Source organism: Zalophus californianus, chromosome 16, assembly GCF_009762305.2.
Source record: "Zalophus californianus isolate mZalCal1 chromosome 16, mZalCal1.pri.v2, whole genome shotgun sequence".
Taxonomy (NCBI): domain Eukaryota; kingdom Metazoa; phylum Chordata; class Mammalia; order Carnivora; family Otariidae; genus Zalophus; species Zalophus californianus.
In genome coordinates, this window is record NC_045610.1 from 52155091 (window position 1) to 52299269 (window position 144179).

Below are 144179 nucleotides of genomic sequence, written 5' to 3' on the forward strand. Positions count from 1 at the left end.
TTGTGTTCTGCACATTTTGGGTTAAATCCAGGGATAGAAGAGATGGAGCGATCCGTGATTCTATGATCTGAGAATAGAGGGGAACTGGGTTCTGTGTTCCCAAAGTCCCAGCACTACCATGACATGGAAGATGGAGCAGAAATGGAAGTGGTATAGCCCACGAAGCTTTCTATGACCCCAGACTGGTTTGGGAGGAGGGTCAGCTTTACCTGTGCTTTTATAAATGACATGGGGATTAGATAAGCAAGAAAATGCTGGAGAATGGAAAGGGTCTTGAGCCAGGGGCACATCCATCAGTGGATTCGCTGCCATAGCAGCGAATGGGATGATTACCCATCAGCTTTTGCATGTTACAATCAGCCTCCATTCCTCTTGCACTTCGCTTTGGGAGGCAGTATAGTTTAGTGGTTGAGTCTGGGCTATACCGTCCTACAGACCTTGGTTCAAATTTTGTCACTTACCAAACCTATGTGACTTTGGCCAAGTTACTTGACCTCTTTAAGCTTGTAAAAAAAAAAATCCTACTTCACAGGATTTTTTAAGTGTGGATCAAATAGTATATGGTTATTTTCCCTCCCTCTATATAATAACTCATTAAATGGTAGCTATTGTTCTTTTATTATTATTTACCCAATTGGCAAATGAGACTTGCAGATTCTATTTTCTAAACCTGCACTCTTCAAAATGGCAGCCACAAATGCATATGGCAGTTAAACACTTGAAATACAGTTTACCAAAATTGAGATGTGCCATAAATTTAAAATATTGGGTTTCAAAAAAGTACCAGGAAAAAAGAGAGAGAGAGAGAGAGAGAGAGAGAGAGAAGAAAAGAATATAAACTGCCTCAGGAAAAATTTTCTATTGATTTTCTGTCAAAATGATAATATTTTTGGTATATCAGGTTACATATTATTAAAATTAATTTCATTTGTTTGTCCTATTTTTTAAATGTGGGTACTAGAAACTTTAAATTTGCGTATGTGGCTGTTACTCTATTTCTATTGTACGGTGTTCTCAACATTTCTCTCCCCTGTTCCATACACCCTTGGGCCTTATCATTTCTCTTCTCTGTCTTTGCAGTCATGTCCCACTTGCCTCTGTGTCTACTCCTTCTCCCCTTTGAACTTTCAAATCCACCATCTACACTGTTGTCTGGCTGATACTTCTAAAATGTTAGAAAACCTTTTTCTGCCACCTTGAGGATAAATTCAGTCTCCTCATCTTGGCATACAGAGCCCCTGGGGATCATGGTTTCTACCTCTCTAGACTTTCCTGGGACTGTTTCTCACTTTCCCCATGGGATCCAGCCGCTCGAAGCTGTTCATGCTGCTATGCTTTGGACATTGTTTCCTTTTACCTGAAAGCAACTCTCTCACCCTGTCTACCCAAAGAATTCCTTCTTCATCCTCAAGAACAAGCACCTTGTTACCTGTGTGAAGTCTCCCCCACCTCTTCTTTTAGGTTTGCTTACACAGACCCTCTCATTTTCCTTCTCAGTTACTCACTATTCTTTTTGGACTTTGGGTTTCTTAAGAACTGGGATTGTAATTTATTACTGTCTGTATCCGCCATCGGTATCAGAATATCTGTAACATCTAAGTCTACAAAATATTTAAAGACAGGAAGGATAGATGGGGGGCTTATTTAAAAAAAAATGAGCAAGCAAACCATAAAAACAACTAAACATTCAGTATTGTCCATTTGTCTATGTCCACATCTATTTGAAAAAAGAACCATGTCTGAGACATACCAATTGCCTAAGTAAATAATATAACATCTTTCCCAAAGATGATGAGTGAATTTTGTATCAGAATAGTATTTGAATTCACAGCCAAGTTTGATTTTCCATTCCCTAGTTCAGCTAATGGAAACAATTGTAAATAACATACACATCTCTTGAAACAGGCAATTCTTTAATAGATACTCTAGAACTTGACCAATTTACTCTTTGGCATGGTCCTATCTTTTTTAAATTAAACAAAACAGTGATTATTTATCCTTGTTCGAAGTTCTATTATTGCATGATTTCTACTATGAAACTTGCATGTGTGACTCTGTCTATAAGGCTCTGAGGTATGCTCTTTGAGAGTTTTCAAGCCTCTTTCCTTCTGAGGTATTGTGTCCATAGATTGTCTCCTGTCTGACAGAAACCTGGCCTGGGAATTGGCCTACCCCGTTGGGAAAGCATTGAAACTGCTATCAGGTGCTAATGATTTCTGAACCAGACAAAAACAATGGAGAGACGTGAACACGGATTTCTTTGCTGTCATCCCCTTCCTAGTGATTTATTAACTGGAAGGCACTGTTTGCTTTCAAAGGAGGAGCAGTCAGGGAAGGTCTACACTCATCTCTGCAATTTCTTAAGACCCTAAAAACAGATATAATAGTATACTGACCTGATTTTCCAGGCGAGGGTTACCCAATAGGTCAGTCAGCTAATTCCAGATTTTGATGTACTGTGAAAAAGTATGGTCATTGGATCAAGAAGTCAGCTGGGGGGAAGAGGGGGGTTGGCCTTTAAGCAGAAGATAGATGACAGGTGACATCATCATTGGCAGTGACCTGGCTTGCCTCTGGGGACCAAAGTTTCATAAATTATCAAAGATTAATGTCTGTGCAACACGAGTTGTATAGAGGCAAAGAGATATGATGCACTTTGTAGGAATTACTAGTACTAGGAAAGAATTTACCACAAAAAAGATATTTCTGTTTAAGTGAGCCTAAAATCATAATACAGATGCATTCCATTTTAAAACTGACTATTGTGACATAACAAGGCACAGTTTTTGTGCCAGAACTTTATTATGATTAGCATCGTTATGGGTAATTAAATATTGTGCTAATAGATCAGAATAAATATAATTTCTTTTTCATTTAAGACTGCCAATTTCTTTTAACCTGTCATTACAAATTCTGTATAGGGGCGCCTGTGTGGCTCAGTCGGTTAAGAGTCGGCCTCCAGGGGGGCGGAGCAAGATGGCGGAGGAGTAGGAGACCTGGATTTCGTCTGGTCTCAGGAATTCAGCTGAATAGGGATCAAACCATTCTGAACACCTACGAACTCAACAGGAGACCGAAGAAGAGAGTAGCAACAACTCTCTGAACAGAGAAGCGACCACTTTCTGGAAGATAGGAGGGCGGAGAAGTGAATCCCAGGCGATATTCGGGAGGATAGACGGCAGGGGAGGGGGCCTCCGTGGGCCGCTTCTGGCAAGTGCTAGAGCCGCGGAGCACAAAGTCGGAACTTTTAGAAGTCGGCTCCGCTGAGGGATGTCGCTCCGGTGACTAAGCGGGGGGTGGAACCCTCGCGGGACAGTGTGGTCTCAGGACCCTCGGGGTCACAGAAAGACCGGGGGAGCCTGAGTGCGGCAGAGCTCCCAGGTATCGGAGCGGGGAAGCCGGCTGCAGAGACGGAGCCGAGGCGCGGGCTCTCAGCTCGGGGTTGCCATAAACCGTGATCCGCGGCCCAGTCGGGCCACTGCTCCTCCAGCAGGGACCCAACAAGCGGCAGAGCCGGGGAGACTCCCCTTACTCCCCTGGGAGGAGCGGCGCGGGAGCGCACCACAGGGATCTGCTGGGTTTGGAGACCACACGGGGTCGGGTGCCAGACATAGAAATGCTCGGTCACAGGCCGGGTGAGCATGGAGTGCGGCCAGGGGCTGGGGAGACGGGAGTGACTGCTTTCTCTGGGGGCGCACTGAGGAGCGGGGCCCCGAGTTCTCAGCTCCTCCGGGCGGAGATTGGGAGGCCACCATTTTCACTTTTGTCCTACAAAGCTGTGCCGAGAGCTTGCAGGGAACAAAAGCTCCTGAGAGCAAACCCGAGCAACTTGCTTAGCCCGGACCGACAAGGGCGGGGCAATTCCGCCTCCGGCAAAGACATTTGGGAACCACGGCAACAGGCCCCTCCCCCAGAAGATCAGCACAAACAGCCAGAAAGCCAAGACCAAGTTTACCGATCAAGGAGAACGGGAGAACTCCAGCGCTAGGGGAATACTGCACATAGAATTCATGGCTTTTTTACCATGATTCATTAGTTTTTCAAAGTTAATTTTTTTAACTGTTTTTTTTTTGAATTTTTCTTTTTCCCTTTTTCAACGAACATCTTATCAATCCCATTAAAAAAAAAAAACATTTTTTTATTTTTCATTTTTAGAGTAATATTTTATCCCTTCAAAGTAGTTACCCTTATTTTTGGCATATATATATAATATATATATATATATATATATTATATATATATGTTGTTCTCTCTTTAAAATTTTAGAGATACAATTTCTTCTAACTGATCAAAATATACCCTAAATCACTAGTATATGGCTTTGTTCTAGTCTCTTGCCTGATCACATTCTCTCCCTTTTTTTTCTTTTTTTTTAAAGATTTTATTTAATTATTTTGAGAGAGAGAGAATGAGAGATAGAGAGCACGAGAGGGAAGAGGGTCAGAGGGAGAAGCAGAGTCCCTGCTGAGCAGGGAGCCGGATGTGGGACTTGATCCCGGGACTCCAGGATCATGACCTGAGCCGAAGGCAGTCGCTTAACCAACTGAGCCACCCAGGCGCCCTCTTTTTTTTTTTTTTAGATCTTCTTTCTTTTTTCAAACAACTTTTTATCAGTTCCTTTAAAGAAATCTTTTATAATTTTCATCTTTACAGTCATCTCTCATCCCTTCATTATATCAACCCTTATTTTGTACATATATAAGTCTTACTTCCTTTAAAATTTTAGGAGGCACTTTCTTCTGACAGACCAAAATACACCCCAAATCTAGTGTGTGGCTCTGATCTATACACTAGCCTGATCATACTTGATCATATTCTGTTTTTTTTTTTTTGTTCTGTCTTTGTTTTTATCTTTTTCTTTTTTTCTGTTAATTTTTTTTCTCTTTCTTTTTCTTTCTTTCCCTTTCTTTCCCCTGGTTTCAGATCCTTTCTGATTTGTATAGAGTATATTTGCTGGGGACGTTGTTAACCTGTTAGCATTTTGTTTTCTCATTCATCTATTCTCCTCTGGACAAAATGACAAGACAAAAAAAAAATCACCTCAGCAAAAAGAACAATAGGCAGTACCGTCTACCAGGGACCTACACAATATGGACATTAGTACGAGGTCAGCCATAGAGTTCAGAATCATGACTTTAAAGATACTAGCTGGGCTTGAAAAAAGCGTGGAAGTTATTAGAGAAACCTTTCTGGAGAAATAAAAGAATCTAACCAAGTCGACATCAAAAAGGCTATTAATGAGGTGCAATAAAAAATGGGGGCACTAATGCTAGGATAAATGAGGCAGAAAAGAGAATCAGCGATATAGAAGACCAAATGATGGAAAATAAAGAGGCTGAGAAAAAGAGAGATAAACAACTACAGGATCACGAGGGCAGAATTCGAGAGATAAGCGATACGATAAGATGAAACAACATTAGAAGAATTGGGATCCCAGAAGAAGAAGAAAGAGAGAGAGGGGCAGAAGGTATATTGGAGCAAATTATAGCAGAGAACTTCCCTAATGTGGGGAAGGAAACAGGCATCAAAATCCAGGAGGCACAGAAAACCCCTCTCCAAATCAATAAAAATAGGTCAACACCCCAACATCTAATAGTAAAACTTACGAGTCTCAGAGACAAAGAGAAAATCCTGAAAGCAGCACGGGAGAAGAGATATGTAACCTACAATGGTAGAAACATTAGATTGGCAACAGACCTATCCACAGAGACCTGGCAGGCCAGAAAGGACTGGCATGAGATCTTCAGAGCACTAAACGAGAAAAATAATGCAGCCAAGAATACTATATCCAGCTAGGCTGTCATTGAAAATAGAAGGAGAGATAAAAAGCTTTCAGGACAAACAAACTCTAAAGGAATTTGCAAACACGAAACCAGCCCTCCAAGAAATCTTGAAAGGGGTCCTCTAAGCAAAGGGAGCCTAAAAGCAGCATAGATCAGAAAGGAGCACAGACAATATACAGTAACAGTCACCTAACAGGCAATACAATGGCACTAAATTCATATCTTTCAAAAGTGACCCTGAATGTAAATGGCCTAAATATCCCAATCAAGAGAAACAGGCTATCAGATTGGATTAAAAAACAAGACCCATCCATATGCTGTCTGCAAGAGACTCATTTTAGACCCAAAGACACCCCCACATTGAAAGTGAGGGGGTGGAAAACCATTTACCATGCTAATGGACACCAAAAGAAAGCTGGGGGTGGCAATCCCTATATCAGACAAATTAGACTTTAAACCAAAGACTGTAATAAAAGATGAGGAAGGACACCATATCCTACTTAAAGGGTCTATCCAACAAGAAGATCTAACAATTGTAAATATCTATGCCCCGAACATGGGAGCAGCCAATTATATAAGGCAATTCATAACAAAAGCAAAGAAACACATTGACAACAATACATTAATAGTGGGGGACGTTAACACCCCCCTGACTGAAATGGACAGATCATCTAAGCAAAAGATCAACAAGGAAATAAAGACTTTAAATGATGCACTGGACCAAATGGACTTCACAGATATATTCAGAACATTCCATCCCAAAGCAACAGAATACACATTCTTCTCTAGGGCCCATGGAACATTCTCCAGAATACATCACATCCTAGGTCACAAATCAGGTCTCAACCGGTACCAAAAGATTGGGGTCATTCCCTGCAAATTTTCAGACCACAGTGCTTTGAAACTAGACCTCAATAACAAGAGGAAAGTTGGAAAGAACTCAAATACATGGAGACTAAAGAGCATCCAACTAAAGAATGAATGGGTCAACCAGGAAATTAAAGATGAATTAAAAAAATTGGTGGAAACCAATGAAAATGAAAACACACCTGTTCAAAGTCTTTGGGATACAGCAAAAGCAGTCCTGAGAGGAAAGTATATAGCAATACAAGCCTTTCTCAGGAAACAAGAAAGGTCTCAAATACACAACCTAACCGTACACCTAAAGGAGCTGGAGAAAGAACAGCAAATAAAGCCTAAACCCAGCAGGAGAAGAAAAATATTCAAGATCAGAGCAGAAATCAATGAACTAGAAACCAAAGAACAGGAGAACAGAAAAACGAAACTAGTAGCTGGTTCTTTGAAAGAATTAACAAGATTGATAAACCCCTGGCCAGACTTATCAAAAAGAAAAGAGAAATGACCCAAATCAACAAAATCATGAATGAAAGAGGAGAGATCACAACCGACACCAAAGAAATACGAACAATTCTAAGAACATATTATGAGGAACTCATTGCCAGCAAATCAGATAACCTGGAAGAAATGGATGCATTCCTAGACATGTATCAACTACCAAAATTGAACCAGGAAGAAATAGAAAACCTGAACAGAACAGAACACGAAGGAAAGTGAAGCAGTCATCAAAAATCTCCCAACAAACAAAAGCCCAGGGCCAGATGGCTTCCCAGGGGAATTCTACCAAACATTTCAAGAAGAATTAATACCTATTCTCCTGAAATTGTTCCAAAAAATAGAAATGGAAGGAAAACTTCCAAACTCATTTTATGAGGCCATCATTACCTTGATCCCCAAACCAGACAAAGACCCCATCAAAAAGGAGAATTACAGACCAATATCTTTCATGAACATGGATGCAAAAATTCTCACCAAAATACTAGCCAATAGGATCCAACAGTACATTAAAAGGATTATTCACCACGGCCAAGTGGGATTTATCCCTGGGCTGCAAGGTTGGTTCAACATCTGCAAATCGATCAATGTGATACAATACATTAACAAAAGAAAGAGCAAGAATCATATGATACTCTTAATAGATGCAGAAAAAGCATCTGACAAAGCATCTGACAGCATCCTTTCTTGATCAAAACTCTTCAGAGTAGGGGGATAGAGGGTACATACCTCAATATCATAAAAGCCATCTATGAAAAACCTACAGCGAATATCATTCTCAATGGGGAAAAGCTGAGAACTTTCCCCTAAGGTCAGGAACGCGGCAGGGATGTCCACTCTCACCACTGCTATTCAACATAGTATTAGAAGTCCTAGCCACAGCAATCAGACAACCAAAAGAAATCAAAGGCATCCAAATTGGCAAAGAGGGAGTCAAACTCTCACTCTTTGCAGATGATATGATACTGTATGTGAAAAACCCAAAAGACTCCACCCCACAACTGCTAGAACTCATACAGGAATTCAGTAAAGTAGCAGGATATAAAATCAATGCACAGAAATCAGTGGCATTCCTATACACCAACAACAAGACAGAAGAGAGAGAAAATCAAGGAATCTATCCCATTTACAATTGCACCCAAAACCATAAGATACCTAGGAATAAATTTAACCAAAGAGGCAAAGGATCTGTACTCAGAAAACTATAAAATACTCATGAAAGAAATTGAGGAGGACACAAAGAAATGGAAAAACTTTCCATGCTCATGGACTGGAAGAAGACATATTGTGAAGATGTCAATGCTACCTAGAGCAATCTACACATTCAATGCAATCCCCATCAAAATACCATCCACTTTTTTCAAAGAAATGGAACAAATAATCCTAAAATTTGTATGGAACCAGAAGAGACCCCGAATAGCCAGAGGAATATTGAAAAAGAAAATCAAAGCTGGCGGGATCACAATTCCGGACTTCCAGCTCTATTACAAAGCTGTCATCATCAAGGCAGAATGGTACTGGCACAAAAACTGTCACATAGATCATTGGAACAGAATCGAGAGCCCAGAAATGGACCCTCAACCGTATGGTCAACTCATCTTCGACAAAGCAGGAAAGAATGTCCAATGGAAAAAAGACAGTCTCTTCAACAAATGGTGTTGGGAAAATTGGACAGCCACATGCAGAAGAATGAAACTGGACCATTTCCTTACACCACACACAAAAATAGACTCCAAATGGTTGAAAGACCTAAACGTGAGACAGGAGTCCATCAAAATCCTAAAGGAGAACACAGACAGCAACCTCTTCGACCTTAGCCGCAGCAACTTCTTCCTAGAAACATCGCCAAAGGCAAGGGAAGCAAGGGTAAAAATGAACTCTTGGGATTTCATCAAGATAAAAAGCTTTTCTACAGCAAAAGAAACAGTCCTTAGAACCAAAAGACAACCGACAGAATGGGAGAAAATATTTGCAAATGACATATCAGATAAAGGGCTCTTATCCAAAATCTATAAAGAACTTATCACCCTCAACACCCAAAGAACAAATAATCCAATCAAGAAATGGGCAGAAGACATGAACAGACATTTTTCGAAAGAAGACATCCAAATGGCCAACAGACACATGAAAAGGTGCTCAACATCACTCGGCATCAGGGAAATCCAAATCAAAACCTCAATGAGACACCACCTCACCCCAGTCAGAATGGCTAAAATTAACAAGTCAAGGAAACAACAGATGTTGGCGGGGATGCGGACAAAGGGGAACCCTCCTACACTGTTGGTGGGAATGCAAGCTGGTGCAGCCACTCTGGAAAACAGTATGGAGGTTCCTCAAACAGTTGAAAATAGAGCTTCCATATGATTCAGCAATTGCACTACTGGGTATTTACCCCAAAGATACAAATGTAGGGATCTGAAGGGGTATGTTCACCCCAATGTTTATAGCAGTAATGTTCACAATAGCTAAACTGTGGAAAGAGCCAAGATGTCCATCGACAGATGAATGGATAAAGAAGATGTCGTATATATACACAATGGAAGATTATACAGCCATAAAAAGGAATGAGATCTTGCCTTTTGCAATGACGTGGGTGGAACTGAAGGGTTTTATGCTGAGTGAAATAAGTCAATCAGAGAAAGACATGTATCATATGACCTCACTGATATGAGGAATTCGTTTTTTTTTGTAGTCAGTATTATCTTTTTTTAAATTTTTTTATTGTTATGTTAATCACCATATATTACATCATTAGTTTTTGCTGCAGTGTTCCATGATTCATTGTTTGTTCATAACACCCAGTGCTCCATGCAGAACGTGCCCTCCTCAATACCCATCACCAGGCTAACCCATCCCCCTACCCCCCTCCCCTCTAGAACCCTCAGTTTGTTTTTCAGAGTCCATCATCTCTCATGGTTCGTCTCCCCCTCTGACATACTCCCCTTTTCTTCCTCTCCTGTTATCTTCTTCTTTTTCTTTTTTCTTAAAATATGTTGCGTTATTTGTTTCAGAAGTACAGATCTGTGGTTCAACAGTCTTGCACAATTCACAGCGCTTACCGTAGCACATAACCTCCCCAATGTCTATCACCCAGCCACCCCATCCCTCCCACCCCCAACCACTCCAGTAACACTCAGTTTCTTTCCTGAGATTAAGAATTCCTCATATCAGTGAGGTCATGTGATACATGTCTTTCTCTGATTGACTTATTTCACTCAGCATAACACCCTCCAGTTCCATCCACGTCGTTGCAAATGGCAAGATCTCATTCCTTTTGATGGCTGCATAATATTCCATTGTGTATATATACCACATCTTCTTTATCCATTCATCTGTCGATGGGCATCTTGGCTCTTTCCACAGTTTGGCTATGGTGGACATTGCTGCTATAAACATTGGGGTACACGTACCCCTTCGGGTCCCTACATTTGTATCTTTGGGGTAAATACCCAGTAGTGAAATTGCTGGATCGAACGGTAGCTCTAATTTCAACTGTTTGAGGAACCTCCATACTGTTTTCCAGAGGGGTTGCACCAGCTTGCATTCCCACCAACATTGTAGGAGGGTTCCCCTTTCTCCACATCCCCGCCAACATCTGTCATTCCCTGACTTGTTAATTTTAGCCATTCTGACTGGTGTGAGGTGGTATCTCATTGAGGTTTTGATTTGGATTTCCCTGATGCCGAGCGATGTTGAATACTTTTTCATGTGCCTGTTGGCCATTTGGATGTCTTCTTTGGAAAAATGTCTGTTCATGTCTTCTGCCCATTTCTTGATTGGATTATTTGTTCTTTGGGTGTTGAGTTTGATAAGTTCTTTATAGATTTTGGATACTAGCCCTTTATCTGATATGTCATTTGCAAATATTTTCTCCCATTCTGTCGGTTGTCTTTTGGTTTTGTGGACTGTTTCTTTTGCTGTGCAAAAGCTTTTTATCTTGATCAAATCCCAATAGTTCATTTTTACCCTTGCTTCCCTTGCCTTTGGTGATGTTTCTAGGAAGAAGTTGCTGCGGCTGAGGTCGAAGAGGTTGCTGCCTGTGTTCTCCTTTAGGATTTTGATGGACTCCTGTCTCACGTTTAGGTCTTTCAACCATTTGGAGTCTATTTTTGTGTGTGGTGTAAGGAAATGGTCCAGTTTCATTCTTCTGCATGTGGCTGTCCAATTTTCCCAACACCATTTGTTGAAGAGACTGTCTTTTTGCCATTGGACATTCTTTCCTGCTTTGTCAAAGATAAGTTGGCCATAGAGTTGAGGGTCCATTTCTGGGCTCTCGATTCTGTTCCATTGATCTATGGGTCTGTTTTTGTGCCAGTACCATATTGTCTTGATGATGACAGCTTTGTAATAGAGCTGGAAGTCCGGAATTGTGATCCCGCCAGCTTTGCTTTTCTTTTTCAGTATTCCTCTGGCTATTCTGGGTCTCTTCTGGTTCCATACAAATTTTAGGATTATTTGTTCCATTTCTTTGAAAAAGGTGGATGGTATTTTGATGGGGATTGCATTGAATGTGTATATTGCTCTAGGTAGCATTGACATCTTCACAATGTTGATTCTCCCAATCCATGAGCATGGAACGTTTTTCCATTTCTTTGTGTCTTCCTCAATTTCTTTCATGAGTATTTTATAGTTTTCTGAGTACAGATCCTTTGCCTCTTTGGTTAGATTTATTCCTAGGTATCTAATGGTTTTGGGTGCAATTGTAAATGGGATCGAGTCCTTGATTTGTCTCTCTTCTGTCTTGTTGTTGGTGTATAGGAATGCCACTGATTTCTGTGCATTGATTTTATATCCTGCTACTTTACTGAATTCCTGTATGAGTTCTAGCAGTTGTGGGGTGGAGTCTTTTGGGTTTTCCACATACAGTATCATATCATCTGCAAAGAGTGAGAGTTTGACTTCCTCTTTGCCGATTTGGATGCCTTTGATTTCTTTTTGTTGTCTGATTGCTGTGGCTAGGACTTCTAATACTATGTTGAATAGCAGTGGTGAGAGTGGACATCCCTGATATGAGGAATTCTTAATCTCAGGAAACAAACTGAGGGTTGCTGGAGTGGTGGGGGGTGGGAGGGATTGGGTGGGTGGGTGATAGACATTGGGGAGGGTATGTGCTATGGTGAGTGCTGTGAATTGTGCAAGACTGTTGAATCACAGATCTGTACTTCTGTAACAAATAATGCAATATATGTTAAGAAAAAAAAAAAAAGAAGAAGATAGCAGGAAGGTAAGAATGAAGGGGAGTAAGTCGGAGGGGGAGACGAACCATGAGAGACGATGGACTCTGAAAAACTAACTGAGGGTTCTAGAGGGGAGGGGGTGGGGGGATGGGTTAGCCTGGTGATGGGTATTAAAGAGGGCACATTCTCCGTGGAGCACTGGGTGTTATACACAATGAATCATGGAACACTACATCAAAAACTAATGATGTAATATATGGTGATTATTATAACAATAAAAAAATTTAAAAAAAAGTCGGCCTTCAGCTTAGGTAGTGATCTCAGGGTCTTGGGATCAAGCCCTGCGTCAGGTTCTCTGGTCAGCTGGGAGTCTGTTTCTCCCTCTCCCTCTGCTGCTCCCCCTGTTTGTGCTCTCTCTCTCTGTCAAATAAATAAATAAAATCTATAAAAAAATTCTGTATAAACATAATTGGCTGGCTACAACAGACATCAGCAAACTTTTCCTATAAACGGCCATATAATGAATATTTTAGGCACTGCAGGCCATACGGTTTCTGTAACAGTTGTTCGCCTCTGTCCTTGTGTCCTGAAAGCAACCACAGACAATATGTAAATGAAAACATGGCTATGTTCCAATAAAACTTTATCGACAAAGGCAGGAAAAAATAAACAGACAGTGAACTGAACTCCGGTCTCAGCAAGAGTTTGCTGATCCCTCTGTTATAGTATAATACAGTATACTATCTCCCAGATATACCTGAATTTACCCAACCAGTTTCTTACTGCGGGGCATTGAGATTATTCCCCAAATCTCCTTACTCTAATAAAAAAATTTTAAATAAACGTCTCGGTGATTAAAACTTTCTCTTCATTTCCAAAATTGCCCTTAGTATAGATTCCTAGAAGTGGAATTTCTAGGTCAAATCTATAAATACTTTTAAGACTTCCTATTCTTTTGCCACTTGTGGGAAGTGTGATTTAGTGTGTCATCTCTGGAAAACAGTTTGGCAATGCTTAATTGATGCCTCCCTGGGATCTTACTAGTTCTAAATATGATCATTTGTAACGAAAGGCAAAGAAAGAAAGCTGTGTGGATTTTATGTTAAGAAGGTGGGAGGGAAGGTATCCTGGTGTATGAATTCTGTGTGTGCGACTGATGACAGAAGTTCAACTTTTTTCAAGTTTACTATCCATTTGCTTTTATTCTATTACAAAGTTTTCATTTATATCTTGGCCCATTTATTTGTTTGTTTGTTTTTCTCTCTCTCCATTTTATCTTTTCCTCTCCAATTTTATTTCCGTTAGATATATTTTAGGTGGTAAAATTCTAAGAGCCCAGGTTCTAGAATCCGACTGCCCAGATTCATACTCTGATCTGTCACTTCCTGGCTGTGTGACCTCACTAAGCCTTCCTATGCCTCACTTTCCATGGCTCTAAAACGGAGTCAATAAAAGTATCTACCTTGTGTTGTTGCTCTGAGAAAAGAATGTAAAGCACTTTATCCATTGCCTAACACATAATAAATGTTCAATCAATACCATGATAATTGAAGGCACTATTCTTTCTTTAGTTAAATGTTCATGATGCATCTAGTAATCAAATGCATTTTCTTTTCACTTCATTGTGGTTTAATTTTAAAAATTTCCCTCCGTGTTATTTGGCTGTAAGTTATCAAGACCGGCTCTAAGTTGATTGGTTTTCCAAATAGCTGGCCAATTATCCCAATTTTTTTTTTTTTTATTATTGAATAGTACATTCCTTCTTCATTAGTTTGTGCTGTGACCTTTATCAAATATTTTGCTTTTTCCCGTTTTAGTATCTGCCTCTGGCAAACCTCGTGTCTTAAATTTATCTGTTGGTTTATTCTGGCTTCTTCACCATTGACTTAATTATTGTGACTTTATAACATTTTAACACCTGATAATGTGACTTATTTGCATTATTCTCATCAACCAGGTTTTTTTTTTCTTAGACATTCCTGTAAGTTTATTTTCCCAATTGCATTTTTAGCCATGTTGTCAATTTCCAACAAGAACTGCTGTTAAGTGAATTCGGATCAGAAGCACATGTTACTTGTGAATAACTTGAGAACTGACATTGTTATGATAACAATGATTCTTCCCATCATGGAGCATAATGTGGATTCTCATTTATTCAATTTTTTGTTTATATTTTTCCTCTTTTTTAAAGATTTATTTCATTTATTTATTTATTTATTTATTTATTTATTTATTTATTTATTTATTTATTTTGGAGAGAGTGCATGCAAGGGGGAAGGGGCAGAGGGAAAAGGAAAGGGATAAGCAAACTCCTCACTTGAGCATGGAGCAGAAGCAGGGCTCAATGTCATGTCCCTGAAATCATGACCTGAGCTGACATCAAGAGTCGGATGCTTGGCCAGCTGAGCCACTCAGGCACCCCTCTACTTTTATATTTTTCAATGGAATTGTGCCACTCCCCATACCATGTAAAAATAGTTTGTGTGAAAGGCATTGCTCTAAGGACTTTCCATGTATTAATATTTTTAACTCCTCAGATATAAGGGAGAGGACTGTCATTATCCTCATTTAACAATGGTGACACTGAGGAACATGGAGGATAAGTGATTTGTCCCTGATCACCCTAGGTCCAAAGTCAAAACCAGAGTCTGTCTCCAAAAGCCCATGTTCTTAGATTCTGTGGTACACTCATAATGTACATTAGATGTTAAGAAAATTGTTAGATATAGTGGCTGTATGAATGAGATCATTTTTCCTCCAAAATATTCCTTTTAATTTGTTACTGCTAACATAGAGAGCAAAAATAATTGCCTATTATTGATAAACCCTTATAATCTGTAAGCAAAAATCTGCTTTGAGAGACTTTTAAAAAAATCCAGAAAATTGGATGCAGATTGTGTTGCAAGCAAAAAAAAAAGAAAGCTAAAATTGAGATGTGTACACTAACAAACTTGGTTTGTTGTTATATTTTTTTCCCTGCAAATTGGAAAAAGAACAATTTGAGTGTTGCAGCAAAATAACCTGGGTATCATATAACACCCAGTGCTCCATGCAGTATATGCCCTCCTTAATACCCATCACCAGGCTAACCAAAAACAATAAATCGTGGATCACTACATCAAAAACTAGTGATGTAGGGGGCGGAGCAAGATGGCAGAGGAGTAGGAGACCTGAATTTCGTCTGGTCTCAGGAACTCAGCTGGATAGGGATCAAACCATTCTGAACACCTATGAACCCAACAGGAGATCGAAGAAAAGAATAGCAGCAACTCTGTGAACAGAAAAGCGAACACTTTCTGGAAGGTAGGACGTGCGGAGAACTGAATCCGAGGCGATATTCGGGAGGATAGACGGCGGGGGAGGGGGCCTCCGTTGGCCGCTTCTGGCAAGTGATAGAGCCGCGGAGCACAAAATCGAAACTTTTAGAAGTCGGTTCCGCTGAGAGACGTCGCTCCGGTGACTAAACGGGGGGTGGAACCCTCGCGGGACAGTGTGGTCTCAGGACCCTCGGGGTCACAGAAAGACCGGGGGAGCCTGAGTGCGGCAGAGCTCCCAGGTATCGGAGCGGGGAAGCCGGCTGCAGAGACGGAGCCGAGGCGCGGGCTCTCAGCTCGGGGTTGCCATAAACCGTGATCCGCGGCCCAGTCGGGCCACTGCTCCTCCAGCAGGGACCCAACAAGCAGCAGAGCTGGGAAGACTCCCCTTTCTCCCCTGGGAGGAGCAGCGCGGGAGCGCACCGCAGGGATCTGCTGGGTTTGGAGACTCCACGCGGGGTCGGGTGCCAGAGATAGAAACGCTCAGTCACAGGCCGGGTGAGCACGGAGTGTGGCCGGAGACCGGTGACACGGGAGTGACTGACGACTTTTCTCTGGGGGCGCACTGAGGAGCGGGGCCCCGAGTTCTCGGCTCCTCCGCCATTTTCACTCTCGTCCTCCAAAGCTGTACCGAAAGCTTGCAGAGAACAAAAGGTCCCGAGAGCAAACCCAAGCAGATTACTTAGCCCGGACCAGGCAAGGGCAGAGCAATTCTTCCAGCAAAGACATTTGGGAACCATGGCAACAGGCCCCTCCCCCAGAAGATCAGCAAGAACAGCCAGCCAAGACCAAGTTTACTGATCAATGAGAACGGCAGAACTCCAGCCCTAGGGGAATACTGCACATAGAATTCATGGCTTTTTTCCATGATTCTTTAGTCTTTCAAAGTTAATTTTTTTAACTGTCTTTTATTTTGTTGTTCAATTTTTCTTTTTTCCTTTTTCAACCAACATCTTATCAATTACTTTAAAAAAAAACATTTTTATTTTTCATTTTTAGAGTCATATTCTATCCCTTCATAGTAGTTACCCTTATCTTTGGCATATATATATAGGTTGTTCTCTCATTAAAATTTTGAGATACAATTTTTTCTAACAGATCAAAATATACCCTAAATCTCTAGTGTATGGCTTTGTTCTAGTCTCCTGCCTGATCACATTATCTCCCCCTTTTTTTTCTTTCTTTCTTTTTTAACTCCTCTTCTTTCTTTTTTCAAACAACTTCTTATCAATTCCTTTTATAAAATTTTTTATAATTTTCATCTTTACAGTCATATTCCATCCCTTCTTCATATCAACCCTTATTTTGTACATATATAAGTCTTTCTTTCTTTAAAATTTTGGGAGGCACTTTCTTCTACAGAACAAAATACACCCAAAATCTAGTGTGTGGCACTGATCTGTGCACCAGCCTGATCATATTTGATCATATTCTTTTTTTTTTTGGTTTTGTTCTGTTTTTGTTTGTTTGTATCTTTGTCTTTTTTTTTTTTCTCCTTTTCCTTTCGTTTCCTTTCTCTTCCCCTGGTTTCAGGTCTTTTCTAATTTGTTTAGAGTATATTTTCTGGGAACGTTGTTACCCTGTTAGCATTTTGTTCTCTCATTCATCTATTCTCCTCTGGCCAAATGACAAGACAGAAGAAATCACCTCAACAAAAAGAACAAGAGGTAGTACCGTCTGCCAGGGACCTATTCAATAAGGACATTACTACGAAGTCGGACCTAGAATTCAGAATCATGATTTTAAAGATACTAGCTGGGCTTGAAAAAGGCATGGAAATTATTAGAGAAACGCTTTCTGGAGAAATAAAAGAACTAAAATCTAACCAAGTTGAAATCAAAAAGGCTATTAATGAGGTGCAATCAAAAAAGGGGCCACTAACTGCTAGGATAAATGAGGCAGAATAGACAATCAGTGATATAGAAGACCAAATGATGGAAAATAAAGAAGCTGAGAAAAAGAGAGATAAACAACTACTGGATCACAAGGGCAGAATTCGAGAGATAAGCGACACCATAAGATGAAACAACATTAGAATAATTGGGATCCCGGAAGAAGAAGAAAGAGAGAGAGGGGCAGAAGGTATATTGGAGCAAATTATAGCAGAGAACTTCCCTAATGTGGGGAAGGAAACAGGCATCAAAATCCAGGAGGCACAGAAAACCCCTCTCCAAATCAATAAAAATAGGTCAACACCCCAACATCTAATAGTAAAACTTACGAGTCTCAGAGACAAAGAGAAAATCCTGAAAGCAGCACGGGAGAAGAGATATGTAACCTACAATGGTAGAAATATTAGATTGGCAACAGACCTATCCACAGAGACCTGGCAGGCCAGAAAGGACTGGCATGAGATCTTCAGAGCACTAAACGAGAAAAATATGCAGCCAAGAATACTATATCCAGCTAGGTTGTCATTGAAAATAGAAGGAGAGATAAAAAGCTTTCAGGACAAACAAACTCTAAAGGAATTTGCAAACACGAAACCAGCCCTCCAAGAAATATTTAAAGGGGTCCTCTAAGCAGAGAGAGAGAGCCTAAAAGCAGCATAGATCAGAAAGGAACAGAGACAATATACAGTAACAGTCACCTTAGAGGCAATACAATGGCACTAAATTCAAATCTTTCAATAGTTACCCTGAATGTAAATGGGCTAAATGCCCCAATCAAAAGAAACAGGCTATCACATTGGATTAAAAAACAAGACCCATCAATATGCTGTCTGCAAGAGACTCATTTTAGACCCAAAGACACCCTCAGATTGAAAGTGAGGGGGTGGAAAACCATTTACCATACTAATGGACACCAAAAGAAAGCTGGGGTGGCAATCCTTATATCAGACAAATTAGATTTAAAACAAAGACTGTAATTAGAGATGAGGAAGGACACTATATCCTACTTAAAGTGTCTATCCAACAAGAAGATCTAACAATTCAAATATCTATGCCCCTAACATGGGAGCAGCCAATTATATAAGGCAATTCATAACAAAAGCAAGGAAACACATTGACAGCAATACAATAATAGTGGGGGACTTTAACACCCCCATGATTGAAATGGACAGATCATCTAAGCTAAAGATCAACAAGGAAATAAAGACTTTAAATGACACACTGGACCAAATGGACTTCACAGATATATTCAGAGCATTCCATCTCAAAGCAATGGAATACACATTCTTCTCTAGTGCCCATGGAACATTCTCCAGAATAGATCACATCCTAGGTCAAAACTCAGGTCTCAACCAGTACCAAGAGTGGGATTATTCCTTGCATATTTTCAGACCACAATGCTTTGAAACTAGACCTCAATCACAAGGGGAAAGTCAGGAAGAACTCAAATGCAGGGAGGCTAAAGAGCATCCTACTAAGGAATGAATGGGTTAACCAGGAAATTAAGGAAGAATTAAAAAATTCATGGAAACCAATGAAAATGAAAACAGAACTGTTGAAAATCTTTGAGATGCAGCAAAGGCAGTCCTAAGAGGAAAGTATATAGCAATACAGGTCTTTCTCAAGAAACAAGAAAGGCCTCAAATACACAACCTAACCCTACACCTAAAGAAGCTACAGAAAAAAACAGCAAATAAAGCCTAAACCCAGCAGGAGAAGAGAAATAATAAAGATCAGAGCAGAAATCAATGAAATAGAAGCCAAAAGAACAGTAGAACAGATCAACGAAACTAAGAGCTGGTTCTTTGAAAGAATTAACAAGATTGATAAACCCCTGGCCAGACTTATCCAAAAGAAAAGAGAAATGACCCAAATCCACAAAATCATGAATGAAAGAGGAGAGATCATAACCAACACCAAAGAAATACAAACAATTATAAGAACATATTATGAGCAACTCTATGCCAGCAAATTAGATAACCTGGAAGAAATGGATGCATTCCTAGAGATGTATCAACTACCAAAATTGAACCAGGTAGAAATAGAAAACCTGAACAGATCTATAACCACGAAGGAAATTGAAGCAGTCAACAAAAATCTCCCGACAGACAAAAGCCCAGGGCCAGATGGCTTCCCAGGGGAATTCTATCAGACATTTCAAGAAGAATTAATACCTATTCTTCTGAAACTGTTCCAAAAAATAGATGGAAGGAAAACTTCCAAACTCGTTTTATGAGGCCACCATTTCCTTGATCCCCAAACCAGACGAAGACCCCATCAGAAAGGAGAATTTCAGACCAATATCCTTGATGAACATGGATGCAAAAATTCTCACCAAAATACTAGCCAATAGGATCCAACAGTACATTAAAAGAATTATTCACCACGACCAAGTGGGATTTATCCCTGGGCTGCAAGTTTGGTTCAACATCTGCAAATCAATCAACGTGATACAATACATTAACAAAAGAAAGGACAAGAATCATATGATCCTCTCAGTAGATGCAGAAAAAGCATTTGACAAAGTAGAGCATCCTTTCTTGATCAAAACTCTTCAGAGTATAGGGATAGACGGTATATACCTCAATATCATAAAAGTCATCTATGAAAAACTACGGCGAATATCATTCTCAATGGGGAAAAACTGAGAGCTTTCCTCCTAAGGTCAGGAATGCGGCAGGGATGTCCAGTATCACCACTGCTATTCGACATAGTATTAGAAGTCCTAGCCACGGCAATGAGACAACAAAAAGAAATCAAAGGCATCCAAATTGGCAAAGAGGAAGTCAAACTCTCACTCTTTGCAGATGATATGATACTGTATGTGGAAAACCCAAAAGACTCCACCCCAAAACTGCTAGAACTCGTACAGGAATTCAGTCAAGTGGCAAGATATAAAATCAATGCACAGAAATCAGTGGCATTCCTATAGACCAACAACAAGACAGAAGAAAGAGAAATTAAAGAGTCAATCCCACTTACAATTGCACCCCAAACAATGAGATACCTAGGAATAAGTCTAACCAAAGAGGCAAAGGATCTGTACTCAGAAAACTATAAAATACTCATGAAAGAAATTGAGGAAGACACAAAGAAATGGAAAAACGTTCCATGCTCATGGATTGGAAGAACAAACATTGTGAAGATGTCAATGCTACCTAGGGCAATCTACACATTCAATGCAATCCCCATCAAAATACCATCCACTTTTTTCAAAGAAATGGAACAAGTAATCCTAAAATTTGTATGGAACAGGAAGAGACCCCAAATAGCCAGAGGAATGTTGAAAAAGAAAAGCAAAGTCACAATTCCGGACTTCCAGCAGTATTACAAATCTGTCATCAGCAAGACACTATGGTACTGGCACAAAAACTGTCACATAGTTCAATGGAACAGAATCGAGAGCCCAGAAATCGACCCTCAACTCTATGGTCAACTAATCTTCGACAAAGCAGGAAAGAATGTCCAATGGAAAAAAGATAGTCTCTTCAACAAATGGTGTTGGGAAAATTGGACAGCCACGTGCAGAAGAATGAAACTGGACCATTTCCTTACACCACACACAAAAATAGACTCCAAATGGTTGAAAGACCTAAACGTGAGACAGGAGTCCATCAAAATCCTAAAGGAGAACACAGGCAGCAACCTCTTCGTCCTCAACCACAGCAACTTCTTCCTAGAAACATCACAAAAAGCAAGGGAAGCAAGAGCAAAAATGAACTATTGGGGCCTTATCAAGATAAAAACCTTTTGCACAGCAAAAGAATCAGTCCACAAAACCAAAAGACAACCGACAGAATGGGAGAAAATATTTGCAAATGACATATCAGATAAAGGGCTAGTATCCAAAATCTATAAAGAACTTACCAAACTCAACACCCAAAGAACAAATGATCCAATCAAGAAATGGGCAGAAGACATGAACAGACATTTTTCCAAAGAAGACATCCAAATGGCCAACAGACACAGAAAAAGTGCTGAACATCGTTCGGCATCAGGGAAATCCAAATCAAAACCTCAATGAGATACCACCACACACCAGTCAGAATGGCTAACATTAACAAGTCAGGAAACGACAGATGTTGGCGGGGATGTGGAGAAAGGGGAACCTTCATACACTGTTGGTGGGAATGCAAGCTGGTGCAACCACTCTGGAAAACATGGAGGTTCCTCAAAAAGTTGAAAATAGAGCTACCATACAATCTAGCAATTGCACTACTGGGTATTTACCCCAAAGATACAAATGTAGGGATCCAAAGGGGTATGTGCACCCCAATGTTTATAGCAGCAATGTTCACAATAGCCAAACTGTGGAAAGATCCAAGATGCCCATCGGCAGATTAATGGATAAAGAAGATGTGGTATATATATATATATATATATATACACACACACACACAATGGAATATTATTCAGCTATCAAAGGAATGAGATCCTGCCATTTGCAATGACGTGGATGGAACTGGAGGGTGTTATGCTGCGTGAAATAAGTCAATCAGAGAAAGACATGTATCATATGACTTCACTGATATGAGGAATTCTTAATCTCAGGAACAAACTGAGGGTTGCTGGAGTGGGGATGGGGTGGGAGGGATGGGGTGGCTGGGTAATAGACATTGGGGAGTGTATGTGCTATGGTGAGCGCTGTGAATTGTGCAAGAGTGTTGAATCACAGATCTGTACCTCTGAAACAATGCAATATATGTTACAAAAAAAAAAAGATAGCAGGAGGGGAAGAATGAAGGAGGGGGAATTGGAGGGGGAGACGAACCATGAGAGACGATGGACTCTGAAAAACAAACTGAGGGTTCTAGAGGGGAGGAGGGTGGTGGCATGTGTAAGCCTGGTGATGGGTATTAAACAGGGCACGTTCTGCGTGGAGCACTGAAAAAAAAAACTAATGATGTATTGTATGGTGACTAACATAACATAATAAAATCAAAAAAATAAATATCTAAACCGTTAAAAAATTAAAAAAAAAATAACCTGGGTAGTTTGAGGGAAAAAAAAAAACAACTCTGTTTTGAAAACAGAGTTTGAGAAACATGACCAGTGATAATTCTCTATGAAAAGGTCCATGGACACTCAAGAGAGGAAATCTGAGTTTTCCTACAAGTTAGCAGTCTCTTCTGCAGCTTCCTTGATATTTTTCACTCTGTTCTCCATGAGAAGAAATTAATAATGTACTACCGGCTTTTAAGTATTTCAGTACATCTACTAAAGTTTTCCTTCTCTCAATACCTTGTTGTCCTTGCTGAATGTTATGTTATCTGTCTGTACCACTTTATGGACAAATTGGGCAACTGTATGCTCCTGCCCGGACGTATATGTATGCAGCTACACAGGTGCGAGGAAGTTGTAATCAACTGTTGTCGAACAAATAATAGGTTATTCAGAACAATTAAAATATCAACCATTTGGAAATAATCTTGCCAGAAAATTTCCTGACAATTTGCAATTGCTACACGAATGTCACTCTCAGGGAAAGGAGATGATTTCTGATTTGAAATTAGAGTTTCAGAAGATAGCTAAAGAAACTACAAGAACATGGGATTTTCTAAAATTCAGGGTGATCCATTGGCCCATCGATCTCATTAATGGGGCAAGATTTCTCTCTCTGGTCCTGGCTGCTACCCTTATAGGTTAAGAGTGAAGTGAATTATGTTATATCCAGGAGCTACAATGAGAAAACCATGATACAGGCAAATCTAACAAGTCACCTTCCTTAGACTCCAGAAAATGTATGTGTGATTACTTTGTTAAATATAAATCCATCAGCCAAATCAAATGGTATTTACTAATTGTTGTTGCTACTTCAGCTGTTCTGCTCATTCTTCTTCTTCCTTATCTTTGCCCTACATAAAGTAGCTACCTTTCCCTATACATCCATCATTTTCTTCCTGCTTTTTCATTGGATTCCTTATCTTCTACTACATTCAACTTTTATTGTACCACTTGTCTCTCCCCACTACAATGTAATATTCACAGAGCAGGGAGTGCATCTAATTTCTGGTATATTCCAGAGCCTAAAAGAGCATTGAACATATAGTAGGTGCTTAATAAATATATGTTGCATGGATAATACAACATTGCTTGGAGATTAAGAGCAAATTACCTCTTTGTCTTTCAAGGTTGTTCTGAGTAGAGGGATCTGTGCTTAAGTAGTATTTTGATGCATTAATTAACTCCAAAAATATTTTATTTGGGCCTCCTATGTCTTAGGCACCCTGATAGGTTCTCTGAAAGATTTAGAGAAAGATAAAACCATGGGTCTTGAAATGAAGATTTTTCTAGTCTATGAACAAAGACAAGCCTGTAAAAATATGTTTACATTATAATATGGTAGGTGTTAAAAAACAAACAAACAAAACAAAACCTTAGGAATAAATAGTTGGCCTATAATTAGCAGCCATGTTATATAAGGACAATCCCTCCAGAAGAGATGGATGATTAAACCAAGCACAAAAATATGGATAGGAGTTTTATAGGATTCTGAAATGGTGGAGGATTATTATGAGATTTGTCAGAGGTATGAGGGTGTGAAAAAACATAGTCTGTTAGTCTCCATGAATCTGGTATTCTGGATAATCCATACACATCAACCTATAAGTCAACCTGAGCCTCAAAATGAACCACAGGCTCTCTACCAGTTCCACAGCTGTCCCCAGGTTGTGTTGGCAAAAGGGGTGTGAATCTCCAGAGAGAGCCAATGATGAAGTGATAAGATGCTCTCAGGTTTTTCTCTAACGCTTCTATCCAACAGGAGTTTCTCCTCAAATATTTGTTGACCATGTGGTTTGGCCCAAGGAAAGAGCATTTATGAACACAGCATAATTTTGGCATCAGAATGTCCTAGATATCTGGGTCCTAAGGGACTGCCTGGGCTGGACAACAAACCAAGATTCTGATAAAAGGAAATAACAGAGACTGGCCAAAGCAGGAAAGGTGCTTTGCTTAGCTTGAGTCAGAGGTACCAAGAGACGCTTAGGAAACAGCTGACTCAAGAAGTTTTGAGCCCATGAATAGGTAAGTCAAAACTTTAAACTTCAATTATTTGTAACAATAGTAAAGATTTTTTTTTCCTATTCCATTAAATGACAGCTGTTGGCTTTGGTTTACATGCTTCTGTCATAAGTATATTGCCTTTAATATTGTCTCTAAAATGAATGTTAATAAGAATTGTTTAATGATTATTTTTATAATCATTTATTTAATGTTGGGCTATATTGTAATTAAAGATTGTTTTTGATGTTTTCATTCCACGCGTTAGAAAACTGAGCCTCTGAGAGAGAATGTGGTTTATCTGAGTAACACGATTGGTCAAGGTTTGTCAGGGGAACAAGCATCCTGACTTCTAATTTGGTTTCCTTGCTAGAATATCTATGAATCAGGTTCATATTTTGATTTATTCTGGTGGTGAGGATACAGATTTCAAATCATATGCAGTTAAGTTTGAATTCTAAGTCCACTACTCCTTATCTGTGTGAATTTAGATAAATTACCTTAAATTCTGAGTCTCAGTTTTCTCATCTGTGAAATGGGGGTTAGAGGTTAGGGAGATAAAAGAAATATTTGTTACGTCTCTAGCCCAGGGCCTTTGTCAGTCCAGACAGTAAGTACATGTTAACTGATGTTATAAGTGCCTCAAATCACAGGTTGGGTTTTGCTCTGAAGAAGTAGTCTGATTACAAAACTGCATTTTGGATTCTACAACCATAAGTGGGGACTCTCTAAGTGAATTTCAGCTGAATTTCTGTCTTGTTTTGACATAAAATAAACATTCATGCTCCCTTGTCACTTGAATGGCAAAGAAGACAGTAGAGTTAATTGCTTTTCAAAATCTAGTGATGCTTCTTCCCACTGTTGCAGATCATCAGTCAAAGAGTGATAACATGTATTGAGCTTCATGATCAGTAAGAGAATAAGATACACCTTTGAAACCATTACAATGAGTTATTACTTCATACCTGTTAGGACATCAATTACCAAACACACAAGAGATAACAAGTGTTGGCAAGGATGTGGGGAGGACGCAGGAATTCTTGTATCTTATTAATGGGAATGTAAATTGGTACGTGCAATATGAAAATCAGTATGGTGGTCTAGGAATGCCTGGGTGGCTCAGTTGGTTAAGCGTCTGCCTTTGGGCTCAGGTCATGATCTCAGTGTCCTGGGATTGAGTCCTGCATCGGGCTCCCTGCTCAGCTTCTCCCTCTGCCTGCTGCTCCCTCTGCTTGTGCTCTCTCTCTCTCTCTGACAAATAAAAATCTTGAAAAAAAAAAGAAAGAAAAGAAAAGAAGAAAGAAAGAGAAAGAAAGAAAGAAAGAAAAAGAAAGAAAGAAAGAAAGAAAGAAAGAAAGAAAGAAAGAAAGAAAGAAAGAAAGGAAGGAAGAAAGAAAGAAAGAAAAAGAAAAACAGTATGGTAGTCTCTCAAAAAATTAAAAACTAGAACTACCATATAATCCAGCCATCCCACTTCTAGGTATATATTCAAAGGAACTGAAATTAGAATCTTAAAGAGCTAATACGCAACCCCCTGGAGTTTTTCTCTCTCAGACTCATCCACATGAGCCTCCAGCAATGATCAGGAACAGTTTCGATTTTTCTACCCCAGCACTGGTTCCCACGGAGATTTCTGCTCTGGTAACTTGTGACTCTGTATTTCCTTGTACATGTCTCCAATTTCAGTGGCAGCAATTTGCTCTGGCAGATCTGAGAAGAGTTGTTGATTTTTCAGCTTGATCAGTTTTTTATTTGTTGTTAGGATGGTGTGACAACTTCCAAGCTTCTTATATCCCAGACAAAGACCCATTTGTTTTTTTAAACTAAAAATTTTATTATGCTTTAAACTGAGGGATACATCCTTCTAGAAATACAGCACTATGATACAGAGGATATGTCTGATAATATTTTTAAATTACTGGACTTGGGAGCTTATTCTTTGATTCTAATCATTTTCAACGTTATCATCTGATAAAGGAGTTAATTCATCATGTTATTAGAGGCAGGTTCCCATATACATCTGTGCAGAGTAGATGATTTTAAATGGTTACTTCCTAAAGACAATGATGAAAGGAGGAAAGATACATTTGGATAATAAAGGATTATAGATAAATTGACAGAAACAGAGTCTGAATATTCTACCTAAAAACTCCATATCATCCCTAGTTTTCAACCTAAATTTACTTGAATTAAAGTTCGAATTTTGTCTCCTCAAGAAACCCTTCATATGAGTTTTGGTAAATCTCCAATTATGTATCAACCTGAAGGGCTTAAAATGAAAGGGGACTGCCTACAGTGCTACTTTGCAACCCCATCTATTGCAAATAAGCTTTGCAAAAGGAACAAAAGGGACATGAGTGGAATAGCATTTAAGGAATCAGAGCACAATACACCAACCCAAGCAAATGAGATCTGTAGAGCTATTGTTTGTTGTTGGTAGATTTACCATTACTAGCCTTTAGGTGATGGAAGCTATGATTTCTCCAAAGTCTCTCAGACAGTAACATCTTTTGTCTGGATATATTTGCATCCTAATATTGCAGAAGACCTGGTAACGTGCTGGTAAGAAACAGAGCTCAGGTTGTCGCCCTCTCTTAAACTTCTAAAATTATTTCTTACTTTGCAGAAGATTTCTGGAGTTGTAAGCCCTGGGATTCATGGCTCCCTCTCAGTGCATGAGACTCACTTTCCTTGAGGCAAATACTTGACATATTTTCTTAAATGCAACAGTGGGAAGCCAGTGTATCAGTCAGGTGTTGCCTTTACCTTGCTGTAAGCAGATTTCTTCAGATTTGGGATGTTTCTCTTAAGTTTTCATTACTGGACTTGCCAGGCCATGCATGTGCAGAAGCTAAACAAAACAAAACAAAACAAAACAAAACACAAAAAAAACCCCAAAACAACAACAACGTTTTTGTATTATTCTCACAGCCTTTTGGCAGTACTGTAGCCTTGATTTATAATTTGGCAATTAAATTTTCTTTTGTACTTGGAGAAAATTTTAAAAACGTGGCTTCGTAGTGTCTCTCTACACCCAGTGGTGTCAAAAGACTTAAAAACAATTATTATGTAAGCTTCAAAGGTGTGAAGGCCATTTCATTTTGGGGTTTTGTTTCTCTTTTCTAGCTGACTCTCTGGAAGGCCTTTTTCTTCTCCAGAGGCAAGTGTCTTGTTGCTGGATATCACATGCATAGAGGGGGAACTTTGAAACTGGATCTGTGGACTTCTTCCTACCCCAAGCCCTCTGACCTCAGCTGCATTTTTCTTTCCCAGAAATTCCTGTGAAAATGGGAATGATGGACTTTGAAAATCTAGACCATCCAATTCAATCATTTTAATCCTACCACAAATCATGGCTGCAGTGGGGATGTTATTTAAGATATATTAGCCTATATTCTAAAGGAAATTTAGTCATTTATTTAAAAAAAAATTCTTCAAAGGTATCTAATCACTGTGAACAGACATTGATTTACGTGTCATTCTGTTTTTCTGTCTGAGTCCCAAGATCAACTTCACATGTCTTCAAAACACATTAGTTTTGAGCAGGGTTGATAAAGAACAAAGGTCATTTTTAACAGGCTAGAAAATTGGATTCTCATAACAGTGCAGCCACGCCAAAGTATGAAGCTGCATTTCTGGGTGAAAGAATCATTGAGGAACTGAGAGCAAGCTACAAAATGCAATCAAAGGCAAGCAGATTTGCTTTTAGCAAACAGGAAGCCTGCTGCCTTTCCTTCGTAGTAGTATGGGAGAAAGAGTAAATAAGATCAGACTGAGGAAGTAATCTGTATCTCATGGTGCCTACCTACTCTGTGATAAAGAGTAGTTGCAAAATAACATAAGCTATATTTTTCTTTAGGGCCAAGGCATTCATTGACATGAAGGACAACCAAAGGTCTTTTATATTTATTTAAAAAGTCAATATGAAATTCCTACTATGACGTTACCATGGAGAGTTAGAGGGACCAAGGAGGGTGGGTGGCAGTAGCCAAAATGAGGAGGAGAAGGCCTTGAGAAATTCCCAGTATGATGGGGAAGGACGCTGTGCATATAAATAATCATAATTTGTAGTTACAAGTGTGATCATAATGCCTTGCACAATGGGCTATGGAAGGACACATTTAGCCTGGTAAGAGGGGAGGATTTATTGAAGATGCATGGGCCTCTAAGTCACTGGTAAAATATACCTAGCTGTTCTAGACTTCAAACTTTCCCAATTAGACAAATAGGCCAATCCATTTTCATACTACAGTTATAAATGGCCCTGTAAGCAAGTCAAGAGTAGGACTGAGCAACTGAGACTTGAAATGCAAAAGCAGGAACCAGGAAGTGGTGTGGGGCTAATAATCTTTCACGTTCAAGGGTCCCCTGAGTTTGGGTGGACGAAGTTAATTAGGTGGTGTAAAGGGGAGTAAGAGGCACCAAAAGCTTGCCCTTCGGAAGTGGGCCCAGTAAACAAACCAGCCGTCATATGCATCCATAACTTCATCTTCTCCTTATGCTTCTTATGAGGTTTAAGGTGTGGATGCTCCCGCCTCACGGGCTGCAGCTGTGTGCGTGCGCGTGCGCATGCGCATGCTGCAATTCTGGCTAGACTTTAGCCAGGACTTTGGGAAGAAGATTAGAAGGGGGCATTGGGTAGAGGGAAGTGAAAAACAAGAGGCAGAAGTTCCTTTGAAAAGGAAAGGGAGAAAAAGGCCAGCTCTCCAGGGTAGAGCAGATTCTGTTTCCTTGTTCCTCCATGCTTGCTCCTTCCCCAGATTTGTATTGCTCGCTCCTGATGACTTGTGGAACCCCCCTTCCTGGAATGTCATTGGTCCAAGTATTGTACGTCCGTAGAGAACAAAATTGAAAGGCAGCTGGAGTAAAACCAGAGTATACCTATGAAATGGTAGCTTGGGACGAAATTCTGTTTGGTTTTCTGACATGTTGCTCCGATGATCCTGAATAATAGATAATAGATTGTATAGACAGAAATTGTCAAAAAAATTTTTTTATAAGTGGCTCTTGTGTGCTTTAATGGGTTAATATATGAGAGTCATTTGTATTTTTTTTTAATTTTATTTCGTTATGTTATGTTAGTCACCATACAGAACATCATTAGGTTTTGATGTAGTGATCCATGATTCATTGTTTACATATAACACCCAGTGCTCCATGCAGTGCATGCCCTCCTTAAAACCCATCACTGGGCTAACCCATCCCCCCACCCCCCTTCCCTCTAAAACCCTCAGTTTCTTTCTCGGAGTCCATAGTCTCTCATGGTTCATCTCCCCCTCCAATTTACCCCCCTTCATTTGTATTTTTAAAAGGCGAAAGATTTATGCGATCTGAAGAGAAACCACAGTTCATTTGTATTTTTAAAACAAACTTGATGTGTGGATTTCAAAATATTATAACTAAAAGCTAATTATAAAAATACACTTCTTGGGGTGTCTGGGTGGCTCAGTTGGTTAAGGGTCCCACTCTTGATTTCAGCTCAAAGTCATGATCTCAGGGTCTTGAGATAAAGCCCCAGGTTGGCTCCATGCTGGGGGTGGAGCCTGCTTAAGATTCTCTCTCCCTCTGCCTCTTCCCCCATCTCTGTCTCTCTCCCCATCGCTAAAAATAAAATGAAATAAAAAAAAATACTATCACTTCTTATTGAACTAAAATCATTATTTTGACTTGTAAATGTTAAGTGTGTGCTTTACTTTCAAGATGATAACAAGTTACTTTAATTGTTTACTTATTTATTTAGAAGTGTTTATTTTTTACTGTTAGGATATTGACATTGCTAAGTCTTTAAGGTTTTCCACAATTGTGGCTGTTATTTTTGTTTAATGATTAGGAAAGGTGCCCTGTGACCAGGCAAATCAGGTTTTCTATCAGTCTGCCTATGTGCGTTTATATGCTTTTCAAAAAAGGCAATTCATTAAAAAGGTAATCAAATTTTGTTTTTTTGGAAATAAACTCATAAATCAGAAACATATTCCCCCGGACCATATATCCTGATTTATTTCCATAAAATTTGGTCATTTTACCCATGATTATAATAACACAAAAGGGCATAGCTTAGAAAATAGAAAGTTAAAGGAAACTTTCTATTGAGATTTAAAATGTGGACTGGATATCGTTTGAATGCAAGTGAACCTCTGGGGGAAGTCACTATAAAGGATTGCTAAACATTAAGTATAGTTAAGGACTGAATGAAGCTGGGTAACTCCTGTAGATTTTTAAGTGAGGATGATCATACCCTGTTCAGCTTTATAATTTTTGTCTTTACTGAGATTTTGTCAAATTCTTGAATTTCAACTTGCTCAGTATAATATCGAATGAAAATCCCATTAGGTTAATCCCATAGAACCAGTTTGCGACCTTCTCTTTCCACAATCCCATTGTGGTTTGGATGTTTAGAACATCCAGGAACTTGCAGATCAGTATCGGTTTCAAGGGTTTAAGTAATTTCAGGAAATGAATGAAGTGGCCCATCTGACCTCCAGTATATGTGCCTGGTGTTTTCTTGTGACGACCTTGAAAATCACTTCTGTGACAATGTAAGCCCTATTCTACCAGTCAGAGGAAGACAAATATTTTTTCACAAAGTCATGAGAGTTCAAGGAAGAAAAGTGACTAACACAACAGTATTAGCCCACTCTTGGTGAAGATGAGTCCTGAAAAAAAGCTTGGAATGTGTTACTTCCCATTTACTTTTAAAGAGAGTTGCAACATCCAGGACATCTAACATTCAGTCAATAGCTGGGTTCTGCCCATGTGCATTTTCCTTCTTTTTAGAATACCCAGAAGTGATCTGTTTTAATTCAAAAGGAAATTTCTCATTTGGATGAAAGAGACTGTTGAGTTCATTTCTACCCCGATGACCATATGCAAAAGCACGGGTAGGGGAGGAAGGCCAGTGATGAGGAGACCCCAGGACCTTTACTCGAGATGTGACTTTGAGGTCAACTTTTTCAAGGCTCATATTTTTATTTGCAAAATGGGAGTGATAATTTTGTATTGACTCATGAGGTTATAAGGATTAAATAAGATAACACACTTGAAGTGCTTAACGTAGCACTTGACCTTTATAGCAAAGCCTACAACGGGAGAAAGCTGCTATAAATAACTCAAGACGGTTTTTTCCCTGTGTCTTTTTCTCCCTGCACTGATTCTCTTTTAACTAATGGCAGTAATGGATTTGTATCTCTTCTGGGGAAAAATAAGGACATACGGAACCAAACTAGTTTCTATTCCTTTGTCATGATACAAGCTTTTCCTCAGAAAATGCCTGGAACAAGAGGAATTCAAATGTATAATGAGAGGGTTCATCATTTATGAATAGCTATCTAACTAAGGTAAAGACCAAAAGAACCATGGCAGGATGTCTTACTCTTGTCCTTGGTTTGCTAGGCTTACTGGTGAGTTCTCATTTTTAGAATTCATGTCATTAGGATAGAAGTAGTGTAATTGTGAGAACTAGCTCTGAAGGAGAGAATTCTGCTCCCTAGAGAATGGGTACCCTGCCTTCCCAATAAAAGAAAGAGGACACTTTCTGTGGCTCTATAGTTTAGTGACTCAGTTCGGTCCCTCTCTGATGTTGACTGAGGCTGGCTCGAAGTAAAGAGATACTAATTCCTTCCACACACAGCACAGGTGCTGTTTTTTGAAAGTTGGATGGATGACAATGAATATTTTAACCTCCCCATAACATGTAGTTGACACTTCTGTGCTTGGGGGAATTTTGACCCGTCTTGGCACTGTTACCTTGCTGCACATGGCACTTGTTCAAACAATTCTCAGCTTTCACCGAGCTTATGGTTTTCCATCTGGTTGTGTTGGAACAACTTCCTTTTGTCCACTGACCACATTAACAAAGAGTAAAGGGTCAGGAACAAAAATTACTAGGATCCAGCTGCCATATTGGATGTGTTTCTATGACAGGGTCCTGTTTTATTTTTAGTAAGAGTATACATTTTTTCCATTGCTCTGGATACCTCTATCACTGTCCCATGGGACAAACTAAAGGAGCAGCCTCCATGTATCTATTCTGTACTTGAAACCATTTGTACTCAAACACAAAACACTTCTAACTCACTTTTTCAAGAAACCACATTCTTTGTGGTGGAGGAAAATTCTATGCCTGAATGGCAATGTATGTATTCGTAGCTCCATTTTTCGAGATAGGCCTGATTAGCATATTATGATATGCCAGCAATATTACTGAATATCAGAATTACATATCATACAGTCAAGTTTAAGGTGAAATGCTTTGGCTTATTTCATGCTAATCCATTAAATTAAAAACCATATGGTAGTTTGGTTGCATGTTAAAAAGAAAGCAAAGGAGACTATGTCTAAAGCTTTAGCTTATTCTCATAGAACAGTAAATTACAATTAAAATAGAGGAATGTGACAAAAACTTATCCAAGACCATGGAATTTCTAGGCTGGAAAGAATCTCAGGTTTGACTCTTAGTCATCTTAACTTTGCAGATGAACAAATGAGACTAAAGGAGGCAAAGAGGCATCTCAAGGTCACAGATGAGTAAGTGGTGAAATTGAGACCCCAAGCTAGAGCTCTCAATTTTAAGACCAGTGTTCTTCAAACTGTGTAGTCAAGCTGTGTCTTCTCTTCAACATTATACAATTCAATTTTATGTGATTTAATAAATACTTATGATTTCCTATACCTAGTTAGTTCCTGCCATCTCATATGGATATCCTCTGAAACAAGTATCAACTGGTTGTTGAGATTTAATGAAATGATCCAGAATTTACCTTTTATTTTATTTCAGAAATCATCACCCCAAGAGTTCTGGGTTTGCTTGTTTGTTTTTTAAGATTTTTATTTATAAGAGAGAGAGCACAAGCAGAGGGAGGAGAGAGGGAGAAGCAGACCCTCGCTGAGCAGGAAGCCCAATGTGGGGCTCGATCCCAGGACCCCGGGATCATGACCTGAGCTGAAGGCAGATGCTTAATCGACGGAGCCACCCAGGCGCCCCACCAAAAGTTCTATTTTTCTATCTTACAAATATATATATGCATTTATATATTATTATATATATTTACAATATATATAGTTTATATATATGTATGTAATTTTTGAAATTTTTTCTAGGATAACTGAATGATGGGAAAGGTCATGAGTCATAACCACCTATCATAAACATGTAGCCCAGAGATGAAATACCTGGTTTCCCCTATACACTTTCTTCTTCACAGAGGCTTGCTGGGAATGGTTATTAGTAGAAGCTATTTTGCCCATTCCTCACTAATTTGAAGGAACTGGTAGCAATCTGCTTCCCATTAATTCATGATGCATGGAGATTCGTGCTCTCATAGCACAAGCTATGTCTGCATGTTCAGATGACTCAACAGTTTGACTTTGCCAAGTTGATTCATTAGCCCATTGTTTTATTGACACATGCAGAGTGCCGGCTATGCATCAGGGGCCCAAACTTTGTTCCCCAATCCCACTGGCATTTTCCTTTCATAGGCCCAAATGGAAGTACAGAAAACCAACAGTAGACTTGCACTGAGGAGTTAACCTGGCAATGGGACGAACCTATTTGAAAGAGAGGCACTGTCTCCAAATATGGTAACCAAATAAGGATAGAAAATCCACACTCTATCTGGACAAGTGGTAAAGTACCAGGGGACAAGCCAATAGGTCAACGTATTTCAGGGAGTGGATTCAAGCAAATCATTCAGGATCATGGCATCTAAGACAGAGCTCAGAAGTGCTTGCATATGGCATGTATCAGTACCCGAAACTGAGTCTGAGTGAGGAAATTAGCAATTAACAACAGCATCTATGTCTAGTTAAAAAAGCAAATAAAATAAATAATCTAAAATAAAGTGATGAGAAATCCTGGGTATATTTTCTTCACAACAGTTATATGCTATTTCTTTATCTTTTTCCTTTATACTCAAATAATGTCGACTTACATTGGGGCATTTCAGTTGGTCATTCCCACCACTAAACTCTTCTATTTCTTGTTCCCTCTCCTGGAGGAACTAACTATACAATACGTCACCTGTCACAAGCTCAGAAGAGATCTGACAGGAGTATTTTCGACTGATTGCTATCCCCTGCTCTCCTCCAGTTACTGATACCTGAGCTGGGCCCCATGAGCTGGATTTGAGTTGATGCTGCCAAGCTGAATAATTTGCACAATTCAGTTTCCTATGTCCATTCATCTGCAGCTCTCTCTCTTCTTTTTAAAACAAATCACCTTAGGCACTATTGCAGGCAGGCCGTGATGGCATACTCTAATAGCTCGGTTATGTTGGTAATTACAATCATATGAGAGACATCTCCCATGTAGACTATGACAACAACAGCCCATAAAAGCAGGACATTGGTAATTTGAGTTCCCACTTTAAAAAGAATCTGATATTTTTTTGTACATGTTTTCCTTCTCTGCTTAAAATTTCAGAATTTCATGAGCAATGTTGGAGAGTTGGGGTAGTTACACAACATTCAAATTTCAAGCTCTGATAATCTCTGATCTCTAGGAAAAAAAAAAAAAAAGAAGTGACTCATCAGCCATCTATGGTTTATGGAATTGTGTCGTGTTACTCTGAGAAAGCAAAACATATTGGCTCCATAAAGGAAATGGAAACATTTGTCTTCAAAGAGATGTAGGTAAGAGAGTTTAATACTGTCAGGGAAATCATGTTCCCTGTGTGAAACATCTGCTGATTTTCTTTTCACTCAAGAAAGCCAAAATTGATCTCACATGGTATCCCCATTTGGTGATTCAAGCAAAGTTGCCCCAAAAGGGCCTGGGATTGATTGATTGATATTTGCCTATTTGTATTCAAGAAAATTAAGAAACACATGTCCCTAAATGTGAAGAAGTTTAAAAAGTTCTCTAAGGTTTCTACTTTCCTTACAATAGCAAAGAAGTCCTGTTTGGCAAGCTTATTAGCATTGAGAATCCAACTCTTCTGTTTTGCTTTGCTTTTTTATAATTGTGATCCTAAGTCTGGCTCTTTCCTCTGTTTCTCATCTATCATCCTGTCTGATCAATACATGGCCTCTATCCCTGGATGGCAAAATTTTCTGTTGCTTTCTGCTTGTGTGTAGGCTTACGGATAAAATAGCAAGAGATCGAGACTTTCAGTGAATCTTTCAAAACTCAGCTTTCTTTTGTTTCCAGAAGTCTGTATTCATTTGATTCTATAGAAGTGGTAGGATTTTCCCCTAGTTTTAATCTTGGCTCTCTGTTTCTGGTTTGACATAAACGAGGTCATCTTAAGTGGCTATAAAACTAATGCATATTATTAACACAAAACATTCTCAGGGGTACAGGAAGTTTTGAAAGTGACCTTTGGTACTGCTTGTCTTAACCAATTCCTCAGGAATCAATTTAATCACAGAAGGGATGTTTACAAGAAGATCTGCAATGTACATACGTGTGTGCATATTTTACAGGCTGTTTTCTTGGATTATTAGCATTAAAAACACGATGGAAAAGAGGCCAAACATGGTGTGGGTGTTCCTGTTATTTTATATTTACATTGGATCCTTGTAAAATCTTTTCCAAAGAGTGAATAAGATTCCTAGACAGAGAAGATTCTGAACTCTGCACATTATTGAAAAACCAGATGAGATATAGTGAAAAGCATTTGCTTTGGATATTTTAAGTAAGTGGATTAGTGTCACAGAATTGGAACAACACAAAAAACTAAAACAGTAACAACAAAACCCAACTTTAAATGAAACAAGAAAAGAACATTTCAAGTATAAGAGATTGCTGGATAAACTTTCAGAATGTAGCAATAATAAGTTGATAGGTTATAGAATACTGTGATTGAGATCTGGCAGAAATAGAAGAATAAAAAAAAACAGGATAGAAGATGGACGAGGAGTTGGAAGGGTAACATAATCCAATCAATAAGGCATTCCATCATGCAAGAAGAAAGGAAACTCTTGATCAATGTCTTCAATTCTACCATAATTATGGTCCTCTATTCTGAGTAGGGGAATGGTATTATTGGGGCCAGCTAATAGAATTTAGAGGTAGAATGATATAATATGTCAACACAACACTGAACAGCTATCTGGATATCTCCAAAAGATAACAAAAACTTTAACTCTTCATTTGACTGTTTAGGCATTAAATAAGTGTAATCTGAGAATATGCAGTCAGTTCTGGGTAACACTTGTTCTGAAAATGTGAGTTAGTTCCACGCACTTGATATACAAGGGAAAAATGTGAGCATACCATGTAATTTGAGCAAAGCTTTGTGTTTGCCTATGTGTGATTTTGTGCTCAGGAAACACTAGGTGAATGAAAACAACTGTACCTACCTCACGTGAGTGGCCCAGGAATACACAAAACCCATCCGCACGATCCTTGGACATCTCCCAGTCATTTTAGGGCCCCGCATGTGTTATGGGCTCATCCCTCCATCCCTGGTATTACAACTTTCCATCAGATTTCAGATAATCTTCCTTCCACCACTTTGCAATAAACTCATAAGCTATACACCCTTCTTCTGATGCCCGCATCCACAAGTAAACCTCAGACCTTTCTCAAGGCAAAGCACCCTGTTTATTGTAGTATTTATACATTCCTTAATACTGACCAAGTGTAAAACTCTGCCATCCTTTCAGTTAGCATCCTGGGTTTGTTTGTTTTTTTAATTTTTTTTTAACATATTACTGACAAACTTTTGAGTATTATGCCCCCACCCTATTTTCCTTGTATGTCCTTTTTCTTTTTTTTTCTCCTAGATCATGCATAGCATGGTGGATTTTTAAGAACACTTAGGTCATGTTATAGCAGAACTACTACACCAAAGAGGAAAACTCAGGGGTGATGGGGTTGTGCCAGGACTCCATGCCCCGAAGGTACTATTTCCTGTGAAATAGGATCTGTTCACTGCCCTCACCACATTAGCAAGAAAATCTAAACATGTTACTTTGTCTTCATTTGCAAATTTGCCCTCTGGTCATTTTATTCCTAATGCCTCTGTGGCTTCATTTACCGAGGGTGAACCTAACCAGTTGGCAATGCCTCACATTCTGAGATGGGTTTTCCAAAGGCCAAATGGACCATTTTCTTGTCTTTTCAAAGAGAGCCACACAGGAAGGAAAACAAGAAATTCAACTTTTAAGCTGGGCTATTCATGGCCTTTGCTAAATCCTGCCAAAGAATCATGGTTTTTCATTACAATTCATCTCACTGATTTCCTAATGGAATAAACTGGCCTTTTCATTAAGGCCATAGGAAAGCGAAGTTGGGTGACCCAAGTCATTAAGTGTTGCTATCTGATGAGTGAAAAATGGATTACTTTTCAGTATGCATTTGGGGATCCCTGCGTTTTCTTTCACTGGGTTCTATTTTGTGAAAATTGGTTCAAGGGGAACGAGAAGGTCAATCTTGCCTATTCTGCCCTGCTAGAACAATGTATGCCTTTCTGCTCTGTGGGCAAGTGAAATAAAATAGATGGGTTCAGTAATTGGAAATGTAGTGCTAACATTCTTATTTCCTGTTTTTAAGAGAGCCTAGCCATCTCACCCACTCAGGAACATTCTATTCCTGTAACCAACAGGAATGTTACTTCATTAGTTTCTTAGCTTTTCCATCAAAGCAGACACACACATACACGCACATGCATATGCACAGTGACTTTCTCTTTCTTCTACCAAACCCCCCTTCGTAGAGATATCAGTTTGCATAAAAGAGGAGAATAGATTCATTTAAACCCCATCTAGATTCACTATTAGGAATATAATGCTCTCTAACTCTGAGCTTATTAAAATACTCTGTGGATAAACAATGTAATTACATCTTTGCAGTAATGTGAATGCAATTCACTGTAAAACACATTCTGTGATTTATAATTTACTGAAATGAATAATTTGCTTATTTACTTTATACTTATTTAACTACATTTACTTATTTGGGATAGTATTAAATATAACCTCACAAAGTATTATTTATCTTATGATTTATCTTCTGACTTATCAAAGTATCTTATGAAGGTCCGATTTTATCTTATTATAGTCTTAGTCTATAACATACACTGAACTGTTTGCATATCCAATTCATTATATTATTAAATTTTAAATAAGAAGAAAATAACAGTGGGTTAGGATTGGGATAAGATGGTATATAAGCCATTAGATACAATGTTCAAACATCTTTATTACAGGCAAACCATCTTTCATCTAAGTATTCTGTATACATCATACTAAATATTCAGATTTTGCAATGTGTGTTTTTGTTGTGGGGGATAGAATGTATTAATACTTAGCAACCTGCTTTTGAAACTCATAGATCAGGAAAGGAGAAATTGTGAATACACTTTCTAGAGCAATTGTGTGTAGAGGTTTGTCTACACAGTTCTGCTAAGTTTTGGCTCCTTTGTTCTTTGTCCTTGTGAATCAAAGGAATAGTTGAAATGTGAAATATGTTGCTTTCTAAGCTGGATTGTGATTTACAAGGTACCAAAATAACTGGACATTATAAATATAGTCAGCCAATTTATTGTAGGAAAAAAACCATTCAAGATGTATTTTATCTTCAAACAGCATTATAGAAATCCACAACCAAATGTAAGATTTCCAAACCAGTGAAATTTCAAAGTAACTCCTTCCAATTCAGCCTCAACTAGATCAATATTTTATATAGCATTAGCAACCTGGAGAGATAGCAATGGGAAAAAGAGATCTACAGAAATGTACAGAAATTTTCCATTTTGAAGAGTAATAATTGCTGGGAATATTTACATGTGAGTAATACAAAAACCTTGAAGACTATAGAAGTGTGACTATAATTTTTTAGTGTCAAATCCAGCTGAATAATGAAGCTAAAACTTCAAATGCCTCCTTTGACTTAAAAACAAAAACAAGGGGCACCTGGGTGGCCCAGTCAGTTAAGCATCTGCCTTGGGCTCAGGTCATGATCTCGGGGTCCTGGGATCGAGCCCCACATCGGGCTCCCTGCTCAGCAGCGAGTCTGCTTCTCTTTCTCCCTCTGTGATCTCTCGCTTTTGTTCTCTCTCAAATAGATAAATATAATCTTAAAAAATAAATTGAATCAATCGGTCCTTTTGCCTTGATAGAAACACAGAATCTTTTGTTGATTTATTCATTCACTCATTTATTAAGCATGTTATTGAGCACATATTACAGTTAAGGTACTAGTGTTAGGTACTGACTTTGCAGTGTAGAATAAAACAAAAGACGTAATCCCTGTTCTTATTTATGAAACTTCATTATAATATGGAACAATAAAATTTTATTTATCATCCAACTCTTACTGGCACGGTAGAAAACTAAGATGCGAAGAAATAAAGTGTCTTGACAAGGGTCATGTCTGTGGTTAGTTGTCAGTACAGAGGTAGAACCCAATTTCCTGACTTTTTCTCTAATAATGTTGCCCCTGCATTGGCTGCTTGTACTTACTTGCTGCCATTGGAAAATATTATTCTCATTAAGATGTAATGAATCTTCAGCAGAATTCCTCCCACGTACTCAGATAATGAAAACTGAGAATTATCTTTGGCTCTTTTCTCCCTTATTGCTTAGTTTTATCAACTGCTAAATAACATAAAACCATTTTTATTCTGTTTATGTTTGCCTAATTCTCCCTCGACTCAGTAACTTCAGCTTTCATTAATAAATGACTCCTGATTCATTCCACCCCCTTTTTGGATGCACCCCTCCTCCCGCCCAGTTGTCTCTTTCCACTCAGATTTGTGGGCAGATTCCCATTCTGACTCCGGCCTCCAGTGTCTCCATGTTGCCTCCACACCGAACACAACATCCTCAGTGGACAATGAAGCTCTTCCAGGATCTGGCACCACTGTTTTCAACCTCTGCTTTATTTATATATTTTTTAAGATTTTATTTATTTATTAGAGAGAGAGAGGGAGAGAGAACATGAGCAGGGGGTGGGGCAGAGGCAGAAGTGGGCTCCCTGCTGAGGAGGAAGCCCGATGCGGGGCTCGATCCCAGGACCCTGGGATCATGACCTGAGCTGAAGGCAGAGGCTTAACCAACTGAGCCACCCAGGCGCCCCTCAGCCTTTGCTTTATTAGAGTTGCCCCAAACCACATCAACCTGCAACACTCTTGTTTCCCCAAGAGTTTCTCTGTTCTGTCTCGTTCATGTTTTTCTTTAGGTTCAGAATACATGCATAACCTTTTCTACCTCTTGAAACTTCATGAAATTACCACTCGCATGCCGCTTTTAGGGATCTCCACCAATGGATTAAATTGTCCCTGCTTTGATCCCATACCAGTTGGGTTTGTACTTCTTCTTTTTTTTTTGGTCTCTCTCTTTTTTTAAATTTTTTTATTGTTATGTTAATCACCATACATTACATCATTAGTTCTTGACGTAGTGTTCCATGATTCGTTGTTTGTGCATAACACCCAGTGCTCCACGCAGAACGTGCCCTTCTTAATACCCATCACCAGGCTAACACGTCCCCCCACCCCCCCCAGAACCCTCAGTTTGTTTTTCAGAGTCCATCGTCTCTCATGGTTCGTCTCCCCCTCCGACTTACTCCCCTTCCTTCTTCCCTTCCTGCTATCTTCTTTTTCTTTTTTCTTAACATATCTTGCATTATTTGTTTCAGAAGTACAGATCTGTGATTCAACAGTCTTGCACAAATCACAGGGCTCACCATAGCACATGCCCTACCCAATGTCTATCACCTAGCCACGCCATCCCTCCCACGTCCCCCCCACCACTCCAGCAACCCTCAGTTTGTTTCCTGAGATTAAGAATTCCTCATATCAGTGAGATCATATGATACATGTCTTTCTCTGATCGACTTATTTCACTCAGCAGAACACCCTTCGTTCCATCCACGTCGTTGCAAATGGCAAGATCTCATTCCTTTTTATGGCTGCATAATATTGCATTGTGTATATATACCACATCTTCTTTATCCATTCATCTGTCGATGCACATCTTGGCTCTTTCCACAGTTTGGTTATTGTGGACATTGCTGCTAAAAACATTGGGGTGCACGTACCCCTTCGGATCCCTACATTTGTATCTTTGGGGTAAATACCCAGTAGTGCAATTGCTGGATCGTATGGTAGCTCTATTTTCAACTGTTTGAGGAACCTCCATACTGTTTTCCAGAGTGGCTGCACCAGCTTGCATTCCCACCAACAGTGTAGGAGGGTTCCCCTTTCTCCACATCCCCGCCAACATCTGTCGTTTCCTGACTTGTTAATTTTAGCCATTCTGACTGGTGTGAGGTGGTATCTCATGGAGGTTTTGATTTGGATTTCCCTGATGCCGAGTGATGTTGAGCACTTTTTCATGTGTCTGTTGGCCATTTGGATGTCTTCTTTGGAAAAATGTCTGTTCATGTCTTCTGCCCATTTCTTGATTGGATTATTTGTTCTTCGGGTGTTGAGTTTGATAAGTTCTTTATAGATTTTGGATACAAGCCCTTTATCTGATATGTCATTTGCAAATATTTTCTCTCATTCTGTCGGTTGTCTTTTGGTTTTGTGGACTGTTTCTTTTGATGTGCAAAAGCTTTTTATCTTGAGGAAATCCCAATAGTTCATTTTTGCCCTTGCTTCCCTTGCCTTTGGCGAAGTTTCTAGGAAGAAGTTGCGGCGGCTGAGGTCGAAGAGGTTGCGGCCTGTGTTCTCCTTTAGGATTTTGATGGACTCCTGTCTCACGTTTAGGTCTTTCAACCATTTGGAGTCTATTTTTGTGTGTGGTGTAAGGAAATGGTCCAGTTTCATTCTTCTGCATGTGGCTGTCCAATTTTCCCAACACCATTTGTTGAAGAGACTGTCTTTTTTGCATTGGACATTCTTTCCTGCTTTGTCAAAGATGAGTTGACCATAGAGTTGAGGGTCCATTTCTGGGCTCTTGATTCTGTTCCATTGATCTATGTGACAGCTTTTGTGCCAGTGCCATACTGTCTTGATGATGACAGCTTTGTAATAGAGCTGGAAGTCCGGAATTGTGATGCCGCCAGCTCTGCTTTTCTTTTTCAATATTCCTCTGGCTATTCGGGGTCTCTTCTGGTTCCATACAAATTTTAGGATTATTTGTTCCATTTCTTTGAAAAAAGTGGATGGTATTTTGATGGGGATTGCATTGAATGTGTAGATTGCTCTAGGTAGCATTGACATCTTCACAATGTTGGTTCTTCCAATCCATGAGCATGGAACGTTTTTCCATTTCTTTGTGAATTCTTCAATTTCTTTCATGAGTATTTTATAGTTTTCTGAGTACAGATCCTTTGCCTCTTTGGTTCAATTTATTCCTAGGTATCTTATGGTTTTGGGTGCAATTGTAAATGGAATCGACTCCTTGATTTCTCTCTCTTCTGTTTTGTTGTTGGTGTATAGGAATGCCACTGATTTCTGTGCATTGATTTTATATCCTGCTATTTGACTGAATTCCTGTATGAGTTCTAGCAGTTTTGGGGTGGAGTCTTTTGGGTTTTCCACATACAGTATCATATCACCTGCAAAGAGTGAGAGTTTGACTTCCTCTTTGCCGATTTGGATGCCTTTGATTTCTTTTTGTTGTCTGATTGCTGTGGCTAGGACTTCTAATATTATGTTGAATAGCAGTGGTGAGAGTGGACATCCCTGCTGCGTTCCTGACCTTAGGGGAAAAGCTCTCAGCTTTTCCCCATTGAGAATGATATTTGCTGTAGTTTTTCATAGATGGCTTTTATGATATTGAGTTATGTACCCTCTATCCCTATACTCTGAAGAGTTTTGATCAAGAAAGGATGCTGTACTTTGTCAAATGCTTTTTCTGCATCTATTGAGAGGATCATATGATCCTTGTTCTTTCTTTTGTTAATGTATTGTATCACGTTGATCGATTTGCGGATGTTGAACCAGCCTTGCAGCCCGGGGATAAATCCCACTTGGTCATGGTGAATAATCCTTTTAATGTACCGTTGGACCCTATTGGCTAGTATTTTGGTGAGAATTTTTGCATCCATGTTCATCAAGGATATTGGTCTGTAGTTCTCCTTTTTGATGGGGTCTTTGTCTGGTTTTGGGGTCAAGGTAATGGTGGCCTCATAAAATGAGTTTGAAAGTTTTCCTTCCATTTCTATTTTTTGGAACAGTTTCAGGAGAATAGGTATTAATTCTTCTTTAAATGTCTGATAGAATTCCCCTGGGAAGCCGTCTGGCCCTGGGCTTATGTTTCTTGGGAGATTTTTGAGGACTGCTTCAATTCCCTTCGTGTTTATAGGTCTGTTCAGGTTTTCTATTTCTTCCTGGTTCAATTTTGGTTGTTGATACATCTCTAGGAATGTACCCATTTCTTCCAGATTATCTGATTTGCTGGCATAGAGTTGCTCATAATATGTTCTTAGAATTGTTTGTATTTCTTTGGTGTTGGTTGTGATCTCTCCTCTTTCATTCATGATTTTGTGGATTTGGGTCATTTCTCTTTTCTTTTGGATAAGTCTGGCCCGGGGTTTATCAATCTTGTTAATTCTTTCAAAGAACAAGCTCCTAGTTTCGTTAATCTGTTCTACTGTTCTTTTGGTTTCTAGTTCATTGATTTCTGCTCTGATCTTTATTATTTCTCTTCTCCTGCTAGGTTAAAGCTTTATTTGCTGTTCTTTCTCCAGCTCCTTTAGGTGTAGGGTTAGGTTGTGTATTTGAGACCTTTCTTGTTTCTTGAGAAAGGCTTGTATTGCTATATACTTTCCTCTCAGGACTGCCTTTGCTGTGTCCCAAAGATTTTGAACAGTTGTGTTTTCATTTTCATTGGTTTCCATAAATTTTTTTAATTCTTCTTTAATTTCCTGGTTGACCCATTCATTCCTTAGTAGGATGCTCTTTAGCCTCGATGCATTTGAGTTCTTTCCAATATTCCTCTTGTGATTGAGTTCTAGTTTCAAAGCATTGTGGTCTGAAAATATGCAGGGAATAATCCCAATCTTTTGGTACCGGTTGAGACCTGATTTGTGACCTAGGATGTGATCAATTCTGGAGAATGTTCCACGGGCACTAGAGAAGAATGTGTATTCCGTTGCTTTGGGATGGAATGTTCTGAATATGTCTGTGAAGTCCATTTGGTCCAGTGTGTCATTTAAAGTCTTTATTTCCTTGTTGATCTTTTGCTTAGATGATCTGTCCATTTCAGTTAGGGGGGTGTTAAAGTCCCCCACTATTATTGTATTGCTGTCAATGTTTTTCTTCGCTTTTGTTATTAATTGCCTTATATAATTGGCTGCTCCTATGTTCGGGGATAGATATTTACAATTGTTAGATCTTCCTGTTGGATAGACACTTTAAGTAGGATATAGTGTCCTTCCTCATCTCTTACTACAGTCTTTGTTTTAAAATCTAATTTGTCTGATATAAGGATGGCCACCCCAGCTTTCTTTTGGTGTCCATTAGCATGGTAAATTGTTTCCACCCCCTCACTTTCAATGTGGGGGTGTCTTTGGCTCTAAAATGTGTCTCTTGCAGACAACATATAGATGGGTCTTGTTTTTTAATCCAATCTGATAGCCTGTGTCTTTTGATTGGGGCATTTAGCCCATTTACATTCAGGGTAACTATTGGAAGGTATGAATTTAGTGCCATTGTATTGCCTGTAAGGTGACTGTTACTGTATATTGTCTCTGTTCCTTTCTGATCTGTGCTGCTTTTAGTCTCTCTCTTTGCTTAGAGGACCCCTTTCAATATTTCTTGGAGGGCTGGTTTCGTGTTTGCAAATTCCTTTAGTTTTTGTTTGTCCTGGAAGCTTTTTATCCCTCCTTCTATTTTCAAAGAGAGCCTCGCTGGATATAGTATTCTTGGCTGCATATTTTTCTCATTTAGTGCTCTGAAGATCTCATGCCAGTCCTTTCTGGCCTGCCAGGTCTCTGTGGATAGGTCTGTTGCCAATCTAATATTTTTACCATTGTAGGTTACATATCTTTCTCCTGAGCTGCTTTCAGGATTTTCTCTTTGTCTCTGAGACTCATAAGTTTTACTATTCGATGTCGGGGTGTTGACCTATTTTTATTGATTTGGAGAGGGGTTTTCTGTGCCTCCTGGATTTTGATGCCTGTTTCCTTCCTCACATTAGGGAAGTTCTCTGCTATAATTTGTTCCATATACCTTCTGCCCCTCTCTCTCTTTTTTCTTCTTCTGGGATCCCAATTATTCTAATGTTGTTTCGTCTTATGGTATCGCTTATCTGTCGAATTCTGCCCTCGTGATCCAGTAGTTGTTTATTTCTCTTTTTCTCAGCCTCTTTATTTTCCATCATTTGGTCTTCTATATCGCTGATTCTCTCTTCTGCCTCATTTATCCTAGCAGTTAGTGGCCCCCATTTTTGATTGCACCTCATGAATAGCCTTTTTGATTTCCACTTGGTTAGATTTTAGTTCTTTTATTTCTCCAGAAAGGGTTTCTCTAATAACTTCCACGCTTTTTTTCAAGCCTAGCTAGTATCTTTAAAGTCATGATTCTGAACTCTAGGTCCGACATCGTACTAATGTCTGTATTGAGTAGGTCCCTGGCTGACGGTACTATCTCTTGTTCTTTTAGCTGAGGTGATTTTTTTGTCTTGTCATTTTGTCCAGAGGAGAATAGATGAATGAGAGAACAAAATGCTAACAGGTTAACAATGTCCCCAGCAAATATACTCTATACAAATCCGAAAAGTCCTGAAACCAGGGGAAAAGAAAGGGAAAGAAAGAAAAAAGAAAGAGAAAAGAAAGAAAGAAAAAAAACCAAAAAGATTAAAAACAAAAACAGAACAATACAAAAAAACCGAATATGATCAAATATGATCAGGCTAGTGCATAGATCAGTGCCACACACTAGATTTTGGGCGTATTTTGTTCTGTTAGAAAAAAGTGCCTCCTAAAATTTTAAAGGAAGAAAAACTTATATATGTACAAAATAAGGGTTGATACAATGAAGGGATGGAAGATGACTGTAAAGATGAAAATTATAAAAGATTTTATAAAAGGAATTGATATGGTAAGAAGTTGTTTGAAAAAAGAAAGAAGATTTAAGAAAAAAAAAAAGGGAGAGAATGTGATCAGGCTGGAGACTAGAACAAAGCCATACACTAGTGATTTAGGGTATATTTTGATCTGTTAGAAGAAACTGTATCTCGAAATTTTAAAGAGAGAACAACTTATATATATATATATATATATATATATATATATATATATATATATATAAGCCAAAAATAAGGGTAACTACTATGAAGGGATAACATATGACTCTAAAAAGGAAAAATAAAAAATGTTTTTTTTAAAAAAAGGGATTGATAAGATGTTGGTTGAAAAAGGAAAAAAGAGAAATTAAAAAAAAACAGTTAAAAAATTAACTTTGAAAACCTAATGAATCATGGTAAAAAAAGTCATGAATTCTAGGTGCAGTATTCTCCTAGTGCTGGAGTTCTCCCGTTCTCCTTGATCGGTAAACTTGGTCTTGGCTTGCTGGCTGTTCGTGCTGATCTCCTGGGGGAGGGGCTTGTTGCCGTGGTTCCCAAATGTCTTTGCCGGAGGCGGAATTGCCCCGCCCTTGCCGGTCCCAGCTAAGCAAGCTGCTCGGGTTTGCTCTCAGGAGCTTTCGCTCCCTGCAAGCTTTCCCTATGGCCCTGGAGGACGACAGTGAAAACAGTGGCCTCCCAATCCCCGCCCCAGAGGAAGCAAGAACTCGGGGCTCCGCTCCTCAGTGCGCCCCCAGAGAAAAGCAGTCACTCCCGTGTCACAGGTCTCCGGCCGCACTCCGTGCTCACCCGGCCTGTGACCAAGCGTTTCTCTCTCTGGGACCCGACCCCGCATGGAGTCTCTAAACCCAGCAGATCCCTGCGGTGCGCTCCCGCGCCGCTCCTCCCGGGGGAGAAAGGGGAGTCTCCCCGGCTCTGCCGCTTGTTGGGTCCCTGCTGGAGGAGCAGTGGCCCGACTGGGCCGCAGATCACCGTTTATGGCAACCCCGAGTTGAGAGCCCGCGCCTTGGCTCCGTCTCTGCAGCCGGCTTCCCCGCTCCGATACCTGGGAGCTCTGCTGCACTCAGGCACCCCCGGTCTTTCTGTGACCCCGAGGGTCCTGAGACCACACTGGCCTGGGAGGATTCTACCCCCCGCTTAGCCACTGGAGCGACGTCCCTCCGCGGAGCCGACTTCTAAAAGTTCCGATTTTGTGCTCCGCGGCTCTAGGACTTGCCCGAAGCGGCTGACGGAGGCCCCCTCCCCTGCCGTCTATCCTCCCGAATATCACCTCGGATTCCCTTCTCCGCACGTCCTACCTTCCAGAAAGTGGTCGCTTTTCTGTTCAGAGAGTTGTTGCTACTCTCCTCTTCGATCTCCTGTTGAGTTGGTAGGTGTTCAGAATGGTTTGATCCCTATTCAGCCGAATTCCTGAGACCAGACGAAATCCAGGTCTCCTGCTCCTCCGCCATCTTGCTCCCCCCGCCCCCGTTTGTACTTCTTTTAAGCATTCCTATTACCTGACTTCCAACAGTGTTGTTGTTGTTTCCATACTTATTGTATTTTCCTACTAGACTAATAACTCCTTGAGAGCAGGCAGGGGACCGTGTCTTATTCAAGTTCATAACTGTAGTGTTATGAACACTATATACACACTGCCTGTGCCTTGGTGCTCAGTAAATATGTGCTAAATCAAGTTAATATATATTAATTAATATATTTATTATTAATTAGTTACATTAATGATATTATATAATTATGTTTGTTATAACAACAACACCCGGGAGATACAAGTTAAGCCATGCATGTTTGTTATAACAAACATAATTATATAATATCATTAACGTAACTAATTAATATATATTAATTATATATAAATATATAATATATTTTAGACCTAAATCCTATTCTAACAGATAACGATGCTTTCCTATCTCCTTCCCTTCTGCCCTATTCTTTTTTCTCCTCCCTCTTTCCTTGCCTTTCTATCTCTTCTAGAAAAGTGTATAAATTCTAATTCCCTATCTGTCTTATTATATAACAGGTGTAAGATCCAGTGAAAAAATTCAAGGAGTTGTAATTTAGTGGTGTTTGTTTTTGCTATGTGAGTGATCCAAAAGTCCTAGGAATTTGAGTTTGTTTAAATGGGTAAATAGGTGAAATAGGCAGAGAGTGGACTTTATCACCAGAATACGAGCTATGACATGAAACTCAAATGAATTGTGGTCAGGGTTTGAAAGGACCTGGAAGGAGACGGCAGTGACCTTCACATCCGATCTCTCAGGGAGTCTAGAGCTCAGGCAGGGGCACTCTGTTGCTGGGTACTGGAGGCAGAGTGGGGAGTTACTTATGGATAGGAATTGTTCTGAGTTGGGTGAATTATTTAGCCTACACTAAATAAGCATACAAAAATCTTATGCTAAGAAATAAATTTACCCGATATGTTTGCCTTACACTGAGCTTTAAATCTGTCAAAAAGAAGATAGTCTAAACTTTAGGTTTTGAGATTTTCATTATAATTTAGTTGTATTTGCCTATTTTATTAGCTGACCGTATTTAGAACTAGAGATGCAAAAACTGATCTCTAGTTACTATAATCTGAAATGATTTTACTTTCATCCAGGGTCTGATAAAATTCAGTCCAGGGCTCATTGTTGATATTGAATCAAGACAATATAATTGTTAAACCAAGGAAAGATTTGCTCAGTTGATACCTAGGCAGAAACAAGTGGTTCAGATCTCTGGTTCTATAGCCAGACTGCCTGGGTTCATACCCTGGGGCCATTATTGACTAGATGTAGGGCCTTACGCAGATACTATAAGATGCCTGTGCCTTCCTCAGCTTACCCCCTGGTTAAGTGAGAAAAATAAATGAGTTAATACATCAAAAATGTCTAAAACAGTCCCTGCTACTAGTATGCACTCAATAAATGTTTCTTATTGCTTTTATTTAGGGTCTAATTAGTATTGCTTCAGTAAAAATATGCACTTGGAAATTTCAAAAAATTTTTCAGAAAAAAATTTCAGAAAAACAGAGCAATGTTAAATGCTATTTATATAGAATTTAACATGATGCTGTAGACATCATCTTAATTAAATTGTTTCATTTCAAATGATACCAGTTTACATGAATATATTTCTTTCACATTTTGTCCAAATCACCCACTTTAGGAAACTATAATTTCATCATTAAAAAAAATATATCATTCTTTGAGGGGTGCCTGGGTGACTCAGTCAGTTGAACATCTGACTGTTGATTTCGGCTCAGGTCATGTTCTTGGGGGTCATGGGATCGAGCCCCCGCCTCGGGCTTTGTGCTCAGAGAGGTGTCTGCTTGAGATTCTCTCTCTTCCTCTCCCTCTGCCCCTCCCCCTGCTCATGCAGGCATGTGTTCTCTCTCTCTCTCTCAAATAAATCTTAAAAGAAAAATCATTCGTTGGAATATCATGCATTGTCTTCTGAAAATGCTGAACTGGATTGTTTCTTGAAGAAACAAATTCAAGTGGACTCTTTCCTTGGCTCTTTACTTTTTCTTCTGCTTCTTATCATATACATTCTGGAAGGCTCGGAACATATTAAAATACACAGAGCCCTTTAGTATTTAAACAGAAAAGAAAGGAAGAAATGAATGGGGAAGGGAGGCAGGGAGAGAGGAAGGGAAGGAGGAAGGGATGGGGAAAGGGAAGAAGGGAGGGAAGATGGAAGGCAGGAAGCGAGGGGAGAGGGTTGAGCAGAGACTTATTTCAGGAGTCAAAGTTGTAGTTCTCATTACAATATGAAACATTTTGATGTGTGGTTTGAGGGACTCGCTGGGTGAACTTTATCTTTACAAAAGCAAAAATCCGTTTGCATAAGCCAAAGAATCCCATTTCAGTTATATTCCCCTTGGAATTTCAAAAGCTCTCAAGTTCTCCCTCCTTCAATTACAAACATCAGTTCAGTGAGGTTTTTCATCGGCATAGAAGAAGTTAAAGGACATGTGACTCTGGTAGACAAAACAAGAAGATATACAGACTCACTGGAAATGTCTAGATTTTGAAAAGTACCTGATGTGGAAAAAAATTGAAAGGGACATCGGAATGGAAAATTCCTTTGCTGGCTTCCTGTTCTCCTTCCTGCTAAGGTGGGATTAGTTACCAGCTGTCAAATGAAATATCACTTTTAATTCTTATTTTGGGGGAAGGAAAGCATTAGAAAAAAAAAATGTCTTGGAAGGGAATGAGGCAACAAGAACCTTCCTTTCTGTAATTCATTCCTGAAGTTTGACCAGAGGACAAAAGGGCACAGGCAGAGAAGGACGGGATTCTGCCTCCAGTACGAAAAGCGAGGAAGAAGTGAAGTGACTATGCAGGTAAACGGGTCTCCCGCAAGTATTTCCTAATGAAGTCATCAGTGTGGTAAGGAAGTTAGTTAAGGGTTTGGAGCTTGAAGCATTCAGGTAATTACCTCAAATCTTCCCTCAGATAGACAAAGACAGAATCAATAAAAACAAAATTGTCTCTAAAATGAGGGTGTGTTTGCAAACCCAGGCAGCCGCCTTTGATGCAATTCTCATTCCCTCAGAAGGCATGCCTCCTTGAGGAGAGTGACCGCTTTTCAACATACAAGCACTTCTTGCACAGGATTAGGATTTACCTAATGTTTGGGCACACCTTCAGATGTTGCATCACATCTGTGGCATGCTTGACAGTTTATAAAGCTCTCTCCCGGCACGGTTTCAGTTAATGCCCACAGCATGTTATCAACCATACCCGTAAATGTGGGTGGGACTGGGGTACCGGGAAGCCAGCGCATAGGCTCCCAAAGATTGGCTTGACTTGTATCTCCCGGATGTTGGGAATTCCAAGGTTAGGAATGCATTCTGTTACATTATGACAAGAGGTCCTTGACCAAGGTTAAAAAACAAGAATCAAAATTGCTAATACAATTTGAATCTCAATTTTATCTTAAAACTATAGGGGAAAAGCATGCAAATCATTTTACCAAAGGACACTGAGGCTTGTGATTAATCTTTATTGCTTTCTTTGCACTCTTATTCATATTATATCCAATAAACATATAGAACTTTAATACCCGGGAGAAATTTTTAAAGGTATTTTTCCAATTTTTTTTCCCCTCTAGGAAGGATCATGCAGCTTTTATCCTGTTTGCATGATTCAATATATCAGGCTTTTTTGGTATGGTCACCTTCATCATTTTTATTTAAATCATTTGTTGAAATAATGGTATATCATCTTATAACAATGCTGGACTGGATTGCTCCTTAAGAAAGCAAATTCAGATTAACTTTTTTGCCCCTTTTTCCTCTACCTCTTATGTATATTCTGGAGGGCTTGGAACACAGTACATCAGACTCCTTCAAGTGAAATGAGACACAACAAAGAAAAATTTGAGAGCTGGGGTGATGAAAAAAAAACAAAAAACAAAAAACAAAACAAAAATGTAATCACCTAGTAATTATTTATTTATTTTTTAATTAATTTATTTTTTATTATTATGTTATGTTAATCACCATATATTATATCATTAGTTTTTGATATAGTGTTCCATGATTCATTGTTTGCATCTTCTAGTAATTATGATGTTGGGTAGATTATCTGGTCAGCAAGAGGGTCTTCAGTGTCAGGACAAGTGGGAAATGGACAAGGAATGATAAGGAAGCTCATTAAGACCTTGGACTAAAGAAGAGTCCAGGGGATTTAAAAAGAAAAAATAAGTGTTTTGACCCCTCCAAATATGGCATACTTGTTTTTAAGAAAAGCCTTCATTGCTTAACATCTACTGTGTCACAGCTGTCTGCATGCTTTGTTAGATTCAAAGATGGTTAAGACTCAGTCAATCCTTATCCACTAGTATTTAAAATTCAGTAAATGAGGGGTGCCTGGGTGGTTCAGTCAGTTAAGCGTCTGCCTTGGGCTCAGGTCATAATCCCAGGATCCCGAGATGGAGTCCCACATTGGGCTCCCTGCTCAGCGGGAAGCCTGCTTCTCCCTCTCCCTCTACCCCGCCTCCCTGCTCGTGCTTGCGTGTGGCACTCTCTCTCTCAAATAAATAAATAATCTTAAAAAAAAATAAAGTTCAGTAAATGAAATGAGATGTGCAACAAAGGACTGTAATATACAAATTGAAAGGGACAGTGACTTTAAAAAGTTTGTTCTTCCCATCCAAATGGCCAACAGGCACATGAAAAAGTGCTCAACATCGCTCAGCATCAGGGAAATCCAAATCAAAACCTCAATGAGATACCACCTCACACCCGTCAGAATAGCAAAAATTAACAAGTCAGGGAACGACAGATGTTGGCGGGGATGTGGAGAAAGGGGAACCCTCCTACACTGTTGGTGGGAATGCAAGCTGGTGCAACCCCTCTGGAAAACAGTATGGAGGTTCCTCAAACAGTTGAAATTAGAGCTACCATTCGATCCAGCAATTGCACTACTGGGTATTTACCACAAAGATACAAATGTAGGGACCCGAAGGGGTACGTGCACCCCAATGTTTATAGCAGCAATGTCCACAATAGCCAAACTGTGGAAAGAGCCAAGATGTCCATCGACAGATGAATGGATAAAGAAGATGTGGTATATATACACAATGGAATATTATGCAGCCATCAAAAGGAATGAGATCTTGCCATTTGCAACGACGTGGATGGAACTGGAGGGTGTTATGCTGAGTAAAATAAGTCAATCAGAGAAAGACATGTATCATATGACCTCACTGATATGAGGAATTCTTAATCTCAGGAACAAACTGAGGGTTGCTGGAGTGGTCGGGGGTGGGAGGGATGGGGTGGCTGGGTGATAGACATTGGGGAAGATATGTGCTATGGTGAGCACTGTGAATTGTGTAAGACTGTTGAATCACAGATCTGTACTTCTGAAACAAATAACGCAACATATTTTAAGAAAAAAAAAGAAAAAGAAGAAGATAGCAGGAGAGGAAGAATGAAGGGGAGTAAGTCAGAGGGGGAGACGAACCAGGAGAGATGATGGACTCTGAAAAACAAACTGAGGTTTCTAGAGGGGAGGAGTGTAGGGGGATGGGTTAGCCTGGTGATGGGTATTAAAGAGGGCACATTCTGCATGGAGCACTGGGTGTTATGAACAAACAATGAATCATGGAACACTACACCAAAACAAATTATGTAATATATGGTGATTAACATAACAATAAAAAATTTTAAAAAAAGTTTGTTCTTCCTTAAAATTATTTTCCCTTTAAAAAAAAAAAATTGAGGATTTTATTTATTTATTTGTCAGGGAGAGAGAGAGAGAGTGAGCCAGCACAAGCAGGGGGAACAACAGGCGGAGGGAGAAGCAGGCTCCCCGCTGAGCAGGGAGCCCAATGTGGGACTCGATCTGGGATCCTGGGATCATGACCTGAGCTGAAGGCCGACGCTTAACCAACTGAGCCACCCAGGCATCCCTAAAATTATTTTTTAAATAAAATATAAGTTGATGTTTACAGTAGTCAGAGAAGGAGTTAGTAAAAGGAAACTTGAAGGAAAGATAGGATTTTTAAAAGATGTTTATCTCTTTACAGCAGTTGTAGGTTTACAGTAAAATTGAGGGAAGATACAGATTTCCCATCTAGTCCCTGCCCCACTCATGCATAGCTTCCTCCATTACCAACATCACTTACCAGAGTGGTGCATTGTTTTTTATCAAGAAGGAACCTACATTGACATATAATCACCCCATACCCATAGCTTAACTTAAGGTTCATTCTTGGTGTGTATTCTATGAGTTCGGACAAATGCATAATGACACGTATCCTTCGTTATAAAACCATACAGAGTATTTTCACTCTCTAAAAGTTCTCTGTGCTCTCTGCCTATTCATCTGTTCAGGCTACCCTCCCCCAAATCTTTTCACTGTCTCTATAGTTTCGCCTTTTCCAGAATGTCATATAGTTGGAATCATCCAGTATGTAGCCTTTTCAGATTGGCTTCTTTCACTTAGTAATATGCATTTAAGATTCCTCCTTGCTTTAACCACAGTTTACTTACCCATTCACAGACTGAAGAACATCTTGGTTGGTTCCAAGTTTTGGCAACTGTGAATAGAGCTGCTCTAAATGCCAATGTGTAGGTTTTTGTGTGGGCAAAGTTTTTAACTCTTTTGGGTAAAGACCAAGGAGCATGATGGCTGGATTGTACAATAGAATGATAAGATTTTAGATTATAGAGTTGACTTGTGAGTTAACCATGTATTAATCATTAATCATAAAAGAAGAACATTGTCACTGGAGAATAGTGAATTGTATGGGTTAGCTGGCATAGACATTGGCAAACATTTTTCTGTAAAGGGCCAGATACTAAATATTTTAGTCTTTGAGGGCTGCATGGTCTCTCTTAAGGCTCCAAGGACAACTGGACTCTACTACTATAGAGTGAAAGTAGCCATTGACAGTATGTAAATGAATAAGTGCAACTATATTCCAATAAAACTTTATTTATGGACCTTGAAATTTGAATATCATATAATTTCCAAATGTCACAGAATCTTCTTCTTCTTTTAGCTGTGCCCCCACGATTTAAACATGTAAAAATGATTTTTAGCTTGCAGGACTTACAAAAACAGGCATCAGGCTGAACAAACAAAAGCAGTTTTCCAGTGACAGAACTAGAGTGATAATACCACACTTCTACATAAGAAGTAGCCTCTTTGTATTATCTAACTCCTCTTTAGGCCATTACTGAAATCACTGAAGAGCAATCAAGTACAAATTATTGAAAAAGAGAATTGTTTATCACTTAAAGTTTTTACACTTTATTAATGAATTCTTTCATCATCTTGTTGCCTGACAAATCTTAACACAAACTTGCCCCTTTGATTTGCCTTGGCGTCTCTCTCTGTTTCGGGGAAGATTACAGTTCACCAAAGTTGACCTTCAGTGAAGTTAATTTTCAGTTAAGGTGGATTTAGGAGGCATAGACATGCAACAGAAAGCCAACACAGATATCATTTTCATCTGGCTTTAGAAAGTGTTTTTCTACTTACATGTGAGTATGGGTGTGTCTGATGTTCTGGGAATTTACTTCAAACAAAGGAATGAAGCCACGCTGTGATTTTCTGACTCAGTTGGAGTTGGGAAACCATCCAATTTCTCTATCTTGCCTTCTGTCCTGCTCTTCTCTGTAGTCTTTTTTAGGCTGTGTTTAGATGTCTCATCTTCTCAGATCAATCCAAACACTCACCCAAACAAAGCTACCTTTCCTGAAATGGTCCTTGCAGAGTTGAGGGTGTTACGTGTATCGTGGTGTTCTTGTAAAAGTTCCTTCAGATGGAATGCTAACAAAGGGAGCTCAGCTTTCAAACAAGGAAGGAATCAAGCAGAGTAAGTGATAAAATACTCACTAAATGACCAAGTCAGACTTATTATGGATAAACCACAGGGTAAGTTGCCTTGATTAGTATGTGCATGTCCTATTTTCCTGGTATTCAGATTTCTTTGCAGAAGAGGCAACTCCGTGTCCATCACCTCCCTAACATTTACTGGTAATTGAAAAGCTAGCTCCTTTAGAGGGTTCAGACTCTTCTGCATGGTACTCTGTAGCAGGTTGAAAATCAGTGCTTCCATCAGAATGTCCAATCCTTAATGATAGCTATAGCAGGTTGAGGACACTAATTATCTTCCTAAAGTAGGTCATATTTATTATTATCATCCTCATTTTACAGATGAGGCAACTGGGATGCAGACAGCGTACATAGCTCCCAATATCACAAGCCTAGTGAGCACTAACATGAAAATCATATCTTGCTTCCTCAAGTGTTCATGCTTTTAAAAATGGAAACAAAACCCAAAAACCCCAAAATGGCAACTACGGTCAGAACCCAGAAATGACCCCCTAAATTCGGAGGGCTGACCAAACTGGATGGGGCCCCCTAGATCCTCCAGCTACCAATGCTCTTGGGAGTAAAACAATATATGAATTCCTTGCCTGCACAATCTTCCTTTTGGGATCTCCTGGGCACCCCTCCCGCAGGTTCTGAAGAGCTTGGGATTGTTATTTCTTTAGTTTCTTGTGGCTGCCTTTCACATTCTTCTGGACCTTTCTCTTGACTCTACCATTTTAAATCCACCTTCTCGCTTATTCAATTTTCTGACTTCCGGTCCACTAGTTTGACCACATGACCACTCACCATTTCATTTCATCTCTTAGGACCTATTGCTGGGGCAGAGCAACTATCAGACTGCATATCCTGGATGTGAACCACAGCCTGTGTTTTTTATTAATCATTTCTGTCCTAAGCTCTGATCCTTGGGGTTCAGGGAGGGAGGACCCTCCAGTCTCCATCTCTGTCTTCCATTTATCAGGGCTTATTCAAAGATGCTAGACTAGTTCCTTGAAACTGTGCTGTACAGGGTAACTAATCGTTAGAGGCATGTTGAATAAAGGAATGAATGGATGCTTAGCTATTTCTAGCTGTCCTGTCTCAGTATCATTGGCATTGGATCTCAGCCCTCACTTGCTAAGAGGTAGAGTTCTGGTAAAAAGGATTTCTTTGCATTGGGTAGGAGCATTTCCATAGATCACCTAACCAACCCTGTTTATCAATATTTGTTGAACATATTTCTGGCCCAGGAAATCCTCCTCCTTTATTTCCCTGACCTGGTGAAAAGTTAATCAGGGTATGCTTGAATGCCCTTCACGCTGTACCTCCTCCAGAGGGACAGGGGCAGTGAGGTAACCTCTGTCTCAGCTGACCGGCTATCACCTGCTTTATAAGATGCCAAGGGCTACCTATGTAGATTCTCAGGTGGGACTGTAGGAACAAACCTGTGTCAATGGTTAACTCAAGTTCTTGGTTTCTGGAGTTTTTCTTTCCTTTATTATTAACTAAAGAACATTTTTACCATTGCTCAGCTGGGAGCACCAAGCTCATAGAGCCTCTGCAGGGAGAGTGAATAAAGGTAAGCATTGCTCTATTTTTGTTATATTCAGCCTATGCTTTGTTCATGCTGGCTTCTGTTTAAGGGGCAGCAATGTTTTGTACACAGCAATGTCAATTCAATGTTGAGTTAAAGGCAATTAAGATAATTTAATTTCCTATGCGAGGGTTTTAAGTAGTGTCATATTCCTTGAGTTCTTTTGAAACTTTGGTCAAAAGTATTCTCAAATTGGTCTTTATAGAGTTTATTAAACAGCTTTTACATGACACTATATATGTAGATATCTAAAAGTGACTTTATCGTATTCCATATTCAATACCAGATGGAGTATTCTATAATTTCTTTTGAAAGCAAATTATTGCATCCTGCATAAGTGTATAGACATTTATGGATATATAGCTTCAAACATTGAAATGTGCTTTTACACACACCTTCAAAAAACTTCAAGAAAAAATAGGTTAATTTTTTCTGGGAATTGTAAATAATGATATGAGAGGAAATAAAAATATACGTGTTTATAAACTTGTTTTAAAATGCTCCCTTTTTTCTAGTTGCCTGTGTGGGGCCACTTTTTTGTGTTTTGTTTTTTTGTTTTTCAAGTAAGCTTTATGCCCCTTGAACTCACAACCCTGAGATCAAGAGTAGCATGCTTTACTGACTGAACCAGCCAGGTGCCCAGTTCTAGACTTATTTTGACATAAATTAGAAGTAGAGAATTTCGTTTTGTTGTATTCACTTTAATTTCTCCAAAGGTTGTTTTTTTTTCCTCATCCAATCAAATCTTAGAAATTTTATTCTTAGGTATGTATTGAGACAAGCGTGTACATGTTGATCTTTGCCCTCTGGAAACTATGAATTCTCTATTGTATACAATTGAATTGTTTCTGTTGGCAGTGGGTACAGGTGGTAACCATGAACTTTTTTACAAACCAGGTGGATTTTGACCAAGTGCATTAAGCTCTTAGATGATCATATGAACTGAAATGTTCTTAGGAAAATAGACCTGGATGGAATATTTCTGCTGAGCATTAATGCTACAGCTAGGCAAGAGTCAGAGCCTTAGGAAGAAAGACTAGATTAATGTATCTTTGCCACTTTACTTTGGAAACTGTAGGCCAACCACTGTCTATGTGAGATCTTAACCAGCAAAGTAACACAAAGAGTCTAAACTACAACTGTTTTGTAGAATGCCATTTAAGGAGTTCTTGAAATGAAGCTAAAAAGAAGTTTAAAGTGAACAGGGTCCAGAGTTCACGTCCATTCAAATTAGCAGAGGGAGAGGGAGAGAGAGAGAGAAAGAGAGATAGAGACAAAGACAGAAGGAGGAAGATACAGAGGGGAACTGGAGGTAACTGGTAGAAGTAACTCCTGTTTAGGATTATTTTTAGAACATGAGAATTGTGGTAAATCCAAGTCATTAGTCTCATTCAAAACAGGACCATGACCACATTTGACATTGGAAGAAAAGACTTGAGGAGGATGCTCAAATGATTTGAAATCATTTTCCTAAATAAGTATATTTTGACTTGCAAGAGAACAAGTGTTTTCAAGGATATTGGAAAACTATGTTTCTTCCATTTTATATATATTAGTGGTGAGTCCAAGTGAAGGCTTAGATATCAATTAGTTGAAAATTAGGAAACAGCAAAAAGTGTAGTTTTAGGGAAGATGATAGACATATACAGGATATTTAGAGCAAATATTTGGTACCAAAACAACTCATATATTTAGGTAAACCTTTTTTTCAAATTTACAAAACCCATCATCTTAACAAACTGTCCAGCTTTTGTCCCATATGAATTTATTCTTAAGTATAAATAAAGTTACCTCCTTGTTCTAGGAACAGTGGCCTCAAACCTAACTTTAGGAATAAGATGTGCATGCTTCCCATCACCACACAATACCCTACCTTTTCTAATCTGATGAATATTGAGAGTTAATAGGCTTGATACAAAGGGCAAAGAGGAAATGCCCCCAAAAGATCTCTCATGTGTGGTCCTTGTGCATGGATGTGGCTGAGAACATGTATGTCACCAATACCCTCTTCCTATGAACCTGTGAGTGATGTCTTATCCATGGATATTGTTTTAACATACCTGGGAGTCTATCATCATAACTTTGTAACTCAGCATGACTGAAGCCTTAGCTCCCAAGGATCTACCTTGATTGTTTTTACCAAGTGATGGCTGGCATTGCTTTTCTTTTCTAGGCATACACAAATTACTTATGTCACATTGATAAAAGCAGTTTTTCTAGCTGGAGGAAATTTTATTTGTTTTTTCCACTAATAGATTTTTGGGGATAATGGGAAAGAAATAAGTTTTTTTTTTCAGGAGGGCAACAACCTATGTTTTGTTTGTGGAAAAGTAAACTCCAGAATTTTCCCTCTCTCTCTTTTTTCTTTTCTTTTTTTAAATTTGTTTTGTTTTTGTTTTTTTACCATCATGGTCTCAGCTCCTTAACCCCTGGTAAGACACTGACATTGAGATAATGGGTCATCCTGTCATTTCCCTGATTTAACTGGTAGTGCACTTAGCAAGAGACATTTTTCTCTGATTTATTCATTGATTGGTTCTCTCAGCAAATATTTACTAAGTGACAAAAAAGCCCTAAAGCTTGTGGGTTGCATGGGAGATTGCTTAATGGGTGAAACCACTTTCTTTGGGAATTTAAGACTAGTGAAGGAAGAAAAACAGATGATTTGTCAATGCATGATATATCATGTATCCAACAAATATTTATTGACTGACTACTCTGTGCCAGGCATTGATTAGACATATATTGATGAAAAGGACATATTAATGAAAAGAAAAAGACAAAAATTCCTGCCTTTATGAATCTTGCATTTTATAGTAGATGTTAGGGGAGTCTATCCAGAAGTAAAATTAAAAGCATGTTAGTGGTGATAAGCAGTATAGAGGAAAACACAATGGAGGAAGGAATTACTGGGGGTGGGGGCTGGAGGAGTGAGAGCATTGTATTCGTTATCTATTGCTGTGTAACAAATTTCCCCAAAACTGTGTCTCAGAGCAAAAATTGTTTGTCATCTCCAGTTTTCTGGGTCAGGAATCCAGGCTGATCTGGGTCCTCTGGATCACATACTGCAGTCAAAGTGTCCACTGGAACTAACCATCTGAAACCTTGCATGGGGGAGGATTCCCTTCCAAGCTCAATCACATGGTACTTGGCAGGATTGGTTCCTTTGGGGCAGTTGGATTGGGGGGGGTCGCTCAGTTCTCCACTAGTTGTTGGCGAGAGTCCTTCCTTAGTTCCTTGCCATGTGGGCCTCGCCATAAAATATCTCAAAACATGGCAGCTGGTTTCCATTAGAGCAAGCGGCAAGTAAACAAGACAGAGACAGAGTCTTTTTCAAACCTAATCTTGAAAGTGATGTCCCCTCACTTTGGCCAAATTCTATTCATTAGAAGTGAGTCACTTATTCCAGCCAACACTCAAGGGGAGGGGATTTCACAAGAACATGAACACCAGGAAACAGGGATCTTAGGGAACCATCTTCAAAGCTGTCTATTGCAACTCTACATTTTTAAATAGAATTGCCAAAAGGGAGCCTCACTAAGTAGGTGATATTTGATTGAAGACTTGGAGGCGGTGAGGAAGTGAGCAATATGGATATCTTGGAGAAGCACAGTTCAGGTAGATGGAATAGTTGGGCAAGGCTCTGAGTGTCCCTGGCATGTTTGAGAGACAGCAAGGGGGATCAGTGTGGCTGAAGCAAAGTTGCAAGGGGAAGAGGAGTTGTAGATGAGGTCATGTGGATGTGCCAGGATTTTTTTCCAGAATGGAGAGGATTCTGCAAGCTAAATGTCTCAGAGATGGTTTTTTGAGACATTATGAAGGACCACCGGGAGGTATCAGTTTGAATAGGTAGAAAGACAGTGAGGAAGAGCATTGTAGATGGTAGACAGATGATGTGGATGAAGAAAATACAGAAGTGGGGATGAGGGTAAAAGAAGACATGGCTCCTCTAGTTTGACCAATGGAAGAACAAGAGGGTATCTTAATATCAAGACTATGCTGAGGCCAATGACCTGCTCACCAAATGAGACTTGTAAGGAACACACAAATCTCATCATCATAGAAACCAGATCTTCTTTGGCTGCAGTCAACAGACAGGGGGGCTACAAAGCAGTTTTCTTGGGCAGTAAACAATATTAGAAGGCTTTCTAGAAGGCTTTCTCCAAATGCCTCTCCCCTGAGGAGGATGTGATCTTCTCTCAGCTTTTAGCACATAATGACCCAGCAGGTTGTCCATCAGTCTTAGCATCTTCAAAGAGTCCCTCTGTTGGAAACCATGGGAATAAGGGATCTAAATAAACAGTCCTTCTGAGATGCATTTTATCTCAGTCCATTCAGGCTTTTGTATCAAAAATGCTACTGATTGGGTGGTTTAAACAACAAACATTTAGTTCTCACAATCCTGGAGGCTGGAAGTTCAACATCAAGATACCGGTATATGTAGTGTTTCGTGAGACCCATTTTCTGGTTCATAGAGGGCCATTTTCTCAGTGGGAGGACACAAACATTTAGTCCATGGCATCTATTAGCATTGAAATAAACTCAGATAGGTTGTTTTTGGTTAAGGTTTCTAGGTCCAAGAGCTCAGCTTCAGTGGGAGAAAAATGGCTTTGTCTACACTCTGAAATGCATTGCATTGAAGGATTCCTATGTGGAGACAGTTGCATCCTGGTTTCTCAGCTGGCCAGCCTCAGAGGACTTGGAGGAGAGATCTCATCATCATCCTTTAAGCCATATGTGCCCTGAACTTTGTGGTTATTAAAATGTAAGGACTGAGTGACTTTATTTTTTTATAGCTGCTTTTGCCTGCAAAAGATGGGATCAACTATTTTTCGCCAGGGTTTTCTACTCTGAAACCAAGAATTCAGATGCAAAATGTACATTGCATTTTAAAGAGGCTTTTCACTATTAAATACAACTTTTTCTAGTTACCTTGGCTCCACATTCACTTTCTCTCAAAAATAGACCTGAAACTGTCCACAGATGCAAAGGAAATTGGGGAAAAGTCAATCTGAGTAAGAAACAGCCCCAAAGTAGATTTACTTGACAATTCCAAATAAAGGTGATCTTCACCTTAAATATGGTCCAGAAATATCACCTCAATTCTTAATTTTATTTTACTTACATGAGTATAGTTTAAAAGACTTCAAATGGTTACGTGGCTTCAGATTATATTCCACAAGATTTGTTCTTTTAACTTAAAAACAAACATTCAGCTATTTCTTTTTTCTTTTTTTTTAAAGAAAAAAGTATGTTCAAGGAAACATAACCAAAAGCATCTTTTATTATGGTGAATTTTAATTTTTCATTATATTTCATTTTAAATTAGAACCATGTTCCCATGCAATCAATAATCTTTTATTCAATCTGGATACAAAGATAACAAACACTTGGTCCCTGCCCTCAGTCTGGCAGAAAAAAAGACAGATCTGTACATAATTAAGGGCAATTCAATGGCCTAGGACCATGATAAAATAAGATAGGATTAACACACCAACCCATTGAACTTTTTTCAGGAAAGCAATAGGGGGATAGCCTTCTTTGGGGCATGTGGCTGTTGTTCAGGATGGGCTTTTAGAATTCAGGAAGTTTAAACACTGAGATATTGTGTGTGTGTGTGTGTGTGTGTGTTTTAAGATTTATGTATTTATTTGAGAGAGAGAGAGAGAGAGCCTGCATATGTGTGAGGGGAAGGGGGAGGGTCAGGGAGAGAATCCTCAAGCAGAGCCCAGCCTGGGGCTCGAGCCTACTGAGATCAAAACCTGAGACAAAACCAAGAGTCAGATGCTCAACCGACTGAGCAACCCAGGTGCCCCTGAGATACTGTTTTTACTATGAACTGTTTTACAAGATTTTTCTTTGCCTTACATTTGCCATCTTCTTTCCCTTCGTTTGGTAACTGTATTAGTCAGGGTTCCCCAGAGAACCAGAGCCAATAGGATATATAGAAAAGGAGAGACAGAAAATGATTCATTCTAAAGAATCGGTCATGTGATTGCCAGGGAAGGCAAGTCTGAAATCTGTAGGTTAGGTGGCAGGTTGGAAATTAAAGTAAGAGCAGATATTGTAGTATTTTTTTTGAAAGATTTATTTATTTTTAGAGAGAGAGAGAGAACCCAAATGGGGAGAGGGACAGAAGGAGAGGGAGAGAGAGAATCCTCAGGCAGAACTCCCTGTTGAGTGCAGAGCCCGACGTGGGACTGGATCCCACGACCCTGAGATCACCACCCGAGCTGAAATCAAGAGTTGGACACTTAACCAACCACCCAGGTGCCCTGAAATCGTAGTTTTGAGTCCAAAATTTGCGAGTTAGACCAGCAGGCAGGAACCTTAGGCAGAGTTTCATATGTTGCAATCTTGAGGTAGAATTGCTTCTCCTTCGGGAAACTTCAATTTTGCTCTTAATACTTTCAACTGCTTGGATGGGGGCCACACGTATTTTGGAGGATCATCTGCTTTGCTGAAAGTGGACACATTGTAAGTGTTAATCACATCTAACAAATATCTTCACAAAAACATCCAGAATGATGATTGGCCAAACAACTCGGCATCATAGCTTAGCCACACTGATATATAAAATTAACCATCACAGTGACATAGGACATTTTCAACCCTGATTGTATTTTGTCATACAGACATTCTAAGTTTGAAGCATCAGTTTCTATAAAAGAACTTAAGAACCGTACTTTATTAGTTATTACATTTTTAATTCCACAAAATAGATATGCCTAAAAATGTGATCATTTGGGTAGAGAAGTAGCCATTAATTTAATACGGCATTTTCAGTACTATAGCTTTTTACCATGCAGTTTGGCCAAAGAGAAAGTAATTTCTCTTTATTAAGACAAAGAACGGGTTACTTTAAAAGGCATCCGTGGTCCATCCTAATGGCATTGTCTCCTCTTCCATTAACTTCACATTCTACACCATATTTTTCAGCTATTATATATTCTCTCCTATATTTGCATGCCGTTGATTTTTCATGAGTAGGAGTCCTGCTTCCAAATGACTATGTTCATGGTAGTAATGATGTGCCAGGAACTATGAGAAGCCACAAGATAAACATGGTGTACATTTCAGAAGCATTAATTTAACTCCAGGATTTGGATTGAGAATAAGATGAATTAAATAATTTAACTGATAAGCAGTTTAAAGAATTATTTTTGTAGTTCAGGTGTTTTGAGGTATATATCCAGAATTCAAAATGAGCATAGATTTTAAAGAAAAATCCTAAGACCAGAATATTTTGAGCTTCAGCCCAATCCTTTATGTTATATTTTCAGATCCCCCTAGGATTTGGGGACGGGATAAGGGTAACATACTCATTTCTCTTGTTGGTTTTTTTTTTTTTTCAGGTTTTTCATTTAATGGAAAATTTTGAGAAGTACTATTAAAGGATAATTTTTGTGAGACCAAATTCTTGGGTTAGGTTACTACTTGATTAGTTAGTTGGCTCTGCCCCAGAAAAATATCTACTCACCCACAAACTTGGCCAGTCTTTTCACGACTATGTACTCTTCACATCTCATGTGAGAATTTTCCAAACAATGGGTAATTCAGGACATTCTGTCTCTACTTCGGGAAAATAATCCAAAGTAACCTCACAAAACAAGGCACCTAGCATAATGGCTGGACCACAAAAATTGTTCAGTAGATCTCTGATTCAGGGCTCCCCTAGACAGAAGCCAGCACATCGAGTCTGCTGTGCAAGAGCAAACTAGCTCTCGCCAACTAGCACTTACCTGAAAGAAACACTCAGCCATCTTTGATGAGCTATTAGGTTATTAACTGACCTTCTAGTGTTCTGGTAATGTACTATTGAGTTCTATTTATAGATGGCACAGTAAAATCCTTCCCCGGACTTGCACCTAAAATTGAGAAGGTGCCAGAACATTAAAGACTATGAGCCATACACCAGGATCATCACAGCAAGAAGCCTGTTCCTGTTGTGAGTTTAGCCTGCCTTTTATTTGGGACAGAGTTGAGCCAACTTGTGGGTGGTTAGATAACACTCAAGGAGAAAGTGGTGTGACTAATTTGAACAAAGTTACACATATTTAAATTTAGGCTTTGTGGGAATAGAAAGTGGTTCCATTTCCTTATGACTAAAGTTTTATTTAGCTGTGCTCGATAACAATATTGTGCTGATGATAAGATTGCACCATTTGCATCAGGAGTTGAAAGGCTAAAGAAACATTTGGAGAAATAAAACTAAGGAGAGCAAAATCACAAACAAGCAGACCTGAACAAAACCCAACAGAAGCAAAATGTACTGTGCTTTACACTCACAGGAGTTAGCATGATGGAAACCAGGACAATGTTTCCATGCATTATATAGCTATAGGCAGATTATTTTGTGTGTGTTTCCCCTGCATGATTGCATCAAATCATTCCTGTTCTTTGCTAGTGTAAACAGCGGACACAACTTCTCATTCGGCATGGAATTTTGTTAGGATCTGCTGTAGCAGCTTGTGAAACAGAAGCACGGGAGTACAGACTGAGCAGAACTAGCAGGTGAGTGGAAGTCCAGCATTGTGTCCTGTATGCAAGAGTTGTTCAGAGTCACCATGCTTCTTTTTGTGTGGAATGTAAGGGACTATACTAATGATATACAATCAAATACCATGGTAATCGCTATACCATTAGTATAGGATTGTGGACATGGCTATTGTAGGCATCGAAATCATAGCATTTGGTAAACCCATTGCCATTCAATGGACAGAACATTGTCATCTTCCACGCTTTGGTTTCTTGAACAAATGGTACCTCCATTACTCTAAATCAGTGTGCAATGCTCATTGCACTGGGCACTAGGTATATAAAGATAAATCTATCAGTTGCTTGCCATTGGGAAAGTCAAAACCTAGCAAAGGAAGACACAGGCAGAAAAACCAGCTGTGCCTGGGGACTTGAGGGAAGCTAAAAGAAAGAAGAAATGTCTGCCTGATTTATGAAGAACCTGACATGTTTGGAAGAACGTGAGAAGTTCTGAGGGGTTGGCACATAGAGTTTTCAGTGTGACGGTGAAAGTAGAATGGAAATAAACGGAATAGAAAACATAGGTATGACCTAAGCAGTAGGTGGCATGGGAAGGATATTTATGGTGCCCACCCTTCTCCCCCAAATGACTGAGGACTGTAGTCGTTACGACTGAACAAGTTCCCCATTACTTGGGACTGGCTCTGGGAAAGGGGGAGGATTTAACAGGAGATGTGGAGAATGGAGAAGAGAGAGGACAAAATAATTAGTGATGCTTTCCTACTTTAGAGAGGACACTGGTTTCGTTGCAAGGTAGGTTTTTTCAATAAAGAGCACTCTCTCTAATCTGAAGAACTTGATAATTGCTTATCAGCGTTCTACTTTCTTCTGATGTTGTCCATTTCCTTTGCCTTATTGTCCTTAACTGCATGGATGTTAACTTGGTGCCCACTCTGTTCATGGAGTAGGTGGACAGAATCTCTTTTTATATCTTAATGGTGGGTTTAAGGTGGACTTAGGAATTTACCCTACATACCAACGGATGGGTAGATAGAAAGAGGCATCATGGTGCAGCAGTGCATTGGGCTCAACATCAGAAGTCTTCAATCTCACCATCTTTACACATTTATTATTATTTGACAGTGACTAGTTCTCTATCATCAGTTTCCTCATCTATAAAATAAATATGAATTTTCCTAGTGGTTCTGCTTCTGTAATCAAACCTTGATAATTGAGCCTATTAAATATGTGTGTGTATATACATGCATGTGTGTATGTGTGTGTGTTTGTGTGTGTGTGTGTGTGTGTGTATTTATCTGGTGCTGGAGCCTGAAGCCACAAGGCGGGCAGTTGGAAAGACAGATGCATGTGAAATGAAGGAAGACAACAGATGAGAACCAGTGAAAATGATCTGGAAGCCATCAGGATGAAATGGAGCTCATATCCGTCTCTCACAATGCTTGAGCCTCCAATTAGATAATGAGGGTGGCCAGCAGGAGAAGCTGGTACCTGCCATCATGTAACCAGGAGCCATAGAAGCTGAAGGAAGAGAGTTTCAGAAACTGTGGGGTGACCTGCTTTTCAGTGCCAATCACACGAGGCAACAGATCAGTGACAACCTCTGTGAATGACCACAAAGCCTCATGCTCTATGCCAACCTTCTGACGTAAAAAGAATATGGCTTGCATCTTACAAATCTCATGCAAAATGTCTCCCAGTGGGTCCAGGCTAACCTGGAACTATGAAGGGAATGGAATTCTGGAACATGTGTTCCCAGTTTAGCTAAATTAATACAATCCAAATCTACTACACCTGTCACCTGCCATTCAGAATATAAAACAAATGATTGAGACATAGTTCCTACCCCCACATAGCTATCCTTGTGGTGGAAGAGAGTCTTAATTCACTCTGGTATACGTTGCAATAGAACTGCTTTGTCTCTTTTACAAGCAAGAAGTGAGACTAATGCACATGAATGAGCTTTGGAAGTGTTAAAGGTTTAATGGCTTTTAGAGTCTCACTTTGGCTGTGTGATGTTAGATTACCCCTATGCTTAAAAGTGAACACTGGGAATGAATTCATTCTGGATATCTTAGTAAGTTTAGATCCCCTAGGCTTTGTCTTATTTCACCTAAGTAATGTGGTGGTGCTGAATGGATAGCAACCAAATTTCTACACTAACCCAAATCCTTTCATTCATGAGATTATACCTGTTCATTTAAGTCACCAACCATTTCCCCACAGAAACAACGTTTGTCCTGATTTAGCATAACTTATCCCTCTTTTAAGCTGAGAAAATGGGACACATTAAACCGATAGCTAAGTTCCTTGACTGTTAATTTTTTAAAAAAACATTGAAGATTAGAAATGGCCTCAAAATGTTGTGCCAAATCTGTCCTGTGAAAACTCCTTTTTAATCAGCACCATCTTGCATAGATTGTCTCTGCTATCTCTTTATTAGATTGTGTTTGACTCACCCTTTCAACTTAGCCTGTCTCATTTTTCTCTTCCTTCGATGCTGCCTCGTTAGGCAGATTTTGAGTCTTTCGGAGACTTCACGTTTTTCTCTGTATCTCAAGGATAGTGTCACAATGATGAGGTGGCCTCATTGTTTCCACAACCCAAACGTTCTGTTACTGAAGTCATGAATAGAAGACATTTTTGCTCAATCTTCTATGAATGATAGGAGACCACATGGAGAAACTTCTGCGATGTTTCCCCTACCAATAACAAAGGAATGTGTGTTGCTTGACTGCAGAAATAATATTTTCAATTTACTGATTGATTTTTGTTTTAAAAAAGACATGCTGTGCCCCATGATGAGTGCTTCACAGATCTTAATCCTTCCATCCCTATGATGAACTTCATTTTTACAGATGAGGAAGCAGGCACAAAGGAGCCATGCAATGTTTCAAAGATCACACAGCTTGTAAATGGCACAGCTGATTTTGGGCCAGGCAGTCTTTGTCCCTGGTATCTGTTTTTAACTACTAATCTGTGCCCTCTAAAGAACCCCAGTTTTCCATAAATTCATAGCTGTGTGATGATTAAGAATGCTAAATGATATTAACACATAATTTGGATTATACACCCAGCATTCAAGAAACCTTTGTACACAACACAAAGGGAAAGCATGAGAAATGCTCAGGCATTGAAATGATAAAATAGAATCAAACCCTACCAATGGGACCCAGCTCTCTACTCTGTAATTATTGATTTCTTTGAAGTATTCTCGTTTGCATGCTAGGCATTAAAGTGTTCTTTCTCTGTGGCATTTAAAAAATAAAAACAAGCCAATCAGAAACAGAGAAGATATCTGCCCTCTAGTTAAGGGGCAGAACCCCAGCCACACCAATACAGGGCTTTGTCATTTTCATCAAAAGTGAATAAACACAAACAGAACTTTAACATCATAGGTCAATAAGAATTTCACTCCGTTGAGCAATATTTCACTGATATGGGAAAAGGCAGTCATTCTTTATGGTCCTAATGACATATGAAAGTCCGTTGGCTTTAATACCAAATATTGAACTAAGATCAAATAAGCCATTTGTTTGAGGGAAAAGATGGAGATAAAAGTAGAGCCCAGTGGGTCCTGAGAAATTTCTCGGTTTAGAGCAAAAAGTCTCTTCTACATTAATCTAATGTAAAATAGCCCTTTTTCTTTGTGCTAGTAAATATTAATTTTGCTAGAAATTACTGCTCTTGATATGCAAATATTTACAATGAGAAATTTCATGGAGTAGGAAGAAGCAATCTTAGTTTTGACTCCTGTATTAATACTCAGTGAAGATTAACAGTGATGAAGTCATTTATCGAAGAGCAAATCCTGTGTTTCATTGGTTCGGCCATGTAATACAAATGAAGTCAAATGTATATTTTCAAGAAAGAGCACCAGACAAAAGCCAACCATCAACATAATAAAATTGTATTTTTTTAAGTAAAATATTTTCAGTATTCTATGAAAGAAAGAAAACTGTACTTCCTAAGAAAGCTGCTAACATAAACTTTTACAATTCAAAAATAATTACATCAGAAAATAAGAATCAAATAACATATAGCATAATAATCAAATAATTAAATAATTGCATGATGTATTAATCATTTTTCAGTATTCATCATAAGACCATCTCTTAAAGAAATATGATGTTTACTCTTTAAGTTAAAAAAAATTCGAAAAAATTTGGCAGTTGCCCTACCCTTAAAACCGTTAGTGTATTCATCCTAAAGATCACTGAGCTCCTGAAGTTTCTAATAAATTTCTTTGTTGTGTTTGGCATTTCCTTTTACGTAGTCTCAGCTTTTAAATTAAAGACCAGATCATTCACTGGCATGTTTTTGTTTTTCTTGTTTGGTTCACCTTTATTCTTTTTTTTTTTTTTTTTCCTTTTTGATTCCTAATGAATATAACAAAACAACCCCTGTGGTTGCACTTCAAAGCTTAGAAAATGCTTTGACAGCAATGATCACATTTTGTCTTCAGAACACCTTTGCAAGGGTAGTGAAAATACTAGAGAATTCTTCGTATAGTGATGGAAATAGTAAGGATCAGCCAAATTAAGGGATGTGCTGGTACAGGGCCAGGAGGGGAACTCAGCCTCTGGGGTTTGCCTCCAGATCCATTTCTCTTTCATGTACTCCTGCTTTCTTGCCTTTTCCATCTCTGTACTGGAGAAATCTTAGGAGGATAACAGGTATCTTCTCAGTGTGGTGTCAGCTTGCATTTCAATATCAGACAGACCTGGGTTTTAATCTAAACTCTGCCACGTGTGACTTGTAGTCGTTCTCAAAGTGTGGTCCAGGACTAGCAGCATCAGAATTGCCTGGGAACTTGTGCAAAATGCAAATTCTCAGGCTCCAACTCAAACCTACTGAATAAGCAGCTCTGGGGCTGGAGTCCAGCATCTGTCTTCTTCATGATCCCTCCAAGTGATTCTGATCGATCTGAAGGTTTGAAAACCAGTGGTCTAGACCAAAGCATGTCACCACTGCAGAAATTCTGTTTTGTCTTCCAGTTGGGTCAATGGTAGCTCTTACAAATGTCACACAGCACATGGTAGAGAGACACTTGAGAAATGTTGACATTCCCAGGGAACTGAATTTTATTGCAAGAGTTAATTCCAACTCATTCAATAAATGTGAGAACAGAAGTGAAGTGAGCACCCTTCTTGAATGCAGCATTTTCTCTAAACCCAGAAGAGACAACTATTTCTAACTTGTGGGTAAACAGGATGGTATACTGTGGCTATGTCTGAAGTAGTTAGTAGCTGCCATTGAAAATAAATCCAAGGAAGCCAAGTGATTTTTGTTTAAAAATCAGGGAGAGGCAGGGCCTGTCTTTGTCACTACCATTTTATTTGTTGTTTGTTTATGTGATTCTGGCAATTGCGTTATGATAGCTTTGTCCAAAGGCCAGACATCATCCCATGGCTTGAATTACTTAAAATTTATATATCGGGAGGCACCTGGGTGGCTCAGTCGATTCAGTGTCTGACTCTTGATTTCGGCTCAGGTCATGATCTCAGGGTTGTGAGATGACCCCCGAGCTCCACACTCAGTGGGGAGTCTACTTGAGATTCTCTCTCTCTCCCTCTGCCCCTCCCACAATTCAGCTCATGTCCCCTTGCTCTGTAAAAAAAAATATATATATATATATATATATGTATATATGTATATACACACACACATATATATATGGCTCAATAATTTAAAAGCCCTCAGTTCAAAAAAAATCCATAAATTCAATTTTGAAACTCAATGAAAAAATTTTTCAGCCTGTGTTCACCCGAAGTTGTCCTTAGGTAGCCATATGGAGTATGTAGATATGGACAGGCAAATTAAATCAATTTCTCTTGGATTCCTCTGTTTGTCCTCTTCCCGGACTTACAAAAGTAGAGAACACTTGTTAAAAACCTCCCATGAGCAGGTACTATGTTGTATGCTTGGGGGTTATGGGGGAGCCAGGTAGGAGGTGTTCTTGAAATTGCGGTATTCAAGCCACATCAACTGACCACCCAAGTTCTTGGTTTTAGATGGAATTAAGAGCCTCACATAATTTGTACATGGGTCTTAACTATCAGGAAGGGGGCAGCAGTTACTTGCTTTAAGTTCCTGAAGTTTGAAGAGAAACAACCACCCAAAGCCATGTTTTTTTGTCGCTATTTTTTCTCCATAGTTCCCGAAGGTGGGATTCCTAACTTGGGGCAGGGGGAGGCAGTGAGAAAAACAAACAAACAAACAAAAAAGCCGAAAAAACCTAAAAAGCCCTTCTGTTCCTAAAGTGTGAAACTACAAGGTTTCCATCACTGTGGGCCTATAATCAGAGGGTACGCTAATGAAGAATCTTACCTTCCAGGGAAGAAGGGGAAATATTTAGCTATAAACTAGACTTAGAAGTGCAGGTAACATTATTTCGAAGGTTTCCCTATCTCTGTTTACCAACGCTGCATGTCGATAAAAAGATTAAAAGCTAGTTACTCCAGTATTTACAGAGAACACAGGGCTCTGACTAACTCTGCTCAGAATCTCTAGTTACATCACCCTGAGACACTCCGCCAGCATTTCATGTCCTCACGGTAACTGCTCCCATTGCTGCGTCCAGCCCTGAACTAGTGCTTGTGGCAAGGGCATCTCGAAGGGGGAACCGGTGATGGCCACTTCCGTTCGGCCTCAGCTATCACCTTGCCCTGCAAAAAAAAAAAAAAAAAAAAGCTACTCAGTCATTTGCTCAGCATTTATATTTTTAGGCTCTGCCTTGGATTTAATCGCTTACTTCTCTCCCTGCCAAAGTATTTGTGCTGGTAAAACAGGGCCACGCAATCCAGACAGAACCTGCTGTTTCTGCTCCTGTCTGGAGGGTCAGCCATGGAAAGGCTGATCACAGTGATTTTATAGTTGAATGGTGTCATTGTTCTGGGTTTTTTGTGTTTCCCTTGAAAGAAAATTCTGAGGCTTGAGAGCTCTAAGATAAGGGGGAAAGTCTACCTGAAAACACTGTGCGCCTTCTCACCAGCCTTTTGCTGGTAGAGAACAGATCATCTTTGTTACACTTTGGCTGGATGAAAATGCACACATTATATGGGCAATTAAGGTTAATGAAAACACTTGGACGTCGTTTTCCCAGGTCCTTTCCTTTTCTGGGCTGAATTGTGGACCTGATTTAGGTATGTAGTCCTACTTACAGATTAAATTGAATTCATTGGGAGACTTTGGCATATTCATAATGCTAAAGACACTTAAAAGTCCATAGCTATCGTTTTGAATTATCAAATTCTCTAATCTCTCTCCAATAAGCTGTGATTCATCTACTTAGGTGACCAAGGATGTGTATTGTATAATTTTGCAAAGTTGGTCAAACACAATACCTGAGAAATGGAAAGGTAATCCATTACTAATTGCCTTGATTGCCAGAAATGTAACCAAAACCTTGTTCAGAATATATACATATACATACATATATATATATATATATATTTCTTTTTAGAGAGCATGCATGAGCAGGTCGGGGGGAGGGGCAGAGGGAGAGGGAGAGAGAATCTCAAGAAGACTCCCCACTGAGTAGAGAGCCTGACATGGGGCTTTACCCCACGACCCTGAAATCATGACCTGCACCAAAATCAAGAGTTGGACACTTAACCAACTGAGCCACCCAGGTGCCCCCAGAAATGTTCTTTAAGAGATATATGGCTACTAAAAAAAGAAGAAAAAAAGGGATTCAAAGTCCTTAGCCAAGCAGGTAAAAGCTTTGCCATTTGGGGCCCGACGATGTAATGTTTTGGTGTTCTCAGCTACCACTTCTCTTTTATGAATCCAGGTTTCTCGCTTTACAAAAATGCTGTGTTCTTTGATGCCATCTGGAGAACGTTAAGTCTTCTCCCTTTGGACTCTTATTTATTCCAGCATGTATCTCAAAGTTCCAGCCAAATCCACCTTTTGCATGACATCTTACAGAATGAATTTGAATTAAACCAACAAGGAGCCTGCCCTCCTTTGACTGTTTCCTCTTCTACTCACTTGACCTTCATCCATGACCCTTTCCCACTCATCTGATTATTAACCAAAGCAAAACTGAAATAAGAATACAATTCAAGTAGTCATTTTCTTTTTCTTATATCTTATCTTCTAAATAGCTTATGAACTTCTTGTGGACTGGCATTATGTCTTAGAAATCATAAATTTGCAAACAACCTGTTACCTGCCTTGAATATAGGAAGCAGGGGAAGGCCTAACAAATAGCAATCATTTATTTGAGGCAAAGAATAAAAAAGTTAGGCTTAGAAATGATATAGAATAGAATTTGCTCTTTGATAGGATATACTGTAAACAAGTTATGTTAAGTTATTTTATTTGGGGCCCTCCTTCCCTGTAGTACCTCACCCTATCTCCCCAACACACATGAGTGTGCACACACACACACACACACCTCTTTCTGATGTTTTAATGTTATCTGTTCTTTCAGTTGCTGGCCTAGTTCTTTGTTATTACTCCGGGTAGGTTTTCACTTTCTTGCTATTGCCCACATAGGGCTTTCTTTATAAGACACATAGGGACCTCTCTGCTTGATTTTAACCTATACTCTCAAATCATCCTGAACTATTCCATGAAGAGATACTTCTCTCTTATTTTACTCTCTCATGTAATAGTTACATTTAATTTGAGATTTTTGGGTGCACAGACCTGTATAGTGAATAATGTTAACATGTCAAATACTCTGGTGGCCTGGTTGAAAGTTTAATCTGAGGCAGGTGGGAAGGATGTCACTTGTACTCTTGAAGCAGAGCCTCATTCAGAGGCCAGGAAAACAGGTGTTCTATAATACCAAAAAATCTAAAATTTGGTCTGCATCATAAATAACAGAATGCCAAAGTGTCTATTTAAAAGCACACTTAGGTGAAGCAGAGCAGGCTACTCATATTTTGGATTTAGTTTTTATTGTTTTATGAGTCTCAGTTTTCATATAGAATCAAAATTACTTAACGTCTTCCAAAAATGTGCTTGCCCCCTTTAGCCTGTATATTCAAAATTATGGAATAAACTATTTAAGCAGCCTCACCCCCCCTCCCCTCCAGGAAATAGACAGCCAGCGATCTGTAGATATCAGGTAAAGTTGAAGAGCAACTTTTTAAGATTTCCATCTCTTCTTGGGAATGTGATATGTCACAACCAGAGAGTAAGCTCAATATCTAAACAAACTCAGAACCTGACTTCCATGGGGCAGCTGGTTTATAGTTGGAAATAATTGAACTACATACTAGTCCATCGATGCAAAGGTGGTAGAAGATCCCTCAGAGACAAAGGAACAGATGGGAGAAAATTCTAGAAGGTGTAAAATAACCTTTCAAATGCAAGTATGGGTATCGTATTAGTTTCCTCAGGCTACTGTAACTGGGTGGTTTAAAACAAAAATTTATTCTCTCACGGTTTGGGAAGCCTAAATTCTGAAATCAAGGTTACCCTCCCACCACAGCCTCTAGGGGAGGATCCTTCTTTGCCTCTTCATCTTCTGGTAGCCTGAGGCTCCTCGCTTGTGGCAAAACCACTCCAACCTCCACCTCTGCCTTCCTGTGTTATTCTTCTCTCTGGGTGGACGTTCCTTCTTCTTAGAAGGACACCAGTCATATTGGACAAGGGCCTACACTAATGACCTCCTTTTAACTTGATTACATCTGCGAAGACCCTATTTCCAAATAAGTTCACAGTCACAGGTGCCAGAGGTGACGACTCCAAAATGTCTTTTTGGGAGGACACAGTCCAACCCATAACAGACAATGATGGCAGAAAAATGAGAGACTCCACACTTTCCTCAGAAACACACTGAAAACATACCGAAATGAAAGATAACCTTCCTTTCCTTTCCTTGCCATTCTTTCTGTTATTTATTATGCCTTTTGTTTATGTCGGCCATTATAAAATGGTTAGATAATATTAGATGGAAGCATTTATTTTTCTACTTATTGTTTTGAATCTTTCACCTTTTGAAGAGGCACAGCCCGACTGTTCTTTTGTAATTTGTGACAACTATCAGAATTTGATTTTTTTTTTTGTCAGTAAGCAGGCAGTCTTAATGCTGATAATGAACAAAATGGAAGAAGGCATTTCACAGAGAGGAAAGGAAAAGCCAAATAAAAAGGGGAAATAAAGGGAACAATCAACCATGGATTGAGGAAAGGTGAAAGACATGAAGTATTCTCAGAAATAGCCAGTAAACACGGAGAAAATGGCGATTTGGGTGTTGACGCAAGAACTCATGACTCAGATTTTCTTCCATTGCTTCTCTTGCGCCCCAGACGGCCGTGTGTTCTGAAGCTTCCTCTGTATTTTCCAGATTTCCTAGCATAAGAGAAATAACAATAGTAACATTTGCATTTACTTAAGGCTTTGGAAAAATCAAAGTGAAAATAAAAGTAATCTTCAAGTAGTGTCTGCATGGAATAGCTCAGCTCTTTCGGCTAAGCCTGTCTCTTGGTCCTTATTTTCAGGGTAGCAATTTGCAATATTTTCAACAGTGGAGGGTGGGGTGGTGAGAATATTAAATAAATCATTCTGTGAGAGAAAGCATCAACAAGCTGAAAATCCTGTTGATTGGTGAGTATTGGCATTTGTGACTTTGAGAGAGGTGCCAACAATTAGCAGACGTGTGTACTGTATACACAGATACCAACTAGACTGAAAGAATGGGCTGGCAAAATATTCAAATCACCACATCCATCCAGTGCACTTTATTAACCAATGATGTAAGAGGCCACAGAAATAGAGCCAGAAGAAAAGGTGGGGAAAATGGTAAAATACGTCTACCTTCCTTTTTGTGGCCAAAACAAATTTGGTTTGGTAGATTTAACAAGGCTGAAATTTATTATACACTCCCCCCCCCGCCACCAAGGTTTAAAATAATTTTGGACTGTTAAAATAGAGTCACACTTTAAAGTAAACACAAAGTGGGTAAAATGCCATGTGTCTAAGAACATATGTTATGCATCCAACATGCTAGAGTTTACCAGTCCTGAGAGATGGCAGGAGCTGTTGTTCTCAAGATCCTATACTGCAAGGTCATGCAATTTCTCCACAGAAAACCATTATCACTGGGTATTTGTTACAATATTTTTCATTGAGATTGGGGAGATTCAATTACAATTAAATCAGTCCAGCTTTAATATTTAGCTAATAGATAACTAGATTTCTAAGAAAGCCAAGCTGTCCTAAAAAAAAAAAAAAAGAGTGATTAAATGCATTTTTTTGAGTCCTATAATGGAGGAGTATGAATACTTTATTTTGGGAATTTTAATCACAAATGATCCAATTTACAAGTGTTGGTAATGGAGGCTATAGTTTCAAGAAGGGTATTTTTGTTAAAGCAGCTGTCCCACATTTCATTTACCACCATATTGTGGTGCTTGTTTTGGGAGGCTGGATATACAAATGGACAATGGCCAAGACCATGTATGACAGTACAACATTGACCCATAGCCTTTATAACAAATAGCCAAGTGACAAAAGACAATTTTTGGAGCAGTGAGCCCCAAATGGTCTAGACTTCGTCATTGACTTCCAACATCCCACTCTTTCCCCCTGCTTCTAACTTAGAACAAAACCAGAGAAAATAAAATATACTTCTCAAACCAATCACAGAGAATGTCCTGCTTCTAGTCAACCTGATTCTAGCTTCCCACATCAGTAGCCCCTGATCATATCTTTAGCTTTCCCGTTTTCACTATAAAGCTTCCCTGATCTTTTGCCTTTCTTTGAGTCTCTGCCAAACACAAGTAATCAATCATGGCTGACTCCCTTGCTATAGCAGACTCCGAATGGTACCCTCTGCTTGATTCTAATTTGGGTAGTCTTTGTTTATTTCTATAATACTTATTATAATTTCTATATAGAAACCTCTAAAGGGCAAGATGAGCTATGCCCAATTCAGAAAATCATTTAGGACCGCTGGATATTAAGTGTAGTGTCAATAATCCGAAAGCCAGAAAAATTATTAGAAGTGGTTCACATTTGGGTCAAGATTCCTTCAACCTAGCTCAGATCTGTGATGATTTGGCATTTGTATTACTCAGTCTTACATCTAAGTCATTACAGCAAATGTCTCTCTGCTTGTGAGTCTCTTGCATGCAGTCTGGTTCGTGTGCTTGTTTCCTCTGTGGAACTAGTCAGGTGTAATGGACACTTCCCGTGGCTCAAATTGGCTCTCTGTCTTTCAGAAGGTCAATTTTGCCTTGATTAGCTGAAAAGCGTGTGGTCTTTGATATTATAGGATTTCATTTCTAATCCTGCCAATAAATTTCATTCCTCGTGTGACTTTGAGGAGAGTCTTTCAACACACTTAAGTCTCGGTTGGCTTATTTAAGCATTGCTAATGATTTTAGCACCTACCATATGGGTTGCTTAAGAATTAAAACAGAATTTCTGTAAAATAATTACCAAAATCCCAATACGTAATATGTATTTAACAAGTGATAGCCGTTATAATTCTATCAAAATAGATGTTCATATTTCCAATGAACAATCTTCTTTATATCTTATGTGACAACATAGAACATTTCTTTTCTGTTTAAAGATTTATTGATTTATTTGAGAGAGAGCGTGTGAGTGAGAGGTGGGGGAGGGGCCGAGGGAGAAGGAGACAAGAAGACTCCCCCCAGAGCAGGAAGCCCGATTCGGGGCTCGATGCCAGGACCCTGAGAGCATGACCTGAGCTGAAATGAAGAGTTGGACGCTTAATTGACTGAGCCACCCAGGGGCCCCAACACAGAATATTTCAAGCAAAGATTTGGAAATCGCTGGCAACTTGCTCATTTTTCTGATTGTCTTAGGTATCAGATAAGCACTGTTACAAGACAATATGTACATTACCTCATATGGAGAATGAAGGCATTTGTCTTCATAATTCCGCTGATGTACACCTTCTGCTGTATGAAAAACCAAACCTCTCGGAGCTGGACTGACTTGGCATGAGGCAATCAGGGATGTTTTGACTTTTGCCTTCTCAATGGCCTCTACTGGTTGAGCAGGTTGCAGCTAGTAAGTTGGTTAAGATTTTTGGATATGAACTTTGCTTCTTAGAGTGTAGACAAAACCACGTTTAAAATCCGTTAACTCCGGAGGTGCCGGAAGGCACACGGCACAGGTTGCAGAAGAAGGTTGCGTGTCCTCTCTTCTCTTCTACAGACTATTACAATCAAAGAAAGCCTCTGACAAAGGTTGAAATGTTCATTTTGCAGACATGACATGGGCATGTTTAACTTCTGAATCAAACAAAGGAAAAATTCTTGGGCATTTTATGTGCATTTTTCTTAACGTGATCACAGAATCAGAGTTAGCCATTTAATCCCAAACGAGACATGACCTCACTGGGGTTTGGTCCTTGACTAAATTTCGGAGTTCCTCACAAAGACAGCGTCGCCTCTGTGCTCCTGTCTCCTCGCTGATGTCCTGGGGTTTGTTTGCGGTGGAGGTGTGGGGGGTCTCCAGCAAATGTTTTCAGAGCAAATACTTGTGGGAATTTTACTGTTTTTGTCACAAAAGCCATTTAGTAGTCAATCTGGAAACAAAGAATGAAATGAGTTACCTTGTTTAAAATTCTTCAATCATGAAGCGTTTGTTATGTATGGTGGGTTTCATTAGAAATTAGAGGAATAGGTCATTAGAGGGAAGTGGGATGACCTATTGGGAGCATCAGGAATGCTTTTTCACAATACATGTATGTAGTAGATTCTTGATGAGACGTGACTAAGGAAGGGGCCCTTGGTGCAGTCTCACATCACATATTTTTAACTTCCCTGCAGTGGCTATTTCAAATGTTTTAGATTCTCTTTAAATCTCTAAATCTGTCTCCTCGCCCCACTACCCCTTTATTTAACCAGGGAATGAAATCACAAACGTGTTGCCACCCAGCCTATAGGCTTGATCCCAGATGCATGCATTCTTTCCTTGGACTCATCCCTGTTTCCTATCCCTCCACTATGCAGCTCCTCCTTTCCTTCCCTCCCTCCCCAATGGATTTCTGATTGTTGTAGATTCAGACTCCCAGGGATCTCTCCTATCTCTTCTCTTTGCTTTATTCCCCTGGGTTATGCAATATCTTTCTTATTGCCTTCCCTGTCAGATGTCTGGCCAATCCAGAATCGGCCAGAATATCTTCTCTGAAATGCTAATCAGATTGGCTTACTCCCTTGATCAAAACCCTTTAATTCTTCCTTAGAATAAGCAACATTCTTTAACCTGACTTAGCTGGTACTGCTCACCACCCCAGCTCCATCTTTCTCATACTTCTAGGCATCCTTGATCCCATGATTAAGCCACATAAGCATTTTTATTTTTACTTTGCCTGCTAATGTGTATTCAGTGCTAACATAGTTTGTCTCAACCAGTTGCATTCAGTATGAATAGAGTAAGGGTGTAAATTATACCCTTGGGGAAATGTGACTCACGAGTAACTACTGCAGAGTGAATTCACTAGAACAAAAACAAACATATCCATGGCTTTTAAGAAAATAGGAGCCTATCCAAGAGTGAAAAAGGCTAAACAAGAAAACAAATTTATTCATTATGGAGGTGTTTTTTTGTTTTTTGTTGTTGTTATTGTTTTTTTTTTTTTTTTTTTTTATAGGTGAGGGAGTGGCAAAGGGAGAGAGAGAATGTTAAGCAGGTTCCAGGCCCAGCACAGAGCCCAATGCCGGGCTCAATCCCACGGCCCTGAGAGCATGACCTGAGAGTCAGATGCTTAACTGACTTAGCCACCCAGGCGCCCCTCATTGTGGAATTTTAAGTTGAATATTTATAGTTTCCTTAATGCATGATAAAGACTTGATACATGCTTACTGAATTATATGAAAACATTTAAAACTTCAAATCATGTTTTGCAGTATCCCTCTTAACAAGCCAGCAGTTTTTAATCCAAGTTTCTTCTCCAGTCCATTAAAAAACCGCACACACACAACTTAGTGGTACATATAATTAAGCTTAGTAGTATATAATAATTGCTTAGTGGTGTGTATAATTTAATGAGAATGTACCCTAATATATCAATTTTGCAGTTGATTTTATTTCCAGGACTTTATTTTATTTCCAATGGAGATACCAATTTTTCTTTTCTGACCCAAATATTAGAAGCTAGAGGGTTTCTCTGTGACATGGTATACTTCCCCATTCATAGACACTTTGTTGTTGAATTTTGATGGAATTGGACCTTTGAAGTTGAGTTTCGAGTGGAATCTGGACTGATTCTGGGCTGGTCAAACAACGCCTCAGTAATTATGAATTAAAAATATATCACATGTTAAAAGAGACCTTCAGAGGAGAACAGCCAGGACCTTGAGCAGATACAAAAGCCTGCCTTATGAGATAGTGCTCTGCGTGAGCAGCTCCCACCAGCCCAGGAGAGCCAGCAACCTCTTACCAACCTCACCTTCTGAGACATCACATTGGTCACTTGAAATCAGCCATGGTTAGAGCATTTACACTACAGAAATTGGTAAACTCTACCAGGCAGTCCTTTGTTTTCCTCAGAGAGCCCTATTAAAATTTGCCAGCACATCGTTGCTTATAAATAAGTTGACCAAATACCTCAGCAGTCCCAGTTGACACCTGTTGTCTCAGCGACCTGTCGTTTTAGCATTTGTCCCTATCCTTTACGCTTTCAAAAGTGACAAATTAAATACACACTGTGCAGATCAGGAATAGCTGGAGGCTTTGGAGATTGTTCACTGGAAGAAGCGAAGACAGAGTTAGAAAGAAGCAACTAGAAGATTCTTATCTGACATTGTCTGAGGAACTTGCTCTTAGAAATGGTACAAGACTTGTTTTTCAGAGGCACAGCATGAGGACAGGAAAGACTTGTGAAAGCTAAGGGGAGACATTTTTATCGGAGTTTAAGGAAGGACTTCCTCGTTGGTAGCATCGACTCATCCTAAAACAGGAACAGAACACATGAGGGCTCAGTGAGGTCCTTGTCAATGACAATGCTCAGAGACAGAGGGCCAACTCTAGAGGATCTGGTAGAAAGACTCAAGAAATGATCTCTTGATGTGTTAATGCCCTCTTGAGGATTCATATTTTGAGTCGAATCCTCTACTGACAGTACTTGACTCAGACATTTTGGCAATTCTCGGGGGGGGGGTCTTTGCTTGGTAACATGTGTGTTTTGTAATTGGTACAACAACCAGCTGGGAAAATAATTCCTCCAAATTCAGGGAAAAAAAAATGACCCCAAACAGAAACCTTATTAAACCTCATGTCCAGTTGGAAAATTAACTAATTATCACTAATTTGAGAGGAAATACATGCTCACCAGCTCACATGGATTTATTTCTGATTCCAAAACTCTACTAGGATACTCTACTTTAGCACAGTTTAGCCAAAGAGAAGAAAATAAGTCAATGAGTTTCAAATAATTTTAGTATCAGAAGTAGTGGGAGAGAGACTGTCATAAGTAGCGGGAGGGGAACATACTGGTGAGTAACAAGGACTTCAAGCACTTTCTCTGTACCCTATGGTAGCCAGGGTTAGAATAAGAGGAAGCCCTCAGGCCAGCAAAAATGGCACTGGTGAAGATTGTTTGGGTCTATCTGAAGGCATGGTTTCAACAGGAAACAACATAAAATTGTCCACTGGATATGGAAAACCAGGTTAAAATAAACAATTCTCTCCCTTACCTACTATACTGTACTTACTATACTGTACCATGTAAAAGTCAGACTATTTTTTCCCTATCTCAGCTGATGACTTTCCTGAATTAGTCAGTTAGATTATCACATGGATTATCATAAGAATCGTTTGTAGGGGTTTTCTCCTAGACCAAAGCCTTTCATTTGCACACATCGAAGCTTACCTCAAATGATTCTGCCCATCCCTTCTGCTATGTGGGTTCCTCCAATGCTTTCCATATTTTGTTTGACTTCTTGCCAACTAGAAACCTGTACCCTCATCCACCAGCCCACATGAATCTCTCTTCATAGTCTCCTAATGGGACTGTTACATAACAGCACAGAGATGGCAAACACTATTGCCTGATATTTTTTAAGTGCCTCAAACATATTCATTCATTTACACCTGCTGAGAGCTACATGAGAGATGCTTTTCTTATCTGTTATAGATGAGAGCGTTGAGGCACAGAGTGCCTAATAAAGTAGCTAGAGACAGCTTCTAATCAACAGAGTGTTACAAATCTCAGCTCTTAATCAGTATGTTGCCTCTTATTGTAAAGATAAGAAACTGAGCCAATCTTAATATGATGCTCCGAAAACCAATGTTAGCACTCATCCTTCCATGGAAATGTGTTTTATCCCTACCCATTCTCCTGAAGCCCCCCTTTCTTCTTACAAACTATTCACAAGCTTTGCGATGTTAAAAGTCGATGTTAAAAACACTGCATTCTTTTATATACATTTTACATATGTACCTTCTCCTTAAGGAATTCACATTTATTATATTTTGTGAAAGAAATTACATTCCCATGTTTTTTGAGTCCGTTATTCTGCTATAGATTCCGTTAACTAAGAGCAAATCCCATCTACTCAGTTCTTTGATTCTCAACCGGGAGGTGATTTTTTTTCCCCCCAAGGGACATCTGACAATGTCTAGACTGTCACAGCGGGGGTTGGAGTCATATTGGCATCTAATGCACAAAGTTTAGGGATGTTGTTAAACACCCTATAGACACGGAACATCCTCCCACAACAAAGAATTACCTGGCTCAAATGTCAAGGCTGAAAACCCAGGTCTAGTTTATTCTGCACATTTAAAATGATTCTGTTGGGAGCCTGGGTGGCTCAGTTGGTTAAGCAACTGCCTTCAGCTCAGGTCATGATCCCAGGGTCCTGGGATCGAGTTCCGCATCTGGCTGCCCCTGCTCTTCGGGGAGTCTGCTTCTCCCTCTCCCTCTGCCTGCCATTTCCCCTGCTGTGCTCTCTCTCTCTCTCTCTCTCTCTGTCAAATAAATACATAAAATCTTAAAAAATAAAATAAAATACAATGATTCTGTTGAGGACATTTTATGCACCTCCTCAGTAGTACTATAAAAGCTATATAAAACTATATGCATATAAAATTAAATTGATCATTATTAATATATCAGTCTGTCAGATCAAGTAGACTCAATTTATATGTCTTATATTTTATTCTCTCTTCTCAGAAGGCTGAATGGTTTATAAAGGACACAGATTCATAATTTAGTCTTAAAACGAATGTGACTCTTACAGAAAATGGTTATAATAGCAATGAATTCCATTCATTTTTTAAAGTTTTTATTTAAATTCCAGTTAGTTAACGCAGTCTAATATCAGCTTCAGGTGGACAATACAGTGAATCAACACGTGCATAGAACACCTGGTGCTCATCCCAGCGAGTGCCCTCTTTCATTCCCTTCAACTATTTCCCCCATTCCCCCACCCACCTCCCCTCTGGTAACTATCAGTCTGTTTTCTATAGTTAAGAGTCTATTTCTTGGTTTGCCTTTCTCTTTCTTTTTTTACCCCCTTGTTCGTTTGTTTTCTTAAGTTCATATGAGTGAAATCATATGGTATTTCTCTTTCTGTGACTGACTTATTTCACTTAGCATTATACTCTCTAGCTCCAACCATGTCATTGCAAAAGGCAAGACTTCATTCTTTTTTATGGCTGAGTAATATTCCATAGTGTATGTATACCACATCTTCGTAGAAGAATGCTTTAATTCTTTTTTATGACTTTATTTATTTATTTGACACACAGATAGAGAAAGCACAAGCAGGTGGAATGGCAGGCAGAGGGAGAGGGAGAAGCAGGCTTCCAGCTGAGCAGGGGGCCCAATGCAGGGCTCTGTTCCAGGACTCTGGGATCATGACCCAAACCGAAGGCAGACGCTTAGCCAACTGAGCCACCCAGGTGCCCCGTTTTAATTTTTTTAAGAAAGAAGTTTGAAGCATAAACTATATACCAAGTAATGTTCTAGGTGAACAAGTAGTTGAGGATGAAGCTATGATTAAGTTGTAGATCAATGTTAGGATTATTTTGATTAACGTTTACCGAAAGGTTATTAATGTGAGTTTTATATTTCCTATAGTTTATTTATATCATTTTACACAATTATAAAAAGTTTTATTTAAGAAATTAAGTGAAGTATTTTACATAATGTAGGAAAACATAGGAGAGAAAAATATTGAAAGAACACAGTTGATTATTCACTTTTCACCCAGTTAGTTGAAACTGGTGGTTAGTAATATATCCTGCACAGAGCAGACCTAGTTGTTGATCTAATAATAGTATTCCATTCTCTCCCTATGATTTTGTAATGAAACCATGAGATCAAACAGGACACCTTCCTCAAGTCTCCCCAAAATACTTATTTGTAATGGAAAGGACACACAGGACTAATTGTAGGTCATTTACTTTATTTAAAAATCAATAAGTTGGCAACATCTTAGGCGACAAATTATAATATCTCCCATATTAAAATAAAAGAAAGCAAAAACTCTCTCCCTGAAAAATAAATCCTTGCTGTTCTGTATATCCCTTTCCATCCTTCAAGCACTTTTCTACTCCATTTGACAGCAGAGCTCCCTACAAATGGGATACGTATGATCTGCAATCCTTCCTACCCTGTTCTCATCTGTTCCTGGTCTCATCACCCATCTGACTCCAGGACACTATTGAGACATCGTTCATCAGTCACCAGTGACATCACATTGCCCCAACCAAAGATCAATTCTTAGTTCTCATCCTGACCCCCATCATTAATCTGTGACACAGATAATTCCCTTTTTCTTATTACGCTTCCTTCACTTCATCCCACATCTCAAGGTTTTCTTTCTACTTCAAACAGTTCACCTTCTTCGTCCCCTCTGTAGGATCTTCCTCATCTTCCCAACCTCAGCTTGGGTTGCCCCAGAGCTTGATTGCTGGAATCCCTTTCTTTTCTAACTATTCTCACTGACTCTCTGATCTCACCCCTGTTCATGATTTTATGAATGAATACATACTATATATGTACTGATAACTTCTACTTCTGGACTGCTCCTCCCAATTCCAGAGCAATATATTGTCTACCTGACATTTTCATTTGGTTGTCAGAGAGGATATCCAGTTACCACAAGAATATCTCAACTTCAAAATCCCTTCTCCTACTTCCATCGTCTCAGTAAATGGCACCAGCATTCCCTCAATTTCTTATAAATGTCCACATTTTCATGACCAGTTCGTTCCAAATTATAAGACTTCTCAATAGGTGAAAATGGACATCGAGTAAGAAATGCATTTCCCTCCCTGATCCCAGACCTAGAAGAAGCAACACAACAAGCCAGAAAACAAAACCGGTTTCTCAGAAAAAGAGTTAAGCTTTGTCTTTGGAACAACTACTGAGGTTGTCAGTGGTCATCTAGGGGCGCATATTTTCTTGGAACCCGAATGAAATGATGTTGGGCAAGATGCTGTTTGCCTTAGGTATAGGATTACATAGACAGGGTGTGTGTTTGCACAGAAAAATCTTTACGGCAACAATAGAGCACCTACGCCTAAGAAGAACACACTTGGAAGAAGTTGTACGAGTCCTGGAGGTGTTAGTAAGAGAAAATCCAGCCTTCTGGAACAGTAAAAAGTTTAGGGGCCATTTATGGCCTTTTGGCGATTTGGGGAGATCCTAGTTGTTGAATAAGCTCACAAAGGTCTGATCCCAAGACAAAGATGTCGATGGGCGGGGAGGAAGGATATTTCTTCTCGATGCTTGTTTTCTGTAAGCCACCATTGGCAAGACTGTCTACTACGTGTAGGCATGGGAACCAGTTAAAGAAAGTGTTGATTCACTAGAGTGAAGCTGAGAACGCACTGGCCTTTGTGTGTGGTGAATGTGTCCGGAAAGGCAAAGAAGGACGAGATTCTCCTGTGGGGTTTCTCATCTCCATGGCGGAAGGTGCTGACAGCTTCAGAGAGAGCAGGAAGGCGCAAAGAAGAAGGGAGCCTGAGATGTGTAGTCGCGGCGCTCTGAGGAGATGAAAAGGACATGCGGTTTTAGCCTGAACTTCCTTATCTGTAACTAAGGTAAGACCACGTAGTGGGTTACACAGTGATGCAAGCCTCAACTAATTGCTTGCCTGATCTTCATCTCCTTCTTGCTTGCATGTTTGCCTGTTAATAGGCACCTTGATGGTGCTTCCTTTGGCTCCTTCGTGCTGTACCGTGTATGGCTGGGAATCGTCTTTCTTTCTCTCATCTAATCTCTGGGGAGTGCTGAACCAAACAGATTAAGAATGTGAGTGCCATTTATAGATCAGTTAAGGGAAGTAACATTCGGAGAGAGAGACTAAAAGCCTGATGACTTAGCCAGCTGAACATTACTTACTGACGTGGGGCAGCATGGAAAAGGATGAGTCTTTTTTATCTCCCATGGAAACAATCATTCGTAAGACCCTCTTTTTTGTAGGTCTCTGTCACTCTTCCAACTATTCCAAAGTGACGACAAAGTGGCATCGAGAATTTGAAAGGGTGTGTTAAAACACGCTGCCTTTGATTTGTAATTCATCGCGTCCTTACAACTAAAAATAGAGATGGAAATACTGGAAAGTCTTGCTAGAAAAAAGGCAGCTAAAAGTTAACTCCAGTAAATAATAAGCTTCTCGAGCAGTGAAGTCTGGTGAGGTACAAAAGCACTGGGCTTTCTAACTTTTTTAAAGGCTTCCTTCGACTCCTTGTTGTCTTTCGATTTGCAATCTGAACCGTTGCTATGGAGTAAATAGCATCTGTTCCATTCCATGCCTTCAGCTTCCCACTTGGCCGGTGGAAGGAGCAGAGGCTGAGATAATGCAGCTCGTCTACCTGGAAATTCCAAGATTGCAGAGATGCATGGCCATGGCTTCAAACATAAATATGTCTTATTGATGAAACTCCTGAAGCTCTTTTTTTAAAAGCCTCTTCCTGTGCTCTTTCTTTTATTTTTATGAGCCTTGACATAATGCTGAGAATTTAGAAGAAGCTGGGGATAATATCCCCAGGGCTTCTGAAAGCCCATAATCCTGCAGGTAGAGCACAAATTGGCTGCTTATCAGAAGTGTGACCTTCCCAAGTTACTTAGCTTCTCTCTGCCTCCTTTTCAGACGCCTTTAATAATGCCTGTCTCTTAGATATCACTGAATCTCATTCGATAGGGCATCTGGCACCAAGCGAGCACAAACTACGTGGAGACAATGGTTAGTGGCTCCACATTAGGAGGGAAACTGATGTAGACGTGATAGTGGGTTAATAACTAAGCTCGGAGTAATATCTCAAATGACTTAACTCCAAGGAACGTACCCTCTGGTTCTCAGGCTTGAGAAAAGGTCAGCCAATTGCAATTTCATCATAAGGAAGGTAGGCTACTGTTGCATTGTCCAAAGTAGTAGTCCTGACAATGTACACCAGCCTCCACCTGCTTCTGACTTGGCTTTCTGACCAGCAGTACTGAACATTCCCGCATTCCAGCCCTGGGCCTCACCTCTCTGATGAGCCCAGTCTCTGCAGGCCAGCGAAGGCAGTGGAGGTCAGGGAAGATATATTGGGCTGGCATGGTGGGTAATGGAAGCCAACGAGAGAATGAAGGGTGTTCTTTGGTGTAGACCTAGTTTAATGAAGGTGAATCAGTCATTTCACATTTTGATCTCTTAAAATCAAAACAGCTGTCTCTCGCATGTAACAGTAGCAGCTTCAAATCAGCCGGGGCAAAGTTCCTAGTATGTCCGAGTGCTAAGCTTCAGGTGAAAACAACTGACATTTATGGGACACCTACTCATTGACAATGCTATCTGATTTAATTCTCTGAATTACCCTTTTTGAAGGGATGGGGATCAAAGAGGTAAAATAACTACTCTGAATTCAGCTAGGTACATGGTGGAGATGAGATGCAAAGAGAAATCAGTCTGACTCCAAAAATCAAATCTAAAGGATGAAGGCAAAGGCGCTTTTTTGTTTCCATTATATAAATAATATCTCTGGAATGATAGGTTGTGATAAGCCCTTCTGAGACCAGACCATCAGAACCTGAATTTGGTTCACCTATAAGAGATGGTCTGCCCAACCTCACAGTGGGACTCAGGGGCATCCTGGAATACAAGATTGAACTGATCCAGAAGCATCTCCTGCCCTTGGAAACTTCCCTGTCAACCATTATCCTGGGTTTTCTCTATTTTTTTTTTTCTAAGAAAAATTCATGATCCAGGCAGAGGGTTTTTTGTTTATTTGTTTGGTGTTTTTTGTTTTTATTTGTTTATAGTTTAGGGCATGCACAGAAATACAAAGTGAAAATAAAACAGATCAGCTAAAATAAAATCAGTGCAATGAACAAAAAACATGGGTCAGTATGATCTTTCCTACTGTTACGAAATATGGATGGTAAGATTTAAAACAAATTAGAAGACTCAAGTATTTTTACTTTAAGGAGACAATGAGGTCTTTCTGACACTTTATGTTTAATCCTCTTGGGCAGTCTTTCACCACTATTCATCTCATAGATTTGGAGTAGATGCTATTTACTAGTTAATGAAACATAACGCAAAATCCTTAAATCTTTGTGAACAAAAGAGACCGTCAGAGTTACGTAGTTGGAACCTCCTATCAAATTCAGGAAACATCTATATATTCTTCAAGCTGATCGCCCAAATTCTGAGTAGAGAGTCCTAATCTTCACTCAATTGTTAGAGATACTAACAATAAGATAGTCTTGATGGAGATATTAAATCTGCTTCCCCATACAGCCCGCACCCAGACCCTCGCCCCACCCTCTGTAGCATCACACAGCAAACGGCTTTCTTTCTTGATGGATAGAGATGTCCCATCTCTGCATTCAAGCCAATGAACTCCTTGGGGCAGAGTCATGTGATGATCTCAGTACAACTAGTTCACAGTACAAGGGATATAGTTGGTACTCAGCAAAGGTTTTGAACACATGAGTCTATATTTTCTTTGATGTTTTCTTCTTCACTTCTTCCTATGTTCCACTTCTTACCATGCTAGTGACTTCTCTTAAAAAGCAAGATACCCAGAGTTGAACATTACACTTCAGATATGAATTGTCTCCAATGGAACAAACTTTTATGACTTTCACTAGAAATTCTGTGTGGATGAAAAACTATTTATGTTGAATTTTTGCCTTGATTTTCTGGGAAAGATATGTTTTTAAGCTCATTTAAGCTTTCCTACTGCTCACCTCTGCGCTTGAGACTGATCAGCGTTGAGGGAAATCATTTGCCTACATTTCCCTGCTGTGAATTATTCCGATCCCTAGAGCTAAGGGCATTGACCCTATATGCGGGCACTTCTGCTCCCGGTTTTGAGTTGGGTCAATCCATAGAGCACCTAAGGGGTTCTAAAACACACCTTACAGGACTTAGCCAGTATCTCTTGCGGTTAGCTCTGCTCTGAACCTGTGCCCAGTCAGAGTGACTTTTTCCCCCTGACATCAGGTCCAGAGACCCCCTTTCATCCTGATTCTGTTTCTAATAGCTCCTCTTCTTAAGGTTTCAAACTTAAGTTGTGGAATGGGATGAATCTCTTGTAGTCGCCCCCCGCCCCCCCGCCCATATTTACTCTCTGTATGACCCTGGATAGATCTACCAAACTAGTTCAGCTTCAATTCTGCATCCTTAACATGGGAATGATGCTGACAACTGGTTGTCAGAATTTGGGGAAAAATTAAAGAGATACATAGACATACAGTGCCTGGCACCTAAGACGGGTTTCTTTTCAGGCTGAGGATTGTACCTGATCCTTACCCTTTCTCTGTTGGGAGCCCAAATCCTAAACCCCAGCTCCACACCTAGAGCCCAGTGACTGTGGGCTATCCTTCTTTAATGTGAAATGTTTGCCTGCCCAAGTTTGAACATGCTGCCTCTTCTCACCTCTCTTAAATTCCCCACCTCTGTGTGTTCCCTTCTTTATCGTCCCTTGGCCTCTCCCTGGGTGGCTGTTAAGCTGATAAACTGTAATTCTTTTCTCTCTTTACTCTCCTCCTGCAGCTCAGCTGGAAGTTGTGTTCTTCAGCAATTGCGTAGCTGGGCCTGCCTCCAAGCACAGCCAATGCCCCACTCCAGCAATCCTAAGGTCAATCCTTAGCTCTGACATTAAGAGTCTGGCCATTGTATTACCTATATCCACATATATCCGATTTGATACTTAGAAAGACATTGCTATCTTCTCCATAAGTAAGTGCTCACAGCCATTTGGGGTGACCCTTTCCAAAGCTTCCTGGGCCCACATCCTGAGAGCAAGAAGCTGTGAGAGTGGTACTTTACCGCCAGCTGCTTGATCAGCCGTGGCCAACACTCTCAAGCCTAGAAGACTCAGAACATGCTGTCGTTCACCTACAATGTTACAAGATAGCTCTCCGGAGTGGAAAGTGCTACTTCTACCTAAAAACTCTGGCCTGTAATGGGCAATACATTCTTTACCCTTGTGGAGTTTCTTTTGCCATAAAGATGGAATTGTGTTTTTTCCCATCCCAACCTTAGGTGGTTTTGCATTCTTTTATGAGATGGTCAGGTCGGGTCCCAAGAGCGGACAGCATCGAGGCTCAGGAAAACACATTTTATTATACTCACAGGCCCTCAAGACAGGAAGCTCAGCACACAGCACAGGGCCACAAGGGAAAGACCCCAGGGTGGTCGGAAGACAGAAGACAGGAGTAGGGGAGGGTCGAAGCCATGATCTTTATAGGGATTTGTGTGGAGTAAGTAAGGCAGGACAGGATGCCTAGTTCAGCATTGGCTAGTTTAAATAATTTTGGTGGGCTTTGGGCTATGGGAGTGGTCCTTAGCTCCTTGATACCTGGCCCTAGGATGACTAAGGTGGAAGAATATTGCCTCCTTGAGTGTATGGGCCGGATGGAGGAGATAGGGTTAGTTAGTTAGTTATTATAATCAGAAGCATGTTCCAGCCAGGGTCCTTTGTTATCTCTAAGAATTCCCTAGCCCTAGGAGGAGCAGTCTCTTCCCACAGAATGTTGTGTTGTTTTGTTTTGTTTTCCTTTTTTAGGACGTCAAGATATCAAAATACATAGACAATTTAAAAATATTTACAATGCACAGATATTCTTTCATCACTGATTTGACCTGACAAACAGACTCTCTTCAGTCATCGGTTATGGCATGAATGTCTCTTTATTTTAACGCTGCTGGGCTGCCACTGACAAAAAGCCCCTTTTGTTTTGGGTCCCTCTTCCCTACACCCGCCTCCCCATATCTAATAATCACCATAATCATATGAGAAGGCAGACTTCCTAGTGTCCTCAAGGAGAGCAAGCCCAGGTTCTGTTTTCCCCAGTGGAAATGGCCTTTGCCTACTTAGAGGGATTCATAAACAATCTAGAGCATGTGTGGAGGGGAGGTGGGGGTGTTGGTTTTCTAGCTCATAGATCAGGAACCAGACTGACAGATACACACCCTCCTCTCCAGCACTGAGTCTTTATGATTAGGACTGATCCCTCCATAAGAGTCAAGCTACTGGCTGCACAAGGAATTCACACCAAAATAAGTCTGTGTTCTTTGGATCCAAGCAGTAGGAAGCGTTATCCTTGCTGCTTTCCTCAGGATGCTCTGTGACATCATCCACACTAGATTGTTTTTCCCTTTGTGTTCAGACGCTGGCTTCATTCCAAAGGGCGTCCAAAGCCAACAAGCCCACCCACTGGCAGTGTAATCTCACAGTTGGAAACATTCCTCTCCATGAAAAGGCAGCGCCCAACAAGCTCTCATTGACAGCATTCCCCAAAACACCCCCCACCCCAGCTCTGAATTTCCTCTTTCCTTGCTGACACTTCTTAATGGTGCAATGAGGTGGGATTATCCTGGTTGATAGTCATTTATGCTCGTGTATCCTGGTGTGCACATCAAGGGCTGATCTTATCTGTAAAGTGGGTAGATATAAGTCAGGAAAGTTTGAAAACAACCACAGATGCTGAAATGTTTCCCTACAACTCTGGTGTTTGGACTTCCAGGAATAGCACACAATCTCCCTGATTCTAGAAGATCTGGCTTGAGCCTTATATACAAAAAAAACATGTATATCCAAGAGCATGACATTAACCTTTATGCACCACTTATAATCTAGTTATGGAGACCTGGGCTGAAGCCTACTTCTTTAGTAGACAACTTCATCTCTCTAAGCCTTAGTTTGTTAGTTTGAAAGCATAAAGGATATAATAAAATTTGCTTTTCAGGATGGCTGTTGGGATGAAGGGAGTGTGACACAGCATTGAGACTCTGAAAGAAAAGATCCAGCTGGACTGAGGGGAAGATGTCACTAAAAGTAGAAGCAGAGAGCTCACAGAGAAACCTTGATTAGCATCACAAATTGCCTATTGGCTGGAACGAAGGTTGCACCACACTGAGCTCCTAGGTGGTGTTTTTTGACTTCCTGGCCATCATTGTTTAGATAGTTGAGATTTTTATTAGTGCTGTTCTATTGAACTGACTGTAAAGTCTCCTTGGGGAAAGGGACTAGGGAAATACGCCTACAGATGGGCAAGGTCACAAATCCCAATGTGTTGTTTCCATACAAAGAGTGCTCTTTGATTCAAATGACCAGGATAGAGGACATGAATGGCACTGCTGAGGCGGGGAAGTGGAGATCAGTTTTGCTTGATGGCACAGGCATAGATCTTGTGTTGCCAAGGCCAGCCTGGTACCAAGAACCGAAGATCCAAGTGGAAGTTCTGTATTGGTGGTGCTGGAGAGGAAGGGGTGGGGCCTTTGGTTTTCACGAGATTTTAGTGCCATTTAGCCAACAATGAGTGACTAACAGGGCAAATATTCCCTCAGCCTATTATGTTCCCTTTCTTAAATGTTTGTGGACATGGAAGCTGGCACGGGCCTGTTCACAAGTTGTTGAAAATCTGCCGTTGAGGATTGGTTTGTAATTTTTTTTTCAATGAGGGCATCCAATCTATCTCTCTACTGGAAAGTTACATGAAATTTGGAAGTTCAAATGCCAATGATGTTTACATTTCTCAGTTAAAAAGCCAATATTTCTTCCTCTGCTCCTAAACTCTATGAATGGAAAAAGCTATTTTAGTTCATAGCATATTCTTTCCATTAAGATTTTAAACTTCGGCAGTACTGCCAAGACTCATCTGTTGAATGAGTTTTTCATAAATGTTATCTACCAGACATGGGTGCAGAGTGGCATTTTTATGAAGTTGAAGCAAAAGTGATTATATTACCAGAGAAAGCATTCATTTCCATCCCCTCCTCCAATCAGTCTCAAATGAAGAGAGGCCATGTTGGCTACAGTTACAATTGTATGAATAATTTTTAATAAAATCAGTAGCTAAAAATTGTTGAATTTTCAAGACACATTGGAAACCTTCTTACATATAGCTATGCTGTGTACATTCTTGGCTAAGAATGAATTTTTATTTCGATGTGGGAAATCTATTTGTTCAAGCCAAGCACCACTTAAATTTCCATAGGCAGATTATCTGCTGGATGAATTAGCCCAAGAAATTAAAAATAAAAATTCCTAAACTGCCTTTTGCTCAACTGCCCAGAATGTTCCCCTTGATTACATCCTGCCTGTCTGATAGCTTGAATTCACGGAACAGAAAAATCATTTTAATAGCCTGCAAAGTACAGAAACGGGGCATTCTTTCCAAAGCATATGATTTATTCCAAGCCAAATGCAAATTGATTTCTCATTGCTTTCCTCCTGTGACTTATCTATAGCACCATCTTCCTTCATTAGCCTAGAAAATCAAGAACTAACCAGAAAAGCAAAATGCTGGAGAAGCACCTTTGCACCTTAGATGCTGGGATGGTCTCAAACCCAACCACCTTCCTTTTGGATTTACAGCATCATGCCACTTTATTATTCTACCATAGGTACCTCTTTTCTTCAGCGGGTTGACAAGATGTCTGTGGTATACTTGGCAAATGGAGGCTCCTCCAGGGCAGTAATAGTCCTCATAATGCTCAGTAATAGCCCTCACAATGCCTCAGATATAGTTGAATGTTAATCGAATTGAAGAATACACTAAGGTTGTTCCCACGATTTTTTCTAGCTTATTACAGGCATTGAAATAGTTTAGCTAAATGAAACAGTCTCTTTTACAATGAAGGTTTAAATATCTTAGCATGAGGTGTCCCCATCTGCCCCACACTGAACTCCCTAGTGTCCATCAAGATAAATATACTGGGAATAGTATCACTTCTCTTTTTAAGAGAACTATTACTAATTTGGGTCACCTCTGTTTGCATGGGCATTCATAGATAATAGAATCAAAACTTCCAACTCAGGGTAGGATGATTCATTCTGCTTCTCTAACACTGTAGTGGAGACAGGACTATAACTGGTGGAGAAAGTATAAAAAACAAATGCATGGAAATTCAAGAGTCTATCAAATACTCTAACTTCCATCAGCTACTTAAATCTTCTATTATCTGTGATAAATGGCAATGTTTTTTTGCCAAGTACCCTTGAAAAGGCACAGGCTAATAGAAAGCTAATCTCCTGTAATAGGCAACAGGGAGCTTAAGGTACTGCCTCAGTAGGCTACCTATCTGGAGCTTCCCAGGGAGATCTTTTGTCTTACATTTTTAAAGGCCTTTTCTCAATTTATCCGTATCCACAAGGGACAATGGAAATTGAGATAACAGCCAATAACAGTTGCTTTCTTTTCCTCCTCAAAGAAGTGTCCTGAGTTTTCATTTTGACAGGTTAATGTAGAAACTCCATCATTTAAAGGGTAAAGAAGTTGAAGACACTATTCAGGGAGTTCCTGGTCTACTAGCAAATCATATGTGTGAGTTCAGTGATTCCCAGATTGAATAGGCCAATCGGTAGATTCTCTGTGCCAAAAAGGTCAGTTTGCAGGCAGTTTGCACAAAATGGGAGCATGCCAACAGAGAGATACGACTGGGTTTTCTGTTGGAATGCCATAAACACCAAACTTGAAGAAGGTCAAAAGTCATGGGACATATGTTTTCCATAGATGACATTTGTTTTGGAATGCACACCTAGGTTCAACCAAAGCAGCTCCCAAACCAGACTATATGGAAGCTACTAAAGGTCAGTCACAGGTAACCTGGCATTTAAAAAGCAAGGTGGGTGACTAGAATATAATGACTCCTATTCTTAATGATACTTGTGGCTTTTCTGGGCAGATCTGCCACGTCTCCCTGAAGGTTATGTCCAGGCCATTGGATGCTAGATGGGAACTTTCAAACAAGTCTGGGAAATTGCCAATCTAATAATTTATGGTTAAAGAAAATGGTAGCCTCTCTCTCTCTCTCTCATCATTTAGATCTATACTTGAATGGACTGTAGTCATAGCTAGAAGCATTGAAATTAAATATGTACTGAGTACCAGCACCGTGAAAGGAGATTTGGGAACACAGTTTCATTTAATATTCATGGCAATTGTATGATTTGCATTTTTCAGATGGGCAAATCATGGCTCAAAGAGGATAAGAAACTTACGCACAAGTGCCTAATCTCACTAATGATTAAGCAGATATCTGAACTCAATCTCAGTGTCTCAATTCTTGAAATGCTAAGATAGTAGATCTCTATCTTGAGGATATATAAGAATCAGCTGGGGCTGGGGAGAGGGGGAAGGGGATCAAAATGATTGAGGTGAAGTCCAAGGATCTGCAGGTGTAATGTTCTCCCCTAGGATTTTGCAAGCAGGTTGGTGGTAGACTACACTTAAAGAAACACCGCTATGCTCTACTGCTTGTGGAGGTCTCTTAATGAGGTTTTGGAGTTCATGAAAATGAATTATTAAGAACTGGCTAGGGCCATCTATTTAGGTAAATCCACATCATAAACATATGACTGCCCTTCTTAAATCCACCCATTTCAAAGGATGATTTCCTTGGGTCTTAAAATCTAACAACATAGGCCTTAAGGTAGTAAAGTTGCAAAATAGCACAACTTTTAACATTTTCTTTCCAAAGTTATTGAAAATATTAAGATAAAAGAAAGATGCCTAAAACAGACTTTGGTAAAGCCAGCCAAGAAATGAAGGTATTAACAGTTTAATATGTTTTGGAATGGGGAAGGGAGGAAAGGGGGTACCAAGAGGGAGGATTGCATTTGATGCCTGTTTAATTTTAACTTTGCTTTATGTATCCCTGATTTGTTACCAACTGCTTTCATGATTTCTGCAATTGGTCTCCAGTGGCCAAATCTGACCTGATTCCCTCTCCATCCCAACCCCCACCCCCTTGTTTTAAATGAGATCTGGTTTTACTTAGATGAATTAAATGTCACTATATTTGTTTCTGTGAATTGTTCCAGCAAAAATTACAGCATCAATGTCTGACTTTAAACGTCTGTAGGACTGTCTGCCTCTCTGGGTTATTTATAGTTGCCTTTTAAAGGCCCTAATAAATGCTTTTAGATTGCTATTGGTTTGCTTTCCCTTTGTGGAGCCTCAGAATTGGTTCCAACTGAAATTACCTGCTTTTCTCTCTTTGCTAAAGCAATGCATGTTCACTGTAAAATATAAATAAGAAAAGAGAAGAAAAAGGAAGAGCAAAAAATCATCATACCAGACAGAGAGGGCCACAATTAACATTTTGTTGCACAGCATTCTCTTATACAAATATATATATATATATATATATAGTACACGTTGTTTTACAGCTCCTTTTTTTTTTTTTTTGTTTTTAGCCCTGTTTTATTTTTTCCACCGGATGATATGTTTCACCATGTTTCTCATTCTACTCCATCACTTTTAATGGCTATATTAAAAGTACCGAGTAATATTATGATTGTACCATTATCTATGAAACAATCCCACATTTATTAGATGGTTAGGCCAGGGCCAAAATTTGCTATTACAAATAGTTGTACAAATTAGCCATGTCGCTATGCTCATCCATGATCATTTCTTTAGGATAAACTGACACAAATGGAGTTGCTGGATCAGAGGCTGTTGCAAACGCCTAGACTATTGTCATGTCATGCCATCTTCCCTCCAGAAACAGCTCAAATTAAGTAGTATAATATATATTGTATTTGAACATATCTTTAAAATGACGATATAGTTACATGCATCAGTGTTGGGAGAACCACACTTCTAATAATGCAATTGTTGCTTTAATAAACTTTACGAAATACTTGTTAGTGCCAGGCTCATTTTTTTTTCCCAACTCCAGATTTCCGGAGTTCTGCAGCACAATTACGGGCATTATCATAGTGAAATCTGCAGTCCTAGGGAAGCTGCTAGCCTGAAGTAAACAGTAGGATATATATGTATTTTTTAACCATGTGTGAACTGGCAGCTAGGATAGAGGAGAAGCAAGGTAAATGGAAGGAACTGAGAGCTGATGTTTGCAGAACCATCAGCATTGACATTTTAACACTTCGAGGAATGCTGATGCTTTTACTAGGACTAAAATCTCCTTAAGGATGTATTAGTTCCTTCCTTCAGTGTCTACTTAGTGAGAACCTGCACGTTACGTGTTATTCTGGCTGCTGGACCTACAGTAGCAAAGAAGTCAAGGGGATCTTTTTTCATGAAGCTTACAACCTATTCCATGGGGCCATCCAGCCAACAAACAAGTCATCAACCAGTCGCGGCAAGCGTTTTGAAATGAAAATCATGTTTATGATCCAGAAAATAAGGATGTGGGGGAGGATTTTCGTTTACCTCCTCTTCAGACATGGCCTCTCTGAAAAGGTGACATTGAAGAGGAGACTTCAGTGATGAGAAGAAGCCACACAGTCAGAAAAGGAAGCACAAAGGCCCTGAGGCAGGAATGGGCTGGTGCGTTAGAGTGGAATTTAGCAGACTTTTTCTGTAAAGAGTCAGATCATAAATATTTTGGCTTTGTGAATCACAGTTTCTGTTGCAACCACTCAAGTCTTAAGTAGCTGCAGACAATTTTATAAATAATGGTCTGAATGTTGTGTTCTAATAAAACTTTACGAAAGCGACCAGTGAGCCAGATTTGGCCCTTAGACTATAATTTTTGGACCTTTGTGTTAGTGAAAGAGAGAGACACAGTGACGCTAGAGAGTGAACAGTAGGAAGGAGAGTGGTAGGAGGTAATTTCCAAAGGTGAGCAGAGGTCAGAGGTATCTGCTCTGTATACAATACAGATTATGCAAATTCCTCTAGTTGCAAGGGGAAGACTGGGAAGATGCTGGAGGGTTTTAAGCGGGAGAGTGACATGTTTTGATTTTATTTTTTAAAAGGGTAGATAGAAGTACAACAAGGGCAGAAAGAGAAAATCTCTTAGGGGTCCATTGAAGACATGGGGGCTTCGACTACCAGGAGACATGATTAGATATGAGATCTACTTTGAAGGTGAGCCCACAGGATTTGCTGCTGGTTTATGTGATGGGAGTAAGGGAGAGTGATTAGACCACACTTTTGCATCTGGGAGATATTTTTAAAATGCAAATGAAACTGAATTTTAACTGAATTTTCTCTTTTCAAGCGATGAAAACTATCCCTGGGTAACACAAGCAGAAGAGAATATTATTGGAAAGGTAACAGGTAGCTTATAGCATCAAAGGAAGGATAAAAAGAGAAAGCAGGGGGCAGGACGAAGTGAAAATCTTATCTTGGGGACTGTCTCCCCAGGAGCTGTGACTTGTGCCCTTCTCTGGAGCCACTTAGATGCTCCGCCACACCAATGACCTCTTGACTCCGTGTAGTTGCCTGGAATAATGGGCTTCGGCATCCTTGCATCATCACTGCCTCAAGAAGCAGTCTTGTTTGTGACGTTCTGATTGGTCACTCCAAGGTCATGTGACTCTGCACCAGGGGCAGGTGAAGAAACATTCCGGTGGTAAGTGGCTTCTTCCATTTCTACCGCATCATCCCAATCCTAGCCGCCAGCCACCATCCTCTCTTACCTGATCATTGAAATGCCTTCCTGGGTTACTCCCCGCGTCAGCTTTTAAATTTCTCCAACCGATTTTCCACTGGATCGCCAGAGAGGTCTTTTGAAAAACAGAAATGTTATTATGCTGTGCTCTTAGTGAAGGTACTTCAGTTGCTTTTATTGCTCTTGGGAGAAAGACCCAAATCTTAAATTCTGCCGCTAGGTCCCTTATGCTCTGTCTCTAGCTCTCTTTCCAGCTTCCACTCCCGCCCCCCGCCCCGCCTCCCCTGCCTGAATTCAGTTCTTTGGAAAGCATGCCCTATGCATCCTTGAGTCACAGAGCCTTTGCAAATGCTGTTTATCTGCCTGGGAAACTCTTTTTCTCTTTCTTCCTATTTGGTTAACTTGTATTCATTTTACGGATTGTAGCTCAGACAGCCATCTCTCCCAGACTAGGTAAAGACCCAGTATTATAAGCTATTGCAAGAAACAGAGGAGAAATATGTATTCAAGTTAAGGGTTAAACAGAGGCTATAAATGGGACAGTTTGCAAGATGCTGGCCATGGTGCTCTTTTATATTATGCCATTCATTCTCTACCAAAAGATTTTGAGAGAGTCAAACACTGTCCCTGTTTTATTTACTTTTTAAAAAAGATTTTATTTATTTGAGAGAGTGAGAGAGAGCGAGAGCGAAAGAGAGAGCGCACCCAAGGGGAAAGGCAGAGGGAGAAGCAGGCTCCCCACTGAGCAGGGAGCCTGATGTGGGGCTCGATCCCAGGACCCTGGGATCCTGACCTGAGCCGAAGGCAGATGCTTAACCGACTGAGCCACCCAGGCACCCTGTCCCTATGTTTTAAATCAATAAAAGGAAGCTGAAAGATATTTGTAAGATGCAGCTGAGATGTGGTAGAACCATGACTAGAATCCAAGTCTTTGATCCCCATACTTTTGTCCTTTAACAACGCTAATGTAAGATCAGCCATAATATGGAGCATGGACGGGACCCACGGTAGCAGGAGAAGGGTTATTTACATTTCAGGTCAGAGCTATCCGCTCTGTATGAAAGTAGCAAGAGATGAGTTCGAAGGGTGTTATGTAGACCAGGTAAAACCAGGTTTTTACCTGATCAGGAAAGCCTGATTTCAGTGATAAAAATGCAGATGAGCTCCTGTAATGATAGGTTCTTATGAGAACCAGGCCTTAAAAAAGCTTAGAACAAAGGGTGCAGCATCCAGACTACACCTGTAGTGAGAGCCTTAACAACTAGATAGTGACTGTGTCTCAAACAAACAAAATAGGACGGTGAACAAGGCCCAAGTTGAGAACATGTTTACCAAAGGGCACAGGCAGGAGCAGTGAAGAGCATGCTCTCGCTTGAAGGTCAAGTCCTTCACCAAACGCTCTCTGATCACCCTGGCCAAAAGGCAATCTCCCTCCTTGCTCCAGCCATTCTCCGCGTTAATGCTTCATTTTGACAGCCCTCAAAGGCACGGTTCCACAGAAGCAAGACTTTTACTAATTCCTAAAGTGGGTGGTCCTGGCACACAGTAGGAGCTCAATTTAAAAAAAAAAAAAGACAAAACAAAAGAATGAAGACAGCAACAAATTCCCCCTGGAGAGTTTTAGAGATCGCTGGGGAACCTTCTGCACCAAGAGGAAATTGAACTGTGGTCTTTAAAAAGACATAAGATCTCGTGATATCCAGCTTCTGTGACCAACCCAGATACAGCGCAAAATAAGTTCTGAGCAACTCAGGCTGGTATGCACTCAAGACAGGGATGGGCTGATTATCGCGATAAGAACAAGAGAAACCTTCAGAACCACCTTCGTAAAACATGCCCATACCACTTAAGACAAAGAATAAACATGATAACCACCCTGTGAATTTCTTTAACCTGTTAACTTTGCCAAGCTTGTCAGGCTTGTTCCCTTTAGCTTGGTTGTTCAGAGGAAATAGCAATCCAATTTTTTTTAAGCAATACAGTTTTAAAACTGAGTTGAAAGCATGTGTATGCATGTATATGCGAGTGTGTGTGCGTGCGTGCGTGTGTGTTGAGGACAAGGAATAGGGGATTTCCCATTTGGTGACAGTTGTGAAAAGGAAAGCTAAATGATCCGGTCCCTGGAGCTTTGGGGAGCTAGTGGAAAGACAGAGAGAATTGGGCCACGTGGCTTAGTGGTGGGAAACAGAGGTACCATCCCTGAGCTTAAGTAGAAATATCTACCGGGAGCCACATTGTCGGCCCTTCTGTCATGGAAGTGGAAAGCTCTTTGACAGGGTTCAAGCAGATGCTCTGATATTTTTACAGCGGGGGAAACTGAGCCCTTGTAGGATTCAGACTCACGCAACAATTACTGAGTAATTACTATGAGCGTGGCCCAGTGAAAGATGTCTTCCCAGTCCTTATCTCACTGAGACTCACAATCACTCAGTAACATAGGTATTCTTATCCCTGTATCATGCATGAGGACACTGAGGTTCAGAGAAAAGTTACTTTCCTAAGCCACTCAGGATGTTGGGGATAGACCTGGAACTGGAATCTGCCTCCCGATTCATGATTTCTCTGCAACACCAAAACACATTTTATTTCAGACTATTGCTTATTAAGGTAATTTGTTTTTAAGGGAGGATAATTCGGATTTATAATTCTTATTATTTTGGTATGAGCTTGATATCCAGAAAATGGAGAAACATAATCCCAGCCTCTATTTTTTTTCCTACTTTTTTATAAAACACAGCATCATTTGGGATGCAGCAAGATTTATGATCAGGATGTAGATATTACTTACTCAAGAAAAATATGGACTAGAAAGAGGCTCTCCAGATAAAGTTACTAGCAATGTTGTAACACCAGACTTCTGCTTCTCCCTCCCAGCTCTGGATTCAGTTCAGTTGTTTGCTCATCGCATAGTAGAGAGCCCCTTTCCTATCATAAACTGGCTCAAAACTTCTCATTTTTTTTTTTTTTTTAAATTAGAGAGAGAGCGGGAGGGGTAAGGGGAGAGGGAGAGAGAAAATCTTAAGCAGGTTCCATGCCCAGCTTGGAGCCCGATGTGGGGCTCAATCTCACAACCCAGAGATCAGGACCTGAGCTAAAATCAAGAGTCAGACACTTAACCCACTGAGCCACCCAGGCGCCCCAGCGCAAAACTTTCTTAAACTGATTCAGGAGAAATTGTAGAGTTATATCAGGAAAGAGGCAAAATTCCTTGTCACTGAGAATTTGGACCAGGGTTGGAGGCTACGGTTGGGAGGGAGAAGAGAAGGGAGAGGTCAAAGGCAATAGCTTAACCGGAGACCTGCTTTGACCAGCTGAGAAGAAACACGAGAATGCCATAGAATGTCAACAAAGGAGACTTTATTTGACATTCGGGAGACAGGGACTACTTGGAGAAGTCTGGGCAGCATCTAGTGGGTTCTCAGTGGCTGAATGAAGAGCTCCACCTAACTGTGTCTGAATGTCTTCTGAGGATTTCAGGCAACACAAGGCTCCGTAATTCCGAGGCAACAAGTTGTGGGACAGGTTTTGAGCAAAATAACCCCAGCTTGTTTGGGTTCTGTCCTATCCCATTAACACCCCTCTTTCTTTCCTCCTTAGCATCCAGGGCGCACCCACAAGGACCATCTGACTACACCTTCTCTCACTACCCGCCTGCCACCCCTGCTCTGGCCCCTCCATGCACCACAGAGAGGCACCCAAGCCAGTCTCCAAAGACAATGACCTGCACACAGAATCTAGGCCACCCTTTGTACTCTCTGCCTCTTCCTCTCTCGTGTGTCTACTAAAATTTATCTCATCGCATAGTCGCCAGGAAAGTAACTTGATTACCGGTGACTTCATGTTAAGTCATGGACATGCTAAAGACAGTACTTGTTAATATCACAGGCCACGGGCATTAATAATTGAATTTCACCAAAGATATTTAGAGCATTGTTTGTGGTGTGTCTCAAATTACAAAAAGCCAATTTGAATCACTATTAATATATTTAAAGTAAGCAGATGCTAGAGACAAGATCGAATTTTATTTTTGAAGCTGACATGGGATTCCAAAGTTTTAACCGTTACGTTGTACTTTCAACATGCTAATGAAAAGTTTTAGTTGAAGAACCACCTGCAAGGGTAGTCTGCTTGGTAAAGAGCTGAATTTGAGAGGATATAGCAAAATGACAGAGGGATTGCTTCACAATGGATGAGTCTGACTGAGGCACTTCTATGCATTGAGAAATGGGGACAGATATTCGGGGTGGTCACTTGTTTTGCTGAAAATATTCCATCCTGTGTGTAGCCCATTTGAAACATGCTAAATCAGTAAAGGTTTCTCCTTGAATTCATACAACTATCTAGAACACTGAGGACTAAAAGCAGGTCCCACTAGTGCAAGTGGATTAAGAAGCTTTTTTTTTTTTTTTAAATGTCTGAACTTAATACAATGAGTAGCATCTGAGAATAGTCACTGTCAGAATTGGGTCTGCTGACCCCTCGAACTTTCTCTCTCTGCGTCGTCTCCGTGGGGTGGAGTAAACTGTAATGACTTTGATGGCATTCTCGGGAAACGACCCATCATCCCGACCCTGCCTTGCCTCTCACTCTAGCCACCTCTATATTAGAATTCCATGTCATGACAAAGAAATCGCAGTCTTTTTTTTGCCTTTGTCATTAACCACCTGGCAAAATACTTTGAAGCTGGTACAAAGTGGGACTGCAGATTCTGCATTTCCTTCAGCACTTTATATTCCATAATTTTGTCATTGCAGTGCTCAGATTCCCATTTTTAATAAAAAAAGGAATTTTGCCCCCAATGAAATAGCCACCATCAGTTTCTAGAGAGCAAGGAGAACAACATGCAAAAAGAAATAGAGAAGTAGGAAGGTTGCAAATGCATTTTTGTGATGGAATGGAAGGTGACAAGATGGTTATGAAAGCACGGAGATGCTTTGAAAGCCAGGTTTTAATCCTGAGTAACACCACTGTTACACAAAGAATGTCCACTCAATCGACAAGTCTTATCCTCTATTATTTAATAGCAAACAAGGGAAAAAGTGTTCAAATGAATACAACGTATGAAACAAGATATTAATAAATAGTTTGTCTAGTCGTTTTGACAAAAGAGGGCCCATAAAATTCTTTGCTCATTGGGTAATCTGAGAAATGGTTAAGACTCACTACAATTAGTTTGGTTATAATCTGGCATTTAGCTTAAAGACAATCATCTTTTGGAAAATGTATCATTTACGTGGTTGGAGAATCAAAGAATAGATGAATCAAGGGTCTGCCACCTGAACAGAATCTGAAAGTTTTTCTCTGGTTAAGCTGAAATGAATGAATGACCAATTCAACATGGTGGGCCATGGTGGGGAACACAGAGCATGGTGGGTTTAGGACAGAATTCTCACAGAATTCTCATGATTACACTATTCAGAAGTAAACTTTCCACATTCTCGAATTTGCTCAGTTACAGCTTATATTAATTGAAAATTCATTCCCCAATTAGCATACCATTGAAGGTGTTTTTAAAATGACTTGTTTATAACCGTTGTTGGCACCGCTGGAATTCACACTTCATGCCATTTCAAATAAAAACCTTTCTTTATTCTTTTGGCAGCAGAAAAGAGCAGAGTCACACAGTAGCTCTTGATTTATGAACTGTGCTTTCTTATTCTCAGACTCTCACAGTGTGTGCCGTTCCCTTTAAGGAACGTGATTGGAAGCATTTAACAGGGAAACAATTCTATCTCCACATCTACTTTTTTTAATTTGAAGTCATATGGACCTTGGGTTATAACAGGTCCCATTCTCATGCCTACAGCAATCAGGTAAGAGAATGAAGACCCAGAAAACTTGAGCAGCTTTTTGTGTTTGTCAAGCGTCATTCAATGACAAATGGGACAGGAACCTACAAGAATGATGTATGTTGTGGGCAAAATTTGTGGAAACATTTTACATTCAACATTCCGGTAAGCATTTTGTCAGCCCTGGGTCACATCCTGAAATTATACAACCGTCTCCCCCAAAACCCGGTTGAGGACAAAAGAGGGAATGTAATTACTCAAAGCAAATCTGGAGGACGAGTGGGCAGAGTGGCTGGGGGTGCGTGGATGGACAGAAAGAAACTCATACACGCCTTACAGCATTTTCTGGCTGAAAGCAGAGTTCATCCTTGCAGTGGTCCACCGAACAAAGTGTTTATTGTGAAGTGGGCTTGATCCCTGGAGAAGAAGAAAAGTGATTCCTATTGACTGGAAGGAAATTAACTCTTTCCTCCCTTTTTCAGGGAAGGTGTTGGATAAGTACTTTGTGATTAATTTCCTTGGTCGGTTTCAAGGGGGGGTGGGTCTCAATGTCAGCAACAGTACTGACTCTTAACTGTAGTTTCTTTGCAGCGCTGGCTAGATTCTCTAGTGGGAAGTCTTTTCTCCCCTTACCCTCCCTTCCCTCATCTAGCACAGGCAGGTTATGTGGAAAGCATATTCTAATAATTACTAAACCATTACACTGGGCTGCAGTGACTTTTTTTTTTTTTTTTTTTTGCATAGAAGTAACTAAAGACCATTTAACATTGAATTTTTAAAACTTACTTTCAGACTTGAGCTGGGAAAACCACTGGCCAATTCCAAGGATGATAAAAGCAATAGGAACTGTATGTTCTGCCTTGATCTTTTAAAGATCGAATTTGGAGGGGGAATAACGATTTTGCCTACAGATGGCCGTGAAAGCATCAGGAATATGCTGCAGAGCTGGAGAGCAGAGTCCAATTGTAGTATGCTCCCTTTAAGAGGGAAACAAGATTAGAACTTTGGCAAATTTTCGGCTTCTATTCAGAGGGAAAGAGAAGAGATGGCAGTGCCCAAAAAAAAAAAAAAAAAAAAAAGAAAGAAAAAGGATGGTTGTCCCGAGACAAAAGCAAAAGCAATTTTATACCTATTGAAAGCTTACCTGGGCGTGGTTTTAACTCCTCTGGGGTTAAGAACATTTTTTGCCCTCTTAAAACTAAAGGAGCTAGTGGAAAGGACTTGAACCAGAAAGTGTCGCAGTCAGTTCTGTTCTGTCCTGGGAAATACACAAGGAAGAGAAACCTCGGGGGAAGAGAGAGAGGACGCGTCAAGGGCCGAAGGGGAGGGTCTGTGGCAACTTATGTAAGTTACATGTCAGGATGAAGGTAGTGACGCTTCCTAGCATCCTTCTTAGAAAAACCATCTGACTTCAACAGTTAGAAGGCTTATAACCCTGCTAGACAAATATCTGAATTCTATTTTGCCTTTCTACATTAAAGATTGCTTTGTGTTCTAAGCGCCCTCATGCCAGAAGAGTCTATAAAATTAAGACTTTTGTTTATATCAGGTCAGAAAAGGTAGTGAGGCTTCATTTGGGATAATCATAGTGTTTACCCAAGCCTTTTGCATAGATAAAAATGTTATTTTCTCTAATTGCATATTTTGTTCCTATAATGACTGAGTTGAATTCTAAACTGAAATGAGTAATCAATACTGAATGTCTCTGTCGTTCAAATGAAGTCTTCGCCATTTCAGATGGCGTAAAATTGCTTCAAATTTGGCAAATTGCTATAAAGATGGAAATTAAAAGCTAAAGCATACTTAATTTTCTTTTTTTCAGGTTTTAACTGAAAACTTAAATCAACAAATAGCCACAGAACTGTTACTAGTACAAAATCCACCTGGATGCCTGAAAGACAGAAGAAAGAATGAGCTATTACGGCAGCAGCTATCCGATTGTAAACGTGAACCCCAAATACCCGGGCTATCCTCCAGAGCACATCCTAGCTGAGAAGAGAAGAGCCAGAAGACGTCTGCTCCACAAAGATGGTAGCTGCAATGTGTACTTCAAGCACATTTTTGGAGAATGGGGGAGTTATGTGGTTGACATTTTCACTACTCTTGTAGATACCAAGTGGCGCCATATGTTTGTGATATTTTCTTTATCTTATATTCTCTCTTGGTTGATATTTGGCTCTATCTTTTGGCTAATTGCCTTTCATCATGGCGATCTGTTAAATGATCCAGGCATCACGCCTTGTGTTGACAACGTCCATTCCTTTACAGGGGCGTTTTTATTCTCCCTTGAGACCCAGACAACCATAGGTTATGGTTACCGCTGTGTCACTGAAGAATGCTCCGTGGCAGTGCTCATGGTGATCCTTCAGTCCATCCTGAGCTGCATCATAAACACCTTCATCATTGGAGCTGCCTTGGCCAAAATGGCAACCGCTCGAAAGAGAGCTCAAACCATTCGGTTTAGCTATTTTGCCCTCATAGGCATGAGAGATGGGAAGCTTTGCCTCATGTGGCGCATTGGTGATTTCCGGCCAAACCATGTGGTAGAAGGCACAGTGAGAGCCCAACTTCTCCGCTACGCTGAAGACAGTGAAGGGCGGATGACGATGGCATTCAAAGACCTAAAGTTGGTCAACGACCAGATCATCCTTGTCACACCAGTAACTATTGTTCATGAAATTGACCACGAGAGCCCTCTGTATGCCCTTGACCGAAAAGCAGTGGCCAAAGATAACTTTGAGATTTTGGTGACATTTATCTATACTGGTGATTCCACGGGCACTTCTCACCAATCCAGAAGTTCCTATGTTCCCCGAGAAATTCTCTGGGGCCATAGGTTTAATGATGTCCTGGAAGTTAAGAGAAAGTACTACAAAGTGAACTGCTTACAGTTTGAGGGGAGTGTTGAGGTATACGCTCCCTTTTGCAGTGCCAAACAACTGGACTGGAAAGACCAGCAGCTCCACAACACGGACAAAGCCCCTCCAGTCCGAGGATCTGGCACGTCAGACACCACGGTCAGAAGAAGGTCGTTTAGTGCGGTTGCCATTGTCAGCAGCTGTGAAAACCCAGAGGAGACCACCACCTCCACCACGGACGAGTGTAAGGAAGCCCCTTATCAGAAAGCTGTCTTGACTTTAAATAGAATCTCTGTAGAATCCCAAATGTAGTTCAAATTGTGATGACCAGGGTTACCCCGCAATCATTTTACTCTGTAGCCAGTCACCTTAAGGCAAGTAGTTATAAGCAGGGCTTTTAAGGAATGGTATAGCTGCATTCGATGGTGATAGGGGAGAAGAAGAGCAGGTTAAATCTGGTAAAAGATCATCTAAAAATTACATAGTATCCAATTGTGTAAACTTTTATTTATTTATTTATTTTTTTTTGCGCTAGCAAATTTGGTATTAGGGATGCTATTAAGAGCCTAACTGATTAATTTAAATTTCATCTCCTTGTCTTATATCACACACTTCCATCTTCAATTGGAGGTGTCATATTCAGTGATGGAGAACAAAGGTAGGATACTGACATAAATAAAAATAGAAGACAGGCAACCAGCATGAGTAACAAATTTTTAAATGTATCTACATTGATAGTAGTTTCCTAGGAAAACATTATGTCATCTAACCAAGATATGCAAGATATGCATGCAGTAGATTATAACATTGAGATATTTAACTGAAATCACCTGGGAGGTTTGATGTCTGCCCCTCATAGTCTCTTGGTATCAGCAGAAAGAGGTAGAGACTGTAAGAAATAGACACCCTGACACTTGCGCAGGTGAGGATCAACGAACGCTAGGAGCTGTATTTTGTTTTTTCTAACTCATAAGGCAGAAGAAAAGTTGATGTTATTCAGAACAGTATTTCTCTTTCAAATGCCCTGGGTGACTGCAGCAAATGGCTTTATATGGAAGAGCAGAAATAAGGCAACAATGACTTTTCTAGTATCTCCAGCAAGGGGGCTTCCTCTGCCCACCCCAACTCTTCTCCAAAGACAACATGAAGAAATTGGATCACAGAGATGGGATGAGGGACCCTTGGAGTGAAAACCCGTGCTCCGTCCCGAAAGACTGCAGCAGCTTTTGCCGGCTTATGTAAGGGATGGAACCGGTTTTTGTTCTGTTTTGTTTTGTTTTGTTTTGAGGAGGGGGAGGCGTGGGGGGACAGCAAGGGGAAAGACATTTATTTGTGTCCGCAAGCAGTTATGTATGTTTCCTGTCTTGGTCACTTTATAAGACATAAATGACTTGAATTCTAGATCTTCAGCAACTCTCCCTTTGAACTTGGAACGATCATTTAAATGGATTTTGTGAAATATAAGGTGATTTTTATTCACATTATTAAACAGATAAGTGTTATGGAATTGCTTAAATTTTAGGAAATAAATCTGTATGCTCTATTTCTGCGTTAAAAGATAAAAGATCATGATTACTTTAAGCCCAATTCCCTATGAGTAAAGGTACTTTCAGCTTTATAAATTGAACAATTATTAGCTTCATTCAGAATTATGTGTTTCTTTACTCATTACGTATATGCCACAGTTTTTCCTTTGTTTATTTTATTTAAATGCATGTACACACAAATCGTTTTTGCTGTTTCTGGAAAAGCTCCCCACCCCCATTTAAATTAAAGCTTACAAGTAAATTGAACTGAATCATACAGGCTGCGATTACCAATCAAAGTAAAATATGTAGGTATGTAAAGTGTTTTTCTTTTTTTTTTTCCCTTCCTTCCTTTCCTTGTTTCTTTTGACCATGAGCAGTGAGGTTACTTTTTTAAATGCGCGTGTGCAAATCTTTTATTCCTGTTGTTTTATGGATAAGAGATTTGTTCAGGTCCCAGGTTGTAAAACTGTCTTGAAGCTTAATATCGGGGATCTGAAGAATGCAATTATTTTTCTGTCTGGCTTCAGAAATGCAAAACCCGTTTTTAAAATTACACATGCATTGTAGATTTGTAGTGGCAATTACTCAGCTAAATTAGAGTACCACAATCTACCAAGTAGAAATCAACCAGCACTACAACAAATCCAGATGCTCTCCCCCCGACTTTCTAAGTTTGTTTCACACACGTCTAGTTTCATTTCACTTTGCTTTGCTTCCTGGACTCTGTCAATCCATGATTCTGGTTTTGTTAGTTAATATCAGAATAGAAGTGTCAACGTCCAATAATTACATTTCCCTGTGCTATGTGTTCCCACCAGCAAATCCTCTTACCCTGAGTAGAATGTAAAAGCCGTGTTCCCATGTCACATTTATTTCTAATTTTCTGTTTAGATTTATAACATACTTTGACACCCCCGATGAGTTAATAATAAAGATCTTAAAGTAATGCAGAAATTGTGTGCATTTGCCTATATTTCAGTTTAGTGTAAACTCTTGTCGACGTGCTCAGCACTGGGTACAGGGCACGCAAAAATGAGACTGCTGCCTCACAGAATTAGAACGTAGGCAGAATTATAAAGTGTTTTTATGGGTTTCTAACAGCTTGTAGAACAGCTAGATCTGAATTAACAGTTTTACTTCTGCAAGCTCTGCAAGAAGGCTCCCCGCAAAACGGCATTTCTAGTTTCAAACGCTCAGTCCATGATGAGAAGGAGGCCGAATATTTCTTTTCTTTCTGGTGGCAGCTATTTTTCTCCCTAAAGATGAAATTCTTCAGTGGGACTTAATTAGATGGGAAAAACATCGTGGCAACAGGGCGTTCTCCACTGTGTGCTCTGCCTGTGAACCGGGCCCTCGAAGAGGGAGGGAGCACCAGGAGAGAGAAGGAAATGCTATTTCACGTACCCCCCGCCCATCAAACACCCTTGGGTGCTTTGCACACTTACACTTTGTCCCCACAACAAAACAGTGGGGTGGATATTTTTAATTTCCATATCATCAAATATCTCAGTCTTTGCTTCTTCCTAACTATTGGGACAAGAATGTGCCAGAAAAAAAAAAAAAAATATATATATATATATATATATAACAACTAAGCTTCTCAGTCTCCCTTGCAGCCAGGGGGTGACAGGTAGGGTGGGGGAGTCATTCAACTGGTGTGGATCCGGCCCATGAGATAATAGCAGAGTTCTCTGGATGTGACCTTTAAGAAAGCCCCTTCCCTGGGTCTGAGTTAGTTGGCATATGCCCCTTGACTCCCTTCACCCATCCTTCTGCCCTAGACCTCAAACTCTGTAGCTGAAGGTCTTGCAACCATCCAGAGATGAGGGGCAACCGAGGACACGCCTTGGACAGGGCACGTCAGAAAAGTAGGAAAGAGGGCAGCTCTAGATGGCATATCTCCAGACTTCTGCGTGAGTGAAAAGAAATGATTTCTCACCAAACAGCAAGCGGTAAAGAAAAAAAAAAAAAAGATGTGCCGGTTGGGTCCAGCTCGTACTTGTACTTGACATTGGACAGAGTTGGTCTGTGTGGAAAGTACACAGTTTCTGGGGACCTGAGGAAATGCCACTATATTGTAAAACAAACATGAAAGAATTACTTCGGGCCTGGAAATCCCTCTGAGACATGGAGAGCTGAGTGACCTTGATAAGAAGACTGACCAGGCCCACTGTGGGGCTGCCCTTTATCTCCTTCCTCTCCCTCCCCTGGAATTATAACAACAGGACTTTCACTAGGGCAAGTGACCGAAACCTACCGAGACTCAGGCAAACTCAGGCAAGCAAGCACGGTGCAGCTTGGGAAAAAAGCAAAACTCTGCTAATACTCGACTCAGCCCCCCAGTAAGACCAAACTGCATCCATGTATTCAAGTGGAAGATCTTTATTATACATGCCAAGAAATCTAGATCCTCCCTTTAGATATTTGTACTGAACTACTTCTGAGTTGGCCAGGAGATGTGTGAAATAGATTCTCTGGGCCTAAATAATGAGGCACTAAATTCTACTTGGTTTAGAATATTCTGGGGCACCTGGATGGCTCGGTCATTAAATGTCTGCCTTCGGCTCAGGTCGTGATCCCAGGGTCCTGGGATCGAGCCCCGGTGGGGGGCTCCCTGCTCAGCAGGGAGTCTGCTTCTCCCTCTCCCACTCCCCCTGCTTGTGTTCCCTCTCGAGCTGTCTCTCTCTGTCAAATAAATAAATAAAATCTTAAAAAAAAAGAATATTCTATGAGTTCCATTCATTACAAGCATTGATTCTTCTGAGTGTTCTGTAAGGCATGTATATAAGCCTCTCTCTCTCTCTCTCTCTCTCTCTCTCTCTTTTTTTTAAGGTAAACTTCCACTGTGGACTCCCAGAAACCACCCGTATCCACCCTGGGTACCCTATAAATCACAAAGCCCTCCCTCAGTTCCAAATTTGGCGTGGCCTTTCTGGCTCTCTCCCTTTCATTTTTAAATAAGCAGCCTGACCTACATTCCGGAAAAAAAGGACTTTGGGTGCCACATACAGAAGGCGAGAACGGATGATGACACAGACACATAAACAGCCCTAGGGAGGTGCTTGGCAAATTCTCTGGAGAAGTTTCTCCGGGATAGGAGAAAGCTTGTAACAGACTCCGTTCCAATGACTCTGTGGACAGAGAGCAGGCAAGGCTTCCATTTTCCTGAAAAGGCAAAATCATTGTGTTGCCGGGAAACCGTCATCTGTCTGCCTTGCTTTGGAGCTTTCCTCCAGTAACAAAAACCTTAGGACGCAGTGGATTCCCAAGTTCCTCTTGCGCAGAGCCTACTTTCCTAAAGCGACTTAACACAGTCCTCTTAGGACTGTGTGATTGGGTGATGACATTTGGCTGAGGGCAAGCCCCATCTGTCCCATCAGGTCACCCTGTGCTCCTTTCTTCGGGAGGGGCCACGCCTGTGGTTTGGGATCTTTTGTACAGAGTCTGGAGACTTCAGTTGACATAGCTGGGCGTTGTGAAGTTCACTAGATTCTTAGTTGCTGAATACCGAGTGGGGAAAATTTTTAAATAAACTGTTAAGTAAACGACTGCCTTTTGCTGTTTGGTCTCATTGATTTATGCTATTTTATAAATACTGCAAAGTAAAAGAATACCGTATCTAGAGTCTGTTGTCCCAAGAAAAAAGCAGCTGGACTGAGATGAAGGATCCTCTAAATAAAAAAGGCAACCTGAGCTGGGTAATCACTGAACTCAGGCCCTTGATGCAAACTTTGGAGCCTCTGGAGGCTGCAGAGAAACAGGTTAGTCATTTTAAAGTTTTCAGCAAGCCCAGTGGATGAAAACCCAAACAGATTAAGTCCTGCTAAATTACACGGCCAAGGAATGCTTTTTCTCTATGCTATCATTTACCACAGGGGCCTATAAAACAACCTTAATCACTATCTAAGTAACTTGAACTTGAGACAGAAAGAGCCCCAAGAGGTTTAGAGCCCGTGAAAACGTCTTTACAGGTTATCAGAAACTGACAAATTTCCACATAAAATGTGTCAGCCACAAGCACTGTGCACTGTGAGTAAAGAAGGCTCTTTATTTGAATTAGAAGCACATATTAGAGATCAATTATTTATTCTGCTACTTATTGATTCTATCTGATACCAGTTTGTGTGGGAAAGGGGGGCTAGCTACAGGGGGCTGTTTAAGGGGGCGGGTTAAGGGCAGAGCTAGCCCCTACCAGCTGCCAATTCCAGAACCAAAGACCTTTCAGACATCAGAGAGGTATTAGTTCATTTAATCAGATTCTATTTTACGAACAAGGAAACCTCCAACTTTAGAGAGGCTATCAGCCCACAGAGACACAGTCAAGGAGAGGCAGCAGAAAGGAGAAAACATAACTGGGCACCTGGGTGGCTCAGTTGGTTAAGTGACTGCCTTTGGCTCAGGTCATGATCCTGGAGTCCCAGAATCGAGTCCCACGTCGGGCTCCCTGCTGAGCCAGGGAGTCTGCTTCCCCCTCTGACCCTCCCCCTCTCATGCTCTATCTCATTCTCTCTCTCAAATAAATAAATAAAATCTTTAAAAAAGAAAGAAAGAAAGAAAGAAAGAAAGAAAGAAAGAAAGAAAGAAAGAAAGAAAGAAAGAAAGAAAGAAAGAAAGAAAGAAAGAAAGAAAGAAAAAGAAAGAAAAACATAACTATCAATGCCCAGGGCTCTTTCTGAATAGACAGTGAGCAGTTCTGATGCTGCCTGAGGTTGAGCTATTTTCATTCTGTAACATGAAATGGGAAAAGCGATCATTCCAAGACCCTTTGTCAAATAGAAGCTCATTATTTTCTAGAAGTGCTTCTTCTGAACTGAACTGTTAATTGGTCACTGGTTATTTAGAGAGACTGGAGAGTGAGCAAGGAAAAAAAAAAGGTGAGAAACAGCCCATAAGAGCCACGATGTGAACTGTTAATTGGTCATTGGTTATTTAGAGAGACTGGAGAGTGAGCAAGGAAAAAAAAAAAGGTGAGAAACAGCCCATAAGAGCCACGATGTGAACTGTTAATTGGTCATTGGTTATTTAGAGAGACTGGAGAGTGAGCAAGGGAAAAAAAAAAAAAAAAGGTGAGAAACAGCCCATAAGAGCCACGATGAGTGAGGATAATCTTCTCCAAGATGTAAACAAAAATGATTGCATTAAAAAAGTCTTCCTCTTTCCAGGGCCATGCTAAGGCAGAGTGGAGCAATCTGCTGTGCACTAATCCACTGTCACCAAGCTTTTTGCCTTGGAAGCAGGAACCTTTAGTCCTCTAGCAGGGCTGGCCTTAGGGAATAAACAAACACAACGTGGAGTGGGATTTTTCATCCTTTACACGGACAATGTGGCTTTTGAGGCAGGACCTACAAGGAAAGGGGGCCAACCTGAGAGAGTTATATAGATCTGAGCTGACAGTGTTTGGTCATCTTATTAACTGTGCAATTTGGAACAACCTGGGTAGCATTTCTGATTCTTAGTTCCCTACCCTAGAGTTTTTCCTGCTGTATTAAGCTGTCATTAAGAGTGCAGGCTTAAGAACCAGACTGCCTAGGTTTAGATCTCATCTCTACTATGTTCTTGCTATGTGACTTTGGGCAATTTACTTCATCTCTCCGTGCCCCAGTTTTCTCAGCTATGAAGTGAGGAAAATAATAGAACCCACCTCACAGTTGTTGCAAGGATTAAGTGCAGTAACATTTGTAAAATGCTCACAACAGTATCTGGCACATGATGAGGGCTAATAAAGTGCAAGCTATGGTGGCTAGTGGCAAACTCTTCATCTCTTTTAGGGTTTTGTTAATTAATTTACATCCCTTGACTCTTGACATTGACTCAAGCCCCTTCCCACACCAAAAAAAAGAAGAAAAAAGAAACAAAAGGTATTAAAAGGAGCATGTAGTAGAAAGAATATAAATTATTCCCCTCCAAATGTAAATGGTATGTGTCCTGTCTTACCAAAACCACTTTGGATTACGTAAACCACACTTCCTCTCCATTGTGTGAGGCATCAGGATTGAGTAAAATGGTGCTTTGAGAATAAAAATACTACTCTACTCATCTACACAGAAGGCTTCATGAATAGTACCAACCCAGGGAAAAATCAGACTGCAGATCTTCCAGGATCTTTATATCATAATATCACGCATCATATTCAAACTTCTCAATATGTTCCACCAAATTAAAGGGGTTCTGGGAGAAGCAGGATCATTATCCAAAAATGACCCATCACAGCCCAGTCAAGCTGTGACTAACTGAACTTGGAAAACCTTGCTGGCTTACGATGTGTGGGGCCCCATGACTCAGCAAAGCACCCAGAAGACTGAGAGCCATGCTTCATGTACCAGAAGAGAAGTGTGTCAAACTCTTCTGGGATGAAGGAAAAACAATTTTTGTTCTCTAAGGTACGACCTACAGTAGTACGACGGTCGTGGACTTGAAATCAGACAGAAGTGGGTTCAAATTCCAGGTGTGTCCCTTGCCAGCAATATGAACTTGGGCAATTTCTTAATTGTCACTGAGCCTCTGTTCCTGCATGAGTATAAATGCAGATAATAGTATTTACCTTGTGGACCAATCGTGAAGTGTGTACCAGGACACACACTCACACACACACACACACACACACACGTATACATACATATGTGTATATATACAAACATATACATAACTATCTGATACATGGGATTTGCTCAATAAAACTAATATTCCCTGTTTTCCTTCATACGTATCAGTAATAGCAGCACTTTCTTCCTCCCAGCACCGCCACTAATTTCGGGCGGTGGGATTTCGGGGAATTACTCAACTTCTCTGGTCCACTGTTTCTGAACACTTATGGCAGGGACATTGCTTTATGTTCTTCCATAATTCCTTGGAGCCTGCAAATGTGATGATTTTCCCTCCCTCTACTTCTCACCCTGACCCTTTTTTTTATTTCTTGTTGGCTTTTACGCTCTTCTTCATTAGTGTATGTAATTTACTGCAATCTTCCCTATTCTATGATTACTGTACTAACTGAATTTTATAGGAAAGGTCTATTTCATGTTATTTTTCTGCTTTTTATAAAATTCTTCTTTTTGGTGGGGGGAGGGGCAGAGGGAGAGAGAGAGAGAGAGAGACAAGCAGGCTTCACACCCAGCACGGAGCCTGACTCGGGTCTCAATCTCACAACCCCGAGATCATGACCTGAGCTGAAATCAAGAGTCAGGACCCTTAACCGACTAAGTGACTGAGCCACCCAGGCACCCCTATAAAATCCTTCTTTAATGTGCAACTGTGATGTGCCTTTTTACTTCCCATGATAATACATCAACAATGCAGCTACAATAATATTTGTTGAACTTAGTTTTCAGGTCTGTCATTACTGTCTTTTTCTGAAATAAGATCTATTTTAAACAGCAAAATTCAAGGAATTTAAAAATGATACAAGTCTGATTTTTTTTTAAAAAGGTAAAATATTGCTTCTTCATTACAATGGCAGGAAGCAGGTAGAGGCATGAAAAATGTGGTAACTAAAGTGGAGTACTAGAATTCTCATGGGGCCCACCTAAATTTATGACAAACTCACCAAAGGCATCAAATATGCTATTGAATTGTGTGAAATGTCAGAACACTTGATCTATGGAAGTTGAGGAAAAAATTTTCAGTGAAGGATGCTACTAACCTTTTGTATTACTACTAAAAGGTGTTTCTTCAGATTGGTGATTTATGCAGTGAACAACTGAACAACTGTACCTGGCTGGCCCGTGCTATGTTTCCAGTCGGGAAAAAGTGGCTGCTCTTTTATACCCTCCCAATAACTACCACGGTTTATGATTGCAGCACCTTGCTTCCCAGACTCTAGTGATCTCTGACTCCCATGAACATGAGGAGGGATGGTCTAATCTCAATACCTAACAATCATAAAAGAAGTGGACAGCACATTAGAATCTCCTGGGTACCCTTCCCAAGATCACGTCTAGTGTTGGATCAGAGAAAGAGCAATTTGCAAATAACAAACTCGAACTTTGTGCTGTGAACTAAAGTATCTAGAATGGCTTTTGTATTCTTATATTACAAATAAATATTAGAATGGTCATAGGATGACTAAAACTAAATCGAGAACAACGTCATCTACATCAAACAATATAAAGTTTCGTTTATCCTTCTCCAGATATGTAACTTATTATTTAAGCCATTGCTCTTTGGTTTAAAGCTTTGGACAATTATTAAATGAAGGATCTACACACCTGCTTGTCCTTCCTCGGGTAGGGGTTTGGGAAAAAGCAAAATATTAATGATTTTTCAGGCAGAAGGAAGATGATAAAAAATAGATAAAAGCACTTTCTCTTTTCCCTGAAGGCTAAGGTGGATATGTGGATCTTCTGAAATATCGTAATGATAATAAGACACAGTATTAATAATAACAATTATGTAAAAGCTTCTGGTAATTGCAGTTCTAGTAGGATGTTGAATATTCTTGGTCACCATTGTGCCACCTTGTGGTCACAAGAGAACACATGTTTTTTCCATGAAGTAAATCGATTAAATTTTTATTTTCTCCCCACTACTATGGGAGGATATTTGGAAGGATAAATTGGGAAGCATGTTGCCAATAAGGCCTATAAATAAAATATAATGGGCACCACTCAAATCAGAAACTAGCATACACCGAAAAGCAACCAGATGGCCTTGGTCTAGGTATGAATTCCAAGCACTAGATTTTCCCTCTGCTACCTCAATGTGAATTACCTATTTAGAAGATGAAATTGAGGTTCATTTAGGTTGCCATTCTTGATCTAAAAATATAGAGATGGAAATCTGAATCATGTCCATTGGGAATCTAATTATTAATCCAACAATCTACTTATAGTAAGAGAAAGCAACCAGAATTTAAATATCAATCACCAATACTAGATTAGAATAACCACATTAATGCATATATAGAAACAGCTTAATAAACACAATTTTTATCATGAGTAAAGATTTGCTTTGTAAATATGTTATCATCTCATAAGTTTTATGCTTTTCAAAGAGTTGTGATATTTGTTTAAATGATTTTTCTTTTTTTTTTTTTTTTCTAAATTCCACTATGTCAGCATCCAGATGTGAAGAACAGAGAAAGACAGGATTGGCCACCTTCCCACAGAGTACTTGTGGGCTCGGGATTAAATTATATATTTTGTACCAAATTCAGAAATTTAACGGCCACTGGCTTATATTATCAATGCTTGTTTGATTAAGGCTACAGCTTTTATCAAGGATGAAACTAGTAGAAAATAATGAAGTTCCAGAACTCCCTCATTATAAGTATTATGTGTGTGTAGAGAATGAGAGAGAGAGAGAGAGAGAGAGAACCAGAGAGTTTAACAAATGCCCACAGAGCTATTGCCATGCTAGCATGCTTGTGAACTAGCTAGCCTTGTTTTTCTCTTCATCTGTCTCTTGGTCTCTTCTCGGTCTTCTTTATACCTCTCAATTTCCCTGTTTCTATCTCCGATTCTCATCCTCTATATGGTAGTCTCTCTGCATCTCTCTTTCTCTGTTACACTCTCTCATTTAATTTAGACTGAAATCCAGGAGGTCTCCTGCTCTAGATTGGAGTCCCAGCTCTGCGGATTTCTAGTGGTGTGTCCTCGCACAAAGTTCTCAAACTCTGTTTCCTTATGTGTTACACAGGGGTACAAATACGTACCTCCCACGACGGTTGTGACAACTGAATGACTCACGGCATGCAAAAGCACGTAAGACAATACTTAGCACAAAGAGTACATGGCCAGTGCGTGGTGCCCATCTCTATTTTTATTGTCTGGAAAAAAAGTATCCATTCTTAATATTCAAATCCGTGTCATCATGTTCCAACACTGCCTCCCTTGGAGGCATGATGTCACGGTAAATTAGAGATGCAGCTCACAGAATTTTATAACAGAAATATCTTCTATGTACCTCTTCTCACAACTTTATCAATGAAATGCTAAGAATCAGAAAACACCTTGCCTACAGTCATGTAATTATTAAGTAGCAGAACCCAAACATGGTCCTTATCTTTATTTGTACATCTTTACCCAGAGTTTGTTGCAATGAACAATAATCCTCATTCTAAACCATGGCTTTATTTTTTGACGAGTTTTACTTTTTCCCCTCTCTCCTTGCCTCCCTTTCCCTGTACCTTATCTCTCAATCATTATCTAGCATCCATCATTATCTATTTTCTATCTTTCATCTATCATCTATCGATCTATGTATCTATCTATCTGTCATCTCTCATCCTTCTATTTATTTGCCAGGACTAGAATTAATGCAGTCAGTGAGATAAAAATTTTCCATTGCAGTACCTCATTTTTCTAGCATTCACTAATTCATGTATTCATGTATTGAACACCTACCTCATGTCTGGCCATTCATAGACATTGTGAAGGTAAAAATGAACTAAACAGAAAAAATGATCTTTCCAGGAACTTGCAATCTAGTAGGAGAGACAGAAGGTAAAACAAACAAATGAAAAAAACAAACAAACCTAACATAATTTAATGCCAGGCACAGTTCATTTGCTATGCAAAAATAAAATAAAATAAAAAATAAAATAAAATAAAATAAAATAAAAAAGGACTATACCTGTGCAGAGACTGATGGGTGCCATTTTAGGTAGAGTAGTCAGAGAAGGCATCTCAGTGGAGGTAACATTTGCCCAAAAATCTAGAAGAGAGAAAGTAAACCATGTGGCTAGCTGGGGAAACAGAGTTCCAAGCCAGTGCAGAGGTCTTGGAGCAGAAACAAGTTTGAGAGCCTGGGGGAGAAGCAAAACTTAAGAGTTCAGTTTGGACCACGATGTGTTTCAAACGCCTTATTGGATGTCCCCAAGTAGAGAGAACAGTAGGCGGTTGTATATGTGGGTTTGGAGAAGCTGTGGGAGAAGGTCAGACCTGAGAATGGAAGTTTGGAAGCCCTCTGCATAGATAGGTCTATAAAGGCACAGGCTTGCACAAGATCCCCCAGGAACTGAGTGTAGATTCGGGGAGGGGTGTTGGATGGTCCCAGAGCCAGAGACACTGCAACATGGGGAGGTTGAAATGAATAAAAGTCATTAAAGGGAGACAAAAAGGAGCTGTCCTGTGAGGTAGGAGAAAAGACAGACGAGTGGTTCCTTAGCCAAGTAAAAAAAAATAGTGAGCAAGTGATTGTCAAATACTGCTTGGAGGCCAAGTGTGAGGAAACAAAGTTGATGGGGGCGGGGCGTTTAAGAATGCCTGGGGGCGTGCCCGACTCAAGGAGACTCGATGGAGAATTTGGGCTGAGAAGACAGGGACACCTTTTGAAAAGTTCTGATAAGAAGGGGAGGAGATAAATGAAGTAGCGGCTGGAGAAAGGCACGGGGTCAAAGGAAGCTTTCTTTCTTTCTTTTTAATTTCCTTCTTTGTATTTTTCTTTCTTTTGTTAGTGGGAGGTAGTTCAGCATGCTTATGAGCAGATGGGAACGATCCCATAGAGAGGAGAAAATAGACAATGTAGGAGAGAGCGGATAAATAAAGAAGAGGCCTTGAATAGATGAGATGAGAAGGGGCGGCTCCCAGTCTACAAGAGGAAGGAGGGGACCTTCCCGCTGCAGACACGGAGGGAGAACAGCGTGTCCAGGTGGGGATGAAGACGCAGGTGCGTGCAGGGACCTAGAGGTGGAGGAGGTACCCTTCTCTCCGCTTCCATTTCTTGATAAGAAGCAAGGGAATCAGCTGAGAGTGAAGCGGTTGTTCCAGGTTTGAGTGGAGCTGAATGACTCCAGGACCGCCCTCAGAGCCTGGGAGTGTGACTGGACCAGGAAAATATAATGGGGTCGTCGGACGCTCCCGAAGTTCCTCGGAGGCGTGTGACCATGTTGAAAGTTACATCAACCAGCATGGGCTGTGTGTTTTTGAATTTGTAAGAATTCACCAATTAAAAAAAAAAAAAAAAACAGATTACAAAACAAAACAAAAAACGCCAAAACTCCAAAACCCCCAGCTTTCGAAATGAACACATCTTATTCCTGTGAGTGGTACAGGTGCTCACACAATTCAAAAAAAGAACTAATTTTATCTGCCATGGAAACATTCATTGTGAAGATCCAGAAAGAAGTGGCTAGATCACCATTTTGGCTCAGGAAGAACATCTGACCACGTAAATATACCAAGGAGAAAAAAGCCTCTGACTCAACATGCTCGCTCTCCCTCTCTCTCTGTTTGGTCCTAGATTACAACCAACTGTCGAAGGCAAATGTGTAAAGTGTGTTGGGACTCCGTCCTGGCCCATGGGTCTGTATACTATTTCACAAGCTTTTTAGGATCTGGCATTAAAGTGTAGTAAAAGAGGCTGAGTTGAGTACTTGAGCTAGAGAACAAGAGTCTGTTTGGAGCTGAGGTTTTTCTTAAACTTTGGTTACCTGACTGCTGTGGGTTGGTGCTGGAGCTAAAGGGCCATCAACTGAGAAGCACAATTTTTAATCATACATTTGTTTGTCTTCATGATAGTTTAACTTTTATTTTTTTTTTCCATTCATGGGTTTGATTTTTTTCCCCCATCTATTTGCTTTTCATGTCAAAACTGGTCTTTTCAGTTAAAGGCAGCCCCATCTCCCTGCATCTACCCTGGATTGTGATTACCTCTCTAATGAACCCTTTCCATGTCCACTCTTTTTTGGGGAGAAGGGAACAGATCTTAATGGATTTGGTCCTGCCTTGGCTTGGGATATCCTTTTAAAACAAAGTCCTTTTAAACTTGTTTTTTGGGCGCCTGGGTGGCTTAGTTGGTTAAGCGACTGCCTTCGGCTCAGGTCATGATCTTGGAGTCCTGGGATCGAGTCCCGCATCGGGCTCCTTGCTCAGCAAGGAGTCTGCTTCTCGCTCTGACCCTCCCCCCTCTCATGTGCTCTCCCTCTCTCTCTCTCATTCTCTCTCTCAAATAAATAAAATCTCTAAAAAAATTAAACTTGTTTTGTTTCGGGGGGAGGTAGAGAGTGTACATGCATACAGGGGGAGGAGGCAAAGGGAGAGGGAGAGAGAGAGAGAGAATCTTAAGCAGGCTCCACGGAGCCCCGATGTGGAGCTTGATCTCATGACTCAGATCATGACCTGAGCTGAAATCAAGAGTCAGAGGCTTAACCGACTGAGCCACCCAGGTGCCCCTAAATTTGATTTTTGAATTTACTTTTCATGCTTTTAAATTTTGCTATTACAAAGCATGTAGTTAAGTGATGCTAAAATCTAATAGGGAGATTTGCAATCAATCAGTAGAATATACAAACTAGAGAAGTTCATTTTTCATTGAAAGTATTGTAAAGAGAGAGGGTGATGGATTCAAGTGCGATAATGGGTTTTACAATGAATGCATTAACTATTTGTAAAGCTATGTTTGGGTGTGTATTAGGGCATGCATTATTGTATTGATTAATGAAAAATGTTCAATGTATACTCTTAGAGGTATTGAGAAAGAGGCCCTTGTGATGTAAACAAAGCTCTGATGCATAATTTGTGGTTGTCATTGTAAGTTCAATTGTAATATTTGGACAAGGGCTGTACTTATATTTAGTGTATATTAAAGTTGCATTTATTGGGTAGCTACGGTGCATTTGTTGATTATTATAACATATGAACAAGAGAGAGGCTCACAAAAACTTGTTAGTATGCTATTTACAAACAATTACAAAGGGAACACTCTTAAAAGCATCAAATGCACTATATTCTTATTTTTTGTGTGTTTGCAATGATAGCTGCCATCTAATTAGTTTTTCCGGGAGACTATATGAAGGAACTCCATAATCCTACCAGAACATTGTGTTGGAAAGACAGGAGGTCATGGTTTTTAAACTCACATACAATTACTGGCCATGAAGAAAGAAAGGGGTGGTCTTTAGTTTAATATTCTCTGAACTGGAAACTACAATGATAATGGTGGTAATAATAGTAACAGCACCTTTATATCAACCTTCAGAGCTCATCAGATTAAAGTAACTACGCAAAAACAAACAGAAGAAATATATACTGATGTCATATTGAATGTCATAGGACTGAAACCACCCAGGTCACGGAGAACTAAGGTAATAACTCATACTTAACTGTGTTTACATCTTAATCATTTAAATTATATGACTCTCAGAGGACTTACATTCATGCGGAAGTTTTGAACAGAGATTATAACAATTTTATTTCTAGTAGACGAAGTTAAGAGGGCCAATAACGTAAGGTAAAATTTCTGCCATTTTAGTTTGGCCAAGAGATCACAGAGAAATACCTTTGGACAGAACTGCAAGGAAAATCTTGTTCAACCCCCTCTTCCAAGTTCGTACAATATTAAAAGAGGATAAAATAAGATCACGGATTTTTATCCATGGATTTTTGATGAATAATATTAAACCCCAAAGATCACTAGCATCACTTTTTTAAAATAAAAATAATTAAACTAAATAAAGAAGATGTGGGGGGGATCCTATATTGTTTGAGAGAATTAGTATCACTATTACAATTTCATTGGAGTAGATTCTAAAACTCAAAATTCCATGGAAATCAATGGGCTGGCTTTATTTCTTTTTAATGTTTGATGAATTCTCTTCCTATAATTTCTCAGGAAATGCAATAATGTATTAGTTTTTAAATCCTATCAGTATCATATTTGATTTTTCTCCCTATTGTGTTTTTCTTTCATTGATTCCTAGAGGCAATTCTGAACATTTTCTCCATGCCACATGTTTTGAAGGGCTAAATTGTTCTCTATGGAACCACACCTGTTATGCTACTATCTAATTGGGTTAAGAAAAATTAATGTCAGGTGACAAGCCTATCAGAAACACGCTCTCTGGAAATCAATAGTTTCAGGAAGACTTTCACATGTTAGAATCTGGTTCTCAGGGTCAATCTGTGGGTTTAGCATTTCATATTATTAATAGCGTGATGACAAACCAGGGGCAGGAGGGTTAATGCCAGGAGTATGTGTTCCTGCCTCTCTCCCTTTTAAAGGAAGTATTCAAATGAACGGAAGTCCAAAGCCCTATTTATTTAATACTGAGCTTCTGATATTAAAATAAACAGACAATGTAACTTTTACAGAATAGGATTAAATTAGGCTTGTAGGCATGTCTAGTGGCGTTTGGGGAGAAAAGACCAAACTCCTATTAATTCTTAGAAATTCCTAGTGGGAACAAGTTTTGGTGACTTTGTACTTCTGTTCCTTGAAGGAATTTACCAGGATTTGCCTTCTGTGAGGTAGGGTGGTAAAGGTGCACATTGCATTATATTAAAAATGTGCATTCTGCTTTTTATTTTTTCTTGTTAAACCCAGGGAGGAGTTTTCCTCCAGCCTCACCAGTGAACTTCTATTGGTTTAGAGCAATTGCTGCATTCACTCATTTAACAGCTAAACAACAAAATATTATATGAGTGATTTGGTTGTGTTTCTAGACAGATAAAATATTTTTTCCCTAGTGAGTATGGAAATATGATTGCAAAGTCTGCATGCACCGGAAGAGCATTTACCCAGTATTCTCTGTTATCACCTTAGCAAATGAAGGATCAAAATGCTGTCTTGGTCTTAATAAAGAAGACAAACTTTTAATAAAAAAGGAATGGCATCTTTGTTTTAGTCTTAAAACTATACAGTGTACTAGGTCTTGTTCTTTATTAAGAAATAATAAATATTTAGAGAAAAATGAGAAAATGCCAATATACAAACATAAGAAAATAAAAATAAATTATAATCACATCTACTACATTGGGGCCCCCAGCATACCGTCTGCGGAGTACCCGTCTCCAGATGTTTTTACATGAAAGAGAAATAGGTTTGTATTTTTTTAATGTATTGATATTTTGAGTTTTTCTATTGCAGGCAACTCCAACAAATCTGAATATATATAACAATTTTGACCTACCTTGTTAATCATGGATTATTTTGCATTCTTATTTTTTAAAAAATTATGCATTAAACTATTGCTTATCTTGATTATTGGGTTTTGCTGTTGTTTTTCTGTACCTCTTAAAGCTCATACTTGAGGTGTGTAGTGCCTTCTTTACCACAGCCTAATTCCCAGCACTAAAGACAAATATAGAAAGAGGTTCAGATTTGGACACTGATTTAAATATAAAGATTTTTGTTTTCTCAAAGAAATGGAATCATATGATATAATCTGCATTCAAAATTCAAAGTCCTTAAACATTTTTCAGGACACAGTTTCATTTTTGCAAAATAATCCATTTTCTTCTATTATTTATTGTGTTTTTTTAAATATATTTATCAATCACTAAATACCCTTACATGCAACACTTAACAATTGCTAATGAGATCAAATTCAAGATTCCTTGAGTTGAAGCAACTCAAAGGGAAAAACTTGTCTGATAGTTTCACAGACTCTCAGGTCCGCTATGGATCTGCAAGCCTAAAACAGGCTAGCTATAGATTTGCAAAAATCAATCTCCGCAGAATCAGTGTTGAGGTTCACTGATTTTTTTAAGGATTGATAGAAACAGTAACTTTAATTTTATTTTAGGAGTCTACTTGGAAGACACTTAATTTTGACATGTAAGTGAACTTGATCAAAATATGTCAACTATAATTATTTTGAACAGAAAATATTTATTGTTTGAATACATATTTTATCTTCCATATATGGTTAATCCTAAAAATAAATCTATGAGCACTTTCTCTCCATTTTAACAAGGAGGCACCAACAGTTAAATAAATCCTACCATTAAATGTATTCAACCTGCTAGTACTAGAGCTGAGGAATGTCTTTCATACCCTTTATACTCAATTTGGCCTAACGCCCATAGCAGTATTCTGGACCGGTGGTCAGCAAACTTTTTCCGTAAGGGGCCAGAGAGTCAGTATTCTAGGGTTTGTGGGCCACATAGGGGCTCTGTCTCTTCTACTCAACTCAGCTTTTCTAGCCCAGAAGCGGCAGCCATAGACAATCTGCAAACGAGTGTGGCTACGTTCCAATTACAACTTTACTAATGAAGATAGAAATCTGAATTTTATAAAATAGTCAAGTGTCACAAAACACTATTCTTTCAATTTTTTCTGCCCACAATTAAGAACTGTAAATCATTCTTAGCTCAGGAGCTGCATAGCATAGATGGTGAGCCAGATTTGGCCTGTGTGCTGCAACTTTATAGATCCCTTGTTCCAGAACAGTGGAAAGGGTGACATCCTTGATTTAAAATATCAGAAAGGCCCCGATTTCAGGAAGAGGTTTTCATTTTCTAGGGGTCTTGTAATAGAGGGACATTTGCATATAAATCACATATCTTTGCTCTGGTTCCTTTTCTTGATGTAGATACTCTCCCATCAAAACGCTCAATCCTATAGTGTTTTCATGAACAAAATAAAGGGGATTTTAAAGTAAAATTCTACACAAGGAATCAAGTTTTTTGAAAAGTTGATATTTAAAGGAAAAAAATCTCCCAAGGACACTATCTCAAAATGTCTCAATTTTTTTTTCTGGGTTGCTTTCTTTTTCATTTTAATTGAATCCTTCATTAGTACTTCTAGTACAATTAACTGTATTGAAAAGTCCCCAAGACCACCTCTTCCAGATATCTGCTGATCTAGATAGTTGAGCTCCATTGCCAGGAAGCATCATAAAGGTTTTTCCTTGAGACGTTTGTGTAGGAACTGCAAGGAAGGCGGAGGACCAAGGAAGAAGAGAAGAGAATGACATTGGTGGGACATGCCCCTGCAGTGCCACTCATCAGTGGGCTCCATAGGCAAATACATGGTCACCCAGATGTAGCCATGGCCAAGTGCAAACGTGCAACTTTTCCCATCAGTGTGACAACTGATGTCCTTGCTCTCCAGCTGATGGAAAATTCCTAGAGGAGAAAGGGAAAACAGGAAAGGGGACTGTTGGGTGGGGAGGGAATTAAGGGATGGGGCAGGCCTAGTCTAGCTCCGCGCATTTTCTTCGCCCGCCTGCCCCCCGCCCCCCGGACCCTCTACAGAAAGCTCAGTTTGCAACTAGTTTGTTCCCATAGGGAAGCCTCCACTGCAGAATTAGGACGTAGAGGACTGCAGCATCTGGCTCATTCACTCTTTGGAGCATTTGATCTCATCTATAAGAGAAAACAAATGCACGTCCCCTCTTTTTCTCCAGGACAATTTTTTGTTTTGGTTTTGTTTGTTTGTTGGCTTTTCTCTACTCATAATTCTTTCTGAAGTCAAGTCCTTTGGCAATTGAAGCCATCCCCCATCCTCACAGTTAGGTTAAAATCGGGACAAAACAGTTGTAATTCTAGAACTTGTCAGCCAGAATCAGGCCATCACAAACCAATCACACAAGGCTGCTCTCTGCTCCCAATAGTTGAGATTATTTTTCCATGATGTAATGAACCCCTTAGATCCCTTTGAAAGAAAAATCACGAGCAAGTGCATCTCTCTGTCTAGAGATCCTTTCGAACCAGAAGGTTGTTGAGGAGGTTTTTTAGACCAGAAGTATTAGTTATAGATGTTGCCATTGTTGTTCCTTGCAAGAAAGAGAATAAAAGTGTAATCGTACTAGGTCATGTGTAAATTTATGCTGTTTTTACTGGCTCTTAACCCTTTTCCTTCCAGGAATTGTTAAGTTCCTTTGCAGTCATATATCAGTCCTTGGGTACGTTCTCAGCAAGGGTGAACGTTTGACGGTAAGGTCCCTCAGTAGACCAACAGAATAGAAGTCGGGTCACATAGCAGACTCCCTGGAAATTACGTAAGAGAAATAAATACCCTGGTATTTGCCCAGAGAGGAAATTAGGAAATTCACTTTGAGCATGAACTCATAGACTCTCTCAAACTCTCCTGTGAGAAAAATTTTTCTTGGTCTGAGGGGGTCTTCAGTGGAGTTAGGGGGTGAAACCTCGTAGGAGAGATCTCCAGTCCCTTTGTTGCTCGAAATGGGGCTGCAGGTCGGGCTGCCTTCCTTTGCTGGTGGAGACTCCGAAGAGGTTCAGGAGACAGGAGAAAGAACAGGACACCTGTCCGTGCCTAGGGGTCTTCCTCTTCTTCCTGTTCTTTCTTTCATTTTGGGGTTTTATGTCATGGCCCGTAAGTCAATTCACAGAGAATTGCTCTCCCTTGTGGAAAAATAATTTCAAAAATGGTTTTTATTTTATTTTTTTATTTTTTTTTTTTGTGCCGCCTGGACTATTTTACCTGCAGGGTATGGGTTGGTTTTTATATTAAGTGTGCTTGAGGCTTTTCCGGCAACTTGCTTTGACAGGCTGTGTTTTGTAACGGAGCTTGCGGAGCTGGAATCATGCAGATCCTGAACTGCATTTGCAGAGATGAACCAAATGCTGAATAATGCTAATAATACAATTCTAAGTGTTCTGCCTGGATCACTGGCTATGTCTGGGTCCTCTTTTCTTGTAGGACTTGAAAAAATGTGTGGACCATGGAGAGGAAAAACGAACCAAGGCGAGCATTGCATGTGGAAAGAAGATAGAATACAGAGAGGAATGAATTAATATCTGTGCATAATTCACTTAGGGAAGAGCGCCGATTCATTGTGATCCCAGGATTAAGGAGACTTGCATACATTTCCATTATACTGCCTGGATTTTGACACTATGAATATGGCACCGGTGACAATCTTTTGTGCTAAATGATGCTTTGACCAAGTAGATGTTCAGATAACTTCTGCCAGGAAATCCAAGTAACACTTTCATTTTCTGCTGCTCCAAGGGAAGAACTGTTTAAGTTATGTGTACTTAGGTAGCGTTTTGCAGAAAGATTGAAGCTGTTTAGCCTCAGAGCTTCATAGATTATTCTATTTTTGGAAAATACTGAGAGAGTCGCCACTATCTGCTTTGAAAGTTTCATATTTTCATGCATAAGAAATATGTGTGCAATGGGTGAGTAGATAATGTTTTAAATTGCAAATTGTAAGATATTACCGAACTCTTAAACACCATAAAATCAGAATCATGAAAGCAAGTTGCCGAGAAATTGGAGTCTGGAAGCTGACTACGGCTCTTTTGTCAGAACTAAGTGACTACAGATCAAAATTGAGCCGTCTTCAACGTCTTGTGAGGTTCTTAGATACGACAACATTGAGGTCAAGAGGTAGAACTCTGTGTGTGTGTGCATTTTCATGTTTATGCACTTTGATTTTGCTTTGTGCCCACTAATTTATGAAGTACATTCCTTCTTTCACTTAATCCAGTACTAAGGAGGTACTAGATTTTTCTGTAAAAATAATAGGCATTAAGAACAATAGCTTTGGGTTTTAACCTTTGCCCAAGCGGGAAATACATCATCATCTTTGAAGAATTTTTCTTTTGGAAAGCATTATTGCGGGTTAAGTTAACACTTATGTATAAGAGGTTTAATCTCAGTCAATGGGAAAGCTAAACTCTTAATTGACTTTTTCCCCCACGTTGACTTCACCGGTACAGTAGGAGACTTTGTATTTCAGTTTACAGGCAGGAAGATGACCAAGAGGTGACAAGAACGCATAATTTATAGTCTCAGTTCCTGCTCTGCTAAAATTTGATTATTCAGTTATACCAACCATATAAATGGATAGATTTAGCATAAATACAAGTTTTAAAGTGAGATCTCCTTTGCTGATAAGAAGATCAGAAGCTGAAACACCGTGACGGAATTTAAGTCTGTCATAAATTCAGAGTTTCTCTGTTGCTAACCACATAAACAATTTCCTGAAATGCTCCTTTCTAGGGAATCATTCCTTTGGATTTCTTTAACATTTATAATGGACTGAATGAAGCTCAAATCCAAATGGAGGAGAAGAAATATCTGGATTTGATCCTAATTAGTACATTAAAATATCTAAGTAAGCACCTATAAAATGGGCAGTAACATAACTTGGGTTTTCTTTTAATAATCATATAATGCTATTAATGCTGTTTTTCCTATTATCATGAGTCATTAATGTTATCAGTGACTATGAGGTATAGTATTTGATTTCTGCATAGTTGTGTATGTTACAAGTTATATATATATATATATATATATATATATATATATATATAGTGTATGTTATAAGTTACAAGTTACTTGTAACTTATACACAGGGCTTTGAATATTAAAAGATAAATTGACCAAGGGCCAAAGAAGGCTATCTGCCTGCAGAATACAAGTCAGTGAAGGTGGAAACGATTAACCATCTCCTCAGATACTGATCAAATTTATTTTTAAAATGGAAGAAATCTCTCACAGGGAAGCATAAGAATTGAGCCAGACATTTGGAAATAGGTCTTGTCTGAGGAGTGCAAGGTCAAATCTTATGTATTACAGTCAGTGTAGGAACCATTTGGGGGGCCTTAGTCACTGGCTGCAAAAATTATCAGCCCTATTCTATGATTTCTAGATTTGTCTGAGCACAGATGCCATGAAAAGTTACCCTCTGCAAAAAGCAGAGGAAGGAAACTTGGGCTTGAAATCTGCAGGCTTAGAGGCTGTATTAACAGCCTCCACTCACATGAGGACCTTCCTTGCAACAAGAATTTCTCTACCTCCATTTCCCTATCAATTACAATTGGGATTCGGGAAATCGCAGGAAGAGAAATCCAGAAGAAACAATCACATGGTAGGACCGCAGCCAGAGGCAATGGACAGAGAAATGACAGTGAGATCAGTGTTCTAAGAATCCTGCTCACGTCTCTTAGCCTTGCATTCACTCATCTGCAGATCCCTCCCTGTCTAAAGAAGAAAGTATCACTTCTCATGCTTGTCTTACAGGTCTAAAATCTGGCCCGAATTTAATGTTCAATCCTAATATCCTTTTATTCATGAATGTATTCAAATGCTGACCATCACCTGGAAAATCACTTTGCTTTTCTCCCTCTAACACCAACCCATACTTCCATACGGCTATGAAAATGTTGCTAAACTCCTCAGATACTTACCTTTTCATTTATGATTTTCCCACTGAGGCAGGCACTGCAACAGCTTTGCTATGTTATTTAAAGACTTATTATAATATAAGTATCTCTTGAAGACATCTTACTCCCCCAATTAAGTTATTCTATTTATTAACCTCATCATCCTTAGTAGCAGTAGCAAGAGCTAGTGTAAATAATTCCACTGCCTAAGTGTTCATGTGTCAAGCATTTTATGTGCATTATTTCTAATCCCTAAAACAGTCTTTTATAGCTAGCTGGATCAATGTCACAAACACATAGCAGGACGACCCAGAGCCCAAACTCTCCCCAACCGTGCAATGCCGTCACCACCATCAAGGTCACACAACTTAGAACATCCTTGAAATTCAGTGCATTGGGATTGGACCTGAAAGAATGAAATAAAAAAAAAAAAAGTTTCAAGAGAGCATACCCTTTGGCCTATAATTCCACATTCGGAAACCTAACAAAATAGTAGGAGATGAAGATAAACAATCTACAAGAGTAGTTAATGTATCTTTATACAAGTACAAAATAAATACAAATATAAAGGTATAAAAATAGGTGATTCATCAAAGTATGGTTCATACATATTAGGACATAAAATACATATAAAATTAAAATACATGCTTTCAAATGAATTTTAATTGCATGACAAATACTTAAATATAAAAAGTATGATACTCATGTACCAAAAAGTATGACAAAATTGATCCTAAAATTATAAAAAATATAAAGATATAAAAATAGAAACAGAAAGATAGGAAAAGGGGGAAAGAAATGTACCAATGTATTTATAATGGTGGGAATATGGATTTATTTTCTATGTTTTTCTACATTAATCTACATTTTTAATGTTTATCTTGTACATTTTACATAATTGCTTTGACTATTAAAAAAAAAAGACCTATACATACTCAACACTTGAAAAACCACACACACACACACACACACACACACACACATACTGTTAAAGCCAATATCCCCAAACCTAGACATTCAGGTATGTACACTTTCTTTCAAAAGTAACATGACAAAAAAAAGTAACATGACAGTATCATTATTGACATTACTCAAAATATGTTTTGTATATTCTTTGTATCTTGTGGCATATTCCTGAAATGTCTCCAATGGTGACTAACTTTGGTTGTCTCAAGTTGCTTTTTGTTGTTGTTAGTTCTGGAAAATGCCAAGGTGCAGGCATTTTATAACAAAGCTACCTGACCTAAGGAGCTGCCATCCCCTTTAACAGAGAATGAACCGGGACTTCAGGTTCATTAGCTCTGAGGCAGCTAGTGTACCACAGACAACACAGATGAAACGGTTGTCGTAATCCCTGTGTTAAGAGCCACGGTAACGGGGGGTCTGGATAAATGCAGCATTTTCAGAGTGTCATTGCTTCACCCACATGAAATACGTAAAGTCTTCCAGAGCATGACAGAAGAGTAATTTGCTAAATAATAATTTAGCTGCTCTGCAAGTGTGAATTAAAAAAAAATGATCCCACTTATTATTGTTGGCTTTAACATATTTGATGGAAAATAAAGATCGTATTAATGGACACAGTAAGCACTCCGGTGATTTCTCAATAAATGACTGTATGACTTTGTTGTACATCTACATGAAAACAAATGAACATTTGCAGACACAGAGCTACCTCCCTTACCCAGAGGTCTTCCTCAACGATTCATTACACAGTAAATGCAAGGACTAAAGCATTTAAATGCTCTGAGAAGCCAAAATAGATGTCATAAATCCATATCCTGAAGCTTTTTTACCCAGAAAAAGGAAACTGACCAAAACAAGGTAACTCCAAATTTGGCAACTTCTCATACTATTTTAAAAATATATATCCACTTTAAGCCCTTCAGATTATATTTGCTTTCACTTTGCATATTTTTTAAGTAACCTTGGTTATATAATTTCTCAGTCCAGTGCAGATTAGAATCAACAAATTAGATAGAGCATGGTGACAGCCTGATATATTATTTGGCAGAAGCAAAAATGAGAAGTGAAAGCTGTCATTGGTGGAGAAGAGAGAAAAAACAAACAGATGACTTAGATAAGCTTAGTCTATGGTCATTTAGTGTAGAAGACATTGCCCTCATTGTACCAGCATAGTACCCCTCCGTTGCAGGTAAAAATGAAGTAGCTTATGTTTATCGTAACGATACTGAGTCATTGTTCAAAAGTCGTAGTCTACTCAAAAATACCGTTAATTTCATTCCATCATTCAGCTGACATTCATTGAGACTGATGCATTTCCTTGGCTGTGTGCAAGGCAATGAGGATACAAAGAGAAAAAAAAGACATGGCAGTGGATTTTGAAAAGTGGAAAACATATAGGGAAACGTATTTGTAATAGCATGAGAGGAACAAAACGTGCTCTGGTAGAGATAAATACAGAATGCTCCAGGAACAATCAGATACAGTTTGAGGATGCATACAGCATGGTAGAGAGGATGATTCTCACCATAAAGAAATGTCAATTAGTTAGAAAAGCTATTATGTGATATGCTGCATTCCCAGGTATGCCAGAAAAATAAGGCATCACCACTGTGTGTTACAGTGGTCACTAATGGCCAATAAGGCTTGTGGAATGAAGCCCACTGCTTTAGAAGAAAGAGTGTCTGTGTAGGCAGAGACATGCAGCCTTCGTAGAAGCAGCTTATAATTTATACACATGATTACATGTATATGGACAGATCTGGGATTATAACGGGTGTTTTAGGACATAAATTTAATGAAGAGGCAATCCTGTCTTCTGGTTCGCTCTTAGCATCCTTAACCCAACTCTACATGGTAATATGTCACACAGATTAAATCCTCCATTCTAAACTTGCCCATGAATTCTAGTTGATTTCACTCCTCCGAAACTCTCCAGAATTTTTTTTTCCTTGCGTGATCGATTTTAGCACTTCAGTCATAGGCTGCCTTAATTATACTGTCATTTGGCCATTTGATTTCACCTGTGCATTGCTTGTCTTCTCAACGAGAGACTGTGAATCCTCAGAGGGAAGGAATTGTTCCTCGCAGGGCTCTTAAGCCTCCCGTATCACTCAGCATATCGCTAAAGTACAAAGTATTTACTCAACAAATACATTTATTGAATTTACTATGAAGATGAAATCTTACCAGTATGGTAAGTGAAATTGCCAAAGCTGTTTTCCCATTGATAAGATTATATTCAGGGCCCGGCACTTGGGTGGCTCAGTCGGTGGGATCCTGGGATCAAGTCCCACATTGGGCTCCCTGCTCTGCAGGAAGCCTGCTTCTCCTTCTCTTTGCTGCCCCCCCCCAACTTGTTCTCATTCTCTCTCTCTCAAACAAATACATAAAATCTTAAAAAAAAAAAGATTACATTCAGTGCCTTAAAATACCATAGTCAATGGCTTGTCCTCATTGCAGCAGATTGCAAACTCATCCTGCCTACACTTTAAGTTCATCTGACATTTATTTTCTATTGCTATTAATTATTACTGTGAAGATTAGAAAGGGGTTCTCAATACCCAGCAGATGCAAGTGACAGGGATTTCCATTTCTCATCACTGTAAAATTGGACTGCATATATGGTTAATAGAAGACTGAAAATATATTGGATTGCTAGAGATATTTATATAAGTGCAAAGGAAAGATCTGTGCTGCTAGTAGAACAATCACCTTCTGCGTCACACAACCATTCATAATCGGACTGCAGATCTAGATTATGACTAATATTTGGCTCTAATATTATAGGTGGTTACTGTGGAGGGAATCAGTAACAGCATAACTGTCATTTCCTTGGAAAAATTTAATCCACAGATGGATCCCAACACCCAACTGCATTGGTGTCCAAAATTAATGGGGATTTTTGCTAAATAAGGACTGATTCAGCCAAAAAAAGATACACTTTGACTAAAGAAATCTGTATCATGCCTCACTCCAAAAAGCACTGAATGCTTTGGAACACTAGAATTTCCCTAATAGGGACATAGTGAAAAGTCACTTATTAATTAAAATGCACATTTAATTTTTTTCCTTTGTAACATGAAGCAGTGGAGTTAATCAAAACTATCACGCATTTACCAAATTTCACTTACTTATAAAACAGAATCCTTCATTTTCCTTATTTAGCTAAATAATTAAGGTAACACTTTGATTCAGGCTGCGAAGCTGCTTATTGCAATAATCAATTTTTCTCTAACTTTCTACTTCAAGAAATAAGCATTGCTGCCTATCAGCCCATGGTGGGTAAGAGTGATGTTGATAAGAAAGATTAGGATATGTGTATTCATTTGCCCCCTCCCATAACTAAATTTACACAACCAACCATAATCTTATAACTTTGTGTTCATTTCTTTAAAGGTTCTTCTATTAGGGGCGCCTGGGTGGCTCAGTCGGTTAAGCATCTGCCTTCCGCTCAGGTCATGATCCCGGGGTCCTGGGATCGAGCCCCGCATTGGGCTCCCCGAGGGAAGCCTGCTTCTCCCTCTCCCACTCCCCCTGCTTGTGTTCCCTCTCTCGCTGTCTCTCTCTCTCTGTCAAATAAGTAAATAAAATCTTAAAAAAAAAAAGATTCTTCTATTATATGAAACTGTCTTGGCCTATGGTGTACTCAGTTTATTTAGAGTAGAATATTAAAGTAAAACAATTTCAATCCATGTTCCAGACAAATGGCATCCCTCTCTGGGTGACTGATTTTCAAAAAGAGCTCATTACCTGGAAATAAAAATGCTGCCTCTCTGAACTCACCCGGGTTGGGAAATTCTTAGCCATCTACAGATGCACAGATTGAATCATGATAAAGAAGAGAACACACATAATGATTAATTTCCTCTTTCCATTTAGGCTTAATATGTTTTAAGGGATTAATTGGACCTCTCCCACCTGTTTCTTAGAAGAAATCCATGCAGAAACACATTTCAGAAGAAGCCTGTTGTGGTGGAGCGAGATGTTACTCCTTCTCCTTCCTTTGACTACATAGAATTAGCTCCTCTGTCTCCAAGTTTTTAGCTTTGGGCTACAGTCTGGGTTTCTATACATCCATCTATTTTCCAGAGTTAATTCAAGCTGTTTAAACGTAATACATTACTTAATAAATATTAAAGTAGACAGACCGCCCCCGCCCCCACCCCCGCCCCCGCCCAGTGGTGTGAGGCATTATTCCCCCGCATACAGGGTTTTAAAAGGCAAGACGGTTACAGGGTTTGCAGGGCTGTGTAATCTCAGCGAGTGGAATGGAACAGCAATACGTTCGGCTATCAAAGCAGATACACCGCATGCACAACTTATTGCACACTTTTAATTTCACTATCTCGCTCAGCGCTAGGAAAAGCGGCACACTTGCTAAAGCGGGGTTAAGTACGCATCTGCAAAACCTAGCATATCTCACCAGCACCTCCTAGGGGCCATGTGGGGGCATGAAAGCTAGGAAGTGGGTACCCGCGCGGACCCTTTCCTTGAATTGTCAGTTTCACGTCCCCTACACACAAAAATCCACCGTGTCTGTGCAGCCCCGAATACGAGCTACATTGGCGAAGCAGTTCGGCGACTCTAGGGGGGCCGTTGAGAGGTTTAAATAAACTGCACGAAAGACGCATTTGCTCGCTTGAGGAAATAAACATTACACACACACAGAGGAATTTCAAAGTCTGTAAGGAAGACTCCTAAATATATTGTGTCCTTTAAGAGCAAAGCTTCGTTATGACACCACAGCACTCAGAGGTATATATGCACTTACCCAACTGACACACACACACGCACACACACACACACCCCGACACACGGACACATGGATTAATCTGCAAAGTTCCAGGATCCAGACGCGGTTAACACTGAAGTTGACAGGTTTTTAAAGGGTCTACATGCTCTTGCCTGGTTGCTGGGAATGAGGGCTGGGAGGCGCTGATGCGAGGGCAGAGCTGAGTGTCTGTAGGAGTTGCTGTTCCAGAGAATTCATTACTCTAATTGCTCTGATTTTAGATCAGTAGAGCGTGCCGGGCGGTGGTGGAGACAGAGATTGAGGGCGGACAAAGCGAGAGGGAACGAGTCGTTCACCCTTCAGAGAAGTCCAGGCGCTTTGTAAGTAATTCACGAACAGCCCGGAGCAGAAAGAGCCCAGCTGCTCTGCAGTTGCAACAGTTGTGCGCATCTAAATCCAGCCGGGTTCTGCGCGCCGGTCCCGGTCCCTTTCCCCAGTGGATTCGCGGCTCCTCCGCGCACCGCAGCCTCTGCGGCGAATTCGGGGAGAGGGGGGCGTGGGGAGCTCTGGGTGGCGGGGGGGAGCGAGGGAAGAGGGAGACGCGCCTGGGCTGAAAGGCAATCCTCCCCGCCTGCAAACGTGTCGCCCAGCCCTGGCACCTCGCGGGCCCCTCTAGGAGCCCGCACAGCACAGCGGCCACCGAGGAGAGGAAAAGGGAAGTGTGGGGCTCGGCGAGGGCGAGGAAGCTTTGCCCAAGGCCAGGCTGCAATTAGGCAGCCGCAAAAGCCCCGCCGCGGAGCTTCCCACCTGCTGCTGTCCCAGCTGGGGCTCAACCTCCTCCTCCCCGGCCGGGGCCGGACTCCCAGACCCGGCTCGCTGGGCGGAGGGGGCGGAAGCGGCGGCAGGTTCTCCTCCCTGGCAGCGTCGCGGGCAGCGGGTGTAGCATCGTCCCCTCCCCGCCGAGATTCCCGGGGCCGGCCGTGCGGCCAGGCGCGCTGCGATTGGCCGGCCGAGGCCGGGGGGCGGAGCCAGGCGGGCCGGTATCTCAAAAGAGCCCAGGATATTGCAGAGCGCACTGGAGCCCTGGCCAGCGCGCAGCCTTCCCCGGCGCCGGCAAGCTGGGTCTTGGGGATTCTGGTTTGCTTTGGCTCACTCGCTTTTTACAAACTACTGGATCTTACATGCCTCTGTACCCCCCACTTCCACTTCATGTCCCCATGCTCCTGCGCCAGCAACAGGTAAGGGCTGCTGTGTGTTTTCTTCCCTCCTTGTCTCCCGCTGCCTGTGTGTCCTGGGGAGTGGACTCGGGCCGCCGTCCCCAACCCTACCCTGCCCCGCTGCTCCAGAGGTGCCCAGCTGTCACGCTGCTGTAGCGCTTACCCACGCTGTGGAGTCCCAGATCATGCCTATAGAGTTTGTGTGCGCACCAGAACATCCCCAGAGCTAAAAATACTGAGACATGCTTGGAACAGTTGAGCAATAGAAACAGATTTCTCTGCAGCATCTGTTTGTGCTCATAACTTCCAGTGCACCAGCTGTAGCGAGATACTGAGTTTGGAGACAGGGGCGAGGGAGCCTGTGTTCGATTCTCGCTCTAAGGAAAAAAAAAAAAAAAAGGCGAGAGTGGGGGTGGGGAGTGCTCCTAGAGCACTGGTCTCAAATCTTGGCAGACTTGGGACTCAGCACTAGTCTTGATCCTTGGCGTCTTTTTTTTTTTTTTTTTTTTTTCCTTTGTCATTGCTTAAAGTGTAGCGTCGAGTTCCAAACAGAGCGAGCGTCTCAAAGTTGCTTTGCTGGGGAAAGAGAGCGCGAGCCCAAGTTGGATTTGAGCCCGAAGACCGCAAAACTTTCACATCATATGTCACTCCCTCTTAAGCAACGCATTATTCTTAGTAATAATAGCATTAATACCTAAGTTGAAGACAGCGTGGTTTCAGGAAAGAGCACAGTGGTCGAAAAGACTGGATTCTGCAAGAAGATTGCATCATAACATAGACTCATCATGACAATTGAAAAAAAAATCGAGATAGGAAATGGGCAGTTTAATGTCTGTGTCTGGATGAGCCTTACCAATGGAATGGTAACTAGGATACGGCTGTGAATCCTGGGGATTTTCATAAACTCAGAATTACCTGTTAGGAAACAAGGCATTGAAAACGTGTTTTGGGTATGCAAAGAATGCATATTGCCTTTTACCACTTGCTTTCTTTTCACGCTAATAATCAATACGTTGTTAGATATCCTCTCACTAACCACTGCCCTACGTCTGCTATATATTACCTGTTGCCAATAGCTGTAAAAATCTCAAGGCTCAGGGAGTAAGAGATGTTACTACAGGGATGGTGAGAGGGGTCAAAGTTGGGGTCAAGGTCATTTAACTTTGATTTTAACCCCTCTCCCTCCTGTTTTGATGGCACTTTCTTTAACATTATTGGTATCCGTAGGAATATTTATTCTAAACTTTTGTGAATTTGGCCTTTTTTTTTTTTTTTTTAAAGGACACACAGTATTTCTACTCTCTTCAGTTGCCCCAGGTGTAGAATCTCTGGGTAACTGTAGAGTCCTTGTATGACTTCTCGGTAGCATGAAAGATGGGCCACGTCTTTACCTGAACAGATAGACTGTTACAGGGTTTTTTAATCACAAGGTACGTATATTTCTCAGCATTTGCAAATGCTGAGTGATGCTACGTGCACTGTTGAGTATAGATGTTAGATAGATAAATGCCTATCCCTCTGCCCTGCCCCTTTTTCCCCTCCCCCTCCCTTCTGTTTACTGAGCTTCTAAGAGGTTGCTTTGCTAGCAGTTGTGCTCACATAGCAACATGTGCCCAGAGCACACTCAGGCTGGTCTATATGGCGTCAGCTGGGGAATAACTACTCTAAACACTCATTAGCAGACCTCTCTCTCAGCCCAACGCGCTTTCTTTCACTATCCTTATTTGCTATCCATAGTCAGAAACTTCATTATCCACAGCACACCATGACCATATTATGAGACACATTTATTCTCATTTATTTCTCACAATTATGTTTTTCTAGTTTTTTATCACCCAAATTGGAAATATTTCCTATATGGGAACAATGATTTAGATTCACTCATTTATATAGTGTTATCTCCTTGACTTTGAATTTATCTATAGCGTGCGCGCTCTCTCTCTCTCTCTCTCTTTAACATCTACCTAAGGTTGAAATGGCTGAACTATTTTTTTCCATTGCTTATGCTTAATTTTGGCTCAGCCTATAAATAGTCTTAACATGAACAGCACCACATGTAGCCTCTCAATTTCCCAGAAATACTTTCTACCTCATTGGTTATAGCCTGGGTAAAATGATTATTTGTATCTATTAAATTTATATCAGGCCCTTAAATATTTTGGCTGAGAGGGGAGTTTACACATTGTTCATCAAATCGAATATGGTTTCTCCTGAATTGCACCCAGCAAGGAGTCAGATCACTTAGTGTTCTCATCTCCTCTTAATCGAATGTTTCTCAGAGAATTATTTTGAATATATGCCTAAAATAAAGCTGCACAAAAGCCCTATTTCTAATGAAAGTTTTTTTCCAGATGCTCATGAATCGGTGATTTTTAGTGAGAGAAAAGCAGGCAAGGAAGTTTTCTGCTCGCCTGTGGGCAGGTCAGTGAGGAGGGCATTCTTCATAATGAGATGTTAAGACAATTACCCTAGCAGACTGTGGCAGGTTCCAGATTTTTGCTATGTAGTCAGCGCCCCAAAACTCTGAATACACATAACGTGTGTGCACACATAGACACCCATAAATCCGTTTAGGAGCATATCTATTGGAAGTGACAAAAGCTTCCATTTTGCCAAAAGAATCTTTTTTTCCCCCTTTCCAGGCAGAATGGTAAAATTTCTAAATGATGCTCCGCATGTGGAACAAATTCTATCATTAACAGTGGAAATAAGACAATAATAGTCATTCAATACAGGCTATTTTCAAAGTTCTAAAGGCCGAGAGCTCTTGGTTAGGAAGCTGGTATAGTGTGTTTTGTGGAATTCAGACTAATGTCCTGGGGTCAAGATATTTGGAAGGTCATAATTCAGTCTTTAGATTTCATATGGTTGTTATGCTTTAATCTGCAAAGAGTGCAGAAATATGTCAGAAGAAATTTGAAACTGTCTACTCATGGTCCCTAATGGTAACTCAGATGGAAGGATTGTTTTAAATTATGGAAAGGGAGTTTCTTGGTGTCAACTTTTAAGATTCTGAAGTCATTCAGACCTCAAGGATACAAGCACTATTTAAATGAGGCACCCCCTTCCCCTGTTTTGGAGAGTACACCTCCATCTGATGTTCTATTCTTATCTCTCTCTGGTTTTGCATAGAAATCCTTGGCAATTTCATATGAGCCCAATAATCTGAAATCACTGGTAAAAAAAATTCTTTCCATGTCCCGGATCTAGAACCCTGAGGAATAGGAATCTTATTTCTTTTGTCCAAGTACAAACTTCACGGGGAAGCAGACAAAACATTGAAGCAGGTGGAAGACTGGGAAGGCACAGTAACTTCTTTTTATAAAGTAATTCAAAGGCACTTTCAAATCGGGCATCATTTACGTGTCAAAAGCTGCCAAAATGTAACACACATTGCAATTTTCACAGATGACTAATCTCAGGAAAAATGTGTTGGGGCACATTCTTGCATAATAACTTGGATAAGGAGGGAGAAGTGAAAAGACTGTAACAAGGCATTTTCAAAGACAATGCACCTTGCCTCTCTTTAAGGGGGTGCGCAGAAACAAGATAAATGACTTGCTTGATTTGTTTGCAGGTGGCTCGGCTGAAATTGGTTCTGTTAACTACTTAATCTCGTGTGGTTTGGGGGGGAGAAAGAAAAAGTGGAGTCCTCATTATCAGGGCTGCAGCGAATTTCTGTTCCTTTCCATCTGTTTTCCATCGTCCCCCTTTACTACACGAGATCGATTGGGTTGTTGGACGAGTGGAGAATCACTTCTGGTTTTTTGTTCTATGCTCTATTCATTTTGTTAATTCCTATTTGATACAGGGAAACACTTTGGACTTTATCTTAGACTTCTGTGAGTCAAGGAAAAAATAGTTTCTTTGGAGTGAAGATGGGAAGTTAAAGTAAATAGATAGTTTTTATCGAGGTTAGGATGAGGCTAGAGGAGAAAACTGAAAACTACTGTTTGTTCACATGAGGTAAAGGTGAGTGCCTTCTCCATGGGAACATAGAGCAAACAGTAGGGCTCGAAGTGAAAGTAAGCTGGCTGACAATTATGACCTACTCCTACAAAGTTGTCTCTGTTTGGGAAAACACAGAACTGGACCCACATGAAATGAGTTCCTGCCTTATCGCAATCCGCTAAAGACCCGGTCCTTTGGCACAAAGGTGCTTACTTCCTAGCCTGTCATTACACATGGCGGTCCCATCTCTGGAGAATTTCAGGACTCATTGCTAGGCAACAGACTCGCTCTTTATCCCCCAGAGCAAACCTACGCCTTCAAGTCAGAATCACTTGCACTAACAGAGATGTTATCGGGCATTTCTGCAAAGGGGCTGCTTGCGGTGTATGAAGTGATGAAGCAAACCCAAACAGTTTCCAGAAATTGGGACCGATTTCAGGTCATTATAAGGGCTGTCTGCTCAGTTGTTTTTTTGTTTTTGTTTTTGTTTTTTATCATTTAAACAAAATAGTCTGTGCCTTCTGATTTTCACCGTGTCATCGAGGGCTCTGGTATCCTCCCATAGTGCACCTGCGACTCAATTTATATTAATATTCTGCCTTGATGCAAACTGTTCTCTAGACATGTCTGAGTTCTCAAAGCCTCGTGACAAACCTTGGACTTAGCAAGTCTTTCTTCTGCTTAATAACTTGGGACCCTAGCAAGTAGAGAAGGCCAGAGAGAGAATGAGAGAGGTTTATCTGTAAAAACAGAATCTCCTAGATTGCTGAAAAAAATAGGGGGGAAAGAACCTGAAATTTTGATTGAAAGACTGTCCCAAACAATGAACTCTCCTATGCTTAATGACTTTATGCTTTTAAGTACAGTAAAAATATTTTTAGGGTACAAGGAAATTAAATACCTTATAATTTACTGCAGAGTATATTTATCTGTATCTGGCTGTGCCTTGCTAGGAAATGTTATACCTTAGAGAGTAGAATCGATTAATAATGACTTCTTTTCTAATGAATAATGTCTTTTTGTTGTTGTTGTTGTTTTCAGGACATGTACTCTGGATGTCAGCTGAGTTACTGAGGTAGCTCTGCATGTCCGTAGACAGACCTTGGTAGAACCTCGAGAGGCTCCTGGAAACCCCCACTCTCTCCTTATTCTTTTTTGTATGTGTCCTCACTGAACATTCAAAACTGTTTCTCCAAAGGGTTTTGCAAAAACTCAGACTGTTTTCCAAAGCAGAAGCACTGGAGTCCACGGCAGAAGCGATGGGCAGTGTGCGAACCAACCGCTATAGCATTGTCTCTTCAGAAGAAGACGGGATGAAGTTGGCCACCATGGCGGTTGCAAATGGCTTTGGGAACGGGAAGAGTAAAGTCCACACTCGACAGCAGTGCAGGAACCGCTTTGTGAAGAAAGACGGCCACTGCAACGTTCAGTTCATCAATGTGGGGGAGAAGGGACAACGGTACCTTGCAGACATTTTTACCACGTGCGTGGACATTCGCTGGCGGTGGATGCTGGTTATCTTCTGCCTGGCTTTTGTTCTCTCATGGCTGTTCTTTGGCTGTGTATTTTGGTTGATAGCTCTGCTCCATGGGGATCTGGATGCGTCAAGAGAGAGCAAAGCCTGCGTGTCTGAGGTCAACAGCTTCACGGCTGCCTTCCTTTTCTCCATTGAGACCCAGACGACCATAGGCTACGGCTTCAGGTGTGTCACAGATGAGTGCCCGATTGCGGTCTTCATG

At 40.0% G+C, this 144179-nt stretch overlaps 2 protein-coding genes across 8 annotated transcripts in view; both read left to right on the forward strand.

The window, feature by feature from the left end:
- Positions 1–57190: 57190 nt before the first annotated feature.
- On the forward strand, positions 57191–110730 carry KCNJ16 (potassium inwardly rectifying channel subfamily J member 16). Of its 5 annotated transcripts, XM_027568298.1 has the most exons (5): positions 57191–57338; positions 61920–62118; positions 65761–65867; positions 86610–86840; positions 107216–110730. In XM_027568298.1, exon 5 carries the CDS (start codon positions 107304–107306, stop codon positions 108561–108563), a length of 1260 nt encoding a protein of 419 aa, XP_027424099.1. In that variant the 5' UTR covers positions 57191–57338; positions 61920–62118; positions 65761–65867; positions 86610–86840; positions 107216–107303; the 3' UTR covers positions 108564–110730. The 5 variants fall into 5 exon arrangements, with proteins under 5 accessions (XP_027424099.1, XP_027424098.1, XP_027424101.1 ...); XM_027568297.1 differs by lacking the exons at positions 61920–62118; positions 86610–86840; XM_027568300.1 differs by lacking the exons at positions 57191–57338; positions 61920–62118; positions 65761–65867; positions 86610–86840 and adding an exon at positions 99430–99565 and having other exon boundaries at positions 107216–107424; positions 107662–110730.
- Positions 110731–136756: 26026 nt separating this feature from the next.
- KCNJ2 (potassium inwardly rectifying channel subfamily J member 2) overlaps positions 136757–144179 on the forward strand; it is a 12008-nt gene continuing 4585 nt past the window's right edge. Inside the window, exons 1-3 of one of the 3 annotated variants that reach the window (XM_027626618.2) lie at positions 138344–138510; positions 139771–139919; positions 143482–144179. The exon at positions 143482–144179 is cut by the window's right edge and continues 4585 nt beyond it. In XM_027626618.2, the coding sequence (XP_027482419.1) occupies positions 143700–144179 (480 nt within the window). In that variant the 5' untranslated portion in view covers positions 138344–138510; positions 139771–139919; positions 143482–143699. Of the gene's footprint in view, positions 137653–138343; positions 138511–139770; positions 139920–143481 lie in introns of those variants that run through there. The other 2 variants (XM_027626617.2, XM_027626616.2) reach the window with 2 other exon arrangements.

Coding starts and splice junctions, on each gene's coding strand:
- KCNJ16 (XM_027568298.1), top strand. CDS start 107,304: ATGAGCTATTACGGCAGCAGCTATCCGATTGTAAACGTGAACCCCAAA.